The sequence below is a fragment of the Rousettus aegyptiacus genome, unplaced genomic scaffold, assembly GCF_014176215.1.
Source record: "Rousettus aegyptiacus isolate mRouAeg1 unplaced genomic scaffold, mRouAeg1.p scaffold_m13_p_4, whole genome shotgun sequence".
NCBI lineage: Eukaryota > Metazoa > Chordata > Mammalia > Chiroptera > Pteropodidae > Rousettus > Rousettus aegyptiacus.
The window spans coordinates 125,625,626-125,769,804 of NW_023416307.1; the positions used below are offsets into that span (position 1 = coordinate 125,625,626).

At 44.5% G+C, this 144,179-nt stretch overlaps 1 long non-coding RNA gene and 1 pseudogene across 1 annotated transcript; both read right to left on the reverse strand.

Annotated features, from left to right (window-relative positions):
• Positions 1-15,604: 15,604 nt before the first annotated feature.
• LOC118602289 lies at positions 15,605-15,723 on the reverse strand (annotated as a pseudogene).
• Positions 15,724-59,511: 43,788 nt separating this feature from the next.
• On the reverse strand, positions 59,512-101,559 carry LOC107513965. The gene is made up of 6 exons (XR_001597654.2): positions 101,496-101,559; positions 76,492-76,547; positions 76,093-76,149; positions 75,064-75,140; positions 65,120-65,186; positions 59,512-61,268 (listed from the first exon to the last, which is right to left on the reverse strand). It is a non-coding gene; the product is annotated as an uncharacterized LOC107513965 (long non-coding RNA).
• Between the last annotated feature and the right edge of the window lie 42,620 nt (positions 101,560-144,179).

Sequence of the window (144,179 nt, forward strand, 5' to 3'; positions counted from 1 at the left end):
CCTGCTCAGAATCCAAACCCCCAACATGTTCCTACAGACACAAATTCTATGGCCAAAACTCCTTTGTGTGCTACGAAGGGACACCTACCAAGAGAAAGAGTAAAGTGAGAAGGGACAAGTGATAATGAGAGGTTCCAAAGGAAGCTGCAGGGAGTGAAACCCTAAGTGGGGACATCAGCCATTGATGGGAAGGGGCTTTTGTACCAGGAGGAAAGGAGTTAAAGATGGGTAGAGTGTGGATAAGTTTTGAGGCAATCAGAGCACCTTTCTGCCTCACCACCTCTCTTTCCTCTGAGCAAAGGAAAGCAAAGTCACTGGCCGTAAAGAGGTAGGGTTGTGTTGGAAGCTACAAGAGCAAGAAGTTCTAAGCTGCTGCTGGGGGCTATGCGCATGGCTGTGATGCTAGAACCTGAAGTAACAGAAGCCCACCGAGTGGTGGGACAGTCTGCAGAGTGCAGAAGAGGAACCAGGATCTGGAGGCCAGGAAGCTATTTCTTTTCGTTTTAAAGGAAAATAGCAACATTTTTTGGCATGGAAAGATGTGATTCAGCACCGCCACCTTCCCTCTGACTCAGAGCACACTATCTTCTCATTAGTCCTGTTACTCGTATGGCAAATCGATGAGGTAGACAAGGCAGGTATTGATAATCTATCTTCTGCATACAGAAAATGAGGCTCCAAAGTTAAGGGTCTTGCCCAAGGCATCCATTGTATCCAATCCAGAGACAAGGCTAAACTCTGGGGTTCCTGGCAGGTGTTATGGTGGAAAAGCTCTGTTCACATGTGGTCATGGCGTGAGGAAAAATACTGAGACTTCCAGAAATGAAACAGACTGTCTTCTGAGCCCAGAATGTGGCCCAAAAAGAGAGTAGGCAGGGAGACTGTCCTCCGCCACGAGATGGTGGGGGCGGATGAGTCAGTTGTTCCAACCCTGGAGTGTCAGTTTATCTCCAATTTTCCACATGACACTCTCTTTTCTTCTGACAGCACCTACTGAACCACAATTCAACCTCAAACTGAACACTTGAAACAAAATGATTGCCAGAGACCAAGGCTACATCCGTTTGTGATGATAGGCAGATTCTTTGCCCTATAGCACAGGGACATAAATGTCGAAGGCACTTAGGCCAGCTCCTTCCAGATGCTCCTGCCATCCCAGATGCCCCGACAATGATGCAGGCCCCGAGCAATCACTCTATGTCACAGCCATTGTGGATATGATCTATAATAGCCGACACTTGGCTCCCCTGCTTCTGTGAGCTGGCTGCTGTCAGGTTTGGTATGTGGAACATTTTGTCTGAGGGATATGCTGGCCTGGGTTGAAAGTAATTCCTATCAGCTCAGAACCGGGTGGTCTGTTATAAGGTTATATTTCAGTTTGATCTGGACTCAGGAAGTCCTTTGGACTGAGACCTGGTATTTTCAAAGGTTAGTAAGCCCATCAGAAATTTCTTTCATGAGAAAATGTGATGCATCTGATTGCCCTGACTTGCATGCCGTCCCCAGATCAGGGCCTAAGCATAATTTCACTTTAGATTCATGACTGCAGTATCCTGCGGATTCCTGGAGCCTGGGCAGAATGTTCTGGTCACTACTCACGGGAAGCCAGAACCGAAAGGGCAGAATGCATGTTCTTAGGGTACCCTAAGTGTGTGTGCCCGTGTGTATGTGCACATGCAACATGTGTGTGTTTGGCTGCATGTGTCATATGTTTATGTTAGTCTTGGAGGTGTGCGTGTGCATATGTGTATTGTGTGTGCAGGTGGCCATTTTGTATGTACATATGTATGTTCAAATACTGAATACACATGTATGTATATGGTAAGCATGCATATGTGTATTTGTGTGGTCTTGTGTTTATACAGATGGACATGCATGCATTCACACATGTATATTGGCCTGGGAATGGGGGCAGGTTATAGTAAGATTTGGAAATCAGATAGACATGGGCTCAAATTCTAACTCTACAATTTATTATTGTATGAGCCCTTACTACTAACCACCTTGGTTTCCTCCTCTCTAAGATGAGATGGTAACAGCTTCCACATAGGATGAGGATGAGGGTTAACAGACAAGAAGCAAATAACACTCAGGTATACAGTGCCCATCAAGTGGCAGAGAGTATTATTACTATTACTGTCATTGTTGCCGTCATCGTCATCACTCTTGTCTCACCTCATCTTGTTCCCTGGCTGTGCGGCATTCATTCTGTCTCCTATGAAACCCAACCAGGGCTGCAAACATTTCAGATGGAAATGAAATGACTTGAACTAGCAGCCCAGAGGAATGAGTGACCAGACCGATTCTGCCTGACCCTCTGTGAGCTTGGCTACCTCAGTAAATCATTCCCCATCAGCCAAATGGCACCACTAAGCATCCTTTCTTAGTGAGTTTCCTTCACATGCTGGTGTGTCTCGTTTGTGGAAAATATGAGAAGACAATATGCATATCCTTGACCTCGTTGATTTTCCTGGGGGAGTTGGCTTGTTTTTCAATAAATAAGCAAACAGCCTTATTTGGGTATCACTGGCATACAATAAACAGCACCTATTTAAAGCATATCATTTGATAAGTAGTTTTACCCTATGTACACACCATATAACCATCACCACAATCGAGATAATGAACATGTCCATCACCCCAAGTTTCCTCGTGCCTCTTGGTAATCCTCCCCCTATTCTTCCCAAACAGCTCCCTCCACCAGGCAGCCACTGCTTGCTTTCCCTACAGATTAGTTTGCATTTTCTAGACTTTTATTTGTTTAAAGGCATAAGATTTTTCGTCTGACTCCTTTGCTTAACATAATTATTTTAAGATTCATCCATGTTGTCACATGTATCAGTAGTTTGTTCCTTTTTATCATTGAATAATATTCCATTATATGGATATACTACAGTTTGTTATCCATTCACCCATCGAGGGGCTTTGGAGTTGTTTCTAATCTTTAACTTACAAATAAAATTCCTATGAACATTTGCATTTGAGTCTTTGGACATATGTTTTCATTTCTCATTTCATTCCCACTTCTAATCCTCTAGATAGGTGTATATTAAACTTTTTTTTAGAAACTTCCTACTGTTTCTTAAAGTAATTGTACCATTTTACCTCCACAGTGTATGAGAGTTGTTTTTTTTTTTTTTTTCCCTCGGCATCCTCACTAACACTTGATATGATCAGGTTTTTAAAAAATTTTAGCCATTTTCATAGGTGTGCTGTGGTATCTCATCATGGATTTTAATTTGCACCAGCTTTATGATGACTGATGTTGTGCACCTTTTCACGTGCTTATTTGGCATTCACGTACCTTCTTTGACAAGCTGTCGATTCATATCTCTTGCCATTTTGGAAATTGGTTGTTTTCTTATTATTGAATTTCAGGAATTCTTGTATATTCTGAATACAAGTCCTATATCAAAAATGTTTGCAAATATTTTCTCCTAGTTTATGGTTTGCCTTAGTAGTCTCTTAATATTTTTTAAAGAGAAATTTTTAATTTTGATGAAGTTCAATTTATCACTGTGTTCTTTTTTGGGTCATGCTTTACCCATTATGGGTCATACTTTGCCTAACCCAAGGTCCTAAAGATTTTTTCCCTATGTTTTCTTCTTGAAGGTTTATAGTTTTACATTTTGCATTTAGTTCTATGGTCCATTTTGAAATCGACAGAGCTATTTCCACTTTGTTCAGATTGGTGTTACCATGGTATATCTATCTCCATCCATTTACTTTTAATCTATATGTGTCTTTATATATAAAGTGGGTTTCTTAGACAACATACAGTTGGGTTGATCCACTCTGACAATCTCTGTCTTTTAATTGGTATATTTCGACCATCGCCATTTAAAGCAATTATTGATATAGCTGGATTAATATCTACCATATTTGTTACTGTTTTCTATCTGTTGCCCTAGTTCTTTGTTTCTATTTTTGTCTTCTAGTCTTTTTCTGCCTTTTGTGGTTTTAACTGAGTACTTTATAGTAAGAAAATAATCCTAATTCTTCCATCCCTTGTATTATTGCTGTCATTTATCTCATTTATATATAAGCATGCATAATCTATTGTTTCTATTATTTTGAATAAACTACTACCTGTTAGATCACTTAAGAATAAGAAAAATAAAAGTTTTTCTTTTACTTTCACTTACTCCTTCTCCAAAGTGCTTCATTTTTAATGTAGATCCAAGTTTCTGACCTATATCATTTTCCTTCTCGCTAAAGAACTCCTTTTAAGAAACTTGCAAGGCAGATCTACTGACCCAAAAAAAAAAAAATCCCTCAATTACTGTTTCTTTGAGAAAGTCTTTATTTTGTTTTCACTTTTGAAGGATAAATTTTCAGGGTACAGAATTCTAGATTAATGATTATTTTTTCTCTCTCAGCACTTCAAATATGTCGCTCATTCTCTTCTTGCTTGTTTAGTTTCTGAGAAGTCTGATGTAATTCTTACCTTTGCTTCTCCATTGGCAAGGTGTTTTTCCTCTGGCTTCTTTCAAGATTATCTTTGAAGAAGATTAATTTCCTACAGTTTGAGTATGATATGTCTACATGTAAATTACTGGATATTTATCCTACTTGACGTACTATGAGCTTCCTAGATCTGTGGTTTGGTGTCTAACACTAATTTGGGAAAATTCTCAGTCATCAGCGCTTCAAATATTCCTTGTGTTCTTTCTTTTTCTTCTCTTTCTGGTATTTCCATTATATATATATATATATGTTATACCTTTTGCAGTTGTCCCACAGTCCTTGGATATTACGTTGTTTTTTTTTCCAGTCCTTGTTCTCTGCACTTTTCCATTTTGGAAGTTTCTATTGACATGTCCTCAAGCTCAGATGATTCTTTCTCAGCCATGTCCAGTCTACTGAGTTCATCAAAGGCATTCTTCATTTCTATTACAAATGTTTTGATCTTTAGTATTTTTTATTTTTTATTCTTAGAATTCCCATCTCCTTACACTGCCCATCTACTCCTGCATGCTGTCTAGTTATCCATTACAGCCCTTAGCATTGTAATCATAGTTGTTTTAAATTCCTCTTCTAATAATTCTATCGTCCTTTCCAAATCTGAGCCTGGTTCTGATGCTTGTTCTGTCTCTTCAAACTATGTTTCTGCCCTTTAGTATGCCATGTAATTTTTATTTTTTATTTTTTTGATGGACATGTTGGCTGAGTAAAAGGAATTGCAGTAAGTAGGCCTTTAGTAATGTGGTAATGAGCTGTGGAGGGAGAAGAAGCATTCTATAGTCCAATGATTAGGCCTCAGTCTTTTAATGAGCCGATGCCTCTATGAACTTCTCAGTTTCTCTACTAACCCCTTAGATGTAACAGGATGGCTAGTTGGGTATTTTCCTTGCCCTACGTCACCTAGGCTCTGATAAAACCCCGGCAGGTTAGGCTCTAGTAAAAATAGTGTCTCTTGAATCAGGCCTTATTAAGGACAACATACTCTGGAATATCTGAAAATGTTTATTTTCCCGCTTCCCTGCAGGAAGCATCAGGGTATTTTTCTCTGATCTTCACTGTGAGAACCTGGTACAGCTCCTAGAGGTAAAACTCACAAAAGTCAGGGGTTCCCCTATGACTGGGTCCCCTGGAATTTTTAACCCTCATACATTTGTTCACACTGAGTTTTCAGCAATTTGTCAATTACAGTTCAGTTTTTCCTACCTCTATACTGGTTCCCACAGAGGTTTCTGCTCCTTTAAGTTGTGGTTCTGTGTATTCACTTATCTCTCTCTCTAATTTTGTGGGTAGCAGTTTGCCCTGTGACCTGACTTCTCTGACGGATCTAAGAATTGTCGATTTTCCATTTGTTCGGCTTTTTATTTGTTAGGATACAGCGATGACTTCCAAGCTCCTTACATGCTAGACTATGAACCTATTTGAGTTTTATTTGTCCAAACTGTTCATAGTCTCTTTTTCCTCTTTTTCTGCTTTCTTTCAAATTAATTGAGTATTTTTTACAATTATTTTATAACCTTTTTTGGCTTCTTATGTTTTTGTTCTAGTGATTGTTTTAGCATAGTATGTATCTATAACACAGCATACTTTCAAGTGATATTGGACTATTTTTACATAAAAGAACCTTATAATAGTATACTTTTTTCCCTCAGGTCTTATGCATTTTTATCATACATTTTACTTATATATATATATGTTATGTACCCCCCAATGGATTACTATTTTTGTTTGATCACTCAATTATCTTCTTTAATAGACTTTATTTTTTAGAGCAGTTTGGGGTTTACAGGAAAATTGAGCAGAAAGCAGAAAGTCCCATGTACTCCCCCTAGTTTCTCCTATTATTAACATTTTGTGTTTGTAACCATTGAGGAACCAATCTTAATATATTTTTAAAAAACTGATGTTCATAGTTTACACTAGGGTTCAATTTTTGTGTCATACAATTTTATGCATAATGTCATTGTCCACCATTACAGTATCATTCGAATAGTTTCACTGCCATAAAAGTGCCCTGTGCCCCCATTCATCCCTTCCTCCTCCCCTGAACCCTTGGCAACCACTGCGTTTTCTAGAATGTCATAGAGTTGGGATCATAAAGTATGTAGCCTTTTCAGACTAGCTTCTTTCACTTAGTAATATTCACTCAACATTTCTCTATGTCTTTTTGTAGCTTGACAGTTCATTATTTTTTAATCACTGAAAAATATTCCATCTTATGGATGTGGCAGCGTTTGTTTTACCCATTCAGTTATTGAAAGACATCCTAATTGCGTCCAATTGTCATCATGAATAAAGCTGCTATAAATATTAATATCCAGGTTTTTGTGTGGATATACTTTCACTCATTTAGCTAAATACTTAGCACAACTCCTGGATAGTATGGTAAGGATACATTTAGTTTTGAAAAAAAATGCCAAATTGTCTTTTAAAGTGGCTGTACCATTTTGCATTCCCAACAATTACATTTTAAAGGCATTTAAGTAATCAGAAAAGATTTTATGTATTTTCCGATGTATGACAGTTCCAGTGCTCTTCATTCGTGTATTCCAGATTTTCATCTGGCCCTTAAGAGGTGCTCTGGGTTCTGTCCAGCTAGCTCTCAGCTCCATGGAGTGCGGGAGACATGTTTTTCCAGGACACTAGATGGCGCTGTGGGACCACTATCGGGACCCAGACCCTGGGCATTCAGTCCTCCTTGGTGGAGCTTGGGCAGCCACCTCCGTGTTCGGCTTTTCTCTGAAAGATACAGCATGTCCTCCCTTTTCATGCAGCCTCGTAGTTCCTTTTCTACTGGCCCTGAAGTTAGAGAGAATCTCCACCTCTCCCTCCTTCCCACCAGAGGTATGGGGTCTCCCAATATGGAGGAGGCAGTGGGAAGCAGACGGGAAGCACTGGTCCTGGGACAGAGAGTGACCATTCTGCAAAGACCCTTTCTACCTCCTAAATGCCCAAAGCATGCAAACCCCTCCTTCTGATTCTGGAAGCCTGGTAATAAATCTGCAATCCTGTCTTTGAGGAGACTCACCTCCCATCTGGCACTTAGGAACCCTGCTTGTGCCCGCAGGCATTTGCTGTGGACCTTTTAGGGTGGGGTGGAAGAGAGAGTGTGAGTCAGGAAACGTCAGACCTGGAAGGCAAGCGCAGCCTCCACAAACCAGGTGATTTAGAATCAGAATCAGCAGGTAACTTCTCTGAGGCTCATGTGCAAAGTGGGGATTGTAACCCCTGCTTACAGGGTTGCAGCAAGGAATACATGAGTATGTCTTGTGGAAGTGCTTCGTCGCTGGGTAGCTCTGGGCACCTGTGAGATGTGGTTATCAAAATACGATAACAAACTTGGACAGCCTTGGGACCTGTGCAGAATGGCCGGTGTGGGCAGCGTGACCAGGAGGCCAGAGGGTGGAAGGGAGGGATGGGCCTTGAGCCAGGTGGTTAGGATTAAGGGTGGAGGGGGACCGGGTTCACAGGGATTGGAAAGTGGGGGGTGAGTGGGGCCTGGCCCCAGGCTGGAAGGAGAGGACTTGAGTGCCGGCCACTGCATCTGAACCAGTCTCCAGCCATCAGGGAACTTCTACCCAAGGGCAGTCGTGGGAAGATCCCTCTGACAGCAGTGAGATGACAGCGAGGCGAAGCAGCCTGGAGGCTACTGTGATCAGTGTGCATTTTGCCCTGCTCTTAACTGTGATTTTGGAAGCACTGGTTCTCCCTCTAACTTTTCCTGACCATTGAAATGGACTTAAGAGTTGAGGTTCACTCAATCTTTTCTGTCTCTAGACACAGGACTGGCCAGGCCACAGCACTTGACAAAGACCCAGGGCTACTCACATACAGATTCCCGTCTGCACTGACACTGTGACTACTGTCCCTGATTCTTCACCTCCTGCTCCCCAGCGAGGCAGGGAACCAAGCTGAGGACTATCTGAGCTGTCTCGAGAGAAGCTGGTTATAGAACCCATGGGAGCACCACCCAACACACACACACACACACACACACACACACACACACACACACACGATAGAATGTATGGAGTGTATGGAGGACAGGGCCATTTCTGAGGGAAAGCCACAGAGACAACAGGACCACGCGATGTGCCGATGTGCCTCCAGACTTTATCTCCTCTGCCACCCACCAGAAGCAGAGGGTGCTGCAGACGGCAGCCCCTCCCGAACAGTCTGGTGGGACCTGCTTCCTGAGCATCTCCCTCCACAGCAACCTTATCTCCAAGCCTTGGAACTGTCTGGCCAGGAGACCTTGGCTGGCCAGAGGCTTAGGGCAGTGGGCTCTTCTGTCAGGGAGAAAGAGAGCACCTGAAATCACTTTTCTTTCCCTTCTTGCAGCTGATAATCTTTCTGATATACCAATGTTCACAGTTCCCATCATTTCTGATGGCCTTGGACAGAATGTCCATTGAATGTTAATGCTGAATCTCAGCAACAGAATGACCGCAGAAGAAGAAGGGCTAGACATCGGGAGGGGTTGGGCTGGTCTGAAGACAGATATGGGGGCTACCCTTTTGGAGGAAAGTTCAAAGTTTATTTCCATGCATCCTGAGTCCGCCTCTTTCACAGAGAAAGAAAAGGAAGAAGGCAGAATCTAGGATGATGGGAGCCTTGGTTTGCTGGGTTCTGGTTTAGTGAGATTTATGTTCTGAGATCTGGGAGCAACTCTCCATGTCACATAACTGTCCCCTCCCCATGGTAGCCTGGCAAGACCTTTGAGCTAGAAAAGAGGCTGAGAAGTCAGCCCTCTTCTGTGTGCCCTGGCCAGCCCCCAAAGTGCTTCGTGTTTGATTTTTCCATCTGTAATATGGGAACAACAGTACATGAAGGCACATGATGTGTTGCCAAGAAGACTTATGAATAGATTTTAAAGAATTTGGAAAAGGACCACATACCATTTAGCGAAGGTGATATTTTCCCTCCAGCAGAAAAAAAGAAGCAATACCTTCTCACTATATACGAGTAAAACCTCAGTCCCCAGAGTCAAGTGAGTCCAAGAAATGAAGCCAAAAGCAAACCTGGAAGACTGGGACTGGAATTCTCAGGACAAGGCCTTTGAAGTAAGGGCTCTCCCTCCCTTCAAGGGCTCCAGCAGCTCCCCCCGGCCACGCTTGATGAAAGGGAAGACAGGCTCTGTTGTGGTTTGACACATGCCCCAGATGTCAGGTTGCAAATCCATTTGGCAATTAGCTCTCAGAGGTGACAGCTGTGTGGAGAGGAAAGGTTTCGGGCTTGGAATCGGTCCGTCGTGCCAGTGCCAGCCGCGCCCCATGCAAGCTACCGGTGCCTCCACTCCTCTGCAGGCAGAACCGGGATGATACCAGCACAGGCCTCCTTCTTAGGGTTACCACACTTAGCAAGTGAAAATACGGATGCCCAGGTGAATTTGAATTTCAGATAAATGCAATACTTGGAACATACTTACACTAAAAACATTATTTTACATTTATCTGAAATTCAAACTCACCTGTATGCCTTATATTTCATCTGGCAACGCTACTCCCTTAGGAGACTTTACAAGGGATCTTCTGGGTGAAAGGGCTTCGACCGTAAATGCTTTGAAAGTACAGGTTGGGAGCTATTCTGGAAAGATAGTGGACAGTAACTTTAGCAATCTAAATGGTCTTCCATTGTGAAATTCCTAAGGCTCCCCACCTACATCTCTGCCCCGACTCCAGTGGGATCTCTGTATCTTCAAAGGGAATAACACTAATGGACTCATCCCCAGAATTATTCACTCACACATCCAACATAGTCTTCTGCTAATATTAGGGTGAAGGACATATCATCGCTTTTATAAAGCCCCCAGGCCTAAGAAGAAGGGACAGAAATTAGGCAGATACAATGCAGGTAGGGAGAGCTGGGATGGAGGGAAGCCTGGGGCATCCGTGATAGCATGGGGGGCAGGCTCTCAATGATGTGCAGACAAATAGGGTCTGGAGAATAATATGAAATGTACATATGCATTGGTTGACAACAATTTGAAAGCTGGCCACCCCAAATGTTGTGTAACAATAGGAATGTTTGTACCCTGCCCCGAGAGGCTAATCTAGTATAACCACTTCAGAGACACTGGAGACGTCCATTCCCTATGACCCCCAGGAGAAATTCCACTCCCAGTACATGCCCTGGAGAAACAGATGCATGGGGGAGCCAGGAGCATGGCACTGCTCACCACAGCCCCAGGCGGAACCAGCCCCAAGGCCATCAGCGCTAGAATGTGGCCCGTTCACAGGTAGAATACAACGCAGCAATGAAATGCACACGAAGCAACTACATGCAGTGGCAGGGGCGAATATCACAAACACAGACACAAGTGTACACGTGTGATTCTATTTTTTTAACCAAGTTTTAGAGATATGTGCATGGGTGTTACAATGCTAAAAGTCAAAGTGGTGACTGTCACCAAGTCAGAATGGTGGTTCCCTCCATGGCAGAAGTCCTCCACTGGGGTGATTTTGCGCACAGACACATACTGCCCCACCTGCCTCCAGGGGATATTTGACAATGTCTGGAGAAGTGTCTGATTGTCATGACTGTGGGGGATGGGAGAGTGTGCTCCTGGTCACAGACATTGCTAAACAGTGTACAATGCACAGAACAGCTCCCCCCACCAGACCCACATACACTAAGGAATTATCTTTCCCAAATGTCATAGCGCTGCTCTGACACTTTCTGACCTAGGGGATAAGGGGACTGCTCACATGGGGCTTCTAGGATCCTGGCGATGAACAAATGTTGTCATTTTTTATATATACCCTGCAAACACTATACAGTGTTTTATATACTCCAAATATAATTACAGAGAGTGCAATTGGGTGTTTGGGGGATCAGCAGGGAGACTCATGAGATGAGGTCAGCCTTGGCCTCCAGCTGCAAGGGGAGCCCAGGGACCGGTGCTGTTACTGGGGCACCCCTCAGAAGGGATTTCAGAGATCTGGGCAGCCCAACACATGTCCTTGACACCCCTCCAAGAAATCAGAACATGCCTGGGCTCCCCATGCCAGGCACGAGTGCCCTGCCCAGTGAGATGAGTTCTCAGGTGGGGAGATGGCCTGGCCAGATGCCTCCCCCACTTTCTGTTTGGAAGAACCTGTGGGTCCAAAGCTTCATTGAGGCATTTTGAAGGGTGCCAGGAAATAGATCCTTTTGGTCCTTAAGAAAAAGAAATAAAAGAAATCCAAATTCAATAAAGTTGTTGGGATACAGAATATACAGAAATCTGTTGCATTTTATAGACCAATAACAAAATATCAGAAGGAGAAAATTAAAAATACGATCCCATTACAATTGCATCAAAAAGCATAAAATACCTAGGAATAAATTTAACCAAAGAGGTAAAAGACCTGTACTCAGAAAACTATAAGGCACTGAAGAAAGAAACTGAAGAAGATACAAATAAATCGAAGGATATACCTTGCTCATGGATTAGAAGAAATAATATTGTTAAAATATTATTAATACCTAAAGCAATATACAGATTCAGTGCAATCCCTATTAAAATACCAATGGCATTCTTCTCAGAATTAGCACAACGAATCCTAAAATTTAAATGGAACCACAAAAGACCCCAAATTGCCAAAAATATTTTGAGAAAGAACAAAATGGAAGGTATCACACTCCCTGATATCAAACTATACTATAAAGCTACAATAATCGAACAGTATGGTACTGGCATAAAAAACAACATACAGATCAATGAAATAGCCCAGAAATAAATCCTTATATGGTCAATTAATCTACAACAAAGGGGGCAAGGATATACATGGAGTAAAGACAGTCTCAACGATACATGCAAAAAATTAAATCAGGCCACTTTCTCACACCATATACAAAAATAAACTTGAAGTGGATTAAAGACATAAATGTAAAACCTGAAACCATAAAACTAGAAGAAAGCATAGGAAGTAAAGTCTTCCACATTGCTCATAGCAGTATCTTTTTGGATATGTCTCCTCAGGCAAAGGAAACAAAAACAATAAACAAATGGGGCTATATCAAACTAAAAAGTTTTTGCACAGGGAAGGAAACCACCAACAAAACGAAAAGACAACCTACTGAATGGGAGAAGATATTCATCAATGGTACATCCAATAAAGCATTAATATCCAAAATATATAGGAACTCATACATCTTAATGCCAAAACCCCCCAAACAATCCAATTAATAAATGAGCAGAGAACCTGAATAGTTATTTCTCCAAAGAAAACAAACAGATGGCCAAGAGACATATGAAAAGATGTATTTCCATCACTAATCCTCAGGGAAATGCAAATTAAAACCACAATGAGATATCACCTCACACCTGTCAGAATGGCTATCATGAATAAATCAACAAATCACAAGTGCTGGTGAGGAAATGGAGAAAAGGGAACCCTCATACACTGATGGTGGGATTGTAAATTAGTGCAGCCACTGTGAAAAACAGTATGGAGGTGCCTCAAAAAATTAAAAATGGAGCCGCCATGTGATCCAGCAATTCCACTTCTAGGTATTTATCTGAAGAAAACAAAAACACTGATTCAAATAGATATATGAAACCCCATGTTCACTGCAGCATTACCAGGAGCAGTCAAGATATGGAAGTCACCTAGGTGTCCATCAGTAGATGAATAAATAAAGAAGATATGGTGTACATGTATAATCGAATACTGGCATATTATCCAGCAACCAAAAGAAAAAAGAAAAGAAAAAGAAAAAAGAAAAAAGAAATCTTGCCATTTGCAACAACAAGGATAGACCTAGAGGGTATTATGCTATCTGAAATAAGTCAGATAGAGAAAGACAAATATTGTATGATTTCACTTATATGTGGATGTGGATGAAATCTAAAACAAAACAAAACAAAACAAACTATTAGCTCCTTTAGGGAACCAAGGGAAGGAATTTGGGTTAGACCTGGGCCAAGGTTTTGTTAGAAGACTGGTACTCCCCAGGACCAGCTCCAACAGGTGATGGCGTAAGAGCTTGCACATTACTGGGAAATGGAGGGGTCGTGCAGCGATGCTTCCACCGCCTCCACCTGCACCCTGGATTTTTTATCAGCGTCAGAGGTCTGTTTTGTTTCAACAAAAAGACTGCATGCTCTATCAGTCAGGATCCCAGCAGGCAAGAGACGGCACACTCGAATTAAGATAATCTGTAAGTGATGGACTACTCAAGCATTGTGCATAGGTATAGTGCAGCCTCAGAGACAGTGCAGATTCAGGAAGGGTGGGACGATGGAAGGGTTACCAGAACCTGGAAGGGAGAGTGGTCCAGATGTCTCTTTTGACATGCCCGTGACCTTCAGTCTAGGGGCATGCGCAGCCTGCAGCAACCCTGCAGAATCTCTAGAGGAAGAAATACTCCCACCAACTTTCCTTCTTCCTTGGATATCCTGCTGGTGCCCAGCACTGGCCAAATCTAACAAGAAGGCCAGGGTGGGTGGCGGGGGTGGGGTGGGGCGGGGCGGGGCGTCGGGGGTGGGAGAAGGGGAGGCGGAGGATGGAGCAGGGCGGGGCGGGGGAGGAGATGAGGTAAAAGAGGTCAAATATGTGGTGACGTTAAAGAATCGAACTCTCGGAAAAAAAAAAAATCTAACAAGAAAGCAATGGGCAAGGGGCTGTCCATGCAGCCCATTCTGGTCTAGTCAGCCTCCTGGACACAGAGCAGGATGAAGGGGAGAGAGATACAGTGATACCCAGCACAGGGACAGGCGAGGGGCCTTAATTTGAAGGGGGCTCCATTTGGGGCCTCTCTCTATTGATGTGTCCCTGCCTCATGTCAGTCTTGTGAAGACTCTGCTTCATGTCTGAGTGATATTTTTTAAATCAACATTATATAGAGGTATAATCAAGACACAATAAAATGCATCATCCATGTTAAGTGCGCGTTTTGATGAGCGCTGACAAATTTACACACCTGTGTAACCATCACCATGATGAACGTGTAGAACACTCTCACCCCGCTAAAGTCTCCATGCCCCTTCCCAGTCAATACTACCTCCGCCTCTGGCTCTAAGCAACCCCGCTCTGCTTTCTACCGTTTAGATTCTACTTGTCTTTTCCAGGAGGAATAATGTAAATAAAATACTACAGTATGTAATCTTCTGTGTCTGGTTTCTTTCCCTCTGCACGATTTTGAGATTCATCCAAGTTACCATGTATACCGGTTAGTTGTTCACTGACTTCACTGCTGAGTTAGTATTTCATTGTACTCATATGTCCCATTTGGTATTTATTCCTTTACCTGCTGATGGACATTTGGGTTGTTTTTAGGTTTTTGTTGTTATGGATAAAACTTCTATAAACATTTGTAAACGAGACTTTGTAGAGACGTGTTTTCATTTTTCTCAGGTAACTAACTACCTATGAGTAGGACTGGATCATTTTGTAAGTGTTGTTTATAAGAAACTGCCAGACTGTTTTCTAAAATGGTTGTGTCTTTTTGCAACCAACCAGCAAAGTAGGAGGACTCCTGTTGCTCCATATCCTCACCAACACTTGGTATCATCAGTCTTTTTAACTTTAGCCATTTTAGTTGGGGTATAGTGGTATCTCACTGTGGTTTAATTTTAATTTCTCTGCAACTAACGACATTCAGCATCTTTTCATGCACCTGCTTGCCACTCAGATATCTTCTTTGTGAAGTATTTATTCAAATTTTTTACTCATTTTTTTACTTGTTTGTGTACATATTATTGATTTAGTTTCTTCCAATCTATGACCTGCCTTTTTTTTCGCTTTTTTTTAAGCTTTTTTAGATTTTTTAAAAATTTGATTAAATTTATTGGGCTAATATTAGTCAATAAAATTATATAGGTTTCAAGTGTACAATTCCATAATACATCGTTTGTATATGGCATTGTATGTTCACCACCCGAAGTTGAATCTCCTTTCGTCACTGTTAATTTGACCCCCTTTTCAACCTCCCTCTTCGCCTCCTCTTTCCCTCTATTAACTACCATACTTTTGTCTGTGTCTATGAGTTTTTATTTGTCTTGTTTGTTCATTTGTAGCAATCCTTCTTCTGGATATCTACCTGAAAATTTTTTATTTTTATTTTATTTATTTCATTTTTTTAGGTGAGGCAACCCTTGGTTGACCTCACAGAGTGCAAGGACTTTGTCAGCTTACAATCCCTTATTTTTTATTTTTTATGCCTACAGCACCTGATCTTCCTAGGTGGTCTCCCATCCAAGTACTAACCAGGCTCGACCCTGCTTAGCTTCCGAGATCGGACAAGATCGGGCTTGTTCAGGGTGGCATGGGCGTAGACTATCTGAAAATTTTGAGAATACTTATTTGTTAAGATATATGTACCCTATGTTCACTGTAGCATTATTCATGGTGGCCAAGACTTGGAGACAACCAAAGTGTCCTTCGACAGAAGATTGGATAAAGAAGATGCGGTACACACATATAATAGAATATTACTCAGCCATAAGAAAAGATGAAATACTGCCATTTTTGACAACATGAATGGATCTTGAGAATATCATGCTAAGTGAAATAACTCAAATGGAAAAAGTAAAAAATACATATGATTTCACTCCTAAGTGGATATAAAACCAAAATCTTTTTTGCTTCTTAACTGTGCACTGGGGCCTCATAGCTGGGGCCCTGTTGAAAGTGCTGAGTCTTTGGCCACCCCAACCAAGTTTTCCCTGGGTGCCAGGGCCTCCGGCCACGACATCTGTCACAGGCATCTCCTCGCTCTGTCCTCATGACCACCTGTGTGAGTCATTGTCCCTACAGTATGAATGAAGACTGAGGTACAAATCAGAAGAAGGAAAGCGTGTTTTGACAGAGCCAGTTTTATATAAGCATTGTTAACCCGGAATTGCAGAACTGAAAAGGCCAAAGGGAATGCTCAGATATCACAGAGTAGTAGCAGCAGGGATATGTAAAGAACTCCTATAACTGGGCAATAAAAAAACAATCCATTTTTTAAAATGGGCAGGTGATTTCAACAGACACTTCCAAGAAAACATAAGGATGGCAAAAAAGCACATGAAAAGATGTTTAACGGCAGTAATAACCCCTAGTATTGGGGGAACAAAGGTGAGACTTTGGGGTTATAAAGACCTAGACACTTTGAGAAGGGGTCTGCAAGGCGGGGTGGGACCCAGACCACTGAGAGAACGTGATGGGGCTGGCTCTGGGAGTGAGGAGGGAATGGACAACTGGAACTCGCAGCTGCTATTCTAGTGCAGGCCCAGTGCTGATGGAAACGGGGAGCGGATGTGAAGGAGCAAGTCCTTTTCCCTCCTTCTGCCTTGCAGGCTCCCTCTTGGTTTCCCCTCTTTGCAGAGCTTAGAGGGGTGCCACTGGCCAGGCGTAAACCTGATTTGTGGAGTCCCAGAGCACCATAGAATAGCACAGAAAGTCAGGTTTAGAGGTGAGAGGCAATAGCTTGAAAAGCACTACCACAGATCAAGTCACTTGCCCAGGTAACACAGCTGGTAAGTGATGGAGTTTTTATGCAGGAACATCTGGTTCTGAGGGCAATGTCTGGCTTGGGGTTAAAAGGAAACACTTAGCAAGTCCAGTGCTGGAGGCTTGAGCAGAGCCTGAAAAGTCTGACGTGTTAAGCACTAGAGCTGGGGCAGAAGGCTAGGCAGGCAGCACTACAGAGCTCCTGCTGGGCATCTGCCGTGGGTCCTCAAGCACAGAGCCGGGGCTGCTGGGGAAGCCAAGGTGGAGCTCAGCTATGGGGCTAAGGTATATGAGAGATGCAGTATGTGCTCCTGAGCTAGGCCCTCATTGCAGCCCAGATAAGGTGGTAAGGCAGCCAGAGTGACCTGATGTCCTAGATTTAAGCTGTGCACCCATGCGTGGGTCTTGGATGGCCTGACACATCTGGGTTGTCTGAGCCAGAGGCTCCCACCAGGAAACCAAAAATGTGGAGTCCACGGAGCTGGACAACTGTGCCTCTCTCCTACATGGCAGCCTCTTCTTCAGATGAAGACTTTCCAAGGCAAGGCCATTAGCATCCCAGATCAAACAGCTCCCAGATTAGAAGTTTTCCTCTGAAACTAACCTCTTCATTGTAATGATCACGAGCCAGTTACTGCTCACTTCCGTGAGTCCTTTTTTCTCATGTTTCCAGAGAAGGCCGCATCCCAGATTCAAAGGTGTTGAAAAGAGCTATGAGATGGGGAATGTGGGTTGCTCTTTCCTGGCCCTGCCAAACCTCCTGGTGGTCCCCAGGCAGGCCTGGCCTGGGTGTCGCCAGTAGGAGACCCCACCATTAGCTCTACTCCTCTGGATGTGCAGATGGTGGGCCAGCCTCCCGTCGGAGAGTCCTATACCCACCTCTGCTCTGTGAGGACACATCTGGTCTGACCGCTGAGCAGCAGTACACCCAGGATTAGGGGTTCCAACTCTGGGCTCACATAGCCATGGGTTCAAGTCCCGACTGTGCCACAAATTGGGCACAGCACTCAGTCTCTCTGAGACCCATTGGGTAATTTGTCACACCGAAGTAACACTAGCACACCCCAAGGCCTGGTAGGAGGCTCGCTCAAGGTTAGGCATAGCTCCAGCACAGCGCCAGGTGTACGGCTGGTGCCGAAGCAAGGTAGCCGTCGTAACCAGTTAGCATCAAATCTGGAGTTTGGTTTCCACGGTCTCCCCTGGCCCTCCACCCACCTCTAGGGCATAAGCACCATCCATGCTTCCCAGCTTCTCACCCAGCCTGGCAGGCTTTTCCCCTTGTCTATGGCTAGTCCTGCCAGTCAGAGCACCAGACTCTGATTCCCTGGCCTGGCCCAAGCTGCTGTGATCTGGCTTTGGACAAGAGGAGTCTCTGACCCATCTATGATACCTTGGGCACGGGGCCCATCCAGGGGCCTAACTGGTCAGCAGCTCATGGACAGCACCCCATGGCCAGTGGGGCTGGCAGCTTACAGCCCCAGCTGGCCCTCCTGGGCTCCGCTCCAGCATCCCCTGGCAGCAGAATGTCTGCCTCCCCTGCTTTGATCAGGGCGGGGGAGGGGCTACTCAGTGGTTGGTTTGGGACCATCTCTATGATGCATTTTGACAGCCTTGGCCAAGCATATGCTTTAAATCCTCATGAGAAAGGGTCTTTTGAGTGGAGAGGGAGCCCACAGCAGCCTTCAAAGGGCTTTGGGGCAAATTCGGGTATATGAAGAAGTCCCTGGCTCTGTATCACCCTGCTGCCCCACATGCAAGTTCAGTATGTTTTGAGAGAGGAGACTCCTGGTCTGTCCTTCAATCTATATGGTGACAGTGGGGTTGAGCTACAGCCCAGCTCAGTCTCCCTTCTCCACAGGGTTCAACCTCCTGAACGTTTCTCCCATGTTTTTTGTGCCCTGCCTCCTGGCAGTCCCTCTGAACTGGCCCCCCTTGGCCCTCCACTGTAAACCACCTTCAGCAGGACCCGCATTCCTTCTAATGGCTCCAGAAGGAGTTAGATAATTTGTAACTGATGCACCTGGAAAAACTTAATGAAATTTCAACTCAGTACTTTTGAAAAATCAATGCTATCCAACCATGAGCACTAGGAGAGTAGACAGAACATTCCAAACAAAAAGATTTCGCCCTTTTATTCTTCTTTTGTTATTATCCCCCTGTTCTAGTCGATATGAACATATCATCTGGATGCAACTGCCACCTTGGGGTCACAGCTCTCTGGCTGACAGCAGGGTCAGTCTTTCTCCCTGAAGGTGCTCGGAGCCAGACTGGGCCTCCAGGAAAGCAGGGAAGGAACCTTCCTGGATCTGGCATAGCCTTCTGTGTTTAATTTTCCCATAAGTCAGCTCTGATTAAGGGGGACGGCCTCATGTTTCGTGTATTCAGAGCAGAGTTCTGAGAGCACCTTGAGTGGGCGGGGGAAGCCCCTTGACTGGCGGGCGGGGGCGGAGGGGTAGCTGCTCACCAGGTCACCCCCAGCACACACGTCTGCTACCTATCAGATCTCACTGGAGGAACGATTTGCCCGACGCTGAGATCATCTGACAGCTTCCTCCTAATGAGACCCAGGGCTGCTCCCAAACTTGTACCAGAGGCTGGATTGAGAGGAACCCCCACCAACCTGGAGAATCGTCTCCCAGGACACAAAGATGTTCTCTTCTGAGCCTGCTTTGCTCTGTGGAATGGTGGAGCCCAGCGCTTCAGCAGCAGATGCCTTCATGCTCCACTTCCCACCTGGGACAGTTGCTTCTCAGGTCCCTTCAGGTAAAAACAGGAACTTTCAATATTAATTCATGACATTTGGCATCTCCATCACCAGTTCACTGCTGATAGCTCTGGGCAGGTGCAAGAGGAGATGAGTTCAGTTCTCACCTGCAAGAACATGCAGTCCTCCTGGGGAGATATGACGGGCACCCACGGTGCAGGGAGGGTCACTGTGCGCCACAGACAAGGGGGTGTTCTGTGCACCGGGGTACCTGTCTAAAAGCATAAATCAGATCATGCATTCCCCTGCTGAAGATGCTCTACTGCATCTCATATCACTTGGAAAAATATCCAGACTCTTCTCCAAGACACTCCAGTCCCAGCCCTGCCGGGCTCCAGCCAGAGTGGTTTTCTTTTGTTTTTCAAGTGTTGCCTATGACACCCCAAGTCTGCATCCTTGCTGTTCCTTTGCCTGGAATTCTCTTCCTATAGATTGTCACACAGACATGCCACCTCACCATTGAAGTTTCAGTCCAAATGCCATATCCTCAGAAAGCCCTTCCCCGACCATCTCACGTATCTGAGGCTCTCTCCTCAGGCACTCCTGGAGACACCAACTTGCCACGACACCCTACTGACCCTTACCATAATACCTTTCCTATTGATTGACTGCTTTCTGGATGATCTTGTATACTTCCCACGAGAACGCAGCTTCATGACAGCAGGGACCTTGACTGTCTTGTTCTCTACTGGATCTTAGAATGGGAGATGTTTGATGAGTCTAACAGAGGAGACATTGCTAAAAATTGGCTGACTGTGTGATGGAAGAGAGAAGAAGGAATCTACGCATAGCAGCTATTGTGAAATGCTCCCAACAATGCACAGCAGCAGCCAGGGTGGTAAATAGTGACCTCGGCGCCACCGCCTACCAGCACCTGGGAATAAGCCTCAGTTCTCTTCTAAGTACAATAATAGTATTGTTGTGAGGATTAAGTATGCACCACTTAGTAAGGATCAATGGAGTAAGCGCTCCATAACTTGCAGCTTCATGGACACCATCATCATCACCATCACCACCGTTATCATCATCTCCACTGAGGTTCAGCATCGACTCACTTTAATCCTCTTTGTGGTCTCCTCTTAGTTTTTGTTACACAAGGCTTCTTGCCCTGGCTTTCTCTCCTTGCCTGATGTCACTTGAACCCTCGGCAAATACTGTTGGTTTCCTGGCCCAAAGTCATCCCAACTTTCCCCTCTGCTAATAAAGGCCCAAGTATCTGATAATAGATGCCTCAATCTTAGGAAAAGTGGGTAAAGATCCTGGTTTGGGGACTGGGCACATGAGCCCTCCCTGGTCAAATTTCTGGGAGAAGTTTTCCTACCAGAAAAGAGAGGCATGTGAGCTAGACTTGAATACAGTTGTGTGAGACAGTGATGTCTGAAGTTATGGCAGCTATATCGTGACTGTGAGATAACATGCAGACAAAAGTGCCGACATGCTGAGGATAGGAAAACAGAGAGCTAGAAAGAGCCTTGCTCCCTGATGACATCCCTGAGCCACTAAGCTGACTTCGGACGTGCCTTTCTTCAGTCCTCCTGGTAAGTATCTATATTTTCTAAGTCCCCCTCAGTTAAGTTGTTACGGCCAAAAGCTAAGATAGCAAATGTCATGTCAGGCTATCTACGAAGCTCTATCTGGCTACTCCTGCAGCAGTCAGTACTAAAGTGGCCATGCACCCTCCCTACGGGACACCGACTACGCTGGGCTGGCTGTACAGTCCATCCCTGGCGTCTCCCCTCTCTCTCCCACAGGAGACGGGAAGCACACCAGCGAGGACACAGAAATTGGGACGGCGGGGTACGGGAGCACAGCGAGAATTCTCCCAATGAGGAAGTGGGCTATAACTGTCTTCAAAGGCCTCTGTTTCTGGGTATTTAAAATGATAAACGATAAATGGTAAATTCTCTAAGAGAGCGAGTAAAGAACAACTTCACATGTGAATACCATGCCCTCAGCAGAAATTTACGGCCAAACCTGAGATCAACCTTGTTTCACAGTCTAGAATTTAACATGTTACACACTGAACTCTGCCCAAAGTGAGACTTTCTTTTATTTTCTAGAATAGATCTGCTTTAGAGGGATAGTGGAGGGAAGTGGGGTGGGGGGCACTGAATTTAACAATGAAAGGAATGCCAATCTCTTTCAGGTAGCCAGTCTTTCTCCCTTTTACCCTTCATCTTCCCAAATTAGCTTCTAAGAGTTCGGGGGAGTTTATATGTCTTCTTTTGGTGGAGGGAGGGGTCTCAGGAAGTGAGAGATAAGTCCTGGAGTTGTTCTCCTGACCCACTCTGGACCTCCTCTGATGGAGCTCCGGGCTGAGAACTCATGGTCTTCCTTTCACTGTAATCACTGCCCACTGAGCTCCCCAATCTCAGCCCCTGGTGCCACCCTCAGGGATGCCGCAAGCCCTGTGTCACTGCCGCAGGCACTGCTTGGCCCTGCTCAGCCTCCCCCAGCCTGGTCTCCCCTCTGGGGTCACCGTGACCCTCACCCCCTTTGCTGCTCCCTTCTCTGCTTCCCACACCCATCAGTCGGAGCTCATGGATAACTCCAGATTCTTCTAGAGGAGCCAGAGAAGACCACCCACTGTTTGTGTGGTCGCCTGTCCAGCTCCCGCTGACTGTCTTCTGGGCAGTGGCACCATGTTGGATGCAGTGTTTCTCTCAGAGGAATCAAAATTTTCTCAGTCTACCTCCACGGAAGCTATAAATAAGCCCTGGAATCAGAAATACCCTCAAATTTATCTGTACCTTCTTATACTACATTTCTCTCAGCTTTCATGGCGGGGAGGGCTTGTGGGTGAAGTTGGATGACATAGTCCGACCACTTCCTTTGCCTTCTTCCTTTCTCCTTCCCCCTTCTAACACTGGAAGAGGCCGTCCTCGCCCTGCAGCCTGATGGACTCCTCTAGGCACTTCCTCCTTCCCTTGCCTAGGAATCTCCATCTTCTCCGCTACACCTGCTCTCTCCACCCCTGAAGTACAACCTCATGGCTTTGCCTCAGAGGGTAGGTGGGATTTCAGAGTAACCAAGCCAGTGGACGCATTTTAGAATATGTGTCAAGAGGCACTTTAAAAATAGCATCCTGGTTAGAACCGCATCCACACACTCTTCAAGGACCTACTAAGTTGCAGCTCTTTGACTAGATCTATTTTCAAATGAAAAGCCTTCCATAGCTCCCTCCTGAGGGGCTTGTTCATCAGACGACAACAGCTCTTTACTTTCCCTCCCTCTCCATTTCACCCAGTCTCCATTTTTTGCAGGGCCTCCAGGCCGTGATGTTTTCACCAAGTGCAGCAGGTTGGGTCACATCATCCTGCACACAGGCCCTGTCTGGAAACCCTGAGGGAATGATTAACATGGCTGGACTAGAAAGGTTTCCTGGAGGAGGTGGGCCTGGAATTCAGCCATGATGGGTGGGTAAGAATCAGACTGGGGAGTGGACAGGGACAGTTTACTCAGCAACAGGATGAGCATAGGGAGAACATTCACTTGCCCAGGAGTCTCCTTGGTGACTCTCTACTTGACCTCCAAGGTTCAATCCAAAGGTCTCCAGAGTTCTGTCAACATTGCTAACATATCCCTCATGGCAGCTTTGGGGAAAACAAGGGCCCTCCTTGATCAGAGGCACCCTACCAGCTTACACCTGGCAGCCTCCAGGTCCATCCTGCAGTTTCACTAATGCCCTTAAGCCTAGGCTTGGTCTCTGGGTTCTGAATACAGAAGGCCTCTCTATAGTCCTCTAAAACTCATCCCCTGGGTTCAGGTTGACCTTGCCCTGCCCAGGAGGGCTCTCAGCTCCGGTCGTATGAAGGCAGGCCTATCTCCATCCCGATTCATGTTTCCATATTCATCAATCTGCTGTGTGGCCTTGACAAGCCTCTTCACCTCTCTGGGCCAGTTTTCTCATTCACAATGTATTCCTCGCAAGGGTCTGAGAATTACATACATTCATACATGTAATACGTAGCACATAGCATCTCCCAGAGACCTCTTCTGCCCATCCCCTAAGTTCCTTCCGACTCATCTCTCTGTTGTCTCTCCCCTCTCCCCACCAACACACGTACATGCACATACACACTTACACACACAAGCACATTCATATGTGTTCTCATGCATGTATACAGATGGATATAGCCACAGGCTCACTCGTGCATGGAGTGACCTTCCAGAATCCTATACTAAGGTCTGACCATACTAAAATGGCTTAAACACACAGCAAAAACAAACAAACAAACAAACAAAAACCGGCTTAAATGGCACTAGACAATAAAGAGGCCAGTCCCCTCACACCTGGGGAGTCATGATTAGCTGTGTGGAACAGAGACAGAGGCAGGAAAGGAGAAAGAATGCTGACCTTTGGGAGGCAGCCTGCAGGCAGAAGAGCACAGCTATTGGGAACACCGGCCCTCCAGCCATATAGATAAGGGGTTTAAATCCCTGCTCTGTCATCTTCCAGTTGTGTGGCCTCTGGCAAGTTCCTTAACCTCCCTGGATTTCCACTGCCTCATCTGAGAAATGCAAACAATAGGACCCACCTCTGAGCCGAGCTGGGAGAATTCGTCCAGATAATGTATATAAAATGCTGAGCGCAGAGCACGCACATGGAAAGCACTCGACACGCAGAACAGCTTTTCATTATCAATAGGAGGCTCTCAAAAGACTAGGAAATAAATGAAAGCCAGAACAACCAAGGAGGGCTGCATGGTGAGGGTGGCCATTGAACTGGCCTCACAGAGGGATCAGGAAGGTGGTAGACATATGTGGGTGTGGGAAATGGAACTTATGCAGGCACAGTTCTGGTTGGCAGAAGGTTTTTCCTGGGGGTTGCAGATATTCAGAGCACAATCTAAGCCTGGAGGGAATAAATCCTATTTAAACTCCTCTTCTCCCAAACTCCTATGGAACTAGTTTGAGGGCTTTGGTATCACTGAGTATCCTTGGGTAGGTTCAAGGAGCAGCAACCTGCATAGGAGGCAGCTCAAGCCCGGCCTCAGGTCGCAGCCCTATTGAAAGACCCCACACTGCCCAAATCACAGCAAAATCCTGAACAAGAGACGCTCAGGAACCAACAAAGCCAGCTTTGATCTCAGCTCCCCACTTACTGGCCATATGACCTTAGACGAGGCAAGTCCCCTCCTTTACGGGATGCAAACAGCAGGTGCTCAATGATGGTTGTCACAGCCGCCATCCCAGCACCAGCCTGCCTCCCAGTTCTCTTTTTCCTGCTCTAGCATTTACCGCCCTGAGGCCCCAGACCCACGTGGGCTCTGTCCATGCTGTCCCTCCTCTCCCCGTGGATGCTAACGTTCCTCTCCTCTCCGGAAGAATTCAAAGGGCCTGGAAACTTGTTTATTAGGAAAAGCTGTGGGAGTCTGTCCTGCTTGGTGGAGGTGCTGACCTCTCCCATCCTTCCCTGCATATTTCTCCCCAGCGACATCTTTTCATGTTCCCTGGCTCACTTGGGTGAGTCACAGATCTGTAAATCCTGACCACAGAAAGCTTGGCAAAGTATGTTAGGTGTTTATTGGAAGGCAGAGGAGGCAAATGATCAAAACACTGGCCGTGGCTCTTGTCCCTGAAATTTGCAAGGGCAAGTTTTAAAATCTATGTTTGAAGCATCTAAACAGATTCATGGAACACTCTTTAAAAAAAAAAAAAAACCACAATGAAAATAAGATCGCATATACTTCTCTGTGGCAGTCAAATCTTTAGGCTGCCTTTATATGGCGCCAGATAGTCAAGTGAAAACAGAGAAATGCCATTCAGTTTTTAGTTTTCCGATTGATGCGGACATTGTTTAGACATAGCTCCACGCATACAAACACGGGCCGCAGTTCTCCGTATGCCCCCACGCTGATTCGTGCCTGCCTTCGTGCCTCTGCACACGCTGTTCCCCCTGTCTGCAGCCGTTCCACTCACTTCAGGGAGCACTGGTTGTTACTCTATGCCAGGCCCTGGGCTGGGCAGAGACGCAGAGATGAATCATACAGTTTCTGACCTCAGAAATGCGTGAGGAAAAGAGGCTGACAGAGGAGGACGCCCAAGCTGGGTCTTGATGGAGGAGCAGTCCTCTGAGCCGACAAAGAAGGGAGGGCCTCTCCCACGTAAGCGTAAGCATGTCTCTGCATCCTCAAAGATCCAGCTTATGTCTCCTCTTCTGGGAAGCGTCGCCTTTCGTTGAGCTGGTGACTCCCTCTCTGTGACCTCACTGTATCTGGTACACTCTCTCCCTTGCTCACACACTTCCTGGGTTATTTATCTGCCTGGTGGTCCAGGCGGGGGTATTGAAGAGTAAGATTCATTCAGTATTTTCTGCGGTTTTTAAGCTGAGCTTCACCATTAACACAGGCAAGAACTGAAGCAGCTTCAGGGCACTGAGAACACTGACTGCTCTTTTGTCAGAGAATCCATACCTGAACCCCACCCTCCGAGCCCCTGTTGCTTCAAGCATCTGAGCCCTGAAGGGGTCTGGGTGGGATTAACCCTGGGATCCCAGCCTCATTCCAGCAACCCTGGTTGGGTGGTGGTAGTGGGGGGGCCCTATTCAATCAAGAAAGAAATATGCTTTGAAATGAAAACACTTCTCTTTCTGATCTGCCTGGCTCTGGGTTCTCCTGCCTTCTTAGTATGCATGAATTCAGCCCCTATTTCAAGACATACCCTCGCATCTTCTCCACACTGATGGGGCTGGAGCGGGCTCCCTCCCCTCGTCCCCCTCCAGTCCTCTCCAAAGACAAATTGCTTACATCTGTCAAGGCTTTTCTGATTAATAGAGGAATATGCCATGGGATGTCATCAGGGGTTCAGAGGCTGTTGATCAAAGGGGGAGGGGGGCCAGGCCACACATCCTTGTTGGTTCATTTATCAGGTCAGTTCAGCACCTTTCCTCCTGAGTGCCCTTGGCAAAGACACACCCACCAACCTACCAGCAGCTCCCATGTCCTTTAAGGGAGGGAAGCAGAGAGGAAAGTGCTCCAGTAAGGGGGCAGTGAGGAGCCAGAGGCGAGGAGGGAGGAAGAGGTTCAGGAGCCCAGCCTATGCACTAATCCTTAGAGAAGCAGGCCCCAAGTTCTATTCATTTCTGGGCAGCCACTGGGATGAGCATCTAACAGGCGATTTTCCAAAGCATGGAACTGAAGGAACAGAGAAAGGGAGGGAGGTAGGGAGGACGGAATGGATGGGATAGTGAGTAAATGAGTAAATCAGAGAGAGAATGAAGGAGTGAGGGATCTAAGAATGAAAAGGAGGTGGGAATGGTTGACTTAAAGAGTCACTAAATGTCTGAATGGGTAAAGGAATTAATGATTCATGACAACCCTTTACGAAGTTGGACTTATGGCACAGATTCATCTCATTGTTTCTTCTCTTCACTCATTGGTTGGCGTCAACAAACACGGCTTGGAGGAGCAACTCTAGGGCAACTTTGGAGGAACTGCAGCCTCACCTTCACCCCTGCTCCCCTCATCATGTGTCTAATAGGCCCTACGAGCCAGGTGAGAGCAGATGAGGCCTGGGGCAGCTGGGTGACTTAGAAAGGGGCAGGGGCAGCACAAGAACCAGGCCTGCCAGACTCAGCTCAGAGTCAGGTCCCCGAGGAACAGCTGGTAGCCATCACAGGCTCTGTGTGTCCTCAGGCTGTGAGGTCACTGCCCACGATGTCCTCTTAAGTTCACCTCTTCCAGGGACTTTGCAATGGGAGCTCCAGAGAGCCATGTAGGGTAAGACTTCAGTGGGCCTCAGAGGCTGCTAAATTAGGCTCTGAGGATTTAGATTAGCCTAATTTAATGACACGGATGGCTGGCTGGATTGAAGTTCCATTTTTTTTTCTTTTAACTCGCTCAGCAATTATTTCCTTCAAGTTGGTTGCAGATGCAGCCTGCCCAGGAATTATAATCCATTCCTTACTGAGCACAAGGAGAGCAAGGAGATGCTGGCCACATCCACATGCACACCACCCAGGCAAGGGGGCCAGAGGGCAGGCAGGGTCGTGGGCTGTGTGTGTGCCACAAATGGGAACTTGGAAGGGAGAGCACAGAGTGTCTTACTGGGCTGGGCTGGCTGTTCTGCGAGTCTGGCAGGCAAGGGACTCCATGAAAATGTAGTTGGCTGGTTCCTGACAGAGTGGTGATCAGCTATAACCGCTGCTCTTGGCCCGGAGGGAGCATCCCCACACAGACATAAAACACATGCACGATCAGAAAAGACACATCTGGACACATCCAGGATGAGATCCACATGGACACCCAGTCACAGACACACACAAGCATGCATACCTATACGATGCACAGACCCAAACTACCAGATACAGACATGCAAAGAAACAACAAGCCCATCCCCACTATTGCAAGCCTAGCCAAGGAGACATACAGGTAAAGAAGTCAGAGCATCGCCATACCTCATGGCTGTGACAGAGGGACCTGTGGAGTCCTGAGAAACCCTGGGTACCTCTGAGGTCTTTCTGGAGGAGGGGACACCTGAGGCCAGGGATTAGGTGAAAATGGCCAGAAGGGCATTCCTGGAATAAGGAAGAGCCCAGGCCAAGACCAAAGAACCTGGGAGAAGCTATGTTCAGAGAAGGGTAGTTCATACAGTGTGGCCAGGACACAAGGAGAACATCTGAAGGGAGTCAGATCCTGGTCTTACTGCCCCAGCCAATCAGCCTCAGCCTTCACACAATGACGCTGCTGCGACATGTATTAAAAACACCTTTTCCCTCTGAGGAAGAACCATTTTGAGACTTCCCACTGCTGGCTCTCCCTCTCTCTGCTGGCTTCCAGTCCCTTCAGAGGCTGGCCCAGCCCCCAGAAGAAGGGTGCACTCCGGGAGAACTCCCCACTGCTGTCTAGGGCGCCACGGCTTCACAGGCCCCGAGGTGGCTGGGGACAGGGTTTCAGGGCTGCAGTCTTAATTTCACTTGCCTTGGACAGACACGAGGAGCTCTGCCAGCTGTGAGGCCCCTCACGATGGTTAGTTCTTGAAGAGCCCCTCCGTTCACATGCCGAATAAGAAATGCAACAGAGCTGCCTGACAGCCACTTCCCAGGGATTTGGACACCAGTCCAGGTTCTCCCTGGAGTGCCCCCTGCCCACACTCTTCCCCATTTTCCATCCTCCTCTAGCTAATTCTTACTTGCCCTTCCAGACCAAGCTGAAATGTTACCTCTTCTAAAAAGTACTTCTGAGCCCCACGTCCACTATCCCAGAGGAGTTAGACACACTTCCTCAGTGCTTCTCTATTGAAACCTTATCAAACAACAGAATCATTATCTGTTTACTTAGAGATCTCCCCAGATACCCTGAAAGCTCTTGCTTTCTGTGGACCCAGCTGCCCCGCTGGGCCTATATATTAGCTCTCTATTGCTGCATAACAAACTATCCCAGAACTCAGTGACTCAAAACAACACCAGTTACTTATTACCTCCAAGGTTTCCAGCCAGAGGATAGGCATTTAGCACAGGAGGGACATCTTGTCCACAGCATCTGGGGCCTCAGCTAGTGTCTGGAACTATCTGAGGGACCGGCTGGGCCTCTCCATGTGGCCTGGGCTTCCTCTCAACATGGTGGCCGGGTGCCAAAGGCAAGCATCCCAGAAGAGAAGAGATAGAGACAGACAGGAGGAATCTATACCATTTTATAACCTAAAATCAAAAACTATGTAGCATTACTTCTGCCACACTCTGTTGATCAAGGTAGTCACACACACATCCAAATTCAAAGGGAATAAATATAGGTCCCTACTCAGCAGAAGAAGTGAAAGTCATACTGTAAGAAAAGGTGCGGCTATCTTTGAAAAACACAATCTGCCGCAATCAGTTACCTGGAGGTGCTCAATGCAGAGCCAGTGAATGAATGAATGAATGAATGAATGAATGAATGAATAATTTGCATTCTGCCCTGTCCATCTCACCTCTGTCCTCATACAATTTTTCTCAGTTAAGACTCCAGCCAACTCTGACAAGCCCAAGTGGCTGTCACAGCCCCTCCTTCCATTCCGGAAGCCAAAGGGCCATGAAATCCCTTCCAGCTTCAGGGTTCTCAAAACTGTCCCTAGAGGGTCAGTGGTGCTCACTGCGGTTTCAGGGAACAGGGGCGTGGTGGCGGGGGCTGGAGAAGCCACCAGAGCAGACCAGCGAGGTAATTTCCCTCACTGATCCACAGACAAGGTTTCAGGAAGCGGATCTATGGAACTAACACATCAGGGGAAAGCTTTTTTATTAAGGCTTTCAGGATTTAAATAACCATCTTCAGCTATTTAATATTTTTAGGAGAAAAAGTGCTATTTGTACTAGATGATTATATTTTTGAGCTCCGATTTTTGAGCAATCACTCTGTGCTTTCACAGTTTTTCTCATTAATAACAGAATACATTGAGCTCTGCGCTAAGTGCTTTATAGGCACTATTTCTTTAACAGAGAAAAAAATGATGAAGGCAGGAGCATTCAAAGTCTCCCTTCACTGAGGTGATTCACCTAATCAGTTGAGGAGAGAACAGAAAGCCCTTTGGTAAATAAGGATTCTTCGAACAGATGCCGGTCACAGGAGGACTGAGGGAAAGAGGAGAGTGGCTTTCAGAATCATAATAAAATGGATCTACTGTGTTCTTCAAGAGATGCAAAGAAGAGTGAAATACTTTTTAAGTAACTGTTGGCTCTTGGACTGAGCTTCCTTGAATCTGACTGCCCCAAGTCTGAGCCACAGGGGCACCGGAACGTATAAAGGTTGCGTCTCACTTGATCTTCACGACAATTGCCATGAAATAGAAATTCTCATCATCTCCTTTGAACGGCTGAGAAAAATAAGATGTAGAGGATCTAACTATGCCTAAGGTCATAGACAGAGAAGTGGCTGAGCCAGGACTAGAACCCAACTCCCTCTGACTTAGAGGCTGACCTCTTAGCCACTATCCCATGCTACCTCTTAACTGGAAGAGTACAGGCATTTCACTAGAAAGGAGTACCAGGTATCATATTCCATGTGGGAGTGGGTAGGTGAAAAATCCAATACAAGTAGTTTCCACTCTCCACATGGGACCTGAGACTGCTTTTCCTTCTGAGCAGGAACATCTTATAGTAGTTAAATCTCTCAAAAAATACACACCCCAAATAACCCAAAAGACTCAAATAGAAATTTTTCTAAAGAAGAGATGCAAATGACTAACGGGTGCATGAAAAGGTGCTCAACTTCACCACACAGGCGCGCGCGCGCGCGCACACACACACACACACACACACACACAGACACACAGACACACAGAATTCAGCCACTAAAAAAGACGGAAATCCTGCTGCTTGCAACAACACAGATGGATCGTGAGGGCATTATGCTGAGTGAAAAAGGTCAGACAGAGAAAGGCAAATACTATATGATCTCATTTATATGTGGAATCTTAAAAAAAAGGAAAAAAGCAAAGTCATAGAAGAAGGGAGCAGATGTATGGTTACCAGAGACAGTGGGTAGGGGAAGGGGGAACTGGATAAAAATGGTCAAAAGGTACAAACTTTGACCTACAAGATAACTAGGTACTAGGGATGAAACATGCAACAGAATGAATGTGGTCAACATTGCTAGGTGGCGTATTTGAAAGCTGTTAAGAGTAAATCTTAACAGTTATCATCACACAAAGAAAAAAAACATTTTTTTCTTTTTCTTCTGTGTACTTATAGATGATGAATATATAAACTAAACTTACTGTGGCAATCATTTCGCAATATATGTAAGTCAAGTGCTTATGCTGTACACCTTAAACTTATACACTGCTGTATTTCAACTACATCTCAATAAAACCGGCGGGGATCAGGAGAACACCCACCCTTCTCCACCGCATTCGAGCCGAGCCCTGGCCTGTGGCGATCGTGCTGATTATGGTCCCCTCCACTTGTTATGCTGGGCCTGCTGCCTGGCACGAGTGCTGTGCCCTCCCTAGATGTGGACCCACTTCCACTGGTCAGTCCTCCCTAACCCCTTTTCACTCCTTGCCTCGAGTGCTTAGGCAAGCTACTTAACCTCTCCGATTCTCAGTCACTGCAACTTAGAACAGGGGTGGTACTGTGTGGAGTATTGTAAAACTCATCCGAGAGCTGTGGAATGAATGAATGATTCAAAAATACCAACCTCAGAGTGTTGTGCTGAGGATTCGTGGAAATATGATGAGGAAGGGGCAGAGGACACAGTAAGTACTCAGTAAATAGTAGCTACTGTTATAAAATTGGGGAAGATCCGAAACATTGCACTTTTTCTTGCTGTTCGCAGCCAAAATTTCTTCTTCTTCTTTTTTTTTTTTTGCATAACCACATCTCTGTCTGATCTAAGCATTAAGAAACAGTAACAAACAAACAAAACAGAAAACTAAAACAACCAGCACCAAGTAACTCCGTAATTGTCCCCTGTGACCATACACGTGCCAAGCATAGCTTTGCAGGCCGGTCCAGCCACCACAAAGAGAGAGGAGTCCTGATGAGATCCAGCAGAGGAAACCCAAAACTGCTCCAGGGGTGTGAGTCAGACTCCAGAACCAAGAGCAAGGCAGCCATGGCGAGCAGGAGCCAGCGTGAGGCCCGTGTGTGCATCTGCACGCTCCAGCATCAGAGACACTGCCTTGGCCCATGAGTCTGTGGGCGGATGGGGAGGACGCTCAGGAGTGAGCAGAACACAGGAATCATGGGAACAGAGGAAGAAGGGCCTCGGAGAGCTCAGGCTTCCACCTGGGAGCTTCACTGTCACCACCGGCACATGAAGGTAGTCACCCTGCTGGCTCCTCTAGGGCCTTCCTCAGCACCCTGTGGCTTTCTCCAGGAGTAGGGGGGAGGAGCATTGCCCCACTGTTTCTGGTCGACTGCCCCAGGTGGAAGGCTACAAGGGTGGGGTTGGGGGGCAGGTCTCAGGCTGCTTCAACTGTTCATCCCACTGACATCTGTGTGGACCTCTGAGTACTGCAGAGCCCACCACAGCAAGGCAAGTGCTCAATGGAGTGGGGTTATCATTATGCTAATGTGGCCAGGCCTCTCTGGAGCCCACTTTGGGGGGTGGGGTGCACAGTCTCCTGTGTGCAGGCGCAGTCCACTCATGACCAAGCCAGTGGCCCTGAGACCCTGAGATCCATCTGGACCCTGAGATCCACAGCAGATAGGCATCCAGGAGAGTTGTGGCCTGGATTTGGTGGCCTCTCCAAAGCCCAGTGCTCTGGATCCTGCCAGGAGTCCTGGACCATGCAGGAGGTTTCCCTGACCCCCCAGCCATCCTGATGGACATAAATGGGACCTGAACTCAGACTGCTCTAGTCCAGAGGCTATGCTTTTTCCTACCACTCAAAGCATAACAACACCGACTTTGTTTGGCTTTGCAGAGGGAATAAAGGGAAGTATCAACTCTTGGCCAGCTGGGTCTCCCTCTCCGTGGGCCTGCTCCTCCCTCCAGGGGCCAACTACGAGCGATGGGCAAAGTCAGCTCAGCTGGCTACGTGGAGAAGTGACCTAGCTAGAAAATTGGCACTCCAGCCCCACCCCCAGCCCCACACTCCTCCCTCAGGTGAGCTGGGGCGGCCCCACCCACCAGGACAGGGCAGCGCATTTTCATTTTCGCATTTTCCAGGTTAGTTGAGAGCATCAGTGCCCCTGACAGTCCCTGAGCCGGGCCCTCCCCTGGGCCCTGAGTGCAGAGAAGGCCGGGCCTGCCCGCCCTCCCAGTCTAGAAGTACCAATCCCAGGAATGTTCACTTCTACTTATTGCTGTGGCTGGTTGGTTGGTTGTTTTATCCAACTATAGAAGTAGAACTAAATCTATAGAAAATTGTACAAACAGAAAATTGCAGAGAAAGGCAGTCGACTTTATGAGGTTTTTCCTTTCAGTCTCCCCCAACACCACCCCACTCCCAGTTAATTGTTTTTCACATAATCGAGATCCTAAAGTATTTATCATTCTCCACTCAGTGCCCATTCGCCCCACCCACCACGCCCTTTGGCTTAACCTTATACCAGCAGGATTTTTCTCATATCTTCAAACTCTCTTTGTAAACATCAGTTTTAGACGCTGCATAGTCTTCTTTCGCTGGGCTGAGCAGGGTTTATGTGCATGTTCCTCTTACTGTAAGCTTTGTTTGTTCTGCGGTGTTGCAAAAGTCATGACATGAAAAACTTTGCCTGCATTCCAAAATATTTCCTTGGGATTCCTAGAAGTGGCACTGTTTGGCAAAGCGTAGGAACATTTTTATAGGGTTCTTGGTCTCTGTTTCCCAATCACCTTTGGGAGGACCAAACCAGTTTACACTTGAAAATTCAACATGCCGTACTCAGTGCTAGTGATAGAAGACCCCTCAACCGCATAGATAGAATCCAGCTATCTAGCCACCACTATCAATTCTGGGATTTCCAAGTATCAGTCTCCTTTCTTCCCTGCCCTCAAAGGCCACCTTTCCAACGGAATAAAAAAACTTTAAAACATCTTTGGAAAGAGCTCTGGGCCCAGGATATAAGAAGAGGAGGTTCCACAGCTTCTCTGTTATCAGTGCGTGAACTTAAGCCTTAAGTCTTCATTCCTCGAGCTGGATGGTCCCCAAGGTCCTGCGGCTCATGGCAGAGCTGGAAGCTTAGGAAGGAGTTAGTGTCCAGGCTGAAATATCAAGTTGCCTCGGCTTGTATTCCAGTTTTGCCACTTGCCAGCAGCACAATCTAAGGCGAATTATTTAACTAGCCTAAGCCTTAATGCTATATCATCTGTAAAACGGGAATGAAGGAAATTAAATTATCTCTTGAGATAGTATGAGCATAGAATATAAGTATATACTGAAAAATTACATATTAAAAATGGTGACTGGCCCAAAGCAAATACTACATAAAGGGTTTGATGCTTTCGAATTTGTTTGCTGTGGAATGAAAACATGAACACAACTGAAGGGGGTGGGGGTGTCCTCCAAAGCTGATAATAGCAGAGTCAGGAGGGAGAGAAAATGCGCCCGGCCCACAGTGGTGTGAGTTTTCCAGCAATTGCCTTACTCATCTGTCTGACCAGCGGGCTGGCTGTGCAGCTCCCCTCGGGCAGGGCAGGCCGCTCTGAAACACGATGCTTCCAGGGGAGGGGAGTTGAAGGCCGCTACGCCAGGTGGTTATCAAAGCTTCGGCCGCCAGAGAGGCTCGGGAACATCATCTCTGGAAAGAGATGGTCTGAACTCACTCACCGGGGAACAAGGACACTGGACTCTGATAAGCCTGTGCAGCAGCCGAGAGGGCTGAGCGAGAGCCTCGCTGACTCAGCCTGCAGATATTTCCTTGGGGCTTTGGAAAGACAGAAGCCAGATCCATATCTCTAGGTGGTGGACGGTGGCATAGAGATCAGATCCGGACAGAATCCTCTCTCTGGGAGGGAGGATGGAGAGAAAGAGCCATGGTCAGAAATGTGCCTTATTGTCAGGGGCCCAGCCACTGGGCTGAGCCAGGACCTCCCGGGACGAGAGGGTGGTTGGCTCAGGGGCTACCCCTGCTCTTTGAGGAAGTGGTCATGACTCTTGTCAGTGGGTGTCCTTAGTGCCCCAGTTAGATTTCTCAAAAGCGATAGGAACCCCAATTCCAGGACAGGACATCTTCACAGAGGAGACTAGGTGGGAATGCCTAATGGCATTTTATAGATCTCAACCAGAAACCAAGGTTGAGAGCAGTCAGAAAATGTGCCTAAAATGACAAAGTGAATTAGGGGCCAAGCAGCATGTGAACATTAAGTCTCCTTTACCTCATTTCTCTGAGAAGAGCTCATGGGCTTCACCAGCCTGTCAAAAAAAGAGGTTTGGAACCCCTGACCCAGTTACTGATGTGTGGAACAAAGTCACCCACAGATACCTAGTGAAATGATCCTATGTAGTGGGACTTACATTTCTGCAGGTAACAATCTCTGTGTTTCTTAGTGGGAAGCATCAGCAAGTAGCTGCTAGAAGGTATTCTTTCTTGATGGCTTTGAAGTTCAACATTCAGGCAACTATCATTAATGTCCACTTAATGGATCCTGTTACCTATCCAGCATCCACTCCTGCTCCTTTTTCTTTTTCCAAACAGAACCCTGATTGTGTTCAGGTCTTTATCTCCCTCATGTCTGGCTCCATAGAGGCACTGTAATTACCCTAAGCTCATGCACCATGGCACCCCAAGGTGTTGCAGTAAATTTACTATGGCATTGCAGCAACAAGACATTTCCTTATTGACTACAGTACTGTGAGCCATGGATAGTGTTACTTGCGGCCCAAAGCATTCTAAGATATGAACAAACTTGCTGTAATTTGGGCTGTGTTAGGAGGAGCTGAGGGGATAGAGATGAGCAAGCAGGGCCTCTGCCGTTGAGGAGTCACGGGGCCAGGGAGTCACAGGGCTTCCGGTGGCCAAAGTCCATACAAAGCTCTCCTGAGACAGGACCAGGAGAATCGACTCTTCCTGGGAGGTGAGTGAGGACAGTGGGGGCAGGAGACTTCCAGGAGGGCATTCTCTCCACGACACATCACCCAGGTCCCCATACATGCTTTTACTCACTGCAGCAGAGCTCACCTTTCCCACACGTCACCTGCACTCACCATGAGCATTTGAGAGCATGATCTGGGCTCCGAAGAACCTACCCGGCTCAGCCCTGCCCCAGACACACCTAGGACCATTAACAACAATGAAGCTGGCAATGGAAAGGAGACTGTAAGAACAGATGGGTAGGGGAAGATCAGGGGCTTCTAGGAGGAGGGACCAGTATGGGTAAATGCAGGAATATTTACTAACATAACAAGTATTATGGGCCTGGCTCTGGGTATCAGTCCTTTCTATGGGGGAACCCAGATCCTGGTGCAGGAGGCAGGCTTGATGGAGGTCATATGTGTAATTCCAAATCAGGGGGCAAGAAGAGGATGCTGAGGCAGAATAACGGGGAGCCTTCTTTAGACTGGTGGTCAGGGAAGGCCTCCAGAGGGGGTGCCATCCAAGGACGAGGCGGAACCGGCCAGGCAGAGTCAGGGAAGAACACAGCAGGCAGAGGGGAAAGAGCACCAAGGGCCCGAGGTGGCGGAGAACACTCAGCAGTCGGAGGAACAGAAGGAGTCCAAGCGAGCGTTGCCAGATTCAGTGGCGTGCACATGCGTGCGCGCGCGTGCACACACACACACACACACACACACACATCAAGTTAGAATTTCAGATCAACATCAAATACTTCCTCAATATAAGTATGTCCTAAATATTGTGTGGGATATACTTATACCCTAAAAGTATGAGTGGTTTATCTGAAGTCCAAATTTAACTGGGCATCCTGTATTTTACCCAGCAACCCTAGTCCAGGCTGACCAGAGCAGAGTGGGCAACAGGGAAATAGCCTGAGAGAGATCAGAAGCGAGGCCCCAGGCATGTCCTGCAGGGCCTGGGAAGGGCTGGATATTATTCTAAGAGAAGGGGAAAGCCAGAGAGAAGCTTGAAGCAGAGATGAGGCATCAGTGAAGCTAATAAGGCATGGCAGCTAACTGCATGGACTGTGGACCAGGAGAAGCTGGCTTCTGGTCCTGGCTCAGCCAACCGGTAGCTGTGTAGTCTCAAGTGAGCTGGTAAGCATTCTATACCTCAGTTTCCTTATCTATAAAATGGGCATGATGAAAGTGATCACGCCATCCCCGCTGGGTCGTTGTATGCAAAGCACCTGGAAGAGCATCTGAATCAGTCTCCACTATTATTAGTATTGCTTTTTAAATAGATCACCTGGCTGCTGGTACACGGCAGAGCGATGGGAACAGAGAGGGGTCAGGGTGATCATCGAGGAGGCTGTTCCAATCCTCCAGGAGAGATGACGGTGACTGTGATGTGAAGAAGTGACTGCAGCATGGTTGGAGGAGTGAAATCAGGCATTCACAATCCCCAAACTGCTCGAGGGCTCTCCAGGAAGGCAGAATAAACTTGCCCGGCCCAGGGGAGCCTGGCCGGGTAGAGGCCGGCCCTCACAGAGGTGGGGTGGGGGCTGGCCAGCTGAAGGTTGGCCTGGGCTCTCCAGCAGGCTTCCAAACAACTCCCTTTCCTGCAGAGGCAGGACTCAGCTCTGGGAGCTGCCATCTCCTGGATCGCAACTGGCCCTGAATGAAAATCAAGATGGAAATTACAATAATGTGAAGCTGACTTGCCTTCTATTTCTGGCACCTCCGTAATTTTGCAAAGTCCTGGAGGACTTAAACGGTTTGTCATTTCAGGAAAATTCCATCCCCCTTCCAGGGTGAGTCCAAGCCTGCCAAGCTCCTGCCCAAACAATCAGACATTTCAGATGTGCGCTGTTCCCAAAGAGGGCACAGATGGGAAGCCGCAAGTCACCACTTTCTGCTGAAACTTAGACCCCGGAGTCCCAGGGCCAGGCCTGCCAGCCCCATCCCCTCTCCCTGTGGGCCAGGGCTGGACTCCAGCTGCAGCTGCCAGACTCTGATCTGGGATCCAACAGGGGGCACCAGAGACTGCTTGGGACAATGAGCACAGAGTGGCCAGGAAGCTGGGAAGAAGGTTCCAGACTCAGAATCTGGTCACAGGAGCAGCAAAGAGGAAAATCATTGTACATTCACAGTGAGCTCTTTCTCCCAAGCTATCTTAAAATAAAAAGTGGAGAGATACATGCTCTCAAATAACTGTGAACACTCCACCCGGGGTGCACCTCCATCCCCACGCACAGTGAATATTGTAACAGCTTCTAAATTGTCCCCTGGCCTCCAGACTGAGATTGATTAGCAATGTCTGCTATGGGCACAGGAGAGGGAGGAGTTTGCCAGGTTTTTCCCATTCATGCACTGAACAAATCTTCTTAGAATACAAATGTTACTAACATTCATTAGTTCAAAGAGCTACCACGGTCCCTGCTGCTGCCTCCAGAGAAAGCCAAGCTTGTTATTCACGGCTCTCCACAATCTACAGCCCACTTCCCTTCACTCCCACCAGTTACCCACTGAACCCTGTGCTTCAGGCAGACTGGCCGCCTCACTACAGGCCTCCAACGTGACTTCAATATTCCCACGGTACTTTTACTCACTGGGTTCCACCTGATTAGAATGTGTGCTCTTCCCCTTCCCAAAGTCTCCTAGCCCCAACGCAAGGCCGACGCATCTTGACCACTCAGTCCAAGCGGCCTGCCTTCTGCTCAGCCTCTAAAGCACCTAAGTGTTTGAAGCTTTTGTTAGCCACTACTTTTTTAAGGCCCAGAAGAATCACTTGTCTTTTGTGCACATGGAGTTTGTCTGCCCTATCTAGACTACAAGCTCCCTGAGGACAGGGATGTTGCCTTGTTCTTCTTTGAGAAGGGAAATGAAACACTTGCTCCTGGAACCATACCTGGAAATTCCTACCCATCCTTCCATTCAAGCTCAATAATCTAATAATGTGACCGAATGGAGGTATGACCACCTCCATTTTATAAATGAGGAAATAAAGGCTCAGAGAGGTTAAGTGACTTGTCCAAGGTCACACAGCTAGTAAGTAGCAGGCTAGGATTCAGATCATTCTGAATCCAAATCCGTTCCTCTTCTGCTCTGCTCCAGGATTCCTCCCATGGAGAACCACATTTCCACAGAGGACCCTGAAGAGGGCAATGCTGAACCCCGATGAATGGGTTTGACACTTAGCAGACACTCAAAAAACATTTGTGGTCTGATTGATAAAGCTCTAATGGTGACATATGACACGTGAAGGCAGATGGTAGAGGGGCTAGTCAGGCAGTGGGATCTGTCCAGCTCCCCACCAACCTCACCTCCCAGGTGACTGCTGAGTCTACCTGTGGAAGGCTAGCGTGACCAGTGAGCCACACAGACCATGGGTTTTCTGCCTTTTTATTTTATGCCCACCCCTTCCCTCTACTCTAAACTTTGGTCTTTAACAATCTTAGATGGTTCAGCCTTGAATTGCTGAGGCTGCCACACCGACTGCACAGAAAATCCAGAAATGTCCGTCACTTGTGTCCTTGGTTTATCTTTAGAAGAATGACTGAAAGGACCTCCACTGCCCAGGATGATTGTTTTGACAGGTTTTTATCGTGCATAAAATTACGTCATTGTTTTGTTTAACATTGAAAGGAGTTAAACTGCTATGAACTTAATGCACCATCCCCAGTAAACCATTAGGTCCCTTCTGTGTTCCTGACTTTATAAGTCTGTTTCCCTCACAGGAACATCTGTTGTATACTTAAATGACCTTAGTTCAAAGGCACGATCAACAAAAAATTCTTAACTCCACTAGGAAGCATTTGAGGGTATCCGTTACTCTGCGCTGGTCACAGTCTTAGGGGCTTCTCCGTTAACAGCTGTGCACATCTGCCCGTGCGGGTAGAGGCCCCTCTTTTTCTGAACATCGTTAAAGATGCTCAGGCCTGCCTTTCAGCATCATTCCTACTCTGCCCCATGCAAGTGAGTCTCGCCAAAGTCTCCATTTTATGGGCATCGATAGCCAGGGTTCTACTCAAGTACAGTTTTTACCCCGCGTGCGGAGGGAGTGTAATGAAAGACAAGCAAGGGGTGTTCTGCTAATCCTTGGAAAGAACATGAATGAGCATTAGGAATTTCGAGCAGCTTGACAAATGTAGGGAAAACAGATTGTTCTTAGCCAAACACAGAGGAATTTGAGGAGAAAAACGAGCCCGTTGCAGAGAAAGATTACAAGGAGACACCATCTTGGAGGTCATAAAAATCATATTGGAAACAGATAGCAAGGCAGCTTTCTGGCTTTTGCATTGATTAGCTCATCCTGACGTTATCCCCATTTTCCAGATGAGTCAACAGGCATTGAGCGCTCCTGGCTGGAGCAGAGGGGAGCCCAGGCGTCTGCCTCTAGCCATTCTGTTTATAGGTGGCTCCTGCTCAGGTTAACGTGAACCAGATCGGTGTTTCGGGATGAAGACAGTGATGGTGTGGACAGTCATGGCGAGGTACTTTAAATACTCTTCCTTCAGCTCCTCTGCTTAGGGTTTGGCTCGTAGCGGGTCTCCACAAAGTTAGCTGAAAGTCTCTTTTTTCTCAGCGTTTGGTCAGATTTTCCAGTGAATGGGACTTTTCCAGGATGCTTTGATGTCAGGTCCACCAAATATCTGGGAAATGCGAAACTGGATTTCTCCGGGAGGCTGAGCAGAGGTGAGCTATCTCAGTGCAACGAAGCTTGGCTTGCTCAGGGGGCCTCCTGTCCAGCCTGGCTGGGAAGATGTCCTGGGGATGGGGCAACTGGGCCCTAACTCAGGTTTCAGGCTGTCCAGGGGGCCCTTCCCTAAAAGGGGTCATTGGGTCTTCATGCACATGCGAATCTTTATGAGTTGTTGAAACTTTTCTGGAAGTTGGTGGGTTTCCGCAAGGCTGGTTCATGGAATTGTGCCTTCTTACAATTGGGGTAATCATTGCTAAAAATAAATTTGGGTTTTTGCCTTATTTGGAGAGGACTGGCCTGCATTGTCTCCCTCTTACCAGATTATCTTTTAGAGAAAGTTGAAGAGTTTTGTTCATTTAAAAAAGAGTGTTTTCTAAAAGCATAGATTAAATTTCATTGACGAGAGTTTCAGAGACTGCTAGAATCTCTTTGTTGGACCAAAATGTTGCAGCATTCATTCACTGGTCCTGGTAGCATGTGGACCCATCTGGGTCTGAGAAACCTCAAGGATTGTATTTGGTTTTGGTCATTAAAGTTTGAGTTGAAATGGGATGTGACCCATAGCCCTGTTATTCTTTCATTTGTCCATTCGGTCATTCAGTCAGCCAGCAAAAGATGATCAAAGCCTAATCTGTGTCTGGCCCCATGATGGACTTTGAGGGTGCAGAGATAAAGAGTCAATATTCTGCCCTAAAGGAGCAGTGGCTATGTGACTGGTGGTGGTGGGGAGGGAGGAAGGCTGGGAGACAAAGAAGGGCTTCTAACCTAGCCTCGGGATACGGGTGGAACTGCCAGAGCTGAGTTTTAGAGGAATTTTAAAGGTCAGATGAAGATCAGAGAAGGAAGATAGGAGAAAATTCCAGGCAGAGGGGACAGCACCGCAAAGCCCCGGGGTCCATGGGGGATTCTAGCTACTACTTGGGCCCAGCTGAACGGTGGAGAATGAGGTGGGTGCATCCAGACACAAGGTCAACAAGTGAGGCTCAAATAAAGACAGGATCCAACCACGCACCTGCATTACTCACCTCACTTCCCCCACTCTAATGTTGGCCCTGTTGGTCCACGTCTTCATTCACGTTTTTAATATTTTGGTTATCATGGGTATTGTGCATTAATTTTGATTCCACAAAAGACTATTAAAACATTATTTCTCTTGATCACTGAGTTTTGGGGCACCCCCTTAAATTTTGCACTGGAGGCAAATGTCTCGTTCTCCCCACCCTAGTCCTGGCTCATTCAAGAGAGGAGGCTTGGGAGGTGGGGAGGACAGGCTGTCCAGGGGCAGCCCTCTTAGCTCAGAACTTTGCCTTTCACCCTGAAGGCGGCGGGGAGTCACTGAGGATGGTAAAGCAGGGAAGGAATGCCATCAAATGTGTTTTAGAAAGCCTCCTAGCAGCAGTAGGGTGTCGGGGGGGCCAGGAGGCAGAGAGATTGAAAGCAGGAAGAGTGGCGAGGAGTGAGTCCAAGAATCGCAGGTGAGGGCTGATAAGGGCCGAAGTCAAAGCTGGAAAAGTGGGGTTCAAGAGGAGGACCTGGATAGATGGGAACAACATACACTGCAGAATTTATCCAGCAATCCCAGCGACCATCCTCCCAGGGTTCCTTTTGGCAAAGAGCAGAGAGAGAATTCCTAGACCCTCTGGTGGACAGAGGAAGGCACAGGGGTTGGAGTGACCAAATGACCTGGCTGCAGCTGCCTACGGCAGTGGTGAGTCCTGCCATGCCCACCACAAAGGCTGAAACTGCCCTGCTCCCTGCAGAGTAGGGGCCACTGTTAGGGCTCTAAGCCCCACTACACACCCTCAGGCTGGCCCAGCAGAGGCAAGAGGGTCCAGGGCCTGCAGGCAGGACAGGGATCCCAGAGGCAACACCCTCAGCTCAGCACAGAGGCATTCAGACACACAAGCAGGCAGGTGGGAGGGCGGAGGAGGTCTGGTCCCCATTAGGGACTATTTGCTTGTGGTATCAGGCCAGCAGGCTGTGGGTTGGTTAACAGGCATGGCCACAGGCTGCTGCAAAGGAGCTGCTGCCTTGAAATCGCATTGATTGCCTCTAATTTTCCCTGCTCCACACAGGGAGCCCGAGGGCAGCCTAATGCAGGGTGGCAGCCGTGGCAGCCCAAGATAGGGCATCTCTCCTGACTGAGAAAACACAAGAGGTTTCTTCTCTCTAACTGGTTCTTATAGCTAATGCAATTTACTGTCATTGAAGTCTCAGCAGATCAAATTCCACCTCCTCCAAGAAGCCTTCCTGCCCTGCCCTGACCCCTGGGCTCTGGCATCAGGAACATCTGGGTCCCTTCCTTCTCCATCTCTGCCCCCTCCCTCTGCCAAAATACTTCTTAGCTTCTCTCAGACTTTCTTTAGTTGCAGAATGGACAGACAGGATCCCCATGGGAGACATGTGGTGACAATGATGGAGTGACATAATGATGGGCACCTTGCTCAGTATAGCACTTGCCTTCTAAGAGCAAGCACGTTCTTCCTATCCAGATGGCCACTGCGCTCCACACCCCGTCCCCATCCTTCCCCCACCAGCTGTGACGCACTTCTCTGAAGCTGTGGAGGACGAACCAGCAACTCCTCCCCACAAAGAGAATCGAGACCTCCGGACCAGCTTCCTAGTTCCCACCATCCAGTCTTAAGCTACCCACTGCCAAGGGAAAGCAGAGATAAAGCCTGCTGGCCCAGGGATGACCTTGCTGGTGCTGGCGCTTGGGGAGGAGTGAGAGAGTGGGCAGGTCTCCCCCCTACCTCCTTGCTCACTGCTGGCCGCTTCTTTTATCTCTTTCCCTTTTCTCTCCCTCCCTCCCATCCCATGGTCTCATCGCTGACCTCCTGGGGAGCATCTCATAGGCAGCTGATCTCCTCACTTCTCTCTTTGGGCATTCTCTGGCTGCAACTTCTTCATCTTCTTTTTCCCCACCGACTCTTACCCCCAAGCTTCTAGTTCTTTCCCTCTTCATTTGATACTTATGAAACAATCAGTAAATGTTTCCTAAGTGCTTCTATGTGTCAAGGGCTATGCTAGGCAATGGCCATGTAAGGCTAGGCTGACATAAGGGATGTTCTAGTGGATGTCTTCTCACTCTCTATCATTTTCCGTCTTCCTTTAGGGGCTTTTCTTGGGCTAAGAGGGAGATTGGGGCTGCCCTGTAACCACAGAGGGAAGCAGACAAAGCCAGGCCCTTGGAAAACCATTCTTTCCTGCCTCCCACACCTGCTCTGGGATGCAGAGGCCCTCCTTGGCAGGGTCCTCCTCACCCCTCCATCCTCCAGAACAATTCCTGCCCCCATAAGGTTAGGGAGTGAATGGGAAGGAGGGGACCTCCTCTCTCAGGCAATTACATTGATGGTATGGGATGGGGAATGGCCAGGGAGAAGCAAGAGGCCAGGTCACCACCAAGCCAGGCCTAGAAAGCCCTGCTTCCCCCACTGGCCTGGCTGGCAGCCCTTGACCATTTCAAAGGGCTGGATAAACAGTGTGGCGGCCTTGTCTCCCCCACACACTGAGCCGCAACACAGGCCTCCTGGCCAGCAGCAAAACCAAGGGTGAGGTGCTCCTCTGCTGGGTCAAGGTGTTCCAGGCTTGTTTCTGGGCCCCCAGAACTGGTCGTTTTCTGGCAGCCAAACAGCTGCAGTCCCTGCCCGGCCCTGCAAGGCACATCTGTTCACAGTTAGGAGTCGGTGCCCATCCAGGAAGCGCGGTGGAGCAGCATGCACCTAAACCCCCACACATGTGCACCCAGGCACGCATGACACCACACACACCTGCACAGACACAGCCACCCATGTGTCTGCAGGTCCCTGTGCACACCCAGATACACATATGCTCACATCATTGAAAATAGGTTCAGTCCAGGAATTATACAGCCGAATAGATTGGATGAGGCGGGAGGAACACTTTCAACTAAAAAAATAAAATAAAAGCTAAGGAAGTTCAGAAAAAGCTTTAAAAGAAAAAATAATGGAGGGAGCTAAGCCAACATCTTAGCACTGCTGATGCTATCAGACAGAACTGAGCTAACATAAGGGGCTCAGCCCTGCTCTGCAGAGAGTATTTCCCTCTGGAGGCACCCAGCCCTCTCTCCCGGCAGGGCCCAACAGTACAGGATAGAAGGAGACATGCTGTGACAGTCAGGGCCTGCCCCCGGGGCCCACTTCCTTCTGAGGCATGGGGCCTCTCTGAGCAGGTAGAGTGTACCTGGCTTCAGGAGGAGGCCTACAGAGGATCGTGAACCTGCCCAGGCCCAAAGGCAGGTTCTCTCTATGGAGCCCTGTTAGGTATTAGGGCAGGAGGGGCAGAGACTGTTGGTGTAGCCCAGCAGGCCAGCGGCTATCAGGGTGGTAACCTGGGCCTTCTCACTCCTTAACCCTCATTCCGGTTGTGTGTTCCATAATCCAGACCAGTTTGGCCGGTCTTATGGAAGTCTTGGCCTGGGCCAGAGGCATCAGAAGACAGAGGTAGCCTTACCCAGGGCGTGACCAGGCCCTTCCCTGACACTTCCATCCGCAGGGGTTTCTCCAGGCTCTGAACTGATCTCATGGTCAGCAGCTACTTACCTGTCTGTCTTGAGAGGCCAGGGAGTATTGCAGCCCAGCACGTGGCCTCTGAGGCCAGACTGCCTGGTTCAAATCCTAGTTCTGCTACTGGCCATCAAGTGACTTAGGGTGACTCAACTCTGTGAGACTCAGTTTATTCTTTTCTAAAATGGGAGTGATAATTCCACTTGACAAGGTCCTTGTAAAGATTCAATAAGATAATGTAGGTAAAGTGACTGGGATCCAATAAAAGCTCACTCCTATGGTTAGCCCTGATAAAATAAGTTTCCAGGCCCTCTTTGCTTCCTTTAGTGTACTAGCATGCCTCCTCCTGTTCCCCGGAGTGGGGAAGCAAAGGACTTCAGGCAGTGCTTCTCAAATGCGGTCTCCAGACCAGCAGCAGGGTGATCACCTAGGAACTGGTTAGAAATGCAAATTCTGGGCCCCACCCGGCCCACTGAATCAGATACTAAGGGGTGGAACCCAGTGTTGCACATTTTAACAAGTCCTCAAGTTCACTGGGATGCAAACTGAAGTCTGAGAACTCCTGGTGAAGGTCAGTACTTGCTACTTAGGCCAAAAATCTGACACCTGTCTTGCGTTAGCCTTCTATGGCTACGGCCCAGAAATACCTACCACCAAGATCTGGGGTTAGAGCTTGAGTCCCAGATTTTGGTTTCCATATCCCGTGGCTGTCTGACCCCCTCCTGGTCACCGCACCTGCCACCATCCTGCCTGCCCCAGCCCTGCTCCCCTACCCCTGCACAGCCCTTCCTCGCCCACCTCCACAGCCCACAGGCTGGTCCTTCCCTGCTCCTGTCTCCAGCCACGTGCACCCTCACATCTGACCTGCACTCAGCTCCCATCCAGCTGGGCTGGACCCAGCCCCAGAGGGGGAGACTCAGGCACTTGACTTCAAAGCCTTGTCAGAGTGGCCTGGTTTACAGTGGAGGTCAAAGATAAACCAAGAACAATTCTGCCAGAAAATATGCGTGGGAGGAGGCTACCCAGAGCACCGGCAGAGGAAGTGGGGCGGGGGGGCTGGGGCTTGTTTCGGCAGCCGTTTCTGGAGGAGCCCTTCCAGTAGCCCAGCCCCAAGCTAGGTACCCTTCCGGAAAGCAACTTGAGGCAAGAGTATGGCCTAGTTGATCCCACCCCTAAATGGGCATTCGTTCTGTCCTAATCCCTTGCATTTCCTCTCACTAGAAACATGGTCATAGCTGAGACCAACACTCGACTTCACCCATGAGCAGCTTGGTGGAGGTAATATACCAGGTAGGAGTAGAACAGAGTGCAGGTGGAGCCCAGGTGTCCAGTGCAGGCACTGCTGTCTGTACGGCATGAAGCTGCCTGTGCCACTGCATGCCCTTCTGGGCCTCAGGAGAGGTCTGCATATGCCCATTCTGAGCACTCCACAACTGCCACGCCTGGACCCTGAGCACAACCCTCCCATTTATGCAAGAAGGGTGCCCCTCAGGGGCATGGGAGTGGGGCGAAGATTTGTGAGCTCCATTCTAGACCAGAGCAGGGGCGCAGAGGGTAGCGTGGGATAATAACATGCTAGGATTAACTCCCCTTAAACCAGCGCTCCTAGCACTTCATCATGAGCCAGGTGACTTCGAGAGCTCTTGCCATCTCTTACTCCTCAGAACTGACCAGTGGACAGAGCAAGGAGACCAGCTAATCAGCTCAGAGGCAGAGGACCTGTCTAAAGTCCCAGACCAGCTACTCATGTACCCAGCCAAGCGCCTGTTCCAGCTCTGCCTAGGGTAGGCGCTGCCCTTCAGACTCTCATCATCCAGGGGAGAGATGGGCCCACATGCACATCTTCTGTCCTGGCTGCCAGAGAGCTGGTAGGAAAGCCATTCAGAGCAGATGTCACACACTTAGAACTGCAGCATCTGCCCGTGGTGTGACCTGCATTTCTCCCAGAGTGAAGGACAGAGAAAGCAGCCCCCATCTTCATCAGGGTGAGGAAAATTGCCTTCCTGCAGCCCAGAACAGGGAAATCGCCTTGTTCTGTCAGAATCTTGCCTCCCAGAGGCTCCTGGCATCTTCCTCCAGGGAGAATTGCTTTCTTTAGCAGGACCCATGGGTCAAGGGTGTGCAGTGCACATAGGAGGCAGAACAGGTGCCAGCAAGAGAGGGAAGTGAACGGGGGCAGCTGCCGCCCCTCTGTTGTGGGGCCAGCGTTGAAGAGCCATCGCAGAGATAATTGGGGTGACATCCTGGTACACTGACAAGATCCACTTCCAGATGGCACTGAGGGACCACTTAGAACAATCAATGAGGGGAAATGACTCCACCTGCTATTTTTAGAGGGTACTACATCTGGAGGTGGTATCTTTTGGCTGGAGATGTCTGCAACAAAGGCTGGGGCATTTGCATCTTCCGTGATCGACTCATCAAGATTTTTCTGCCATGTTTTCAGGCCTTCAGATGAAAAATCATTCTGGTGTTATTGTGCGTGAGGACCGGCCCTCACGCAGCCTCCAAAAATATCCTCCAATTCGGTGCTCAGTGCTGCTCTGGAAGGGGAAGAAAGAGCCCAGGCAGTCTTGCTTCCTGCTGCCACTTTTCCAGCTCTGTCCACAGGCCGTGGTGCTGAGCAGCACCCAAGGCCTCAGGCATGGCCAGGGGCACTCCTCTGGGTTCCTGGATCTGTTTGCTGGGGATGCTGCTGATACACCGTCCAGGATCCCCAGGGAGTAAGCCACAGAGAGTGAGACCAAAGGAATAGACGGGGATTTTGATGTCAGGCAGACATGAGCTCATGTCCTAGTCCAGCCACTTGCTGTGGCCTTGGGTGATCAACTTCAACCCCTGTGCCTCAGCTCCCCACCTGTAACAGGGAAGGAGACCTATCTCAGAGGAGAGGAACTAAACACACTACAGAGGAGAGTGTGCATTTTTGCACCAAAACCCCAGTGGACAAAGTTGTGCCCTTCCTCATTTTCCAACCTAGCTTAGCTCTCAAACCCTGTGTCCTCTGCTGGCAGGCAACCATCCAGCCATTTCACAGGAGGCCCAGTCCCTACAGAACTTTCTCAATCAATTCCCAGTCTAGCGTCCCTCTCCTCTCTCTCCCTTCTTTGTCCCCGGGGGAGATGGAAGCTGCAGGCGTTAGAGGGAAGGACCACCTCTTCTCCCTCCCTCCAGCTGCCTCTGCCCAGCGATGATACTGGTCCTGGATGCCCTTTGTCTGGTCTTTGTCTACTGGCCTCTGGCCACACTGTGACTTCTCTTGCCATATCTGCATAGCTCTTGTTCTCTGTTCTCCAAGCACACATCATTGCCCAGTATCCTTCCTGCTCTGATGCAGGACACCTCCAGATCTGCCCGCCTGTTTCTCAGCCACTCCCTCACCCCTGTGGGGCCCAGCAAATTTACAGACAGTCCCGTGCATCCTCCCATGAGGTTTCTGGTATTTCCTGCTAAACACTTCTTCCCTTTCCGCCTCATCACCCTACCCACCCTTACCCCTCAGAGCCTCTCTCCAGGAAGCCTTCCCTGACCATCAGTTTATTCCAACCAACGTCCCTTCTCTGCAGCACACCAGCAGCAGGCCCCACTTGGACAATCCATCGAGCACAGAACATGACCATCTGTGTGTGTCTTCTCATGTCTCACATGGTGGATCCCAGTTCTGCAGGGAAATCCCCAAGGGGGACCGCAGCCCTGTCCTCCAACCTGCTGGGGTTAGGCCCCAGCCAGGCCTCTGCTGTGCCAGACTGTGCTCCCCTGTGTTGGGGTGGTAGTCATTTCCATGACATTCTTCATACTTTCCGATGTTCTCTAAGGTTTATACGATCAACACAGATAACACTCTGATTCTCAATTTTTAAAAATGTCTTTCTGATTTTGATAAAGGTAAAGGAGTCTTTGATGAATAGCTGTTCCCCCACCCCCTGGACAGAAATATAGAATTGAGGAGTGGTTAAAAGTGATGGCTTTTACCAAAGTTAGTAAAAGGAAGGAGAAAACAAAGATCACAGCAGAAATAAATGAAATACAGACTAAAAAGGCAATATAAAAGATCAGTGAAATTAAGAACTGGTTTCTCAAAAAGATGAATAAAATAGATAAACCTTTAGTTAGACTTACTGAGAAAAAAACAGAGGTTTCAAATAAATAAAATTATAAATGAAAGAGAAGACATTAGAACTAGTGCCACAGAAATACAGAGGATCATAAGAGATTTCTATGAGTAATTATATGCCAACAACTTGAACAATCTAGATAAAAATGAATAAATTCCTAGAAACACAAAACTTACCAAGACTGAATCATGAATAGTAAACCCGAACAGACCAGTTAGTAGTAAGGAGATTGAATCAGTAATCCAAAATCTTCCAACAAACAAGAGTCCAAGACCAGATGGCTTCGCTGGTGAATTCCACCAAACATTTAAAGAGGAATTAATACCAATCCTTCTCAAGCTCTTCCAAAAAAATAAAAGAGAAGGGAACACTTCCAAATTCATTTTATGAGGCCAGAATTACCCTGATACCAAAACCAGACGAGGACACTACAAGATAAGAAAATTACAGGCAAATATCCCTTAATTAACAAAAATATAAAAATCTTCAACAGAATATTAGCAAAACAAATCCAACACTACATTAAAAGGATTACATACTATGATCAGTTTGGGTTTATTCCAGGGATGCAAAAATGATTCAGCATCTGCAAATCAATCAATGTGATACAGCTCAATGACAAAATGAAGGATGAAAACCATATGATCTTCTCTATAGATGCAGAAAAAGCATTTGATAAAATTCAACAACCATTCATGATAAAAACTGTCAACAAAGTGGGTACAGAAGGAACATACCTCGTCATAATAAAAGCCATATATGACAAACCCACCGCTAACATCATACTCAACAGTGAAAAGCTGAAAGCTTTTCCTCTTAGATCAGGAAGTTGCCCAATCTCACTGCTTTTATTCAACATAGTATTGGAAATTCTAGCAAGAGTAATTAGGCAAGAAAAAGAAATAAAAAGCATCCAAATTGGAAAGGAAGAAGTAAAACTGTTTCTATTTACAGATAACATAACCCATACATATATGGTCAATTATATGTTGGAAGCCCTAAAGAATTCACCAAAAAACTGTTAAAACTAATAATAAATTCAGTAAAGTAGCAGGATATAAAATCAATATGCAAACATCAGTTGCATTTCTATACACCAATAACAAACTACAAGAACGAGAAATTGAATATGTAATCTCATTTATGATTGCATCTAAAAGAATTAAATACCTAGGAATAAATTTAACCAAGAAGGTGAAAGGTTTATACACTGAAAATTATAAGATAGTGATGAAAAAAACTGAAGAAGACACACACAAAAGTTTGTAACGGTGAGGTTAATAGAGGTTAACTAAACTTATTGTGGTGATCATTTCACAATATATACATATAAGGTATAAAACATCATATTTTATACCTTAAACTAGTATAATGTTATGTCTCAATTATATCTCCATAAAACTGAGAAAAAAAGCAGGTCACATAATATCCCACTTTATGGAAGAAAAAAATGTATACATTAATTATAACTGAATCTAAGGTATAATCAAGGATTAAGTGCACCATTTTTATTTACCATTAAGAAACAAACAGACAAAAATACTTCCAATTAAACTGGAATGAGTCATAGATTAAAGGATATATCACGAGTTCAAAGTTGTTAAAATGAAATATATCCTGGAATTAATAAAATACTATGTCACATTCCTTTCATTGTAAAAGAAACCCTCAACCAAAAAACAGTGTGGGCTTTTATTGACCTGGGTGGGTTATTGCTCCCCTTTAGCGTCAATGTCCCCAACCCTAAACAGGGATAATAACCACGCTGCCCTCCCAGGACTGTCAGGAGGGTAGACTGCCCTCGGTGTAGAACCCTGTCCGGAGTAAGTGCTCAGTAGCGGAGGAGCACCTCTGTCACTATTACTGTTGTCCCACTGACAGAGCCAAGTTGGTTGGACTCATTCCCTGGTGAATTCAGCCTTCACACTCTCCCCGGCTGAGCCCCTGGGTACTCTCCATCAGCAGGGCCACACCGTGGCAGGGTGGGCACTATCATGATGAGAGGGGTACCCAGATTTCAGTAAATGGAAGCATCTAGGGGCTCCTGGAAGAAGTCAGATCTCCACATCACTAGGGCTCACACTGCCAGGCTCCCTGTCACCCTATATCCCCTTCTATCTCCCAAATTCCCTTCCATCCTCAAACCTCCTTCTACTTCCAAAGTTCTCTTCTACTCTCATATCTCCTACCCACCCAATTCCATCCAACCTCAACTCCCTTTTACCTCCCAAACTCCCTTCTATCTCCTGCAAAGACAAACCCACGGGCCTAAAGTAGCCCACTTCATGTCCACCCAGAAATAGATCTTTCTAGTCCAGCCTAGAAAATAGCTGCAAACAAGAGAAAGGGCCATAAGAAAAACAACCACTTAGCAAGAGGTGTTTAGGGTACGGCTCTCTGCATGTGAGGACAGGGCCCAGAAGCAGCGGCCACAGTGCCTGACATCTAGGGCCAGCCCAGCTCGTCTGTGGGATATGAGTCCAGGAGCACCTGCTTCCCAGGCTGCAAGGTGGGCACTCTTCTGGGAGCACATTTCCAGATTAGCCAGAAGCAGTTTCGTGGGGCCTCAGGCCCAGAAGTGTGGGCCTCCAAGACGGCAAGAGGAAGTGCCAGATAAGTGGCAGTGAGATGTGTGTACCATCAGGCTGTTACCCATGACGGGCACACAGCTGAGCCATCTCTGGGAGCCCAAGCCAGAACAGGAAGAAAGAAGGACTTGGATTCTCACCCAAACCAAACGGAGCTATCAGCCTTGGGAAAGAAATACCCAGAAGTAAGCAGCACAGAGCAGAAGGTTCAGATATTTAGTCAGCAGCAGGAATTTCCACACCAGCTCACACTTACCGATCATACTTGATTTTACATACAGTCTAGGAGTGGGTAGGGGCCTGTGAGTCTTGCAATCAGATGAAAAACTGGAAGCTCAGAAACACTCAGTGATTTGCCCAACATTATACCACATCATGGGAGGGGACACTGGAGCCATGGGCACACTGGCCTTCAGGTCTAGACTTTGCTCCCTGAGAAGCTAGTCAGTACGTGTGTCACCATTTGCTAAGTTGAACCACATGAGCTTGCCATTTTTGCCAGTCAAAAATTATAAAATACCCAACAATTCATTTTTCAGCCAATATTAAAGGTGATGTGTACACTGTGGGGAGATCCCCCACCTCCCCCCTAAATTTCTCCCTGCCGTGGTACTTGATATTCTATCATTAGCAGTTTGCTGCTTTGGCATTTCATATTTAGAAAGTACAGGTGCCTATGAGGAATAAACAGAAAGGCAAGAAGGGCGAATCACATCCTAGTATAAATTAGTTCATCAGGGAATTCAGGAGGAACAGCTCTGAGCACAGATCACCAAGAGAATGGAAGTTGCTAAGAGGAGAGCAATAGTGTTGATTTGGAAGAGAAGAAGATGGAGTAACCATGAAGAGAGGGTCCAAGAAGGCTGCTGCGTTGGGCTATCTCACTACTATCCTCACATTACTTAGCAATAAATATTTGCTGGTAAGCCACTTAGTCTCTCTGAGCCTCAAAGTCCTTCTTCTGCTGGGGGGATCAATGACCTCGCTCACTTAGCTCACACAGGACAATTTCCAAAGTGGCCTAGGGAAGCCTGAACCCCAAGGGTCCTCTCTACTTGAAACTGTCTGGTAACAGTCATCTTCTGCCTAAAGGGGAGGGGGCAAGCAGTCCAGGCCCTTGAGGTTTTCATGAGTGTCTCTCTTACTTCCAGGAGCTTTCTTAACCTTCGGTAATCGACTGACTGTGCACCCACTATGTGTGAGATCATTTGCCCCAGTTTACATAAGAGAAAACGAGGGTGCAAAGAGAGGAAGTAGCCTGCCTAGGGTCACACAGCCTGGGAAGAGTCAGAGCCAGATTCTAACCCTTATGTGGCTGATTCCAAAGCTCCTGCTTCTCTTCTTTGGTCCCTGTCATGTCAAGGGTCTATGGCTGGTGTCTCTGGGCGGGGGGGGGCGGGGGGGGGTGATGAGAAGGGGACTGGGAACTCCTTTAGGCCTATGGGTCTGCTGGTCTCTGACTGCTGGGCAAGATTCCCTGGGCACCCACAGAATGGAGAGTAGACTCTGAATTCCCATACACCAAACTCTCACGGAGCCCTGAAAATGTGACCCAGCTGGGCGACATGATGGAGGGCCAAGAGCCCTGGCACACTCCTTTGAGTCTACAGTTCTGGGACAGGGCTTCCAAGAAGTGGCAGGACAGAGTCCAGGTTTTAAATTACTACAGATCTGGGTTTGAATTCTAACTCTGAGTTGCATAATTTGGGGGAAGCAGCTTAACCTCTGTGGCCTCCATGTAAAGCCCTCCTCTGCAAGGCTCTTTGAGGAAAACTGAGCACATTTACAATGTTTAGCATTGTGCCTAGAGTTTCAGGGCAGGTTTGATTTGGCTTGGCCAAAAACACAAACAAAGGCATGAAGGCCTCTTGAAACGGGGGAAAGGTAGGGTTCACAGTTCCCTTTGCACAAAATGACTTTGGTTAGGCATCGCTAAGGGCTCCCCTGCTCAAGAATTCTTTGAAATCTATGCCTTCTCCTAACCACACCAAAAAGAGACTATGATCCTCATTTTACAAATGAGGAAATATCTTCAGAAAGGTAAAGTAGCTTGCTAAGTCTCACGTAGTTAGGGTGCAATAGAACTGGGCTTTAAAACGAGGTCCACTTAATTTTGAATTTGTCTGTGCCCAAATGCCATGCTGTGCTCAGCATTTCAAAACTCATAGACACCTCAAGCCACCTCCATTTAGATGTATCTTCTGTTCAGAAATTCATGGCCACTGAAAATAGTTTTATTGTGAAATATACATACAAAGGAGTTCACTAACATGTCTATAACAAAAGAAATAATAAAAATGTATATATCCTTAAAAGTAATATTTTTGAAGTTCTGCAATTTCACCAAAATTTATGTGGTTGTGAATTTCTATTTATCTTGTTTGAAACTTGTTGTACTTCTTAGATCTGAGTTTTGGTGTCTTTTAACAATTCTTGGAAAATGTCAGGTATTATTTCTTTGAAGGCTGCCTCTTCCCCATTATTTCTATAATCATTTCTTTCTGGAACTACAAGTAATGTATGTCAGACCTTCACATCCCATCTTTCATGTCTCTTAACCTTGCTTTCTTATAGTCTATCTCTCTGTCCAAACCACATACTGGATAGTTTCCTAAGAATTATCAGTTCATTAATTTTCTCTTCAGGTGTGTCTAATCTACTGTAAATTCTTCCACTGAATTTTCCATTTCAATTATTACATTTTTTTCCACAGAAGTTCTTTCTGGTTCTTTTATAAATCTGCACTTAAAAAGATAGTGTCCTATGCTATGCTCATATTTTCAAACCTTTCTCTTATTTCTTAAAACATATTAGACATAGCTATGTTTCATGTCTGATCATTTTAATATCTGAAATCTTTGTAAGTCTCATTCTGCAGTCTGTTATTTCTGCTGGTTCTCTTTCATGAGCCTAGTTTCCTCATGTGACTTTATGATTTTTTACTTGAACTAAAATGGTCCTCAGAATTTTTATCTATGAGAAATCTTTGAGCCTGGCCTGAACTTGACTTTCTGATTATTTGTCTTTGTTTCTGCCTGCCACCTGTGAAAAGCACCAACTCAGGGCTATTTTTAATTAGAGTCTCTGCTAAAGGGTTTCAGACTATAGGTATACTTCATTTTATTGTGCTTCGCAGATATGGCTTTTTTTTTTTTTTTTTTTTACAAATTGACAGTTGTGGTAACCCTGCATGGAGGAAAGTCTATTAGCACCACTTTTCTAAAAGCATTTGGTCACTTCATGTCTCTGTCATACTTTAGTAGTTTCCTCAATATTTCAAACTTTGTCATTATTATATTTGTTATGGTGATCTGTGATCAAAGATCTTCGATGTTACTATCTCAATATTTGAATTGGGCCAATTAATAGCTCTACAATGTTCTTTAAGTGTCCAAGTAAAAAGAGTTGCACGTCTCTCACTGTAAGTCAAAAGCTAGAAATGATTAAGCTTAGTGAGGAAGGCATGTTGAAAGCCAAGATAAACCAAAAGCTAGGCCTCTCATGCCAAACAGTTAACCAAATTGTGAATGCAAAGGAAAAATTCTTAAAGGAAATTAAAAGTGCCACTCCAAGGAATATACAAGTGATAAGAATGCAAAACAACCTTATTGCTGATATGGAGGAAGTTTTAGTGGTCTGGTTAGATCAAATCAGCCACAACATTCCCTTAAGCCATTCTATGAAAGCTGAGAGAGGTGAGGAACCTGGAGAAGAAAAATTTGAAGCTAACCAAGGTTGGTTCTTGAGGTTTAAGGAAAGAGGCCATCCCCATAATATAAAAGTGAGAGACGGGGCAGCAAGTGCTGATGTAGAAGCTGCAGCAAGTTATCCAGAACATCTAGCTAATTAATGAAGGTGACTACACCAAACAACAGATTTTCAATGTAGACAAAACAGCTTTATACTGAAAGAAGATGCCATCCAGGATTTTCATAGCTAGAGAAGAGAAGTCAATTCCTGGCTTCATAGCTTCAAGGACAGGCTGACTCTCCTGCTACGGGCTAATGCAGCTGGTGATTTTAAGTGGAAGCTGATGCTAATTTACCATTTTAAAGATCATAGGGCCCTTAACAATTATGTTAAATCTACTCTGTCTATGCAGATACATGGAACAACAAAGCCTAGATACCAGCCCATCTGTTTACAACATAGTTTATTAGACATTTTAAGCCCACCATTGAGGCCTACCGCTCAGAAAAAAAGATTCCCTTCAAAATATTAGTGCTCGCAACGCACCTGGTCACCCCAGAGCTCTGATGGAGATGTATGAGATTAATGTGTTTTCATGCCTGTTAACACAATAAAAAATTCTGTAGCCCATGGACCAAGGAATAATTTCAACTTTCAAGTCTTACTATTTAAGAAATACATTTCATAAGACTATGGATGCCATGGATAGTGTTTGATGGATATGGGCGAAGAAAATTGAAAATATTCACCATTTGAGATGCTATTTAAGAACATTCATGATTCATGGGGAAAGGTCGAAATATCAACATTAACAGGAGCCTGGAAGAAGCTGATTCCAATGCTGATGGATGACGCTGAGGGGCTCAATATGTCAGTAGAGAAAGTAATTGCAGCAGTGGTGGAATTAGCAAGAGAACTAGAACTGGACGTAGAACCTGAAGATGTGACTAAATTGCTGCAATCTTATAAAACTTGAATAGATGAGGAGTTGCATTTTATGGATGAGCAAAAAAAAAAATAGTTTCTTGAGATAGGTGCTACTCTTGGTGAAGATACTGTGAAGACTGATGAAATGACAACAAAAGATGTAGGATATTATATAAACTTAGTTGATAGAGCAGTGGCAGAGTCTGAGAGGATGGGCTCTAATTCTGAAAGATGTTCTACTGTGGGTAAAATGCTATCAAACATCATCACATGATACAGAGAAACTGTTTATGAAAGCAAAAATCAATCAGTGCAGCAAACTTCACTGCTGTCTTATTTTAAGAAATTGCCACAGCCACCCTAGCCTTCGGTAACCACTACCATGATCAGTCAGCAGCCATCATCATCAAGGCCAGACTCTCTACCATCAAAAAGATTACGATTCACTGAAGGCTCAGATGATGCTTAGCATTATTTATCAATTGAGTTTCTAAAATTAAGGTATGTACTTTGCTTTCTAGACATAATGTCACGGCACACTCAATAGACTATAGTATAGTGTAAACATAACTTTTATACTCACTGGGAAACCAAAAAATTCATGTGACTCACTTTACTGTAATATTCACTTTATTGTGGTTGTGGTCTGGAACTGAACCCACAATATCTCCTAGGAATACCTGTATAAATGAATTTGAACCATATATCCATGTGAAAGCGAGCTTTCAGTTAAGTATTCTCAGAAGAGGTGATTCTCTTTCCATTCTCACAGGGCCAAGTTGCCCTTGCTCGCTCTTCCATACAGCAGGTTTCATTTCTTGGTTAGTCTTATACTGAAGATGTAGCCTTGGGGCTCCAGCTTTACACAGGAATCTTTCATTAAACTGCCCACTTGGGCAAGCCCCAGGATTTACTTGTTTTCTCCCATTCCCAGCCCAGCATGAACATGGAGGCTTAGGGTCACCAGGGTTGGCAGATCCTTAAACAAAAGCTGGCTCTAGGTCCTTGCACCGAAAGCAGCTTTGCCACAAATATTTTCACTGCAAACATTTTAGGGGCATTAACTAATCGGCCATTATGCAATTTTGCCATAAAAAAAAAAAAGATAAAATAACTGGTTGACAGTGTGGTTTTTGGTTTGGCTAGTTGACTGGTTTCATTTATCTAGTGATAAATTAACCACCTGCAGCAGACAATGCATTTAAACTGGTTGTTATGTTGGTTTCATTTCTCCCTTGACAAAGTTCTCGCGAAGTTCCCATTTTTATATTCTATATAAATCCTAGCTGTAAGGTGGTATCTCGTTGTGATTTTGATTGGCATTTCCCTTATAGCTAGTGAATTTTAGTATTTTTTCATATATTGGTTGGCCATTTGTATGTCTTCCTTAGAAAAGTGTCTATTCAAGTCCTCCGCCCATTTTTTAAATTGGACTGTTTGTTTTTGTTGTTAAGTTGTATGAATTCTTTATATATTTTGGATATTAGCCCCTTATCAGAGGTTCATTTGCAAATATCTTCTCCCATTGTGCTGGTTGCTTTTTGTTTTGTTGATGGTTTCTTTTGCTGTGCAGAAGCTTTTTAGTTTGATGCAGTCCCATTCATTTATTCTTGCTTTTAATTCCCTTAAGGCAGCTTTTATTTATTTATTTATTTTTTTAGTTAGAAAAGTTTTATTGAGGTATAATTTACCTAAATGCATATACTTTAAGAGTTTGATGGGTTTTGACAAATTTAAACAGCCATGTGACCACTTGATATATAGAACAATTCCATCTCCCTAGAAAGTTCTCTCATATTCCTTTGCAGTCAATGCCCCCCTTTGACATTATCATAAATTAGTTTTCTTCTCGGATTCACATAAATGCAATAATTTAGTATGTATTCTTCTGTGTCTGTCTTTCACTCAGCATAATGCTTTTGAGATATATCCATGTTGTTGTGTGTATCAGGGGTCTCTTAAACTGCTGAGTAATATTCTATAGTATAGGTGAGCTACTGTTTATTCACACACTCATATTCACTTATTTCCTCTCCTTCTCTTCCTTTAAGCTTCAAAAATTTTTATTTTTCAATTACAATTGACATACAATATTACATCAGTTTCAGGTGTACAACATTTGACATCTATATAACTTACAAAGTGATCACCTCAATAAGTCCAGTACCCATCTGACACTATAACTCTCCCTCTATTTTATGAGACTTTCTAGATGTTCTATGTAACATTTCTTTTGGATTTCAGTGGCCAAAAGTAGTTACATGGCCACAGTTATCTAAAAGGAAACTGAGAAATGTGGCTCTTTATTTGGGTGGCAGTTAGGATTTTGTTCTAGGCGGAAGGAGACAGTGGATGTTGTGGTCTCATTTGGCAGAAACCAAGATCCAAAGAAGCAGTGATTTCCCTAAAGTCACTCAGGTCCTCATAACGGAAGTAGATCAAGGCTCCAGATTCAGGGCCTTTTCAACCTGTCTCCAGCACCACTTTGTATCCAGGGGCAATCGTCCATCAGCCAATGTCCCCAGAGTCTGGGGCAGTAAGAGAGAGCACTGTGAGGAGCTGGCTGGCCTCAGAAAGGAGGGATAATGCTGATGCCCTAGAGTATTTGAGCACTCACAAAGAACCAGGCCCTTTACCCAACATGCCAGCTAATCTGTAAAGCCATCCAGTAGGCTAGTTACTCCTGTTAGCCCCATTTCTCAGGTGAGGAAACCAACTTTTAAAGAGGTTAAGTAACTTATCTGAGGTCATGCAGCTAGCAAATAGTGTCTATGGGGTTTCCAGACCTTTGGTTCTGCTGAAGGCAAGTTCTGACCACAGAGAGAAACATACTTGAGAGTGTCTCAACATCCTTTCCAACAGGTAGAGGAGGTTCTGAGTTGAAACTCATAATAAAAAGTCCTTTCAGAGCCTCCGCCTGTTGGCCTCGGGGGCCTGCCACATACCAGTACTCTCCTAATTCATTCAGGACTTTTTCTCATAACTCTACTTTCCTCCATTTCATGCCTATAACGTATTAACATAAACAACGGTGCTGACAGCAGCTCAGCTCTAACTGGCTCATGCTGGAATCTGACTGATGATTTTCATCAGGGAAAAAGACTAAACAGGTTAAGATGATTAAATTTTCTTAAACCTACAGCTAAGCCTAATCAAAGCCATTTGTGCAGAGGTGTGTGTGTGTGTGTTTTTCTTTGCTGGAAAGTTGATTGGCAGTTTCAAATAGATGAGTATGACTTCTGGTGGAAGAGAGTTAAAATACAGCATTTTCCACAACTTCCAGACATTAGCATAGGCCACTTCCACTTCCCCGTCTAGGCTGAACTATCATTTTCCCTGAGAAACATCTGATGATGAAAATGAAATTCAGAGTGTCTACATTTCATCCTTTCTCTGTTTTTTCCCCCAAGTTGAATCCTTATATAATTAGAGCAGTCTGTGTTGAATGAATATGGAAGTGCCGTAGTTTCCTAATTCCAGGAGTTTGAAGGGTCAGAAGCCTCCCACACAGCCTGCCTATGTTATCCTGGGCAAAGCCTTTCCCCTCTCTGGGCCCTAGTTGCCCTGACTATACAAGCTGGCCCTAAGGATCTCCTGTTTATCACTTCCAGTCAATAAAGCAGGGGCACAGCAAATGGGGCATGATGGGAAACAACCTCCATATGTGTGATGTTCTTTGTCACGCAGAGCTCATTAGAGGACTTGCTGATTATGATATATAACCAACCTGAATATTGAAAGGGCTGAATGTGCTGGGGGCACACAGAGGTGACTACAGAAAGAAGGGGGAAATTCCTGTTTATAGTTCTAAGACATTACTGGCTGGCTATTTTGGCCTCTATAACATCAGACATCAAAATGCTGACCACCCTACCCACCCACTGGGAATGCATTTGTAGGCTCTTATAGATACCTGCTCACTGTACAGTATAGCTCTCTCACGATGGCTGACCTCTAGCTGACCTCTCTGACCCCTTTCTCAGTGCCCCCTTAGGTGGTCCTCCTCATAGCCTCTTACTCCTTAGATTCCCTCTCCTTAGTAGACAGGTCCCATCAAGACAGCTTGAGCCCTAGTACCACCCACGATGTCTGCATAACCTACAGGAAACTTTCATGTGAATCTACTCTACTGCTACTGCCCGTGCCTCTACCCTGCCACCATGGGCCACTCCAGCCAGCCCTCTGAGTCCCTGGAAAGTAGCGGGTAACGGACTCTGTGCTCAGAATCCCCACCCCAAACCCCAGGTGATATGTGCCATAATCATTCTCACTGTCCTTCCCCCTACTTTGTGCAGCAAGATAACCCATAGGTTTCTCAAGTTCAGCAAATATACTGCCAAGAGCTAGTGCCAGACTTCTGACAGCTTACTTCCAACTGTTGCAAATACCTCGGAAGTCCTATTAACCTGTTGCGGGGGAGTAGCAGATATCAAAGGACACAAAGACTCTTGAATTCCTTTCAAATCTCTATTTTCTTATATGCAGGCTGGAGATAAATAGTGGGGAATGGGAGCAAGTAGTCTCCAGACCGTTTCAACTACCCTTTAGTAATCACCACAGATGTGGCTGGCATTTTCCTTTATAATGTACTCTTTCAGCTTTGAGGCTTCAGCAAGTCTCCCAAAGTATCAATATTGTGTTGCATAGTTTTTAGGGTCTTTCTCAGTGCTTTCTCCTAGAAAAAAAAAAAAAGGTAAATCAGGAGAGATCTCTCTAGAGCAGTGATATCAGAGTCTTTCATCTGTTCACTGACCACTCCCTCTACGGTACACCCTTTACTCTCTCATCTTCTCTGTCCCTCACCCACCAAAAACAAACAAACAAACAAACAAACAAAAAATGCCAAAGAAGCCCTGTCAGCATTTGCATGCATATAGGTGAGATGAGAACAATTCAGATCAAGACTGAATGGGGGCCTTTTTCTAGGTCTAGTAGGAGCAAAGAGACAGGATGACAGGGGAGGGAGCCTCTCTAAGCTACTTGCTTTGGAATACTGCAGGATAACGGCTCTGAAGATGAAGCCATGCCTGACCCATCTGAATGACTCATTGGCCCTATGCCTGAGGTAACCTTTGTCTCCTGGATTAGGTGACATCTCCAGCCTTCAGTACTCTCAGAGCAGCGAGGCCTCCGCAGTGCCCACATCTCTCATTTTCCCTAAATATGCTCACCTCCAGTTTGAAGGAGGCCCTCATTCCAATTCGATGGATTAAAGAGTCCATGCTCCTCTCTCTGTGCTCTCCAGAGTTCAGAGCTTTGACCCGCTCCCTACTCTCCTTTCCTTCTCCAGGGAGAGGGTGTCTCACGTGTTAGTTAGCCTCCTTAGAGCCAGCTTTTCTCCACCCTTTCTCTGGACCTGCAGGCCTGTTTCACAGATAGTTTCACAGAAACTGAGGCTCAGAAATCAGGAGTCACACTGAGGGCTGTCTGACTCCAGTGTCCACGCCCTTTTCATTCCATTGCTTTGCCTGCTGAGTAGGTATGGATTCTGTCTCCTGCCAGCAGAATACACCAGGTCCCTAAGGAGAATACATTCCAATCCTCCACACAGGGCCCAGAATGCACAGAATTCCCGGGGTAGCTGCCCCCAGCTTTAGAGCTATGGGATTAATACGCGGAAGAGCAGGCAGGATAATGACAAGGAAGAGAAGGGGTTGGGTGGGGATAGGGCAGTGTCCTGCAATTAGGGCCTGAGGACTTAAGTGAATGGTACTCAGAGGGCTTTACCTGGTTCCTGCCCATCTCTGGGTATGCTCACGTGTGTCTAGGTGTGTGTAGTATCCATCAGCCAGTGTTCATAACTGCCTATGAGTACACATGCCCAGGTTCTACATGAGAACCCTTTGAGAATAATTATTAGATACCAGCAGTGGTTTAGGAACTGTACGTTAAGCCAAAAGATGTAAGTTAGAATCCTGGCTCTGCTACTAACTAGCAATGGGACCAAGGGAATATCACCTAGCCTCTCCGAAGTTGTTTCCCTTCCTGTAAAATGGAGACAGTAAAGGAACTCACATCATGGGTTATCAGGGAGATTAAGGGAGATAACACATGTCAGGTAGTTAGTTGCCTGGCACAGAGGAACCATACAGAGTGGTTATTACCCTTATGGTAAGATGGCACTGTACCTGACGAATGCTTACCGACTGAATGAATGGCAGTCCTTGCCCAAAGTTATCCAGCAAGCCAGGGATGCAAGACCAGCTAACTCAAGGGAGGTAGCGTTGTCCAGTGGTTACTTTGAAGTCATAGCACATAGATTCAAAATCCCAGCTCAGCCTGGGCCAATTACTTAACTCCTCTGTGCTTTAGTTTCCTTATCTATAAAATGAGGACAATAATAGTACCTAATTAGATAGATGATAGATAAACAGATATAGGTAAATATATATATATATGTATGTATATATATATACATACACATATATACATACACATATATACATACACACATATATACATACATATATATACATATACATATATATATATATATACACACACACAATTTTAAGGATTAACTTAACATTTGTAAAGAACTGAGAACAGTGCCTTGCACACTTCAAGTGCTATTCAGTGTAAGCTACTGCCACTATCCGGGTGTCAGCCTTTGGCTGTTGGCTGAGAACAAGACACTGGGCCCCAGGACTCAGTTACTCCCCCCAGGGGTTTTTGTCCCAGCCACATTGCCCCATATAGAAGATCCCCTACAGCTGCCAGACCTCTGTCATCCATAGCACTGGCCCTACCACTCACCCTGCTCAGATTTCCAATTATTGGTCCTGTTTTGAATTCAAGTGGGATATTAGCAGCAAGTCTGGCTTTATTAATGGCGGTATCTTTAGTGTTATCGACTTTCTCACTCACTCCTCGCTCTCACTCCAAAAAACTCTGTTTCCTTTAATTAAGCCCCATGCTAAGTGCTGAGCAGGTGACGGAGTCTGGAAAGGTCTTTGTTCTGGGACTTAGGCGCTTTCTCATGGGCTGGAGACTGAAGAGACAGTGTACCACTGCCTTTGAAGTCTGACATCCATCCCCACAATCGGAGAAGTGGGACAATGTAGAGAGCCAGGCCTGAGAGAAAGGAGCCCAGCTCTCTCTGTGATCTGCCTCCCTTATACCTGTAGGGTGGGGGTGGGGTGCATGAGTGTATCTCCACCACCATTCCCAGCATGTGACACTCAGCATCCACTGAGGATAGGAAGGTGTCAGCCCAGCAAAGAGGAGGTTCCATTCTGCAGACTCAATGATGGAGTGACAAAAGTCACAGATGCCCAGAAGAAAGCAAGGTATAGAGAAAGCAGCCCAACCTTTACATTCTCCAGCCTGGCTTTGAATCCTGGCCCTGCTGTGCCCTGGCAAGTTACCTAAGCATACTTAGCCTCAACTGCTTCCTCTGTAAAGTGAAGTAATGAAATCTACCTCTCAAGAGATGACAGATGGCAGCCATCTTCAATGCTAACCCTGATATTATTGGGATTTTATTGTGCAACAAGCTTGCTGAAGGACAATTCGTATTCCCAGCCTCCAAGCCCTGCTTGACCCTCAGCACCTCTGCATGCTCTCCTGATCACCAAAACAGAATAATTCCTACCCCTCTCTGTGCACGTTTCTGTACCTCGTCACAGACAGACACATGCATAAATCACTGCATGCCTCCCACACTGTGAAGTAATGGTGGATGTGTCTGTATTTCTAACCGTGGCCTGCTTCTTATTCTCTTTGGCAGCTGAGTGAGGAGGGAGGCAGGCTCAGTAAATAGTAGGCACTTGGTGACTGAATCAGTTGAGTCAGCTCGATTTACTTTATACTAAGCCATCAACACGGATGCCAAGCAGACCCTCTCGCTTAGGTGAGAGAGCCCTGTAATTGGTTCAGGGCTTTAAGCCTTCCTCAGCACCATTAGAAAGGTGAGGGCCGTGGCAGGTGGTTCGCTGTTAATGGAGGACACAGAAGTTGAGTGTAAATCTCCCAGCACAGTGCCTGCCACAGGGAAATACCCAGCAAGTGTCATAAAATTGTTGTTGATGCTACAAAGGCCTCAGGTAATGAACTCATGGTGAATGTGACTGGCTCACGCAGACAAGTTTTGGCACCTGCTTTCCTACCCCATTATGGGTTGGAAAGCTCCATCACCTTCCGCTAGTTCTGAATGACAACCTACTGCACTGTTCTGCTTCGTCTCCCAGATGAGAGGGTTGCTAGGGTTGGCAGAAAGAGAGACAGCTGGGGGACCTCTGTCAGGTGCCAAACAGCAGCTTTGGGGCCTCTTTCCCAGAGGTCTGGGACAAGTGGCCTCAATGCTCCTCACAGGACAATCCCGGAAATGCCAATTTTGCCATTTCCCCTATCAACCTCCCCTGGGGGCCTTTCTCATCTCCCCCACTAAGCCCTGCCCACCCTCCCAATCTTATGCCTGCTCCTCCTTCAAGACTCCCAGAGCCTGTGGTTGGGGTGATTCTCCATGGCACACAGCACGGTTTCTTCCTCTTGGCCCCTGGCTGTGGTTAGACATTGCTCTCTTACCTCCCCTCCAAGACTGTGGGCTTCTCAGGGTTGGGTCAGTTCTGATTCTTCTCTATGCCCCCAGCACCTAGAGGAAGAGCCAACACAGAGCCAGCAGTCAGGAAAAGTCTGGCACACTGGCCTCAGTCAAAGAATTATGTCCAGAAATCTTTGATTTTGATAGTCTCTAAATTTCATTCAGTTCTAGAAGTACCTACTCATCACTCCTAGACACCAGTCCTGTGCCTACTAAGTCAGTACTGATCTCTGTGTAAAAGATCGAAACCCAACTCAAATAGGCTGAAAAAAAAAAAAAGCGAAAAGGGGTAAGGACTGAATTAGAGTGTGCGTGAATCACCCACGGAGGCATCAGGTGCTGCACCATAGCCCAACGTTCCTCAGCTCCATTTCCCATGTATTGACTTCACTTTCTGGGCAATTTCCCCTGGAATTGACCAGATGGCCACCAGCAGCTCCAGCCTCTGATTTTCCTAGTTTAGCAATTCCAGAGAATATGCATGCCTCTCTCCAGCAGTCCTCCCAAGGAGGCCTCTCATTAGCCTGGTGTGGGTCATGTGCCCATCCTTAAATCTGATTGGCTAGATTTGGGTCACGTGCCCAATCCTGGTGCCTAGGGCTCGAAGGAATCTGGTTAGCACTGCCCAGACCACTTGGACTGAAGCTAGTGGGTGGGCAGTTTCCCCAGGAGAAATCATGGTGCACTTTCCAGAAAGAAAAAGGATACTAGGCAGGCAAAAGAGCACTTCCATTAAATAAGGCAGAAAAAGTAACACGTCCAGATTGCAAAGGAATATCTAACAGCCTCAAGAGACAAGGCACGAAGCCAAAATAATCCAAGCTAATGAATTCCTAAATAAGACCCAGCTCTATCTCATCTAAGCTCAACTGTGTGTCACGGAGTCAAAACTATTGGAGATGGAAAGAGAGCATGCCAAAGTAGTCCAGAAGGCTTCCTGGAGGGGGAAGTGAGGCTTAAAAAACTGGCAGGGCCAAGAGAAATGCGGGATGGGTTTCCGGGTTGCTAAACCCAGGCGTCAAGAGGATGGTGCTGGCCTCGGATGTCATACCAGGGCACAGAGCTGTAACAGGCCCATGGTAGGCAGGTGAGGGGTGGGGAGTGAGGTGGAGGGCAGGAGAACCTCGCCCCTCCAAAGGGCTAGGCTCCACCCACAGGACCCGAGCCAACAAGATCAAAATCTAATTTACTCATTAGGCGTGTTTCTTCTGTACAAATCAAATCACAGGCTATTTTTCCACATCATAAATATTGTTTTAAACTCTTGCTCATAGGCAATTAGATTACAAGCATCGCCTGGTGAGCTATACGCCCTCGCATTTGGCGGGCCTCTGGCCGCTTTGTGAGCAGTTTCCTTTTGAAATGTTTCCCAATGATTTTTAAGGGTCTTTGAAATCCTCTCCCTAGTGATGCGTGAGGGCCCTTGTCTGTGACCATTAATCTCCGTAACAGCCCAAGAGAGTCTCATCTGTGTTCATTTCCAAACGGCCTCACTGAGCTCCACCTCCCCTCCTTATTGCTCCCTCTTGGCTTCTCCACCAGTCAGCTACGTGGTCCCACCCATTGCCTGTGTCTTTGTGTTAATTAAAGACCCGAGAAAGTACACACCCTGAGCATCGGCCACCTGGAGACCTACATTCCAGTACCAAGATCTTCACTCATTTTGAGCAAGTTATTCCACCTGCCTGCCCTAGGCCTCTGTGGAATGGGGTTAATTCTGGTCTCACCTGAGCGGCTTCTATTCATCTCTACTAGCCTTTCTGGACCCTCTTGAACTTTCACAGTGGACCAGAAAGATTTTTGTCCTTGCTTCTCTCCCAAGATGACCCCTTCCCTTTCAGCTCAGCCTCTAACCACTTTACATGCCCTCTGCCCTGGGGTGATAGCTCTCTTCTTGAGACCCATATAATCCCAACCTGATCTGGCTGAGCACCAGGGCCACCTCCTCCAAGAAGGGTTTCATGACTGCCTTGAACCTCAGTTGCCTGTCTCTTCTCTGGACGTCCACCCTATGAGACACAGTTTGGCCCCTGATAATGATAACCACCTTTTACTGAGCACCTACTATGTGCCAGGCACTATGGCAAGGCTATATATGCTTTTTCTTCCAGTCCTCCCAAGAGTCCTGTACTGCATTAGTATTCCTGTTTTACAGATGAGGAAACAGAGGCTCAGAGAGGTAAAGCAAGATCTCAACATCATTTGTAATGGCTGAGCCAGAATTTTCTAAGAATGACCTCTGCTATGTCAGGCAGGGGCTGAACCTTATTTAATTCCCACAACAGCCCCCCATGAAGTAGGTGGTGCTATCCTTACTTTATAGAAAATAAAGACCCAGACAAGTGGCATCTCCCATCAACAGCTTCTCAGCCAACACATGGAGCAAGATTCAAAGTCAGATCTGACTCCACGAACCTCCTCCTACCCTTCGCCCCTCCCACACACAGCCCCAGAAGACTAGAAGACAGACCTTCTTCCAAAGGCACCGGCCCACCTTCCCAGAATCAGTGCACCTCCTTTGAGCTGTGAGCATGAAGGAGGGAGGGTAGAAGCCCGTGCTCACGGAGACGGGTCCAGATAACATGACAAAATGTAAAATCTCTTCTGACGATCTTTTTCCTTTCCTTTCCTTTCCTTTCCTTTCCTTTCCTTTCCTTTCCTTTCCTTTCCTTTCCTTTCCTTTCCTTTCCTTTCCTTTCCTTTCCTCCTTCCACAAAAATTATTTATAGAGTAGCACTCTGCAAAGGGGTACCTGGCTCTGTGTCCCTCCATGATTTAGAGAACAAGGCCACTGCCTGTCTCCCAGCCAAGGCGTGCTTGAGAAGCAGCAGTGAGCATCAGCATCCAGTCAGCAGGGCTGGGAACAGAGTCCTGATCTGGGGCTCCTGAGCCCCTGCACTGAACGGAGGGACAGGCCAGGGTTCCCACAGTAATATCTGTCCCCAGGGCATGATGTCACCCCTGCCTTGAAAGGGAGGGTGGCCTGGCCTTTTGGTGACGGCAGGGAGTTGTGAAAGCAGTCAAGGACCTCCACCAGCCCCTATTCCAGCAGTGCTTGGGTCCCGGCACCCCTGGAGGGGCCCTCTGCGTGCCTGAGGTTACGAGATGGCCTCCCTGCAGCAAGCACAGGCAGCCTCTTCCCCAGGATCTGCCTCTGATCACCCTATTATTCCTCCCTGTAGTTGTTTTTACTGAGCTGAGCTTTGACCTCGACCAAAGGGCACTGTGAGAAGCCTCCTCATGAAACTTCCTTTTGTCACCGTTGAGGGATGTTGTTGCTGAGGGCATCGTCTGTCACATCACATCTTATCCTCATGGTTCAGACACTGACTTCCAACAGTCCTCTCAGTCTAACAAAGAATATTCGAGTTTTTAATATTGTGGATATTATGAATCCTATATCTGATCATATTTCCCTTTTTGCCTTGGTTTCTAGGAAACTTAGTGTTCATCTAACTCTCAGAGACTATATCGGATGTTATGTTGTAGGGCTTTATTTTCTGTTCCTATGTTGATTTTCTCCTCCTGAATTTTTATTCAATTCTTTTGGATAGAACATATTTCTATATTTACCTCAAATCTAACGCTTCCCTGCTGTGCAACCTGCAGAAAGTCAAGTTACCTCTCTGAGCCTCTGCCTCCTAGATGCTAAAGGGAGGAGAGGGACACACACCTCCACAGCACCGGTGTAAGGACTAAATAAGAAAATGCAGACCAAACACTGGCACAATACCTAAAGCACAGTTACCAGTTATAGCTGTTATTACTTTTATTATGAAACTAATAAACAAAACTAAATAAAGATACAGTTACTGTTTGGGAAGAATTCTCATTTTACGTTCTCTATAGTTACCAGCAAAGATCTGAAGCTAAGAGTGGTTAGAAGTTAAGATCGGATTTAGCCCACACTTCAAACCACCACGACATGGCTGGCCTTTCCTCACCCACGTGCCTTCACTGGGTGGCTCCCATATCGTCTTTCTGAAGGAGACTAGAGTGCCCAGAAAGAGACTGGATGGAGTTGGGGCTGGCTGTGCGCCTTCCCTACAGTGTTCTCCAAGATTTGAATCCTGGGCCTTGGTAGCTGGGCAATCTGTTAGGGGAGGTGATCTTGAGAGGAAATCATCCAGGGAAGGGAGACAGGTCTGTGGAGGAGAAGCCACCATCCTAGAGCTCCTGACTCCATTTCTCTCCAGTTAGAATTAGAGAACACCAAAGCTGAAAGGTGTTGCTTGGACAGCATCTAATCAACCACCTTATTTTGCCTATGGGAAAACTGAGACCCAGAGAGGTAAAGGATTGGTTTACAGTGACGGGGCAATGTAAGGGCCTCCTTGCCTGCTCCATGATCCCTTGAACTGCAGATCCACCTCCAAATTCCCACCTAACGACTCCAGCTGGAGGTCTAATGGATACTTCAAAGTTAGCACATCCAAAACCGAAATCCTGATCTTTCCTCAAAGCCTGCCATGGTCATTCTCCCTCCCTCTCACTAATGTCAACTCCACTTTTCCAATTACTAAAATTAAAATTTTTGGAATCGTCCTTGTCTATGTATCTCATTCTCTGTCCCCCCCGCCCCATTCCTCAACCCCATCACCACCACTATCACCACATTTGGTCTATCATTAAATCCTATCATCCAGATTTTCTCCATTTGCCCATCCCACTGGCCTAGGTCACCATCTTCTCATTCCTGGGTGGTCTCTTCACTGGTTCTCCTGCTTTTGCCCCAGGCCCCTACGTCTATTCTCAACATAAGAGCCAGAGAGGAAACGTAAGTAGCCCTCCAATGGCTTCTAATTTTGTTCAAGGTAAAAGCAAAGTCCTCTCTGTGACCCACAGGCCCATCATGATTTGCCCCCCTGTTTGCCACTTCTAATTTCATACCCTTCACCCCCTCATGCATTCCACTCCCTCAGGGCTTTTGTACTGGCTGTCCCACATTACAGAAACTCTTACCTCAATATCCACATGACTAGTTTCCTCACTTTCTCTAGGTCTTTACTAAGATTTACCTTCTTCCTCATGTGATCATAAGATTTTTGACAAGGGTCCCAAGACCATGCAGTGGGGAAAGGACAGTCTTTTCAACACATGGTACTGGGAAAAGTGGACATCCACGTGTGAAAGATTGAAGTTGAAACCTTACCTCATACCATACACAAAATTAACTCAAAGTGAATCCAAGACCTAAGCATAAGAGCTAAAACTATGAAACTCTTAGAAGAAAACATAGGGGGAAGCTTCATGACATGGGATTTGGCTATAATCTTTTGGGTAGGACACGGAAAATGCAGTCAACAGATGAAAAAATTTAGATAAATTGGACTTCATGAAAATTAAAGACTTTTGTGCATCAAAGGGCACTATCAACAGAGCAAAAAGGCAACCCACAGAATGGGAGAAAATATCTGCAAGTCATATATCTGATAGGGGATTAATATCAAGAATATGTAAAAGACTCCTAAAACTCAGCAATAAGAAAGCGAACAACCCAAAGATATACAAATGGCCAATAAGTACATGAAAAGATGGCCAATATCATTAATCATTAGTATGAACCAAAACCATAAAATCTACTTCACACTCATTAGGATGGCTATTACACGTATTTTAAAAACAACAGAAAACAAGTGTTGACGAGGGTATGGAGAAACTGGAACATTTGTGCATGGTTTGTGGAAATGTAAAATGGTGCAGCCGCTGTGGAAAACAGCATGGTGGTTCCTCAAAAAATCAAACAAGGAATTACCATATGACCCAGCAATTCCACTTCTGGGCATATGCATAAAAGAAGTAAAAGCAGAATCTCAAAGAGATATTTGTACACTAATGTTCATAGCAGCATTATTCTCAATAGCCAAAAGTGGAAACAATCCAAATGTCCATCACCTGATAGATCAAGAAAATGTAGTAAATTCATACAATGCAATATGAGGCATTACTGTTTAACGGGTACAGAATTTCAGTATAAGATGATGAAAAAGTTCTGGAGATGGACAGTGGTGATGGTTGCAAAACAATGTGAATGTACTAAATACCATTGAACTGTATACTTAAAATGATAAATTTTATGTTAGACATATTTTACTTCAATAAAAACAAATAAGTTTTTTAAATTACCTTCTTTCCAAGGCCCTGTCTGGCAACTCTCTCTAAAATTCAAACTTTCCCCCTGCCCCCCCCCCCCACAAGATATTCTCCTTGCTTTATTTTTTCTTCTTAATGCTTATGATTAATACATTATTACATTCCACTTGTTTGTCATTAATTGCTGCATCCCCATAAAAAAAAATAACTAGAACATAAGCTTAGTATAGGCAGAGATTTTTGTCTGTTTCCTGTAGCATCCTCAGCAGCTAGATAGGTGTTTGGCACACATGTAAACATTTGTGGAATGAACGTTAGGCACCAAGGGATGACGGAAGCCAAGAAGAAGATGCCTCAGGACATCTATAGCAAATTCACAGTTCCCGAGAAGGGCTCTGACCCCAGAAAGGGGCCAAGACCCTGGAGGCTCCCAGTTTCCGCTTCCCTCAGCTCCTTCCTGCCGCCTAGGGAGTTGCTGTAGTAGATTATTAGTGTAGCTACCGGAAGGGCAGGGTTCATGGGAATGTAGCGGAAAGAGAAACCAGGAAGGATCCCCCTCCTGCTACAAACCCTTCCTAGTCCCCTGGGGGAAGTGGTTGATGGGGTGCCCCCAGCAGGAACCACTGCTAGGCCAAGCTCTGGACCAAAAAGCCAGCTACAAGCATTTACTGGGCACCCACTGTGTGTTCAACGCCTTGATGAGTTAATGAGACCACCAAGAGAACTGCTCAGTTTCTAAGAGTTGTACTAGAGAATGGACACACACACACACACACACACACACACACACACACGTGCGTACACACCAGTGAGTGATAGAATCAAGAACTAAATGTTCCATTATATGGTGTAGGCCAAGGAGCCTGACCTCTTTCCTTCCTCATGGGCTCTTTCGTACCTGTTTTTTTTGTTGTTGTTGTTGTTTTGTATAAAGCTAGAGAATTCCTGTTCCTGTTTCACTTGTCCACAACTACTCCCAGGTTAGTATACCATGCTGGCCATTTTCACGTCAGTAAACTGAACCCACGTGTTTTTTCTCTCCAAGGGATTCCACACCTATTATTTATTTTTAACTTGCCAGTGAAATTTTCTATGCCTTAAGAAATGAATTTGAGGCCTAGGTGCAGTTGGAGGAAGAGCTGTTTGGAGAGTTCTTCCAGGGCCTTGAATTGGGATTCTGGGGAAGCTCTGGGCACTGGTATAGCACTTGAGGGCCTGAAGAAAGAGATGATCATCATAAATGGGGGGAAATTGCCCAAGGAGGGGATTTCTGTCCCAGAACAAGCCAGATCTGACAACAGAGTAGGTGGCAGGAGGAGGCAGAATCATGAATCCAGCTGGCTAAAGCCCAGATGTAAAGGAAAGGGGCTGTGTTCTCCTTCCAATGACCCAGGATCCATGCCTGATCACTGGCCATTCATGGAGCCTACCCATGCCAGGCCCTGGGCTAAGTGCTGGGACCACCACCAATGTTATCGGGCATTGCGCCCACCCTAGCAAAGCCTACAGTCCAGGCATAGAGGCCATTACAAAAGAGGGAGGCTCGGAAAGGCTAGGAGAGTCCACAAAAGGGGCCCCTTGCTCAGCTTTCAGGATCAGGAATGACTTCTAGGAGGGGATGATGTCCAGGCTGGGTCCTGAGGCCTTAATGACAATTTGGCAGGTGCAGAGGTAAAGGAAGAGAATCCCAGGCAGCAGATGGCATGTCCACAGGCCTCGTGTCTCCCACTGCAGCCTCCCTTGGTCAGGGATCACTCCAAACCCAGTGGGAAGGAAGGCCCCGCGGTCCTTCTGCCCTCTGTCCTCTCCAGAATGTTTATCCCAGTTGTGCAGGGAGGCAGCATGAGCTCTAGAGTGAGACCGCATGGGTCTCAATCTCATCTCATCACTTAGAGGCTATGTGACCTGTGGCAATTTACCTAACCTCTCTGAGCCCTAATGGTCCCATCTATGAAACAGGGACAATAGCTACCTCTCAGGGTTGTTTGTATGTGTAAAAAGCACCTAGTAGAGCACTTGACTTCACATTCATTATTTATTCTTGTAACAAATATCCACTGAGTGTCTTTTATGTTCCAGACACTGGGTCAAGCCTGGAAATACAAAGATGAATATCATAGGATTCCTTCTTTCAGGAAAGTAACAGTTCAATGAAGGAATCAGCCAATAACAGAGAGTGGCTACCCAATGACATCAGCGCCCTGGTGCTGAAGCTTGGAGTAGAGGTAGGAGAGCCCTGGGCTCTACTCTTACTTGCTGTGTGACCATGAGCAATAATTCAGCCTCTCTGAGCTCCAGGTTCATTTGTAAAATGGAGATAATCAAACTTCCCAGGTACTGTCTGCTATGAGAAGATTCACAGGAAAGACAGATGGGTGAAGTGTCTAAGATTCAGGATATTTATTTCCATGGTTTCTGGGAACTTAGAGAAGAAGCTAAAATGGAGGCCGGAGGTAACAGAAACAATTGGAAAGAGAGAAACGAAGCCAGCAAAAGGACAAGCCAGGGATCATTGCCCTCTGGCTCCCACGGCCTCCGTCCCTGGCTCTATCGACATGAAGGGGAGCTGCTGAGGACTTCCCAAACCAAAAGGGAAAACAAATGCATTCTTGAGATTAGCTGAGGCAAACAAGAGCCAGGAGAGCCTCACATTCCCATGGACCCTGCCTGGGCTGTCCCTAGGAGAGGGGCTGGGACAGCAGCAGGATGGAAGGCGGCCAGGGAGTGCTGAGAGACCACACCTGTGGGATGGTACCTTCTGGCACCCATTCTGGCCCCAGGGCCCTGGCTTTGGGCTTCTGCTCTGTTTCCCACGGCCCAGGGCTCTATGCTCAGCTGGGCTCAGCAAACACTCGCCGATAGCTGGATTCCCTCAGCCACCAAACACCTGTCAAGGCCAGAGCCTCCGTCAGGCTTTGGGGACACAAAATGGTAACCAGAAGCCATGGCCTTTGAGTTCCCTGAGGAGTCCCCAGGTGCCTGTAAAGGGGGGTGAGAAGGCCCAACAGTGTGGCCTGTGCTGAGATGGGTTCAAGGACCTGGGGTCGGAAGCAGCCCCGAGGCTTACTTCCCAAGAGAATAGCCACAAAGCAAACCCCTAGAACCCAATTAATCAGATGATCATTTGTGGAAATGAAGAGTCAAGGGCCCACTGCTAGCCCAAGGGCCAGCCACCTTAGCTCTCTGAAGACTCAGCCAGTGCAGTCCTAGCAATTGTCATCTCTGACCATTTCTGGGCAGAGCACCCTGCCCAGGTGGTGGGAAGAAGGCCAAAGTGTGGGAGGTTTGACCTTGGCTCCTCTCACCTCTCCAGACCCCACCAGTGTCCCAACTCAGTAGAAATGTCAAACTCATTTCTTCCCCCATAAAAAGGGTTAAACACTTCCTCAGCTCCTCTCGGGATCCTGACTGAGAAGAGGGCAGGCCCTCCTCCAAGGGCTGTCTTGGAAAGAAAGGCCGGAAGGTCCCAAGGCCCTGAGGTGTCCCCAAGTTGCCCTATTCCCCCACGCCAGGCCACTACTATTCTTTTGAGCTAGGATGGACCCTTTAGAATCCCAAGAGAGATACAAAGGAGAGACCCTGCTCTTGGGTGACTAGACAGGGACAAACAACCACAGAAAAAGGGGCAGGTCAGGGGCCCTCTGGGCTGCCCTGCTGCCTCTAGGAACTGCCTTGTGCCCACGGGGAGGGTGGGGTTGAGCAGCCTGAAGCACACACCCAAGGCAACAGCAACAAGTAGCAGTAGTGTAGCAGGGTAGTTACAGAGAAACTGGAAGTATTTCCACCTCAACTGTGGTGAGTGAAACCATCAGCAAATGAATGAAGGGAACTCTACCTTTGGCTTTCCTACACAGGTAGCCAGGCCTTACGCTTTTGAGTGCTGGACTTCTCCCATGGGGATTTTAGAGTCACCTGGCAGGAAATATAAAGAGAGAAGTTGCCTGGAGTCAATATCAAATGAGCTTTGTTTTTAAAGGTCTACATTTAGGGAGACAGTCAAGAGATAACAGGAAGTGGAAGAGGAGGAGGGGGAAGGTAGAAAGGAAGAACACAGAAGAAAGAAAAGGGGAGGAAGGGAAGAGAGAAAAGAGCAGGAGCAGAGGGAGGAGAAGGAAGCCTGGGGGAAAAACATGGAAGAGTAAGAGGGGGACGGGGGATCCTCAGCCTGGGAGGTCAGAGGTCTGTGGAAAGGAGGACTCAAGTCCACGGGCGCACAGAATCCTGAAAATGAGAGGCCGTGGGGTGGCCAAGTCCTGTGTCCTTGCCGGCCACAGAGAAGGTCCCTGTGGCCAAGCTTGCTGTGCAGAGACGGGAGGCAGTTGACACAGTCAGCCAGCGCTGCTGCCTTCTGTGGCGAGTCTTCCCAGAAGTCTCTGGGCAGCTACCAGGGAAACTGCAGATGAGACCTCTTGTCACCATGAGCTTCCAGGGCTGGGATCCTACTCCTCTCAGGGGGAACAAAAGGAGCCTTAAGCCATGAAATGTGACCTTTCTTGGTCCTCAAGCTTTGTAATCAGTTCACAGATGTTCAATACTTAATAGTTACTGAGTTGCTACTCTGTGCAATTTCTATTGACTTGATATTTAATAAAAATATTTAAATAATAAATTAATTTTTAAAATAATAAAAATCTATGGAGATTGTATCAAGATGGCATATCGAACATGTGTGTCTGCCTGTCCCTCCACAAATCCTTAAAAATGACACACACACACACAGACACACACACACACACACACACACACACATTGTAACAGGGGAGAATAAAAAGGGATTGTAGTGATTATCAGAAATTTGGAAGAATTCTTGAAAGGAAAAATGAAGATGGGATTGGACCGAAGGAAGTAAGTCAAAGAAACTCACCTACAGGCCACTGTGAAATACTGCACAACTCCAGGAGTGCTCCAAGCTCAAAGGCACCTGGGACAGGGAGCAGAAAGAAGTGACCATCCGAATGATTATTTAGGGTGTGACATTTGAAGCAGTCAGGCAAGTGGCCCCTCACCCCTGTCCTTGGGCCAAGCCTCAGGCAGCAGAAGCCTCAGCTTCTAGGCTGAAGCCAGGATCTCAGACAATGTGAGTCCTGATAGTCCCATCTACAGTTCCCCCCATTTACACATCTCTCTCCCCCATATTCACCCTTATCCACTCCTCCAGAAAAGAATTACTATAAGCAGGCTGATTGACGGGTATTGGTTAAGCACAAACGACATCTCCAGAACAGTAGATAGGGAATCTCAAAAGACAAAGAAAAATACGCACCGCAGAATCACCAACATATGAAAGGAAGGCACCAGACTCGGCAAATGGTACAGCGTCTAAGGAGAGAGAGTTAACAGACAAACTGAAAGCAGCTTTAAATATATATTTATGTCCTCAGAGGAATAAGAGAGGACATCACATCTGTGAAACAAGTAAACAAAAAGAGACGAAGGTTTCGGCAATGAAAATATGATTGTCGAAATTTTAAATCTCAATCACTACACTAAATCCAGAAAGGGCAAAGCTAAAAAGTAAATTATTGCGCTAACAGATTATTCTAATTTCACAATTTGTGAGAAGTACAAAAAAATTAATAGTTAATTATTAAAGCTGATATACTGCATTGCATATCTGAAAGTTGCTACAAGTAAATCTTAAAGTTGTCATCACATGGGAAAACATTTTTTTACCTATGTGAGGCGCTGGATGTTAACTAGACTTAGATAGGTGATCATTTCGCAACGTATACAAATGTAGAATCACTATGTTATACACCTGAAACTAACATGTTATATGTGAATGATACCCCAATTAAAAAAAAATTAAGAGATATGTATAAATTCCAGTACCTAATAGGAGTTATAGAAGAGGAAAACAGAAGGAAAAAAAGGTGGGTAGGAAGGAAGAATTATAGAGGAAGTAAAAGACATTGCCTCTAAGGAGGCAATCCAATACAGATACAGGCTCATTCTCTGGAACCCATCCCTGGAGACACTCCAAAAATCAAAAGTCAAAGGGAGGGTGGTAAGACTTCCACACTGTTACATAAACTCTGAGATGACTGTACCACTCCAGGGCAACACAGGCAGCTCTATCACGGCGAGTGCCTCGGGAGAAGGAGGATGGGAATTGGCACCTCAGAGCACAAAAGGACCAAGCCCCATGGATGGAAAACAGAGTAGGGGAGAGGTTCTAGCTGCCTTTTGCTCTCCCACACATCACTCTGAAAATAACATGGCTTGCCCTCGACTTCTGTGAGGCAGAAAGACAGCAACCAGGTTATATCAAGATGACCTTCAAGACCCTCTCCTCCCTTCTCCACCCTCTACAGCCCAGTGGCCCTCTGGCTACAGTTGAAGAGAGCAGGTCCTGACAAATCAGCAGTGCCAGGGTGCAGATAAAGACTGTAACTCCAGACATCCTTCACTCTGAGACACATCCACCCCACCACCCCTTGTCCAAACACATCAGGAGGAGGGACAGGAGCCTCTTTCCTCAGTTACTATCTCTCTACCTCATCAGTGTAGGTAACTAATACCCCTAGGATTTCACAAGGATTAAAGGAAAAATAGACAAATCAACAATTTTAGTTGGAGATATTGATATACCCTTCTCAGAAACTAATATATGAAGCAAAAAACAAACAAACAAACAAACATATATTAGCATCATCAAAGGTGTTCTTGTTTTGTTTTGTTTTGTTTTACAATAGAAAAGAAGTTTTATTAGAAGGGAAAGTACATTTCCAGAAATGGATGTGGGACTGAGCAAGAGAAGCGCGGCTCAAAAGGCCACTAAAGGTTAAAATTTACAGTTAAAAATTATGAAATACTTATATCCGAATTGTACTACATGTAATACCCACAGAGCATAGCTAAAATAGTACCTAGGAAAAAAATTATAGCTTTAAATTGTAAAATACATTTACCAAACTACAAATAAAGTAGGCATTCAAATTAAGAAGGTTGGAGAATAACGAAAAAATATATATCTCCAAAAGAGAAATACAATGAAAGTAATATAAAAAAATCATATGGACAGAAATCAATAATAGAGAACACATAAATAAAACAAGAGAAAACATTTAAGCTGCTTTCTAAAGACATTAATAAAACTGACAAACCCATCAAGACTAATAAAAGAAATTATGGGCAAAATAGAGGATGAAAAAGAAGAAATAATCACAATTACAACAGAGATTAAAATAATTTTTAATTATGAAGAATCTATATGACAATAATAGATAAAGTTTTGGAAGGAATTTACAGTGCCAAATGCAGTAAAAGACAAACTGGAAATAAAATAACCATTAAAGAAATGTAAATCATATAATGAAAGACTACTCTTGTCACCACTGTCCTCTTCAACTAACCAAGAAAAATCTGAGGCTCAGATGGCTTTAAGGAGAGGCCAACACAATTAAGAAATTATTAAAGTCTGTATTATATGAGTTGTTCTAGAAAATAGAAAGAGGGAAGGTTGTCCAATTCATTTTATGAGGCTGGAATCACTTATCTATGATTCCAAAGCCAAATAAGGACCTTATAAGGAAAGAAAATAAGACCCTTAATAATAGCTCATTATCTGAATCCAAAAGTGTATTTAAAAAAATACGTTATATTGAAATAAAATTTTAAATTAATGTATCTACACGTTAATGGACTAAAGAAGAAAATTACACAAGTGTGTTATTAGGTGCAAAAAATCACAGCCAAATTATTTATGATAAACATCTATCTGAAATAAAAATTCTTGGAAAATTAGGAAGAGCTGGAACTTCCTTATCTTGATAATGACTATAGATTAAAACATGGACTAAACATCACACTCCACGGAAAACCTTTAGTCATGTCCTTCCAAACATCAGCAACCAATTAAAGATGCCCACAATCACAGCCTTAACTAGGTTCAATCTAGTGCTAGCACCCCCAGCCTGCAGAGTAAAACAAGAAAAAGAAAAAAGAGGTAAAAGATAAAAAGGGAAGAAACAAAACTCTCATTATTTGTATATAATTTGATCATCCACTTAGAAAATGCAATAAAATTGTATAAACAGTAGAAATAATAAAAGTTTAGCAAGGTTGTCAGATACAAGATCAATTTCCGAATATTAATACCATTCTCTACAGTAGCAACAACCAACTAAGACATAACAGGAAACAAGACGCCAGTCATAGTAGCATCAGAAAGAACAAAGTAGCCAGGAATTATCCTAGCAAAACAATATACAACAAAGGACACCCCGGACAAAATGAATAGGCGGGTGGCAGGTTGGGAGAAGACATTTGCAAAAATTTTATATGCAAATTTTAAAGGAACTTTTGCAAATTGGTGAGGATAGTTCAAACCTTAAAGGCTAATTATTTTTTTGAAAATATACTTGGCCTCATTAGTAATTAGAAAAAGATCAATCAAAGAAGATATAAGAGAGACATCACAGTAGTAAAAATTGTAAAAGTAAATAATAACAAATGACAGTGGTATAACAAGGGGAAAAACTCTATTTTAACACCTGTGGGTATGTAGAGTGGTACGGTAATGCTAGAGAACAATCTGGAAGCAATCAGTGAAATTCAGCATGCATATTCTGATACTGCTCTAGAGAAATTGGTGCACAGCTCCATAAAAAAAAACATATACAAGGACGCTTATCACAGCATTGTTTCTCATAGTCAGGCTGGGGGCAGCCTAAGCTCTAACCACTAAGAAAGTGGATGAAGAAAACATAGCAGCACACTATGCAGATAACAAAAGGAAACATGGTGAGATACATACAGTAACACGGATCTTGTCTGGAAACATTGTATTGAGTGCCAAAAAAAGGAAAGGAACAGAAAAAGGTCTACACCATATCGTGTATGTTAACTTAAAAAACACACACAGGCAAACACACAACTGCTAAATATTTCAAAGACTAGGCCTTTCAAAAGCCCCAGGCAAGAAGAACCAACAGAATCAATAGACAAATATTAAAACTAAAATAGAATTTAGCAACTTCTCAGATATAATAATATCAAGTTACAAAACTCAATGGCATTCTCTAAACCAGAAATAACTAGAAAATGTAGTCAAAAAAATAAGATACCATCGGAAGTGCCAGAAAACTATCATGTAAGAGTTTTCTTAACAAACAATGTCCAATACTGCTACTGAAAGACATAAAAGAGGATTTGAATGAATAGACATCCCACACTCTTAGATGGGAATGCCTAATATAATAAAGATGTCGACACTGCTCCAAATAATTTAAAATGTCATATAATCACAGTTAGAATTCCAAGAGGTTTTTTTTAAGACTTAATAATTTTTTTTGAAATACATAAGGAATAATAAAAGACCATAAACAGTTAAATTATTTTGAAATTACCCACCCAGCTATTAAGACATACTACAAAGCCATAACATTAACAGTGGTCTACTGCGTCTACGAGGACAGACAAATGGACAGCGGTACAGACGAAAGAGCTCAGGGCCCTGCCCCTGTGTCTGTAAGAATTCGATACAGATAAAGATGGCATCACAAATTAATGCAGGAAAGGTAGCCTATTCAGAAAAATGGTCTTGGGGAAAATGGCTCACTTGGAGAAATTTTTTAACTGACAAAGATCTAATTTCTAGACTATATAAGGAACAACTTAAACAATCAACAACAAAAACACCAGAAATCCAAAAGAAAAAATACATGGCAAAATGATTTGAATGGGCATTCAAAAAAAATTGATATCGCTAAAATATTTAATAATTAGAAAAGTACAAATTAAAACAAGAGATTCCTATATTTTTATTAAATTGACAAAAATTAGAAAACAGAATAATGCCAATGTTAACAAAATGTTAGGATACAGTGACTTCCATTCACGGGTGATGGAAGTATGCAGTAGGACACATACTTAGGGCATAATCCAGACGTAGTTAATTAAACTAAGAAAGTCTGTACCCCGTGATTCAAAAATGGGACTGTTAGATATGTATTTCAAAAAAAAATCCCACAAAGGTCCACAAGGGGGCATGTGTAGGGATGTTCATTATCACGCTGTTGGAGGTAGCAGAGGATGGAGACATCCTAGGTGTCCTCCGCTGGGGGATGGGATGCAGCAAGTAAAGCAATGGCACTGGTACCACATCCAGGGACTACGAGTTCGTGCAGAAACACGGACGGGTCTTTAAAAGCCAGTGTTTGGTGAAAAGGGTTAAGACATACAAGCCCTGTAGTGAAGTGTCATATGTTTGAATTGAAAACATCTTCGAAGATAAACAACTCTACACATTTTATAGGAGCACATAGAAATTTCCTGGGATAAGGAAAAGTGTGGGGGGGGGGATGGAGTAGTTGAGGAAACAAAATTGAATTTAAAAATAGAAAAACGAAAGGGACCCGGAATAGACAAATAATGACAGTGTTCATGAACTGAGGAGTTTGATCAATTCAACCCTCTGTGCCTGAGGTCTAGAAAAAAAATAAAGACACACACACACACACACACACACACATATACATAAACAAAAACATTATGCAGGGCGAGGAAATATACCAAAAGCATTAGAAAGGATACCTTTGGAGAGAGCAAGGAAAGGGAAGTGATGAGAGAAAAAAATAGTAAAATTAAACGAGAAGTTATGCATAGACTAATGGGTGAATGGGCTATGAAATGAGGAGACTAATAAACCCAACTCTCTAAACCAGAAATTCAAAGAAAAAGAAAAAAATTAATAGTAGAATACAATTTCCCAAAGTTGAAAACCTCAAAATTAAAAAGAAAAACCAAGTACTAAGTTGCCTGAAAATAAATATCAATGAATCAATGATAAATAATAAATGGTAAATAATTCGTACTTCGTGGTCTTAAGAAGAAATCTTTTTTCCTAGATACTACAAGAGGAGAAAAATAGATAACAGATACAGAAATAAAAATCATATTAATAAGAGATTGTTCTGTTCCTAGAGCATAATGGGGGGGGGAGAATAAAGGGGATTGCAGTGAACAAGAAGAAAAGGAGGGAGGGAGAGAGAGAAAGAGAGAGAGAAGGAAGGAAGGAAGGAAGGAAGGAAGGAAGGAAGGAAGGAAGGAAGGAAGGAGGGAGGGAGGGAGGGAGGGAGGGAGGGAGGGAGGGAGGGAGGTAAAAGAGGGAGGGGAGGAAAAGAGAGGAGAAACAGATTTATCGATATGCTGACAGGAAATAAAAACATGAAGATTGGATTGGGCTCTACCCTATACACCTCCTACTACATCTTTTCCTGTTAGGGAGAATTTTTTGAGAAAATATACCTACGATTAGTTAACAGTTTTGGTTCTGCTCTAAATGTCTAAATGTCTGAAATATTGTCTTATGTTTTCTCGACTGATTCAAGAATCTCAAACACTTCACTGTGTTCTAAGATTCTGAGGCAGATGTGCTGGGAAGAGCATCGCCTCATGGAAAGGATGCTAGGCAATTTCTAGACTTAAAGAAGGTAGCCCACTCCTTCAGTTCTGTATCTATTCCATATTTGTGTTTCCTAACAAGCCAGAAGTTCCCATAGCTTGGTCCCAGGTTCCTGGACTGGACTGGACTTGTAAATGTTTGTTGATAGAACAAGTGGAGGAAGGAATAAAGCACAGATTCTAAAAGCAAGATTCTGTGACATGACATAATGACTCGGCTGCAATCTAGACTATCTTTGGTTCCCAAGAAGGCTGTGACATTAAGACCTTTGCCTTCCCTTGTTTGAGCCCTGTATCAGAGACACATCACTGGAAGGACCAACAGGCCAGGCCAATCTTGGGATGGGAGATGGCATTAAGGTTAGTAGGGTCAGAGCATCTGCGAGAGGACAGACTCAGGCTTTAAGTCTTGGTAGAGAATTATCTTGGTCACTGAGATTGCAGAAGAAAGCAATGGGTGAAACTGGAGGAGATTCCAAAGGGGTCATGGGTCTTTAAGTGTTTCTCCATGGTCATGTTTTTTTGATATGGAATCACATGCTTTGACAAGGAACGGCCCCAGGAGGCACTGGGGCAATGAACTCATCTTGCTCTCCAGCTGCCTTTTCAGAAGGACCTTTATTTTCCTCTACCAAAGCAATGTTACATACATTCAGCTAAAATATTACTCTGCTGATGAAGCTAAATGCCCTATCACAGACAAGATCCACCAGCCTGATTTGAGGGAAGGTCAGTAAGTAGAGAATAGCTTAAATGGCAAATAAAGCTATGAGAGAAACTGATTAAAGTCATACACATGTGCAGTTACAGACCCAAGTTTAAAAAAGAAAAAAAAAAACTCTCTTTGGAATGGAACCAAATGGCCGCCTGGACCCTAAAGCGAAGCGATATTGTTCCAATTTCTCCTTTATCAGACAAAAGAAAAGGTCTTACCATGTAGCCTTTTGACATAGAGCTAATTTAAAGAAGATTTGGGAGTATGATGCAGGATCAGATGCCTTTGCAGAATTCCTTGCTGTTTTCATTTGAAATCTCTCATTTATGCTCAAATTTCCAATTGGAAATTTAATGACTTTTTCTTTAAGGGAAGTTGGCAAGCTGAGTTGGTTTAAACACAAATCTCCCAAAGGTAAAAGATCAGACATCATTATAAAAATAGAAACTATTCCCATTGTCCTTTAGAGATGTTTCCCCTAAAAGACGTGAGGATGTTTCTGAACAGCAGATGCGTTTTGGTAAAACAAAGTTGAAAAATATGTGAAACTCTTGACATTGGAATTACTTCCTGAGCTGTGTCAAGTTATGTGGCTGTCTGGAGTAACTGAGACCATTCTATTTGTGGCAATAAACTCATTGGAAACTGCCCCAGTAATAGAAACACTCGTAATCTGTTGCCTGATGATTCACAGTGCCACTCTGGGCATGTCCCTTAACCTCCAAGTCTCAGTGTCTCCATCTGTCAAATGGGGAGGCTGATCCATACTTTTACAGGCTCTTCATGCTCAAGTTTATGGCATATTAACATATCAAATGAGTTCTGCATTCAACTGTTAGGAAACTTTTTATTAGCTAGCAAAATATCAAACTGCTGAGTAATTTCTCAAATCAGACATGGATCATTCGGCGCAACGAAGCAACAACCCGTTTTCCACAAGCATCTCAAACTGCCCCGAAATAAACTGCTTCCCTGCCTCTGTCCCACCCCGCCTTAGATGAGCCCAATTCAAAGACCTGATCATGTTGAAAAATAAAGAAAGAGATGCCCTTCTATAATGAAAATAGGCTAAGAATTGCTTTCTCATGGTAGGTCAGCACACAGCAGGTCTTTGCTACAAATACAAATGTAGGAAGCACCTTAACCACTCTTTCAGCCTGAGGGCAGGCCTAAGCATTTAATCTCCCTTGAAAACCTGTGGAGCCTAGGACTTGTCTCATTCACTCTGTGCCAGGCACCTTAGTCAGGCCTGACGAAATGCAGAGTGACTGTATTGAATAATAAGTAAGATATGCTGAAATGGCCAATCTGGATACTTGTTAGTAGAAGACGCCTCAACATTTATGCAGAAAAAGGTCAGGGGCAGAAATCCGTTATGAAGACAGGGAGGTGGCTAGGAGATTTGTCTTAGAACTAAAGTCTCTCAGCAAGGATAATGAATTGACTTAGACTATTAACTTCTATATTATGTAATTAATATATTGATCTACATATAGCCTATACTTCCGGTGGTTGGGAGGGAGGTGCTAATGAAAATTCAGAAAGCCCTATTCCCAAGCCACCCTCTGATGCTACCCAAGACAACTGATGCCACGATGTCTGAAGACTTTCTCCCAGGGTGTCCCATCTAGACATATCCAGGATGGAGGGGAACTGTCCTTTCTCTTCTGTCTGCACAGCTCCAGACCGTGCAGTCGCTGAAGTCATAGGGAGCACCATGTCCCAGATGGGACTGCATATGTGTGTGCGTGTTCCTTGCAGGGTTCCAAAGCTGTGTTTCCTTGGGGGGAGGGGCGGAGTAGTGGACATAACATGGGATCCAGAGGTGGGCAGGGCTGGGGTTTATACTGGGGCAGTGGGGGCAGCAGAAGGAGGTTGCTAAAGAACCTTCTGAAATTGATGAGCCACTTAATCTCTTATCTATAAAGAAGGGAGACCCCTCTATCCTCCCATAGGCTTATACCTGGATCTCTTAGTTACATGGGCCTGTTTTACACTGGCCTCTCCAGGCCCTCATGGCAGGCTCTGTTTTCCCCCCATAAACACAAGGAACACATTTTCTTTGTCCTCCTGAAGCAGTCGAGCAAGTCCATGCAGGTGACCCCTGACCTTACCCCAGAGTAGAGTCAAGGGTAATCACACTCACCCGTACCCCCGTCAAGAGAAACCGGGGCACTGTGCACAGATGCAGGGGAGAGTCAGTGCCGGTGGAGGAAGCCGGGGCAGATGTTAGGACGGAACAGACAGGACCTCAAATCGGTTTTGCCACTCAAGACACCAAGGATCCGTGAGTCTTGACAAACCTGGCCTTTTCAGACCCTGCCGATGACGACTGGGGTTGGGAGAGTCGGGTTAAATTTCCTGACCTGCTTGTCCCAGCCTGACCGGGGCCCTTTTTCATTCAAACCACAAGTACTAGCAAGTCATCGCCATTGTATCCATGCACACATGTTCGTGTGCAAGCACACGTATGCACGCAGACACACTTACATGTCTACACATGGATAGGGCAACATGACAGCTTCTGAGGCTAAAGTTAGTTTCAAACTGTTAACAAAAGCAGAGAAAACGCGGCAAAGATAACCTGAAACACGTTTTCCCTTTGTGATTATTTGAAATAAAATCAGAAAATCTGCTTTGAATATGAGAGACACCTTTGTGAAAAAAGAGCTTCAAAAAAAAAAATCTAAATTTTCAAGAAAATAATTCCCCGTCTGAACTGACCATGAAGAATATTAAAAGTCATAAAAACAGCAATATGCTGAAACATTAGGCAAAGGATATGTTTAGAACATAGCCACATAATACACCAATATCAATCACAATGTTTTTAATTACCTTTATTATGTACAAGAGCTAACATTAAAATCAATAACCACATAATCCCTTTCTGGTGCTGTACTTTCACTTTGCGAGGCCCTGTCGCATCAGGCATCTAGCAAACCTCTTTCATGGGCATGCTAAAACATTAACTGATCGAATTAATATGGATGTAAAATGGATGCAATACCCTCATAAACATTCACATGTAAGGTCTAAACTTGGAAACAAGAATAATGTTACATTGACTCTGAAAAACCATTGGGCTTGGATCTTCACAGCCTCTTCTAGTCTTCTGGTATCGTGTGGCAGCAATGTGTTTTCCCAGAAAAGCCAACTAATTCTAGAAAAAACTCATCTTTTTTTTTTTTTTTTACCTGGCCCATGAGAGATATCAGTACACCTAGGTTTCAACATCTGCTGTGAAGAAGATTAAGAACAAGACCTTGATTTCTGGTGAGCTCTTGATGTTGGAAAAATATCAGCTAGAGAGCATTATTAGCTATCTCCGAGTTGACAAGAATGCAGGATTAAGTTTCTTTAAGGCAATTACACTTTTGATGACCCCTCTGCATATAAAACATGTTAGCTAATGGGGGTGCAGAGGGGCAGGCTTAAGTGTTTGATCAGGAAATCCTGCGTGAGCATATTGGATGGAAATTTGATTAGTAGCCTTAGTGACGGGCGATCAGATCCTCCGGGTCTGCACAATCAGATCTGGCAGCACTTGCCTTCTTGCCTCTTTGAAGGAGGCGAACATTTGTACAGAATCAAGACAGTGCTGGGTCCTTGATTTTTTTTTTCTTTCTGGGTCCTTTTCTTTAAGTTATTGCAGACTAAAGCCTGAAAAGTACCTTTTATTTTCTTTCAACAATATGTTTGCAGTTACCGTAATGTTGAAGAATAAAATAAAAGTTAGCCTTTCCCCGAAAATTCGAGGAAAAAGAAAGCAGAAATCAAAAATCGACTGAGCCAGCGGGACCTAAGGGAACACCATCGTAAGAATCGTGAAAAGGCTAACACTCACACACACTCATTGCACATGAAGCATTGTTGCAAGGACTTTCACATATTAATTCTCACGATGACTCTCTTTTACAGAGGAGGAAATTCACATAATCTAGTGGTGATACAAGGTTGTGTGGCCAGGATTTGAACCGGGGTAGCTGGGCTCCTGATCCCAGGCTCTTGTGCACTCCACCCAGTCCACATTTCTGCCTCCCCCAATGTTTTAAGTGGGAAAACAGAGTTCCAGAGAGAAGACTCACCTAAAGTGAATCGGTTGTGACTAAAACTACGATCTTCACTCCTCATCCCAAACTCTCCTCTTATGCCACAGAGCCTCTGCCTCTAAACGTCACCTTTCTTCATCAACCTGGACAAAACATAGTCTGTGGTAGGTGCTTAACATCGATCATGTCATGCAATTTTTAAAAGACCCTCAGAAATGGATGTTATTTCCATTTTACAGATGAGAGAAGCTGTGGTCTTGGAGAGGTTAGGTGACCTGCCATGGTCACACAGCAAGAAACAGAAAATGGGTTTGATCGCACTTCTGTCTCATTCCAGAGTGCATTCTCCCTTCTACTTTCTCTCCAAAGGAAAAAAAAATAAGACTGAGAGAAAAGAAGGAAAGAATAACCCCAGAAATAGTTTGGGGTCAAACAGGAGTGAAAGCAGTGAGTTTACATTTGCAAATTTAATGCATTTGTTTAGCACAAGGAACAAGGTCCAATTTTCATATTAGGTGTATTTAGTTAATCTAACAGATATTTTCCATGTGCCTGATCCCCAATCAGTGAGGTGAGGCCCGGCATTAGCAAGCAGTCATGGCCAAATCCAGCCTTTAAAAGATGCATTAAAAAAACACACACAAAAAAACAAAAAACAAAACAGTCACACATGCATAGGCACACACACATGCATGCACACCCACACTCATCATATAGTCTAGGTTTTACTCGTCTGTTCTATTTTTTTACATGGACTCTAAGGTCCCCAGATCCCCCTTCCAGTGTGAACCATAAAACTATGGTTACGTTTACAAAGAAAACGAAACAAACAATCCTGAAATCTCTCACTACAAAAAGTGATCAAGGTAAGTTCTGGCATCAGACTGACCCTGAGTCACAGAAAAGTCAATTAATTGTGATGGCCATAATGGATCGATTATTCTGGGAAGTCTATGACATGACTTCAGCCCGGCAGGCTGACAGGGAGACACACATCAAATGTTCCAGCCCTTTCTGGGGGAGAACCGAGGGTTGGGGGGCCCCACCAGCACACCAACTCACCTCGACAATGTGGTCCCAACACACAGGGAGATCGGCATGCATCCCTTCCTCAGTTAGGAGGCTGGATTCTACCATTTAAAAATACTTTGCTTCATATTAGTCTGTAATCATGCGCGTGAAATGTATTTTTAAAATACAATTCGATCCTAAAACAGCAACTTGTATTTTTTACAGAGGGAAAGGAGGCACATATATATTCTAATCCGTGTCCAAATGAGTCCAATTCATTTTCTTCAGGTTTCAGTGTTTCACTTTCCTTTGAAATTTTTTTTTATCTACTATAAAAATAATTCCCAGAAGAGTAGAAGACAAAAGACTCTCCTAGTTCTGCTGCCCAGAGAAAAACACCATTAACATTCATAGTGCATTTTACTCCCCACCTTTTCAACCTAATATATAATTATAATCACTGGATAAAATCAAAATTGCTACACTAATTTTTGAAAAAGCATAGTGGATTTTTTTTTTTTCTGATTATAAAACTCACATAAGCCCTTAGAGAAAGTTCAAGGTAAGTAAACAGAAGTATAGAGAAGAAAATTAAAATCTCCTATAGCCTACCCCTCAGCAAGAAGCCTGTCTACTAAGAATCTCTGGACTCTGACCTGCTCCCCTCTCCAGCCTTTAGGTCCTCGGCTCCAGGACCTGTCTCTGTGTCCTGGGACAGGGGACGAGGGGGCTGTCCTTACATTAATGCTCCAAGCGCCTCCACCCGAGTCCAGGCTGTGAGCCCCTAAGCTCTGGGGCCGCACACCCACCCTATTGTCGTCCATCTTCTTGGCTACTTTATGTCAAAATATTCATACTTGTTTTTGACTTATTAGGCTAATGTCCTTTGCCTGCATTCCCCGCCCCTGCCCGCCGCACCCCATTTTAAATATTATGGTCCTAATTACAGCGGATGATTGTTGAATGACCAAATGGGGCGGACAGACCGTGATCACACTCCAGAGGCCCAACCTCTCTCTTACAAAATGGGACTCTTTTTTTTTTTTTTTTTTTTTTTAACACCATCCAATGATGTCACCCGTTTGCGGTTTCTCTGGGACTTTATTAAAATGTTTGTGACGGAGCCAATGTAAACCATCCTAAATCCAACACAGAGCTGAAAGGACTGATTTTAGGGAATGCGAAGATATGGATCATTGGGCCTGTCGAAGCCCCATCTTGAGCCAATTATTGGTGTCATCTTGAGCCAATTTAATCAATCCAAGAGGGATTGGGGGGTAGAAGGGGGCGCGGGCAGGGGTTGTGAGCGTTGGTCAAACATGCTGGCTCAAATGCGTGTGTCATAAAAGCAACCGAGCCCCAGCTTTGTGGATTTCTGTTGCTGCTCTAACCTGCGTTTTTATCCTGGGGTACCTTCTTGTGCCCACTTTCAGCCTCATTAGTGAGTTTGTTTGACATTGCTGAGTAGTGCTGGCCCAGGTTCAAGGGAGGAAGCCCCAGAAAGTCTTCGAGGCCACTTCTCATTGGGGAGACAATGCCAGGGATGCAGAACCCACTGGACACTACCGACATGAGTACCATTTAGGGGACCCACGAAAAACAGCCCCTCAGATAGGCTGGACCATGAAAGGGCCAAGAACAGTCGGGATGAGATGCTTAAAAACAGAAGGCAGCCACTAAACAGCCTTAAGTACTTATCTGTTGTGGCCCTGTTCTTTCTTTTTTCAATTGGGCATCTAGCATTACAAATAATACACCGGATGTTTTCCTCACTTAAAAAACATTGACTGGAAAGAAAAGACCCAGAATCACCAGCACTGAACATAACAGCTAAAGTAACATCAGCTTCAAGTTTTACATTCTGTGCCTTTAAATGGTGACACTAATACAGGTAAAACATACACAGAAAATTATTTTTTCTTTACGAACCCAGAAAATGGGCAATGTATATGGTGCATATTTATTACTATTACTCATATAATTATTTATCCACATACATATTTATATTTCTCTATGCTCCAAAAAGGACACGAGGAGTGGTACCCAGACCTGACATATTTAATTAGCTGCCCAACCTCTCTCCAGGGTTCTCCTCTCCATCTAGTTTTCAAAGGACTGCTTCTCCTCCCTCCTCAGAGACCAGCCCTTCACATTTTTTACAATATAGAAAGAGTCTAGGCTGTCCAGTGTGTGCACTTTGTGTGTTTTGATGGATAACATCCATGAGCATGCTTGCTCACTTCTCCAGAACCGGCTATTTGTCTTGGATATAGCGCTCTGCAGCCCAGTGTGGTTTGGAATGGTTGCCGCGGCAGGGAGCCTGGTCACAGTGCATCTCTGTGCGTGCTCGAGGCCACAGAGCGGAATGCGGGCCCATAACACAATTATTTTTCATTCCCACAAAATGGACAAGAAAGGATCTCTTGAGTTTTGGAATGCATGCTTGCTGTCGGTTCACAAAGGAGGTATCCAAATCTTAAGCCAGGAACGAAAGAATACGAGTTTGACAACAGCCTTGATATTCCTAAATTTAATCACTTTAAAGAAGTGATTCCCATCATTGAATTATTTTCAGAGAACAATGGACGTTGAATTCATCTCTTCCCATAATATGCAATCGGAAAGCTGTTTTGATTAAAACTGACTTTCCTTCTATTTTAAATTGTTTCCAAAGTTTTCGATTGCTAAACTTGTAATTTCTATAAACCTAACAGGCTTCTGGGACAATACAGGAGCCTCATTACTTTGAACATGCTCAAAACAAACCCAGAATGAACTTTAATCATTGCAACCTTTAAGGAAAGAGTAGGAAATGCAACTGTGGGCTGGCTGGCTTAGTCTCCAAGTCAATATCTGCACTTGAGAATGTGTTAGTCTGTTTAGAAGCCAGACTAATCCTACCTTTCAATTACGGAAGGAAACGGATTTTAGATTCAAGACTCAAGGTGGGTCCTCAGAGTGAGTGCAAGGATCAAACGCTCTGCTCTGGTGCTTTCAACAAGCAAACGCTACTGCCTGTCTCAAGGCGGAGGCCAGCCCGGACTGCAGGGTTTATAAACAACACTCTGCTATTTATTGGAGCTGCCCACCCGAATCCAAATCTTCCTCTCTTCAATAGTGGCCTATTTACCGCAGTTTAAATGGGGTTCTGCAGCCCGGCCAGGGTCTGCAATTTATTACTTGCTGCGAGAGCTCAGACCCGGAGTTTAAATGTCCCTAGTTGAAAGTTTATACCAGTCAGGACAGAAAATTATTCTCTCTGCCTAGGTTGAAGCACATTACTTCTTTATTGAATTAATTATGATAAGGATCATAACTTTAAACGAGGGGTGAGGTGCTGGCTTTCCGCTGGGATTGCTTGGAGCAATTTTCATCCAAGCATTTTTGTGGAGTTATTGAGTCTGGCAGGTCTGAACTTTGGAGAGGAGTAACTTTCTCCAGAACTTGAAAGGGGTTGGACATTGATCCAGGCAAAGCTGTACCAGATTCCATGTCTTGAGACAGGGAAATTTGCACTGCATGCTGAACAAATCACTGCGGGACTGGATGAAAGACAGCTTGGGAACTCCTCATGTGGCCTTGAGCTTGGCCTTTCCTTGGTGGAGCTGGCCCAGGGAGAGCAAGGGACAGAGACAGAAAGGTCCCCAGCAAGCCCATGCAAGCGGCATGCCAGATCTGATGTAAAGAGAGTAGTGGGTGGATCAACAAAGGACACTGGCTCTGAGGTCAAATGGTCTGGATCTGACACTTATCAGTGGTGTAACATGAATAGTGTCCCTTCCCTTCTTTGTCTCACCCTGTACCTGTGAACTGTTTAAAGTGTGTTTGTGTATGTATACAACTGACCGTTGAAGAAAACGGTTTGAACTGAGCAGGGCCATTTATACGTGGCGTTCTTTTTTTTTTTTTTTTTTTCAAAAAATACTGTAAATGTATTTTCTCCCCCTTATAATTTTCGTAATAACATTTTTTCTCTAGCTTACCTTATTATAAAAATGCGATATATAATACATACATAAAAATATGTTAACAACTGTTTATGTTATCAGTAAGGCTTCTAGTCAACAGTACGCTATTCTGAGTCAAAGTTATATGCAGGTTTTCGACCACATCAGGAGTCAGTTCCCCTAACCCCCATATTATTCAAAGATCAACTGTATATATCTTATACCCATGTGCACACACGTACACACGCACAGACAGACACACGCTCATGCATACCTTGTGCTTAGGTGGGGCTTATTTAAAGGTAGTCATGATTACTATTATTATTATTATTATCAGGAAATGGAAAAGTTAAGCCAGACCAATATCTCATATCTCTTTCAGCTCAAATCTCTCAACTCCTACCCAGGTGGCAAAGCAGTGTGGGTCTCTGGCTTTCAGCCCAGGCCTCCATGCTGCCAGGTGGACTGAACTCAAGGCAGTCTTCTCTCCCTCCCCCAGCCCACCCGCTACCGCTCCCCCCGCCCCCAATTTAGGGGGTGTGCTGCCCAGGCTCCCAAGTGCTGTGACTGGCATGGAAATCTCCCAGACCAGCCTCACCTAGCTTAGGTCCTGGTAGCCCCTCAGGAGCAGGCCTTGCAGGGGAAAAGGAAGCCTTCCCTAACATGCCTTCATACTCAGCAGGCAGCCAGCTCTGGTGAATGAAGCCTGGCCTGGGGCTCAGAATAGGGTGACTGTATAATGTACTATCCAAATCGGGACACTTTTAACAGTGAAAGGGACACTGATAATTACTCTGGGACAACATGCACACACAGGGCTGTGTTGGTTCCCAGGATGTATGGTTACCCACACTCAGACCACTTTAGATCTGAGGCCCTGCTCTCCCTCCACAGAAATGTAAGAAAACATTTCTTTAACAAACCACACTAACTCTACCTCTTCAAAATGACCTCCCCTGATGACTCTTGACCTCTCAAAGCCAGAAAGTCTAGCAGGCCTCTGAAAAGCCACATTTGGCTTCCAGACATGCATTAAATACTCAGTGTTTTCGAAGTGTCCCTTCTCTGTTCCTGATGGGTGACTGACTCTAAAAAAGTGGCTGATGGAGCCCAGTGTCTAAGTTATCTCTTGGGACCTAAAGAGGAGGGACCCTTGGGAGGCCCAAGAGCCCAGGCTCATTGCACCACCCAATCTGGCCCAGAACATGCTGTCCACAGGCCTTACTCTCTTGGCCCTGCCTTCAGGGGCTCAGGGCCTGACCTGGAGCCCCAGGCCCCTCAGAAGTCCAGCTTGCAATGCTTGCTGTCCAAGGAACTCGAATCATCAGGTCCTGACAGAGGCAGCCCCATTTTGGAGAGGTTTTATTTCTACTATTTCCAAGGAGCTGTAAGCTCCAAGTTATAGCCTGTAGTGGGTCCACCAGTTTTCCATAGCTGCATCTACCAGGCATTTGGCCAGTTAGCTAAGTGAGTGGTCAGCGGGTAGAAAGGCCTGGAGCTCCACTGCTCAGCTGGTAAGCACACTGAATGTCCCCTCTGAAGCCCTCCACCGGCAGGACACATGCTGCTAAGACGTGGCTCTTTCTCATACCTCTCTCTCCACGAAAGTGTACTTTTCACCCCACCATGGAGCCTACATGGTTTGGGCTATTGCAGCCCTCTCTGAACAGGGTAGTCTATTGTTTTAATCTGTCAAAGAAAGGGTGCGAGTGCTGGGAGCATGGAAAGGTCTGGGCACAGGGACAGCGAGGAGGGGCTAGGATCCTGCAGTCCGGCCAGCAGCCTGTCCATCCCTCCCCTCACTCCCTCAGGCCCTGGACCCTTGGTGCCTGCCCAAGCCAAGCCTCTGTATGAGAAGGGCCCCTTCCTCCCCACAGGGTTAGCCAGAGGTGAGTGTGAGACAACTATCAGGTTTCTCAGCTTCCTGCAGCGCAGGGCAGATGACAAGATTATTACACCTCGGAGGGGTTGCAGGCTGAAAATACCAGCAGGTTCCAGGAGGGTTTTGAGAGTTGCATGGAATGTGACAGAGTAGGAAGCATGACTAATTGTGAATGGGGTGGTCTGCCCTGTCTTTCAGCACCCATTCTCATTCAAGGGTCCAAGTTTCTTTGACAAAGAAACATATAAACTTGTTTACACTAAAATGTGAATGATCAACTGTTCTTCATGCATTATACTTCGGAGAAGTTTTTCACATGTAAATAGATATTTCCAATCCAACTCTTCAGCCACTACCTTCCTTAATATACAAATGCATATACGCATATGTACACACAAACACACGTGACTCCCCATCCAAATAAAACTATTTAGTATTTCTTGGACACTAAGATCCTCTGTCCTTACCAGGAATTTATGCTATCCACAACCCATTAAAGCATTCCCCCATTTTGTTTCCCTAATTATTTTAAATGCATCCTTCAAAACCCAGCCCAGCGGTCACCTCCTCCAGGAAGCTCCCTCTCTCCAGGCTGCATTAGTTGTTCCACAGTGTGCCCTCCATGAGTCTCTCCAGCAAAGCCTGTGCCATCTTGGGCTGTCATTGTCATCTCTTTCCTGACCTGACTCTCCTACTAAACTATCAGCTCCTGAGGTCAGGACCCCGGTCTCATCCTCTGTTTCACCCCTGATGCACAGAACGGGGTTTGGCACAGACTAGGTTCTCGGGGAATTTTGTATGAACAAATGGCAATCTGCGTCAAGGAAGCTTCTTTCTTTCTTGAGTGATGAAGTGGGAGCCCTCGCCAGGAGCCTGTGAAGCCAGGCACACACAGAGGAGCTCCTGAGCGTGACACAGTTGTGTACCCAGAGACACATGGGCTCCTCTCCTCTGACCAAAAGGCATTCATCAGTTTCCTAAGAACTACTTTGACCATAGCTGGGGAAAAAGGAAACAAACAAAATCAAAACCTGGAAGAATTGATGAAAGACACTGTGCCTCTCAGCATGTCATCGGGGTCCTCAGAAAAATATTACCTGAAAATTGTTAAAATTGGCTAGTAAATAAATATGCTATGCCAAGCTGTGACCTCTCAGACCCAACCCTCCAGGCCTGAGGTCTCACAGCCCACCTCACTAGGTGCCCCCAGAGGCAGGCAGATGGCTTCTCAGCCCATGCCAGTTATTATTATTAGTTTCATGACAGCCCATGCTTCTAGCCTACCGTTTTCTGTCCCTTGGACCTAAAGCGATAGCTCTTTCCTTTCTGCCACCCTCAGCAACAAGCCTGAGCACAACCAGGATGATAGGGGCTGTCAGGATATACTTGCCACAAGCCACACATCAGCATGTCCATCTGTCCTCATGGCCACACACAACACGCAGACCTGGGAGATCGTAGGTGAGGGACTAGGAGCATCAGCCCTGGAGGTGCTCCACTTGTGCTCAAATCCTGACTCCATGGTGCTCAAATCCTGGCTCCATGCACATTTACTAGCTGGGTAGCCTTGGGCAAGATATTTCAGCACTCTGGGACTCCCTTTCCTCATCTGTAACATGGAAAACATAATATTTCTTATGTCTTAGGTGTGGGCTCCTAAGCTAAAAAGCTCCTAACAGCATCCAGCTATATTGTGAGCACGCAGTAAATACCAGGTATCATGGTCACACACCCACACATACAGAAATCTGCACCGCTGACCTGTGATTTCCCCATAAGTGAATCTCAGTTATGGGCTAAGAAGCTCCCTTCCCTACCTCTGAGGGGCACAAAGTGGGGAGCTGACAGTGAACAACAGTCTGTGATAACTGCCATAACAAAACACGGGAAGGCGGGGAGTAGAAAGTGGAGGGAATAGGGAGATGGATAATCTAGCTTTGGGAAATCAGAGAAGGCTTCCTGTAGGAGGGGGCATCTAAGTACTGAAGGCTGAGCATGAGTTGCCATGTGAAGGGATGAGGAGGTTGGGAGATGGACCCAAGCTACAATGGCTCACATTAATTAACTAATGATAACAACCACCACAACCAATAAACAGCTCCCATCTTTGAGCATTTTCTCTGCTCCAGAGGGAGTATCAAGCATTTTAGCCACATTATCTCATTGAAGCCTCACCGTCAGCTCTGAGGAGAGGGGCAGTCTCTACTTTGTTTTGTTCATGGCTGTATCTTCTATGCCTAGAATACTCTCTGAAACTTAGGTGGTGCCCAAAAGATATTTGTAGAATGAATAAAGATCAAGCACTTCTAGGAGGCTGGTTCTAATATGATCCCCATTTTACAGATAAGGAAATTGAGGTGTAGAGAACGCAAGTGCCTTGCTGAAAGATGTCCCACAGCAAGTTGTAAAATGGCACTAGGGTTGGATGGAGCTCTGTCTGGTGTCAGGCCAGGACTGTCCCCACCTAGGCTCACTGATGGTGACCTTGGCCTAGAAAGACCTCCGTAGCCAAAGCAGCTGCTCCTCATATACTTATAAAGAACCAGGTCATAGAAAAACAACCCAAATACCCCTCAAAGTGGGCTCATGAGGAAAGCTAGTCAGGAGGGTGCCCATGGCCCACCTGGCTTTAGCCCTATGGCTGCTGGCTCAGCAGCCTGTGTTTACATTTCTCTTTCAATCTGGAGGCTGCAGATTGAAATTATCTCCTCTTAGCTGTGTCAGCCCGTCCTAAGCCTCACTCCCAGCCCCAGCACCTCCCAGAAAACTCAAGGTAGCCACAGCTGGAGTCTGATAAAGATAGCTCTGTCCCATTTGTTTCTGATGAGGTAAGAGAGGAAGGACCGCCCTGCCCCATGCTGCAACAGAGCCTTCTCAGCCAGTAGCCCTCCCGGTCTGGGGACTGACGGGAAATGGAGGGATTCCCCATGCAGCCTTGTCACAGTAGCCTCTAGGAGCTGCAGAGGTACCCACTATAGGACCTTGGGGAAGCAGAGTCTATGGCTGGCCACAGGCCTCCACACTGCAGCCCAGGTTACCTGGTAGGCAGGTGACTTCTAGGGAAGTTGAGAGATACAAGACCTCCCTCCCTTCAGATTCTCTTTCTTCAAGGCTGTCCTCACTATCTCTGTGATGAAAGTACTTGTTGTGCAACCCTGAGCCATTTCCCTTCCCTCTCTGGGCCTCAGTTACTTCATCTGTACATGTACAGTGAGGGACTAAGGTAGGTGTTCTTAAGTGACATGCAGGGATTTGCCAGGTTCCTCTAAGCTTCCTGAGGTTAGTTGTCATTCTTATCTATATCCCCAGTACCCAGCACAATGTCCTGACACTCAATAGGTGCTCAAGGAGTGCTTGTTGACTGAATGAATGATGACTATCTCTCTGTCCCTCTCCCCTGCCAGGGATGACTTCCCTTTTCAAGCCCTCAGAGCCATCATGAACTCTATCACACCTTGGAATCTATCTCAGTACCCTCTTGGCCAGCCACAGACTCTAGGCCATATCTTGATCTGTAGAATGATCTTTCCCCATCCTTGCTCTCAACGTGGAGTCTCAATAAAAATCGCTTAGTGCACTACAAGGACTCAATAAACACTGGCTACTATTATGAGTATAGTGTCCGATAAGCTCATTCACACCACGGTCTTAATAGTTAATAGAAAATTAGCAGGTCTCTTTTCTACAAGTTTTTAAAGAAGGGATAACCCCAGAGAACAAATCTCTAAGCATGAAATCTCAACAACTACTTGACATCTCAAGATGCTAGCCTGGTTCCCAGGTTGGGAAGGAGGCAAGGCAATCTTTCCAGCAAAAACACAGGGTCCTGAGGCTAACGTCCATATCTCCAGAAAGAGGAGGTGGAGCAAGGGTAGGGGACAGGCTATAAGAATATATGTCCCTGTGCTGAGGGGCCATGTATTTACCATTACCTGGAATAGTGACAGCAATAGTGCCAATAGTGGAAATGCAAGCAGAGAAGCCTGGGACAGGATCCGCACGGGCTGAGCCATGCAAACACTCTGTGGAAGGAAGCCACACTTGGCCTGGAATCAGGCATCAAGTCTGAGGAATTCTCAAAGAGCTAAATCAGGCTGAGCATCATGTCTGCAATATGAAACAATTACAGATGCTGTGGTCGAGTGCTAGACTGTGTCACAGTCATTATTAGATTCCTCTTCAGACTTTAAAATCCCGATAAGGATTTCTACTCCTGGCAGCGTCGTGAATTTGATACTCTAAAACAAACAAGCATCTAGTTTTTTAAAAAAAAAAAGTACTGGATGAAACACATCAATCTTTTTAAATGCAGAGCTAACCTAGAGCGTAAAACAAGGGCTCTCCAAATGTCAGAGGTGAAGAGCGGACAGGTTTCCAGCCTGGAGAGCCAGTGCTATACCAGAGCAACCCCTGAGCATTTGTTGACACCAGGACACTGGAGTCTCAAGGTTTATTGGCAACAGAGGAGACAAGGCCTTGGGTATATGTATGACTGGATCCCCTATCCCACTCTTCTCCCATACATAGAAGTTGGGTCCATTGAAGGGATTGAACTAGAAAAAAAAAAAAATCTTCCCACCATCAGAGGAAGATAAGATAAATTTGACCATCTTAGATCTCAGATTTGATCTTAGACTGAGATTCAAGTGGGGGAAAAAGTAATAATAATAAAGACTCTGCTGAGAATTCATAACCATTACCATGCACTCTGAAGGTCTGGGTTTAAATTTACAGTACCTGCTTGGTCCAGGAAACCCCAAATCAAGAAATTGGAGTGGCCTCAGCCCAGCAGTGCTCTGAAATACCTGGCAGGGGCAAAAGCAAGCTGTGTCTGGAGAAGCACACCCTCAATCCAGGCCCCTTAGGTTCTCCGCAGGCTTCGAGTAGTCAAATGGAGCTTGCAATCAAAAAGGTGTAAGACACATGAGGAACTGTAAGTGAAAACCTTCAGAAACAACCAATAATAGAATTATACCCAGAAAGACTTGAGGCGCTGGTATAATTAGGTATAGAATATGAAATAAGGAAGTCTTAAATGCTGAACAAAGTAAAACAGGGAACTGAAAACTCAAGCAAGAAACAGAGACTATTAAAAATGACCAGGTCTATCGGATGGATGGATGGATGCATGGATGGATGGGAGAGAAGAGTGGACAGACATAAGTTCTTAAAACAGAAACTCAAATCATTGAAATTTAAGGCCCAATGTAATTGGTTAAACAGCTGCATAGAGAATTTATGTGCTGCAAGACAGATCTAAAGAAATGATTTGTAGTTCAGCACAGAGATAAAGAGATGAAAAATGTAAGAGACACTAAGAGATGTGGAGAATAGAATAAGAAAGCCTAAGTTATATTTAATTAAAGTTCCTGAAGATGAGATTTAGAAGCAGGCAATCTGAAAAATAATGGCTAAGAATTTTTTTAAATTAACAAAAGACATGAATCATCAGATTCAGAAATCACAAGAAATCCCAGCAGGATAGTAAAAATGAAATCACATGTAGTGAAATTGCAATAAGATCTTTAAAAATGCCCCAGGGAAAAGACAGATTACTTATAAAGAAACTAGTAGGCCAATAACCACAACGATGGTAGCCAGAGACAGTGGAATAACACCTTCGGCATGCTGAGGGAAAATACCTAAATTCTAAACTCAGCTTAACTCACACACAAACAGTAACTATGTGAGGTGATAGATATGTTAATTAGCTTGATGGTGGTAAATATTTCACAATGTATACATATATCAAATCGTCAAGTTGTACATCTTAAATATATACAATTTTAATTTTTAATTATACCTCAATAAAACTGGGAGAAAAACAAGAACAAGAGGACAATAGCCTTTCAGACAAAGAACTGAGTTTACTACCATATGCCTTTGCTAAAGAACCAAAGAAGGAAGGAAAATGGTTTCAGAAAGATCTTATACACAAGACGGAATTGAGACCAAAGGAAACAGTCAACATGTAGGCAAAACTAAACAAGCATCGGTTCTATTAAATAATAATAACGGCTCAGATTGGGATAAAAAATGATTCAGAACTAAATTAGTGGGCAGTGATAACACTAAGGCATGGAAAATGGGGGGAGGGTGACTGCCTTTAAGTATTAATGGTAACTATTAAAACTTTAACAATAACCACTAAAATGATAGTTAAACTTTCTAAATCAAGAGAAAGAAAATGGACTTTTAAAAGAATTTTAATCAAAGTTAAGCAAGACATGACTAGCTTCTGACCCTGAGGATCTCACAGTCTCCTTAAGGGAGGACAAGTCTCTTCAAGCAAATAAGGACATAATTCTGAGAACATTTTAAACGCACGATAAGGTCAAGTGTTGACAAGAATATGGGGAAATGGGTTGTGATAGTTACAGCTCACGTGAATGTAAATTGGTGCAGTTGCTCCAAAGCGTCACTTGCCATTAGCTTCCCTGGTATTCCCCTCAGAGCTGTACACCCATGTGCAGGTGTGCGCAAAGGGGGCACATACGAGCATGCTACTGAAGCATTATGTGAATAGCAAAGCCCTAGAAACAACCTATATGCCCATTAATATTTTAAAAAATGGGCAAAAAGTGCAGTTTAGCCATAACATAGAATATTTCTCCACAGTAAGAAGAAGATAAGGGAGCTCTACTATGTTCTAGTATCAAGTATCTAGTATAAAATACCCTACACACACACACACATTCTCTCTCTCTCTCTCCTCTCCTCTCTCTCTCTCTCTCTCTCTCTCTCTCTCTCTCTCTCTCTCTCTCTCTCTCATATGCGCATATCACACATCCTAGACAGAGCTCTTCCAGGCCCAAGAAAGTACTGAACTGAAAGTACACAGAGAGGGGTCAGGAGAAACAGAGATATGAGCCAAGAGCTTCTTCTAGCAGAAAGAATAGGAGAGTAGAAGAAAGTCCCTAGCTGACACTATGGGAAACACACAGACCCAAGCACATCTGCCGCTCAGGTGCATAGGTGCTCGCACTCCTCCCAGGCCCACGCCTAGGAAATATGGGTGTTCTCGATCAGACCCAGACTGAGGGTGGGAAGAGAAGGCTGGAAAAGGCCCAGACAACAAGCCCCCACCCTTGACTCCTTCCCGCACTATCAGTCCTTGTCTTCCTATTAGACCAAACTTGTCAAGTATGTTTTTGAAAACCTCTATCTTTGAAGAGTTATGGGGGTGGGGGGGAGTCCAGATCTCTCTAGGGAGGGGAGGGATGCACAGTGACCACCCAGCCCACAGCCCTGTACCTCTGCCTTGAACTCCCAGAGAGGGGAAGGTCTGTAGTGCTCAGTCCACAGGGTTCGCTTCTTACCACGCTTCTCTCCCACAGGAAGCCTGCAGGGTTACATATATCTTAGGTGTGTGTGTGCGCGTGCGCGTGCGTGTGTGTGCGTGTGTGTGTGTGTGCATGTGTGTGTGCGTGCATGCATTTGCTCCAACTTGACTGCTACCTGACCACATATAAAACTGTCCCCAATATGTGCAGGGCACTTTCTTGAACAGTGTCGACGAATCAGCTCTTTTCCATGTTGAGTCCTAACTACCTCTCATGCCTCTTCCTTCACCAGTCTGTACTTACACAGAATATCACTATATATTATAAATGACAGGCTGTTTCTCACTGCCAAGCCTTCGCTCAGTGCTGTTCCTTCTGCATGGGACTCCTTTCCTCTCGTACCTGATTAACCTTTATCTGTCTTTCAGGTTTGGCTTAGGTTCATTGCCTCCAGGAAGTCTTCCCTTTCACCCTACCATTCCTAGTTGGGCTAAGTGTTTCTCTTTGGGATTTCCATCATGACCTGGGCTTATGTCAATTGTGAAACAGCATTACTAAAACCAACATTTATGTAGTGCTTCCTGTGTTCCAGGTATGGTATTAAGTGGTTAACGTGCATTAACATGCTTAATCCTCTAATCTTCCTATGAACTGGGATAGCTTCTAGCTGTCTTCCCAAGAGCCACTCTCTCTCCTTTCTTACTAGCTTAACTCTAATTCTTTTGGGAATCGCAGTGTATCCAGCTGAATAAGTACACTCATTCATAATCTTGCAATTAAATTTGACCAATGGGATGTAGGTGGAAGTCATTAGGGAGAATTGTGAGAAAACCCTTAAAGGACGGCTGATGTAGCTGGGAAGCACAAGTTGCCCCTCCCCCTTCAATCTTTCTTCCAGCCTAGATTGTTAACATCATGGCTTGAGCCACAGTAGCCATCTCGCAACCACAAGACAATCTTGAAAAAGAAGGCCACACTCTAAAAATGGTGAAATAGGAAAAAATAGAAGGAAGTTCCACTTTTTATATGGCCAAGTAAACTCCTATTGGACCAAACTTCCCAGTAATAATAACTGTTAACTCTGGACAAAATTAAAAATACAGCGACCTAAAGGCACTGGAGGGTGAACAAAAGCAGGCAGATTCTGGAGGGGGGCGGACGTGTGGAAGAAGCGACGGGGTGCGGGCTCTTCCCCAGGTTTATGGCTCGTAGCTGCGGACAGTTCAAAGTCAGTTCAAATACACTGAGCAGAGCGCACTGAGGGGGGTGACTAAAGCTCTTACAGAAAACCCATAGTTATCCTGGTTTAAAGAATCAAAGGATAAAGCTTGGGGAAACCTTAGCTGCTGGGAAGTGAGGACAAGGAGCCCTGAATTCCATAACGTCTATCAAACCTCTGGTAAGTGCTAACCCATGTCTTTTAGATCAGGCTCAAAGCTGCCCAGCTAGGGATGAAGGGGCTCAGTGAGATTTGCACATTGCTGCCCCAAAAGCAGAGTTTGCAGTTTGCGTCCAACCAAGTTAATTACCAGCTAAAGCAAAAACCAACACTCTCCATAAGAATATAACAAAGTCCAGTGACTCCACAATATTACACTCATAACATCCAAAATTCAATAAAAAAAGTATTACTTGATATAGATGAAAAACAGGAAAATATGATCAATCACAAAAGACAATTTAATGGAGACCCAGATGTTGGAATTAGCAAACGATGATTTTAAAGCAGTTATTATAGTATGATCAAGGATGTAAAGAAAATACAGTGGTAATTAATGAAGATGGGAACAGAGGTTTGTGCTGCTGCCTCGGGGCTGGGTGTAATGGCAAAAGAGGAGATACATCTGCAGAGTTGGGATTAAGAGTGGAGGAGGGAAAGGAGGAAGAGAAAGGGAAGGGAAAGAAGAGAGGAGGGGAGTGGAAAAGAAAGAGAAAAGTGGAGGAGAGAAACGTACAGAACAGCAAGTGTATTGGTTCCACAGGCTATGGAACAGTGAGTGTCCTTGGAAGGGACAGCCGGCCCCTGCCTCCTGACCCCTTGACCTGAGGGTCGACCTCTTCCTCATCCTGCCACCTCAAGAGCATTGTTCACCCTGTGACCCTCCAACTTCAGCTTCCTCTAATACTGCTGCATCCAGGCAGAGCCATTCCAACACTCATCCAAGAGGCAGGGAGAGGAACAAGGAAACAAGTGTGGGCCCTTCTATCAAGTAGGAGAGTTACAGGATAGGACTCATTCTGCACACGTGCAAAGCCCCTTCCCATCCCCACTCCCAGCTTCCACGTGGTGGGCACCATCAAGCCTGAACCCACACGGACTTGTACCCAGTTGCTCCCTGGAGGGCTCCATCTGGACAGCTGAGCCACCAGCCAACACTGCCCAACCACATCTTCATTCTGAAGTGCAGTGGGGCAGTGCTAGTGTTGAGTGGTCTTGGGAGGATACTGGGTATACTAGGACAAGCAAAGAAATTCAAGGTCTGATTTCTGCAAGTACAACACCAAAGTCATAGCCCTTTGTGCACTGACAGCAGGAAAGAGAACATAAACATCAACACCTACACATTTACCCCCTTGACCCAGGCAACTTCACAGCTGATTTCCGCCCCTCATAATGGTTCTATAGGATTGCCAGGACAGACGGGCTTCTATTCCATTTTACAGTGGTGAAAACTGAAGCCCTCAGAACTTGAGATTGGCTTCAGTTTGCACAGTGGTTGTAGGCCTACAACCTAGAAGTCCTGTGTCCTAGCCAGAGTTCTACCCCACTAACCAAAAAGGAAGGTGCCTTCTCCCTAACCCATCTCATTATCCCACACATCTACTACTGCTTGTGACGTAAGCCTGCTCATCTCCACTCAGCTGTGAGCTCTTGGAGGGTAAGGACTGTGTTTCTTCACTGCTGTCTCCAGAAGCCAGCACAAAGCAGTCGGAGACTTGGGAAGTCTGATGTAAAATCTGAAATCGGCCTTAGGAAGAGAAAACGAAACTGCAGTGTAAGGGAGACATTCTCCAATGGCACCCCTTCTCTCCCGACCGCAGGCACCCCAGCCTTGGAGACCACCGGCATAAACACAACACATGACATCTTTCGGCAAAGGAAATTAAAACCAATGAACTCAGTTGGCCACTTTTTTTTTTTTTTTAACTTCTCTCTAAAAACAGATGGACAAAGCATTTGGTTCAGAACCTGGGTAGCTGGAATGCATTTAGGGGCTCGGAAGTTGTCCAACCGGAACCTGCACATCCAGAGACCCCGCCTCATTTCCCAGGCCCTGACAAGCTGATTGAGCCCAAACTGGAAGAGTAACTGGCGGTGATTGCAGACTATCCAGTGTCAGCTCATTGTTCGGGGAGGAAGCTGTCAGGATCAGACCTCCCGGGAGTGCCTGAGGCCGCTGGTTCTTATTTTTTGCTTTGTAAGTGGGAGGATGTTGGGGCTGGTGGCAGGGAGCCATCATCCTTTCCCCCACCCAACCGGACACTTCCCATCGGATGTCGTCAGCCCAGGGTCTGCACGTTCCCAATTTCCAGAGACCTCAGAAGAGAACAGGGGCACTTGATGCTGTTTCCCTCTAGGGTTCCCTTAAAAACAAAAGTGGCTTTTTTTTTTTTTTAATTTTGGTAAAAACACTTAAAATGAGATCTACCCTCAACAAAACTCTAAACGTACAATACAGTATTGTTGATTATAGATACAAAGTTGTACAACAGATCTCTAGAACTTATTCATCTTACTTAACTGAGACTTTATGCCCGTTGATTAGTAATGTATTCCCCCTCCCCCTAGCCTCTGGCAACCACCATTCCACTCTTCAATTCCATAAATTTGACTGTTTTAGATACTTCGTATAAGTGGCATCATGTAGTATTTGTCTTTCTGTGATTGGCTTTATTTCACTTAGTAAAATTCCTCAAGGTTCATCCATGTTGTAGCATATTGCAGAATTTTCTTCTTTTTTAAAGTCTAAATAGTAGTCCATTGTAGGTATGTACCACATTTTCTTCATCCACTTACCTGTGGATGAACATTTGAATTGTTTCCTTGTCTGGGGCAGTACAAATAGTGCTGCAGTGAACATGGAAGTGCTGATATCGCCTCAAGATCCCGATTTCGATTCTTTTGAATAAATACCCAGAAGTAGGACTACTAGTTCTATTTTTTAAATGTTGAAGAACCTCCATACTGTTTCTATAGTGGCTGCACCATTTTGCATTTCCACCAATGGTTTGCAACAGTTCCAATTTTTCCACATCTTGGACAAAACTTGTTGTCTTTTATTTTTTGATAATAGCCATCCTGACAAACACGAGGTGCTATCTCCCTGTGATTTTGATTTGCATTTCCTAACGATTAATGACATCGAGCATGTTTTCATATACCTGTTGGCCATTTGTATGTCCTCTTTGGAGAAATGTCTATTCAAATCCTGAATCCATTTTTCAATCAGGTTATTAGTTTTGTAGCTATTGGGTGCAGGAGTTCCTTATATATTTTGGAAATTAACCCCTTATCAAATATATAACTTGCAAATATTTTCTCCCTTTTGGTAGGTTGCTTTTTCCCTTGCTGAGCAGAAGCTTTTTAGTTTCATGTAATTCCATTTATTTTGTTTTGGTTGCCTTTGCTTTTGGGGTCATAACCATGAAATCACTGCCAAAACCAATGCCATGAAGATTTTCCCTATGTTTTCAGGTCTTGCATTTACATCTTTAATCTATTTTGAATTGGTTTTTGTATGTGTATAGATAAGGGTAAATTTCATTCTTTTGCATATGGATATAGTTTCCCGACACCATTTGTTGAAGATACTATCCCTTCCCTACTGTGTATTCTGATCACCCTTGTCAAAGATCAATTGACTGTAAGGGTGTGGATTTATTTCTGGGCTCTGTATTCTGTTCCATCAGTCTGTATATCTGTCTTTATGCCAGTACCATGCTGTCTTGATTACTGTAACTTTGTAGTACATTTTTTAAATACCTCAACAAAATAAAGGCTATGTAAAAAGCCAACAGCTAACTTCATACTCTATGATGAAAAACTTAAAGCTTTTCCTCTAAGATCAGAAAAAAGGCAAGTATGCCCACTCTTGCCACTTCTGTTTATCATAGTATTGGAAGTCCTTGCCAGAGCAATTAGTCAAGAAAAAGAAACAAAAGGTATCCAAATAGGAAAGGAGGCAGTAAAATTGTCCTTTTGCAGATGGTATGGTCTTATGTATAGAAAACCCTGAAGACACTACCAAAAAAAAAAAAAAACGTTAGAACCAATACATGAATTCAGTAAAGTTTCAGGATACAGAATCAACTTACACTGATGCTTCTATACACTAACAACAAACCATCTGAAAAAGAAATTAGAAAAATAATCTTATTTACAATAGCACCAAAAAGAATAAAATACTTAAGAATAAACTTAGCTAGAAGGTAAAAGTCTTGATACTGAAAACGTTTTGTTTCAACAAAACACTGATGAAAGAAATCAAAAAAGACACAAACACATAGACATCCCATATTCATGAATTGGAAGACTTAATATTGTTAAAATATCCATACCATCCAAAGAATCTATAGTTCCAATGCAACCCTTATCAAAATCTAATGGCATTTCTTACAAAAATAGATAAAAGAATCCTGCAGTTCATAGGCAACCACAAAAGACCACAAATAGCCAAATTGGTCTAGAGAAAGAACAAAGCTAGAGATATCACATTTTCAACTTCAAAGTTTTTTTTAACTTTTTATTGCAAAGTATGATAATGCACACTCTGTAAAATATCCACAGAATGTAGAAACAGATCATGCAGATAATAAGTCCCCTATGATCCCACCCCTCAAAAACAATCACCATGAACACTAGATATTTTCAGTGTACATGTTTTATGTATCGTGGGGGTGAAAAATCAAGTCATTGAGCAATGGAGAATATTCCCAAACTATATATAATATACTGTGTGTGTGTGTGTGTGTGTGTGTGTGTGTGTGTGTGTGTAGTTTGCACATTTGGGAACATTCTTCAATATTGTTCAGCAGCTTGCTTTCTCACTCACAAGAAGTTGTGGACACTTTTCTATGTCCATAAATATGCATCGACATCACTATTTTTTCATGGTTGCATAGTATTCCAGAATCAGGATATATTAAAATTTATTTATTTATTCTCCTATTGTTGGACATTTAAGATTTTGCCAGTTTTTCACTTTTCCAACAAACACTGTACGAACTTGTGTATATATTTTACCACCCTTGAGTGTTTTCAGAAATGGAAGTCTTAAACTGACAAAGGCCATTTTCATTTTAATAGATCTTGTCAAATTACTTAAGGTCTCTTTGAAAAGAGAGCAAGTAAATTTTAAACACATAAACAAAATGCTTCATTTGCTTAAATCTATGTCAATCCCAAGAGTGGTCCCTCATCCTTCATTCTTCCCTGTTTGGAAAATGTTTTTCTTTCCCAAAAAAGGTGTTGTGTTCAGAGGTCCACCCCTCACTTTCTTAGGGACATCTTTCAGGTCTATAGTCTTCAGGTATCTGAAACTGATGTAAGGGATGCATTTTCAGGCCACAGAGTCTGATTCCTGTCCTGTTTTCCTCACTGCCACTAAGGGGCTGATCATATATGGAGATGAAACCATCAGGAATGTTGTGAGAAGCTCTGTGGCCAGTTCACCCCAAAGCCAGGCATTATCATTTTCAACTGGAGCCACCCACTCTCACACAGGAAGTAGAGGAACAAATGTGTACATTTGGGAAGGAAGAGGATAACTGGATATTATCTATTAACATTTTAGAAGTTCACTTCTATGAATAAAAAAAATTAACTTCTGTAACAACTAGAAACAATCTAACTTCTCAAGGGAATAAGAGATCATATATAACAATCAGGCACAAGGACCACTCCACACATACACCTAAAAATATTATTCTGGAGTTCTGACATTGGAAATTCAAGTCTTAGGATTAGTCCATTATTCCTGAATTTTTTCTTCTGTCTATACCTTGGAACGACCATCCAGACTAATACGTAAAACCTTTCCAGCATCCCAGAAAGTTCTCTCATGTCCTGTCCCAGGTAGTACCCCTTGTCCCACTGGAGCTACCTACTATTTCTATTCCTATCACCACAGAGCATTTTTTCCCATTCTTCGACCTCACAGAAATCATACTGCATGGACACTATGTCTGGCTTCTTTGGCTCAAGGTGATGTCTGAGATTCATGCATGTTGTTGTGCTTATCAATAGTTCATTCTCTTTTTATTGATGTGTGGCATTTCATTATATGAATGTATTCTGATTTATTTATCCATCCTCTTTGTAGGTGGACATTAAGGTTATTTTAAGTTTTGTACTATTGTGAACAAAGTTGTTATGAACATTGTTATACCTACCTTTATCTTGAGTATATAACCTGGGGCAAAATTGTTGGCTATATGTATGCATATGTTTAGCTGTTGCAGATAATGTCAAACAGTTTTCCAAAGTGATTGAACCAATTAATACTACTACCAAGCAGAATAGGAGGCCTTTAGTTGTTCCACAACCTTGTGAGCACTTAGAATTATCAAGTAGTTGTCTGTCTTTTGGTTGGCTGGTATGTTTGTTTGTCTGTTTGTTTCCCATGGTGCAGGGGTATCTAGAGCTTTCTCATTTTGGTTTAATTTACATTTCCCTCTTGATAAATTATGTCAAGAACTTTTCATATGTTTATGGCGATTTGGAGATCTTCTTTTGAGTAATATCTGTCCAAGTCTTGTTTATTTTATAGTTTAAATTGTCTTTTTGTTATTGATTTAAAAGTTCTTTATATATTCTAGATACAAGTTTTTTGTTCTATAATATATGTACTGTGGATATCTTCTCCCAATCTAAGACTGTTTATTTGCTTTTTAACTGTTGGGGAGTTTTGACAAATGTGCTTTCTGTGCTTCTTGTGTCCTGTTTAAGAAACCTTTTATTGATTCTCTCTTCCTATTTAGGTCTATGCTCTATCTTAAATCACTTTTATATGGTATGAGGTAGGGATGAAGTTTTTTTTTTTTCTATACAGAGATCCAATTGCATTAGCATCATTTTTGGCAAATACAATCCTTTCCCCCACCAAACTGCAGTGACACCTTTGTTGTAAATCAAGAAACCACATACTGGGTTTTTCTATTCTGTTCCAATAGTTTATTTTTCTATCCATATGTCAATACTATGCTGTTCTAATTACTGCAGCTTCATAGTAAATCTTGAAATCGGATAATGAAAATCCTCCAGCTTTGTTCTTATTCTTGAAGATTGTTCAGCTCCTCTAGACGTTTAATTTAAGATTGTTTTTGTTTTGTTATGTGAAGGTAAAAATCAACTTGTCAATATTCACTTCAAAAAATTCTGTTGGAAAGTTGATTAGGCTTGAATTGAATGTAGATCAGTTTGGAAAGAACTGACATCTTAACAATATTGAATTTTCTAATTCATAAACATGAAACATGTCTCTATTTAGGTCTTCTTTACATTGTCTCAACACTTTTATAGTTTTCAGTGTAGAGGTTTTATACATCTTTAATTAGACTTATTTCAAACATTTAATTTTGATGCAATTATAAATAGTACCACATTTTAAATTTCATTTCCAATTTCTGATTACCAGTTAAAGAAATATAAATGATGTTTATATATTGCCTTTATAGCCAATGATCTCACTAAATGTGTCTATTACTTATATTAGTGATTACTAATAGTTTGTAGATTCTTTCGGATATTCCAATATTCAATCATTTCATCTATTAATAAAGAGCTGTCTACTTTTCACTTTCCAATTCTTATGTCTTCTTGCACTGGTTAGGGCCCTACCGAGGGTGAAAGACGAAGTGATAGCGGACACCTGTGCCTTGCTTCCTACCTCAGAAGGAAAGTGGGAAAGCGTCCAATATTCCATAGGGGCTTTTTATGTTGGTTATCAGTTTATCTGTAGATATTCTTTGTCAGATTGAGGAAATTTCTTTCTATGCCTAGTTTAGTTTGAGTTTTTATCATAAATAGATGCTGAATTTTATCAAATACTTTTTCTATCGAGTACAGTAGTCCCACAACTCAAATCACAATGAACTCGGTGGGTGGGGGGAGCTTACAATGAGAGATGCTGAGGATGGTTGTCACCCCTTTGGAATGTCCACATAGAAATGGCAACATTACATGATGGGGTTGGTGGAGTGTCAAAGAAGGTCTATTACTGAGAGAACTGTACCTAGCAGAGATTGAAAGGAAGTGTCTTTTTCTGATCCAAATGTTTCAAATATCGTTATCTTGGTGTCAGTTTTTATTTACCCATTTTGTGCTAATGTCGGTGTTACCAAGGCATTAAACCCAGAGTTGTGTTTCTTGGTTCTCCCCGCCCTTGGGGAAAGAAGTTGCTCAGTTTTGCTGGGTTCTCTACAGTCCCAGACCTCCACCATCACCGGTCTCCCCGGAGGCAGGTGGTTGAACTATGACTGGAAAAGAACCAGGAAAGGACCTCTTTCCTCTCCCTTTCCTCCCTGCAGGTACCTGGGAACTCCAGGTGCCACCTCAGCATTCAGAATGGGCTCTTTAGGACCCTACTTCCTCACCTCCCTCCCACCCGGAGCAGGATATAGAAGATTGGCATCACTTATGTGGTGTGGGGGGAAGGGGGGGTGGCAAGGCAAGAGTGGAATAGGATGGAGAGTCTTGCTGAGTGATCTGGAGGTCCAGGAAAGCCCACCACTCAGGGTGCCCTTCCCAGCCCAGACCTAAAAACCTGAACATTTTCTTCTCTGGGATCACAACATACTTGAAGAAACTTCAAACAACCTCATTAGCAGGGCTTGAGAATCCTGTGCAGAAACTAATAAACATACTAACACCTTCATATGTTGCAATCTGGATGCAAATTGTTACAAGACAGACCAAAGAGGGTCAGCAGAAGTTGGAGGTCAAGACCTCCTGCCCAGACCAGATCAGAGAGCCCTTTTCTAGACCTTCCTAGTTCAAGGCCACACCAGCTTCTAGTGAGGAAGGTCTGGGTGTTGACATAAACTCAGTTTGAGCCATTGGGAGTTAATCTCATAGCACACTGTGGTGTGTTCAGTAACTATGCCATCTGTGGTCTCTGTAAAGTCTCAACCTAAAGAGCCTCTCCCTCTAGACACTGTTAAGTACTATGACTGGACAAGGTGGGTCCTACCTGAGTGTTACAGAAAAGAGTCTGGTGTCCAAACTGAACCAAACCAGATGAGCAGCTCCTCCTGGAGCAGACAGTCTTGCAGGGTGTGTTCTATGCTTCTACTTGCAGAAACTGGGCTGGGAATTTTCCTCTCGTTACCACCATTCCTTCTCCCAGATCCCAACTCCGGAGTACCCTCTCCCAGGTTACTACCAACATCATTGAAAGTCCAAACTCTACAGTGGGCTGAGGTCCCAACTGGTTTCTGTCCATCCTCAGCAGCTGAGCCCTGCCCCTCCGCCTCAGCATTGGAAAGTGGCCCATCCTTCACACGCCGCTCTCATCGAAGCGTCTCTGACAACCTCAGTGGGGGCAGCATCCCATTCCTCGAATTCAAGAACCATGTCATTCTCTTCCCATACCACATACTGTCCTGCAACGGTCTTCTCTATTTGCTTTGTCATTTATTTTCCCAACTGGCCTGAGTACTCCTTAAGGTCAGGGATCAGGTTTTACTCTTTATAGGTAGCACATTCTACTTCTTAAACATTCTGGGTACATTATGGGAAGATGAACGGACTAACCACTGCCTCCTGGATCATTCCCGGCCCCCATACCGTGCCTGGGATGTGCTGTGGGCGAGGACTTTGGATACCCACCATCACTGGGCAGCAAGATCCTTTGACTGTTGGACCCATCAATCAAGCAGTGGGAAGCTGTTAGTTCAAATCTGGGTGAGGAACTTTGCTCTGGGAGCAAATTCCAAGAGTGGCTATTTGGATAAACCTTTGCCTAGGTGTGGCAACTCAGAGGAGCTGGGCCAGAACCTTCAGGAAACCCCACAAGGGCGTGTGGCGTGAACATCACATTTGGCACACAGCATGCTGGAGGAATCCAGCCAGCAAGACAGCCTGCCTGCCTGCTCACTGGCCACTCTCCCCTAAGTCTAGAACATTTGCAAAGCTTTGGCACAAGGAGGCTCCCATCCTTGCCGGCATGTGTTTATGGATATTAAAAATGTGCTGATGTGAATCACCATGCAAACACGCTTCACTAGAAGTGCTGCATGCAGGAACACTGCTCCTTTTATCGTCTCCTCCACCTCTGTTGGAAATGTTTGCCCACAGATGATGCGGAGATTAGTGGGGCGTCAGACTGCTGCGTGTTTTTAGGCAGCCTGTCAGCTCCCATCAGCTACGGCTAGGGCCGCAGAGGAGGCTGGGATGCACCTCAGTGCCCCTGTCCGGAGCCCATGAGCAGAGTCTGGGGCAGAGAGTGGCTTGGGGGTGGGAGAAGACATTCCATACTCAGACGTTTTTTTAAGTATACAGGCTACAGCCATTGACCCATATTAATATGGCAGCCGGTACCTCTACAGTGCACTCCCCCAGGTTAGCACCCATATCATTGAAAGTCCAAACTCTCCTGCACTGGAACAGCTCTCTCTTTAGGGTCATCAGGTGAAATACAATCCCGTGGGAAGAGCAGGAGTGGGCTAGACAGTCCCTACACTCCAGGAGGTCTCAGTGCACGCAGGAAGGTGTCAGATCTGGAAAGAGACATCCTGAGAATGTCTATGGCAAGGGTTGAGGATGTTCTGGGGAGCCCAGTGGTCCCCTCTGCTGGGAGATCAGGAAGTGCTAGAATTGAGCCCTGAACCATGGCTAGGCTTTAAACAAACTGAGACTGGGAGACAGCATTGCAGGTGCAGGAAATGTATGAGCAAACGTAGGGAGGCGGTAAAGCACGATGCCAAGGACCAGGTGCTTTCCCTCTCTCTGCTCACCCTTTCTCAGCATTGCTTTGCTCCTAAGTTGCCTCCCAAAATAGCTGTCATCATCCCAAGCATCATACTGATACCCAACCATGACCAGAAACAGACGAGATCTTCTCTGCCTGTGTGTCCAGGAGCTGCCTCAGAGGAGCCTAGAGCTTCTTGCCAGAGTGGGAAAGGAAGCCAGTTTGGAGGAGGAGGCACTGGCAGGGAGGAGTCTGTCTTGGCATATCTCTGACTAGGATATGCCTGAGCCAAAAGTGAGAATCTGGCCCAATGCTGCCATGCCTTATCTAATACCTTCGATGTTCACAGGGAGCGCCACCAGAAGACAGGGACATCCGACTTCCTCTCCAGCTAGGGGTAACCATACCACCTTGGTCTTCAGAGAGGCGGGGATGTGAACATGGAATTCCACTATGTGAAATTCTCTCCCTTGGGTTAAATCCAATGTGAATTAGCTAGATCTTTTCTTTGAGGTAATTTTGAAGGGGTTAGGGGGAAAATGAGGGACCAATGTATTTTAAAAGAATGTCAAGGTCTTCATACATTCCAAGGCAGAATTTGAGTGGTTTTAATAGAAAAATCACGTTTTTAATTACCTATCAGTTAAGTAACTTTCAATCAGCTATCCCCAAGTATATATGAGACCCTAGGCAGATGAGTCATGTTAACCTCTTGGCTTCCAGAACCCCACCCTGCTTGTGTGTGTGCCTCAAGGTGGGCAGCCAGTGCTAGAATCACAGAAAGAGAGAGAATCTCAGGGGTCACTCAATCTAGGGTCATCACCCTGTCACCATAAAGGGCCCCTCTTATTATTCCCCCCAGTATCCTGGGAATCTAATGATGACATTGACACTAACCAGCCCTGGTGACTATGATGGGCAGAGTCCGTACAATTTCAGCCAAATGCCAAACTGCTTCTCATTTGGGTTAAACAATGGCTTTCCACTCAGCCTCTCAAAATGCTAAGGACAGCTTTACACCACATTTATTTCCATTCATCAACCCAAAAGCATCTTAGGCCTGGCCTAACCAACCTCAGGGACTGCCTAGCAACCCTAGAGCAGATGAAGGCTGTGTACGGCAGCCCTGAAAACAAATACCATGTGGCCATGTGTCCCACGAGAGAAGGTAGGTCCTATGGCCATTGGTCTTGGGTAGGGAGAAGGGCTGGGGCCAGGGCTCGGGGCAAACCCAGGCTTCCCCAGAGCTGTCTCGCTTGCCATCAGTTTGGTACCTCTGATGCCTGTAGCTGCTGAATTTCACCTTCCATTTGGCTTCCTGGCCAGGCCACTGAGAAAGGCCAGGTGGTAGGGCTCTGGGACTTTCATCGGAACCAATGCTCCTGAGCCCAAGAGAAAAGGATGCAGAGAACGATGCGGAGAACGATGCGGAAAAGGATGCTCAGGACACCTGAGTGTAGCAAGGAGCATTCCTTTCCTTCCAGGAGTGACCAGCTCTGGGATGGCTCAGGGACACTTGGTCTGTCCCCAGGGAAGAGATGCCTAAGGCTAAGAGGGCACTGAGGGGAGGCCTCAGGAAAGGAAGGGTCCATGTGGTGGCGAGTGCCTTCTCAGCCCTTCCTGAGGCCCATTTCTCACCAGGGGTGGTATGGGAGCCCCTGCCTCCCGATGCTTTGCCAAGTTCCCCTTGTACTTTCTTTAAGTTTTCCAAGAAGGTTTGCTGTATATATCTGGTTTTTTGCTAGAAACCAGGAAGCCTGCATTTAGGCCCTAGATTTGCTGTACTCTCACTGTGTGACCTTTTGAAAATCTTTTTTCACCCTCCAGGCCTCAGTTTCCTCATGTATCAAATACAGGAGTGAATGAAGCAGATATTATCCATATCAAATAGACACATTTATTGGATACATTCCAGGTACCTGCTGCTTTATGTGTGTTATTTCTTTTGATCTATACAAAAACTTTATATTAATAGAGTTTGAGATTTTATTGAGGGTTTATTACTAGCCAGACCTTGCACAGAGCTCTTTACATGTATTAATTCACTTAATCTTCACAACAATCCTTTGATGTAGATCCTGCTATTAGCTCCATGTTATAGAGAGTAAACTGAGGCACAGAACACTTCAGTAACTTTCCAAGTCATACTGCTAATGGGCGAGAACTTAAATCCAGGTGGCGCAACTCCATAGCACACAAGGCCACTTTTCTGCTGCCTTGTGTGGTTTCTGTATGACATGGAAATAAAAAGAGCATCCTCCCCTGGGATGTGTGAGCATTACATGAGTAGTAGAGAAGTTCATTCAACATAGAGATGTTCTCAATGACAGTGACCTCTTTGTCTCACTATCACTGTTATTATTTTCCCCTTTCTACTAAGGATCACAGAGGTGAGGTGCAGACCAGGCCTCCAACCCTGACCAGACCTACCCACCTCTCCTGCCTGATGCCCCCTCCATTTGTTCAGCTTAAGGCGGCCCCAGTCAAGGCCAGAAGGGCAATCCATTACCTGCCTGCTTTCCTCATTCCCAGTCTTCAAATTTTTCCACTTCTGCCTTAGAGATTCTTCCAGGACTTGCTTCTTCTCACTAGGTCTAAGGCACCTATCTCTCAGGGAGATACCGGATTCCCACTCCCTCTGGTAGAGTGCTGATCACATCTTAGTTTGAGACCTTTCTGCAAGGGTCCATCAGTCTGTGGACAGGATCCAGGGGTGAAGTTCTATGAGAAGGATCCCAGGAGCAGCCCAGGGCAGAGGTGGTGGGGACGTCTTCTGGAATCACTCAGACCAGCCCCAGTTCCTGAGGATGTTTATGCCCAGAGCCACCGCCTCAAATCCCATCGGTCGATGAGTCTAGGAAGGAATCTGGCCTCAAGATTTTGGTAGATAAGATTTGCCAGTTTGGGATTTAAAAAGAAAAAAAAAAAACTACATGTGTTTTCAAAGATAATTTAAATATATATAAATCCCCATAATCATCCCTTAATATTTTCATGTATAGTCTCTCAGATTTATGCTATGATGAAAAGTAAATCTCAAAAAATTAAAACTAGAACTACCATATGATCCAGCAATTCTGCCTCAGGGTATATATCCAAAGGAAACCAAATCACTTACATTTATTAGTTACATCTATGGATGGATAAATGGATAAAGAAAATGTATTTATACACAATGGAATAATATTCAACCACAAAAAAAAATAAGGAAATCCTGCCATTTGAAACAACATAGATGGATCTTGAGGGCATTACGCTAAGTGAAATAATTCAGAGAGAGAAAGACAAACACTGTATGATCTCACTTATATGCGGAATCTTACGGAAGAAAAAAAAATGAACTCATAGAAACAGAGAGCAGATGGTGGTTGCCAGAGGTGGGATGGGGATGAGTGAAATGGGTAAATATGGTCAAAACATAAACTTCCAGTTATAAGATAAAAAAGTCCTGAGGATGTAATATACAGCATGGTGACAATAGTTAATAATACTGTATTTTTTATTTGAAAGTTGCTAAGAGAGCAGATCTTTCTTTAAAGTTCTCATCACACATTCAAAAAAAGTTTGTAACTATGTGAGGTGATGGATGCTAATTAAACTTATTGTGGAGATGGTATCACAATATAAACATATAACAAAACATTCTGTTGTACACTTTAAGCTAATACAATGTTTTATGTTAATTATCTCAGTAAAATTGGAGGAAGATATAATTTGTTTTAAAAATTAGAATAATATTACAGTTACAGTTTTGTATCCATTTTCTTTTTTTTTTTTTTTTCAGTAAACTTTAGGTTGCCTGAAATTTTTCATGTTACCTAAAACTTTTTAAAGTCTGCTTTGTTGTGGCAGGCACAACAGACAGTCTCCTCAGTCTCCCCCTAGGGAGTCTGATGACCTCCTACTTCCCTAACTTCCTTATTAGAGAAGGTGGGGGGGCCGAAAATTCTTACCCTCCCTGAGTCCTTCACAGTGCTAGGGGTGGCCATGTGGCACAGCTCTCACCAGCACATGAAAGCAGAACTCACTGGGCGGGTCTTCTGGTAAAGCTTATAAAATGGGATAGACTCATTCATGTCTTTTTGCCCTTTCTCCTTTCTTCATTTCTGGAATGCTAAAGTCATACCTGGAGGGGCAGCAACCAACTTGTGACCTAAGGATGAAAGCAGGAAAGTAGGTGAGATGTGAGTTCTTAATGATATCCTTGGGTTGCTGCACCAGTCTGGAACTACCTGCTTCTGGACTTCTTGCTATTATTAGGTGACAAGCCATCTGTTAAAGCCACGGTAGTTGCATTTTCAGGTCTTTGCAATTGAATGCAACCCTGAATGCATAGCATTTTATCATATGAATGTATCACAATGTAATATTAAAATTATTTACTGATTTACTGGTAATATAAATAAAAACGCAATGACTATTCCCCAACACATCTTTATGTGTTTCTCCAATTATTTATTTTGGCTTTATTCCTAGAAAAGTAATTATTGCTCCAAAGGGCAGATAGTTTGTGGGATTTTTTGTTTGTTTCATTAAGTTGATTATCTCTTAATATAGCTTTCAAATGGCCATGTAGGCAATGTGGTGCCAAAGATACTTCTACCAGCTGCAGGTAAATCAGGATGACTTACAGGCCACGTCCTGAAGCAAAAGCTAGGTCAGCCACTGCCCATCAAGGGGTACTGTCCCCAGGATTGTGCTGGCAAGGCCTGGGTGCGATGTGAACCTTGGAGGGGCTGTTTCTGGCCGCCCAGGGGCTTGCTGCTACCCCTGCTACTGCAGCTTCTGCTGCAGCTTTCATCCCCAAAACCTGCGAATTCTAGCCCGGGGTCTCTGAGCCTTTGTGTATTGACATTTGGGGATGGATAATTCTTTGTTGAGGGGCTGTCCTATATACTGTAAATGTTTAGCAGCGTCTCTACCTGCTAGATGCCAGCACCCGCTTCCAAGGAATGACAAACAGAAATTTCTCAACGATTTTATATCCCCTGGGAGTGCAGAATCGGCCCAATTGAGAACTAATCTATACCCTGCTTAAGAAATAGCTCAATTTGAAAAAGAGAGAAGACTTGATCAGTTCAGAATTGTGTAGGTTGTATGACCAGAGGTAGAAAGGGCTGTAAGCAGTGAGGGGGTTGTCTGTCAGACTGGCATCAAAGAAGGATGGAGCATCCACTGACCTCCACAGTAACTGTGGCTGTGACTTAGAGACCCATGAAGCAACATGGCACAAAAGACATCAAGTAATCTGCTCCGGGGGCCTCACGGATGTGCAAGGACACCACTGTAGTAACTGATATAGTTACTTTTGGCTTGTTTAGCGTTGTTTTGAATCTCTTAACATCTCCAATGTGCTGCCAAAAATTCTTGCATTTGAAAGTATACCAGCTTGAAAAAACAGTTCCATGCTGAGCTCTGCAACCTTTCCCCTTACTGCCCTGCACCAAACAAAGGTTTATTTTATTCAGGGAACAAAAGAACAGTCACTGAGGGCCCTTCTCAAAGCAGACACTGAGCTGGGTGCTGGGACTATAGCACCAAACACACCAACACGATCCTTGCTTTCCCAGAGCCCACAGTCGGTTAAGGAAGTTATACTATTAAACAAGAGATCACAAGAGCAAGATAGATGAGCTGGGCTTTGGTTCGCTCATCTGCCAAATGGCAAGAATGGTCCATGGTCATCCAAGCTCACTGTTGGGTGACCACGAGCAGTGTTTGTGGAGCTTCCCTGAGGCCTGTCAGGGATGCCATGCCCTGAGGAAGACAGGCCTAGAAGGGAGACAGCAACTGAATTCTGTTAGCACAAAGAAAGAGTCAAGCCTGTTCTCATCATGAAGCACAATGAGGCCAAACCCAGATCTCTGTTCTCTGATGGTAGGGTGTGATCAGATGCCTGGGAGTATCAGGGTTTCTCTACAAACCTGAAGCCTAGAGGAGGTATAAACTACACGCAATTAGGGTAACACGATTTATTGAGACAGAAAGTCCATGTTTTCCTCTCACTTGATTTCTCCTTCCCCCATGCTGGGCCCTAAACCCGGTATCCCCTTTCTACCCTCAGGAGAGGTGCATGTTGCTAAGCAGGAAGCAGACACCATTAAAGACAGCTTCTCTTTCTGTCTTTATGGGCTCCTGGGTAAATGAAATTTCATAATTTTAATTGCGTGGGGTAGAGACTCTAAAGTCGAAATGACGTTAGATATTTATTTTACTTTTATATAAACGTCTGAATCAGAATGGCCTCTCTGCTCCCCAAAATCACTAAGGTGCAAGTTCTTTTTCCCTTGTTGGTCTCCCAGTCCTGGAGGGCTGCTCTCATCTGCCTGGCACAAGTGTCTGCATTCCAACTAGCATGGAGGAAGGAGGAAGAAAGAGGGCACACCTGTGTCTTTCAAGGGCATGAGCTCGAAGCTGCTCCAGTGACCGCTGGGGCTGGAGCCCACTGGTTCCAAGAGGTGACTGTGCATATCTCGTCCCACCTCATATTTGGAGCTTGACATCAGCCATGGTAGGAAAATTTATACCATAGAAATTGGCAAACACCACAATTAGGGCTTTATTTTCCCTAAAAAGTTGGTCGTACATCCCTCATACATCTTTTCTGCTCCCAATCCATTGGTGAGAACTTAGTGACAAGGTCACTCCTTAGCTGCAAGGGAAGCTAAGAAAATATAGTCTCCAGTTATACACTCATGAGCCCAGCTGCAAATCTTATTGCTGTGGAATAAGGGTAGAGTGGATACTGGAAGCGACTACCCCCATAACCCCAAAGAGGGTTGTGGTCTGGATTCCACATGGGGTGAAGCTGGCTTCAGAGACCTCTTCAGGCAGACCTCTTGGGCAGCAGTCCAAATGGCTCCAGGCAGGTTCCTGTGCACATTGTCCAATCTAATCCAGGAGGAGCACTCACAAATGCTGGCCTCATGCTCCCCAGACTCAACCCCCTGCCTCACATTCTCACAGGCCATGTGACCCTTCTAGGCTCTGTGGCTGAGCCCTGAAGCCCTTTCCACAAGCCCAAGGTGAGGGCAGACGTCTCCCACCACCTCCGCTCAGAGCTCACTCACTCCAGTGGCTTTCACCAAAATCCTCCTCCCTGAAATATCTCTTTCTTCTTCAGCTTCCTCTGGGATGAAGGGTTTTTAGAGTCATGAAACCAGTTCTCCAGATTCCCTTTGAGAAGTACATACATATCCTGGACTGCCTCACCACTCACTTTGGTATCTGATCTCCATTTGGTCTTGGCACCTCAGCTGAAGCCACCAATCTTCCATCCTGTTCACAGCTCACTGAGATTCTGCTACTGCAGACAGTTGTAAATACACAATCCAAGCCCTGGAAGAAACTGGTAACACTGATGACCAAGTCAGGAGTTAATGCTCCCAAATTGACAGTCATCATGGTTCCTGGGTCTCCATCTCAAAGACTCTGCTTTCTGAGGGGCTAGGCTCTGTCACCCCAAGTCCACCCGCCCACCTTAGCAGATTGCTCTAAAGCCCAGGCAAGCAGAGCTCCTGCCCTGGCCTCCCAGTCCTCCTATTTTAAATGGCACTGTCTGGCCCTTCTCTGGCTGCACTCCTGATCCCAGAGTGAGGAGTCCATATGTCCAACAGCACATGACCACCCACACATGAACCCCTCTAGAGCATGTTCCAGGTTCCCAGGTCTCGGGAATTCCCTACGCCTCCTTGCTGGGCCTGAGTGAGACTCTTTCCTGGTTCTGTCCTCCAAGGGCAAGATGAGCCCCTGGTGTGTGTACCTCTCAGCCGGTGAGATGACCAAGGGTGGCTGTTTGGTGAGTGTGTTTCCAGAACCTGGACAGTGACTGGAGTGTCCACATGCCTGTATGCAAGGCCCCTCCTGAAGCAGGGCCAAACCAGTGTGGGAAGAGAACAGGGGTGGGCCACGGGGTGGGGCTGGCTCACCCTACGCTGCTTGCCATGTTCCGGTACAGAATTCCTAGGAGCCTGATCATTCTAATTTCAAATCCAGCTTCTAGATTGTTAAAAGGGGGCATTTGTCAAGGTAGAGGGGAAAAAACAATATTTTACTTAACTTTGTTCGCTAAATTTATAACTTACAACTATACAGACACGTGGTATAAGGACCTCCATTTGTACTCTTGCCCTAGGCCTCCGAATGTTAGAAGTGACCCACCTGAGAGCTCCTTTGCTTTGGTCCCATGGTGTTTAGACCAGAAAATGGCATTTATGAAGTACCTCCATACCAAGCAACTTGGTGAGTTAGGCAAATAAAAGGCAAGAACCAGCACCTGATTTGTGCTTGCACTAAGTGTTTTCCTGTTGCATCTGCAGAATATTCGCAAAGCATGAAGCAGGTGGGTCGTTGGGGAAGAAAGAGATGTACTTAGACAAAGATGTACACCCAGCAAGACAAGACAGTGTCAAGAGAGTAGGCAAAGCAGGGCTAAAGATCCACTATTTAAACGTGCCCTCACTGAAGAAAAGTATTCCCTTTGGCATAGAATGTTCTAAATAGAAACTTTAGATATCATCTAGTTCAATGGTTTTAGGGTTTGTTTTTTTTTTATCAGTAAAATCAAAAAGATTTATCAGAGTGAAATCTCAATACGAAAGCAGCTAAAAGTGAGAAACAGTTTCCTCCAATCATTTAAATCCTTATTGACTTTTGGAAAATACTTTGCTATTTACAGATATCCCGAAAGTTCCTCTTCAGAGATGTAGGCTCCCAGAGCAGAGATGGAAAACCACCAACCTGGCGGGGGGTTGGGGGGGCATGCAGTTGGGGCCTGCTCAACATCCCCTCTGCTTTCCTGCTAACAGCCCTCCCCACCTCAGGCCAGGTGCTTTGAACGAAGCAGGCCTCCATATCCGTCCCCCACACCACCCCAGACAACAGAGGGCACATGACCCAGGACAGCCAATCAGCATGTTCTATTCTAGCCACAGCTATTGGTTCAGAGATAAAATGTGACCAAAGTAGGGTCAGTTAGACCTACTCCCAAGACTTCTGTTAGAGTGACAGAGAGAGTGTGGTCTCTTCTCTGTTAGGTCTTCTAAGAGGATAGGCAGTCTGAGGGAAGCAGAGACACAGAGACTGAGACCCCATCACACATGGGTGCCCCTAGGCCCACCCACACATGAAGCCAGAGCTGTCCTGGGCTTCTTACTTACACAAGCCCATACAATTCCCTTCTCTACCTAGGCCACTTTGGTTGGATTTTTAACACTTGCCAAAAAGACAGTCCTGAATGGTCCAACTATCATATTTTACATGTGAAGATACTAAAGCCCAGAGAAAGGACGATCACTGATCCCAGCCAGGAGCCAGCACTAGGACCCAGCTCTCTGCATAAATGTTTTTAACTTCTCTGTGTCCTTTTTGATTTGTTAAGACTGACTATAACTTTTGCATTTGAATAAGAATTCTAAGTGGGGAAGAAACAGTGGAAAGAACTTTCTTGGCACTAGCTAAGGAAGCCAGCCCACATTCAGGAATAGACTAGCTTCCCATGAAGGTGGAGGGGAGAGCCTGGGAAGGCCATACTGTCCGAATCAATCTCTTTCAAAGTATCTATTAATCTCAACAAAGTATCTTTCTCCTACATTAGCATCGCCTTCTTCTTCAGACGTTTCTTTTAAAATGCTACACCTCTGGGCAGTAGTGATATCCTATTCTCCTAATTCCACATGGGAAGAAGATGACCAACCCCTTCTCCCAGACCAGAGGACGAGATCTCAGGGAAGCCCCTGATCTAATGTGTTGGGGGAGAGGAGGTGCTGCCATGGGTGCCCACAAACCCCTGATGGAAGAAGGTGAAAGCAGTGTGGGAGCAGAGAGAAGTGCTCTCTCTCTTCTCAAGTGACAGCTTGATAGAGACAAAAAGTCCCTAAGAAACAATGAAGGACAAAGTGAGACAGACCTGGTTTCAAATCCTGTTCTAGCCAGTTCTGTCTTGAATAATGTTACACAAATTATCTAATCTCTCTAAGCCTCAGTTTCTTCATCTGTGAATTAAAAGCACAAATACTTGTTTGGTGAGGAGGATGAAGTGAGCACATAAAGCAGTGGATAGGAAATGTTTATTAAATTAGTCCCCTTTGCACAAAAGAAGAAAGCCACCATTTCTCCTGCAGTGAGCCATCTCCAGAATTCTAGCTCTTTTACTGTACAACAGATGATGAGTTTTCAGGGTAGGAGGTGCTTGCCAATCAGCCTCAGCTCTGCATATCCCATGGAAGCAGGAGCAGCCAGTCCGGCCAGGGGCTCATGGCTGAGGCTGGCGATCACCACCATTCTCATATAAGCACATCTGCACATTCATCAGGCAGCAGTATTCCCAACCACAGGCAAGGGTGCCCCGTGCCCATGAGTGCAGACAGAGGGCACACAAGGGCCCCAAGGCATAGACAGGAAGGAGGCTTTGTAACAGTGATGCGGTAGCTTGAGGAACTGGGGCTGAAAGAGGTTAAGGAGCTTGTCGATTGCCACCCAGCAAAAAACGTCCAGGCAGAGCTAAAAACAGACTTATCTATCCTCACCCTAGATCCTATTTCCTGGAACCCTGTCTGGCATGCCATTTTCAATACTGCAAAATAACCATCCGGAAAGGACTTCTTCCCAGAAGAAGGAATCAGAAGGGCTGCTGGAATCAGAAGTAGAAATAGGAATGAATCAAGGAAAGATAAAAGTAAAAATCATAGAGCAGGCCAATACTAGCTTCTCCCTTTCCTGGGCTCCCTCATCTTCCCCGTTAGAAAAAAATGATAGAAAATGTCTCCCCTGTTCAGATATTAAGAGTCTCTATGTTTGTGTTTGAGAATGAGAGCTGAGGGTAGTGCTTTGGCCAAATGACAGTGCTGGGCGGCTTCCAGGCACAGTCCCCCTGCATCGGTACCTCTGGTTTCTGCCTAGGAAACAGTCTAGGGCCGAGCACTCCTCCAACGCTCCTCTCTATCTAGCCGGCTCTGCGGCTGGGATTGGGGCCTGAGCTGGGGGTGCAGGAATTGCAGCATGTTCAAAGATATGTCACTGGAATAATGGAATGCCCCAGCCGCAGGCCAGGATGACCTCCCAAAGTATGTGTTTGGGAGTTTGCAGCTGGAGCCCAACTGCTTGAAGAGAGCCAGGCCCACCCGGATGCCGGCGGGGCAGCAGCCCTTCCCGCCCCCACCTCTGGGCCAGGAGCAGAGTGGGAGCCTCATGGGAGGGGGGACCTGACCTGGGCTGAGAGCTGTGGTGGACCTGAGACCATCCCACATGGGACATCCCCATGCCAACCAGAGCAGACCCAGATCCTGAGCTAATAATGCCGGCTAAGAGCAGGATGCTGGAGGTGTGGGGCCAGTCCCAGAGACAGCAGGGAGGATAGATGGGGTAAGAAAGAACAAGATACCCAGAAGGCCCTTGGTGGAGAGAAGACGGGCTGCCCAGGATCACGAAGAGGAGCCCACGAGGCCCTACTGCCAACGCCTCTCTCCCTCCTCCCCCACCTTCTGTTTCTCCACAAGATGAGTTCTCATGCAGTTGTTAAGCACTCTGCTGAATAACGGGATTATTGTCCTAGGAAAGGTTTTGGATGGCTGGACATTATGCGAAGTGATGTTCATGAGAAAGCAGGATTTAGTTATGTGGGTCTTTGGCCTAGCTGGCCTCTGTGGGACAGAGGTGGCCTCAGGAGTCAAGGACCTCCGTCCAGCCCAAGTGGACTAAAGCGAGCTGTAGTTCCACGGCTGACCTCCCTGCCGGGGCCCCTGGCATCAGTACCCCATGAGTATTGCTGTTACACCAACACCACACAGCTCCCCTCTGCCACAAAGGCCATGCTGTCACTCACACCCCACCAAGGAGGCAGGGAGGGAGCAGCCTCAGAGCCATCGAGGGCCAACAGGGGGGGAGGTGGGACTAGTTTAGGTCATAGCTCTAAGCTCCTGGGCTTCCCTCCCTTCCCTGTGGTCCTCCAGGGTGTCCACTAGTCACCGAAAAGGCCAAGGCTGCAGGGTTCATGAGCAGATTAGGAGGCTCACCTGAAGGCCCTCCGTATCTGAGTGGCCCTGCCCTGGCTCTGGGTCCAGTACCTCAGCTAAGCACCATAAAGGACTCTCGCTGTCCTCTTTGCCTACCTACAGCTCCACCTGCCCCTTCTACCACATCAGACAAGAACTCATGTAGCCCAAAGCCCACAGCATACCCACAAACATACCTTCATACAAGATCAAAGACTGACAGACACACTAACATATCTATACATACTCTTTCACAGACATTCACAGAACTCCCTAACACTTATTTTCACTCACAAAAAAAGCTCTGTGATACAAATGCACACAAATGTGTGCACATTCACAGACACAAAATGTTCCATTATTTAAATGCTTGCACAGAATCTCACATATGAACACATGCACTCACACATATACACTCTCACACACATAAACATCACATTCACTCATGTGTACAACACACACACACACCCTCATATGTTAGCATTTGCTGACATAGATATCTGCGGCTGGCTTCAGCGTAGAGTCAGAGAGAGGTCATAGAAGGCAGAAGCCACCAGCTCCTACACCCCAGCATAATGATCCTTCTTCCCATCCTTCCACGGCTGTCTCCCCAGAACAGCCTCCCTCCCCCAGGGGCAGTTAGTCTGAGCTCCTCTTTGCTACCCTGCTCAATAAAAATGGTCATTTCTGCCCCTTCTCACCTTTGTCAAGCTCTTTCCCTTGCCTAAATGCCCTTCTCACAATGTCCCATCTATCCAAACCCACTCAACCTGCAAGACCCCAACACATTCCCTGTCCCCAGGAAGCATTGCCATGAATGCTGACATCCTGGGTGCAAGCCTGCACCCGGGGTGGAATGGTTGCCATGCAGGTATGCCCTGTGCCCAATGGTCCCTACCTGTTTCCTGGGTATGAATCTGGTCTCACTCATGAGACAGAAAACACTAGAGGCCCAAGGAAAGGACCCCTCCCCTCCTGTGGCCCCAGAACACATACTGTAGAACCAGCTCCTCAGCTCAGCTCTGCCCATGGGTGCTGCCCCAGACTCATTCTAGTCTCACTTAGGCCTTCTCAGCTAAAAGGCATCCAATCAGGGCTCAGACATACCAACTCCACTATTTCTAACAATATAACATCTCTTGGCCTCAGTGTCCTTATCTAAAGCAATGAGAACAATAATTTCTCCTCTGTAGGTCGGGAATGAGGATGTGGATGATGGCTGACATATTGTAGGTGCTCAACTCAACATGGTGCCCCTCCTCTTGCCCACAATCTAAGTGAGCCTAACTCGCAGGATGGACTGGTCCAGAGCAGGATCAAGGGAAGGTAGGGGCACCTGGCTCCAGCCCTCATCCCTGCCCCGCAAGGCTACGTCTAGATCTGCTCCCCTCATGTGGAGCCCCAGAGCTCCAGGACATGTTTGATTAATAAGAAACGGAAAGATAAGGCTCATGATAATTAATAAATCATTAGCAGCATTACTTTTCAATCAGATAAGCCCATTAATTGTTCCCATTTCCTTACAAAAAGCCCAGGCGCTGGGGGCCCCTTGCAGTTAGTTGATTTTATGAGAAATCCAAGCTCATAAAGAAAAGCAGGTCCCTGGTGGGAGCGGCATCCACCTGCAGGGGCACCTGGGACAGTGTGTGCCAACCCACACCTCTGCCCTTTGGGGGAGCAGGCAGAAGGACACACAAAACAACCCCCTGCCTCCAAGGCAGGATCCTGCAGGAACTGGGAGACTCCTAACCAGAGATGGCACACAGGTTTCCTCTCTGGCCCCAACACCAACTGATTGCCAGGATCCATTTTAGCCATTCTTTGTGGGGCGGGGGGGGAATGGAGCCCCATCCACATTAAAAGGAAACAAGGTCTTAATTGATTATCAATGCAGGGGCATGGGACAGTGCACGAAGGCACAAGGGGCATGCCCATCCATCCATCCATCCATCTATTCATTCATTCATTCATTCATTCATTCATCATTCATTCTGCAAATGATTAGTGATTGTCACGTACATTGCGAGGGGCTGGGGAGACTGTGCAGAGGGAAGAGAGGCAGAGTCCCTGCTCTCATAAAGTTCATATTGCCATCTCTACAGTCCTGTTCATTTTCAGAGGAGGAAATTGCAAGAGGGAAGAGGCTGCCAAAGGCCACACTGAGGGTTAGCTAGCGCTCCTTCACTGTCCGCTTCCCAGCCCCTCATCCTTCAAAGGAACAGCAAAGGCTCCTAGACCTCCACCCTACCCCACAACTCATGAACACAGACATTCTGCCGACTTTGAGAAAACATTGGAGAAATGTTTTTGAACACCTATTATGTGCAGTAGCACTGAACATACAAGAACTGCCCCCTAAAAGCTGGTTGGCTGGTTAAATAGAAAAGCCTTCCTTAAAAATTAATAATGGCAAAGCAAAACAACTAGGCAGAACAGGAAGCATGCATTCATATAGTGCTCTGAGAGATTAAAGGCAAAAATCACCCTTGCAAGTTAGGGAATCTGGGAAGGCTTTCTGAAGGAGGCAGCAAGTTAGGAAGAAACTGAAAAAAAGGTTTAGAGACAGATCTTGGAGGCCTTTCAAGACACCTCTTTGGAGTTTAAATTTGTCCTGTAGCTCTTCATTTGTCCCCTTTGAAGGCATACTCAGAGGGCACCAAGGGTAAAGATATATCTTCCTATAGCATCAATCTTACTTATTGATTAAGGGAAAGGTTTTTAATTAGAGAATTCTTAAAAGTTTTGTCATACCTACACAAAAACAAATTCCAGGTAGATTAAAGAATTAAACATTGAAATAAATAAAACTATGAAAATACTAGAATAAAAATGAGTATATTTATATACATTTGCAATAAGAAAACTTTCCAAGCATGATATAAGATATCCTAAAGGAAAAAACAAGTAAGTATGTCTACATTAAAAATTTTAAATTCTCTAGTACAAAAGACATCAAAAACAGAATTAAATATAAATATCAGATGGGGAAAATGTTTGTAATATTTATAAAAAATAAAGAATTAAGACCTCCAAAATATAGAATTCATAACATATGTACTTGAAAAACATGAACACACTTATTTATAAAGATATATGCACCCATATGTTCATTGCAGCATAATTCACAATAGCCGAGACATGCAAACAACACAAATGTCCTTCAACAGATGACTAGATAAAGAAGATATGGTATACACATACAATGGAATACTACTCAGCCATAAAAAAGATAAAATATTGCCTTTTGTGACAACATGGATGAATCTGGAGAGTATTGAAATAAGTCAGACAGAAAAGGACAAAAAACATACAATTTCACTCATATGTGGAATATAAAACCAAAAGTAACAAATGAGCAAACAGAACAAACAAGACAAACACATCTCATAGATACAGTCAACAGATTGGCAGTTATCAGAGGGGAAGGAATGTGGAGGGAAAGTGAAGTGGGTAAAGGGGATCAATATATGGTGATGGAAGGAGACAGATTTTGAGTAGTGAGCATGCAACAGATTATACAGATAGAGAATTATAATGTTGTACACCTGAAATTTGTTATTAACCAATATTACCCCTAATAAATTTAATTTTTTTAAAAAAGTGTGTGAGAAGGAGGCAATTCACAGAAGAAACATAAATGGCTAATAACCAGGTTTTCTGAACCTCACCTCAGCACTATTAACATTTGGGGCCAGTAATTCTTTCTACGCACTGGATGTCACTAGTATCCCCGCACCCAAGTTTGTAACAATCAAAAATGTCTCCAGACATTGCCAAATGTCCTGTGGGAGGCACAGTCATCCCCAGTTGAGGACTACTGCTAATAAACATATAAAAATAGGCTCAGCCTTCTGAATAAACAGATAATTGCAAATTAAAATAACAATACAGTAAAATGTCATTTTTCTCTTATCAGATTGGGAAGATTTTAAACATTGATAGTAACCACAGATATAGCAAGGGTTTGGGAACAACAATGTTCTCATTCTTTGTTGGTGGAAACATAAATAGATAAAACTATTTTAGAAGACAATCTGGCAGCATATATCAGTTTTTCAAATCTGCAAGCCCATTGCCCCAGCAATTTCATTTGTGGACTCTACCCCCACAGAACTATTCGCGAACGTGCACAAGGACATACATAAAAAGGATGTTCACTGGGGGCTTTTTTGTAATAGTAAAAAATTGAAAAGACATGTAAATGAGTAAAGAAGTGGTTAAGTTACGGTACATGGATATCAATCAGGCAATAATAAGAGTTGCCAAGACATATAGCTGAGTAAAAAAAGCAAGTTGCAAAATAATATGATCCTATATTTATTTTTAAGTTAAAATGACATACTTGTATATGTTCGTGTGCCATTAAAACGAGAAATAGAAAGAACGACCTGGAACAATAAATAGCAAATTATTTATAGAGGTTAATCCTAAGGAATGGGACAGGGGATGAGAGTAGTAAGTGCAGGGAGAGAAAAAATTCCCATTTTTTGCTTTATAGAGTTCGGTATTGTTTGAGTTTTACCAGTGAGCATATATTATTTCTTAGATTTTTAAAATGTGTTTTAAGCAAATTCCACATTAAAAGGGATGTGCGTCATAATATGCACAACTGAAATAAGCAAAATCCTACTGATTTCTGTTGATCCATGTCATTTTCCCCAAAGGCTACATATACAGAAAAAACTGTATGGGCAGTGAGAGCTAAAACAATTCAGTTGTCTTGGTTATGAAGAAAGCCAAAGCCTTCTAATTAAAGTAGAACTTAAGTGCGCTATTGCAGCAAAAACAGATTCGCCCAATGAATGTCTCAGCCACAGGCTAGGGCTGGGCAGGGCATGTGCTTTCTCAGCAATTCCTTGAAATGTTCCAGAAAAAGCAGTTTTCCAACTTAGAAACCAGTTTTATTTTCATTTTGACTGTAGAAAAAAACCTGCAGACCCCCCAAATCTGTCCAGCTGCCCGCTCTTGTTTCCCTGGATCACATGTTCTGTTTACAAACAGCGCTGGCCATCTTTCCACTTCCCACCACAGCAAGTTTTCCCCAAACACAAAGATACTAGAAGTGTTGGAGGTTTGGGTTATTATTTTTTTAATAGAGTAATTTAAAAGTTATGCTTTTAACTTAGAACATGAATCAGTGGTTTAAAATAGGAGATCTGAAGCAAAAGCTTGTAACCAGTGAAAATATGAAGTGATTGGGGCAAATTCAGAATAGCGGTGAGTCACAGGGTCATGGCAGATGTGCTATTGACCTTGAGGCCCACCATGTGATCCCGACAGCAAGCAGGGCCAGAGCTCCTCCCTAACCACAGCTAGCGAACTGGTGGTGAGCATCTCCTTAAAACACTGAACAATGAACTGAGGCAGGTTTTATCTTAGTGGAGTTACAGATGAGCACACCAAATAACGGTTTCACACCATCTCAACTGCAGTGACGTTGAAAAGTCAAGCATGCAATTTCAAAAGGGAAAAAAAAATCACAAGATATTTTTAAAACATAAAATAGAGATGATTTGATTGTGAGAAATATAACAAAAAACACGATCAAAAAAAGCAAATTAGTCTCCTCAAGATTTCTTCAGTTTGTTTCAGAAATGCCTCAGACAGGATAGCTTGAACAAACCTGGTGAAGAGCTTCACTGGCGATAGGACCACACCTACATTCGCATCAAAAAGCAGCAGCTTATTCGGATAGGGCATCCTTACAGAGCCACACAGTCTACCAACGTGTTTTAGTGGGTTCAAAACGACAGACTTGAATGACTTAGGGGAGACCACGGCTATGAAAACACAGCTATTAATGTTTCGGCCCTTTAATCGGTCTTTGTTCGCTATAACTCCAATGAGTGTCTGGGAAGATGGGTCAATTTCTAAAGTGGCTGAAGGTAAAATAACAGGGGAGGATGTTTTCAACAAGGCATGTAGGTCTGAAAAGATATAGCAATAACAACTAGCAATAAGCAGCTCTAACCCCTGAACAGGTGAGCCAAGTCTCTGATGAGTAAAATGGCAGAAAACAGTGGCCCCATGAACTACTACACACAACGAGTGTTCCTGGAAACTGCATCACACATGGAGCATACTTTTAAAACATCTGCTCTTGAGTTCTAAGTGGTAAACTTTAAATCAAAATTTAGTATAGAAAGCTTAGCAGTTTGAATACTTGTCTCTTAGGGCCACTTTATAATAAAATGAACAGTTGTTTTGAAAGCTTGCTTTACCACACAGATGTGTACTGGCTTAATAGGAAGAAGATGCCGGTCTAGGTTTTCAAATTTAAGTTGATGTTTTTCATAGAGAAAAATATCAATGCCCTTGCCATGACTAAGGGCAAAAAACTCATTAAGGTGAATAAAGTCTTTGTTCACTGAAGTGTCAACAAGTGGTTCTCAGAGATGTTATATTTAGAATATTTTTTCAAGGCTCAATACTCTTAATCGACAACTGCAAGGCAAAGCTGAGAAATGATTTTACTGACATGATCGCTGCCATAAAAATGCAGAGTTACAGAGTTGGATGAAAAGGGTTGATCGGGGAGCTCGGTGTAATTGAACCACTTGATTCATTCACAAGTGTCAGTTCTCTACAATTCAGTTGATGTTTTCAAAACTTAGATTTATTGCACCAGCATCCTATCCATTAGCCGATGGAGCTTATAGGAATTGTTTTGTTTTTCTTTCCTAAAAGCAAATTTAAAATATTAATTTATACTTTTGACATACCCCATTCTCTTTGATGCCTTCCTTCTTTCTGATATGGTAAGATGATTCATCTAGTACATTTCCTGCCCCAGATCTGGAATCAGCCATTACTCCAAGGAGCTGCAGCCCCTCTCCAGAAGATTCTTTAGGAGATTCTATACCCCTATGCCCTTCATTTGCCCCTGGGGCATTCCTGGACAGTAGGTGCAAAACAGACTATTGCAGTGGAAATGGCATTTCCCCCAGGAACAATGTTAGAATTAGGGTGGTTTCCTGAGCTGGAACAGAAACTAAAGACAAGAAAGCCATGTCCAATAATGAGTTGGAAAAAGCATGACAGAACCACCACAGGCACATAAAGTGGTAAAAACAATACCCCACCTATGAAGTTTCAAATTCACAGTTACCAGTCAACAGGTAAGAAAAGGCACTGAGAAATGGGCGGGGCTAACAACAGTCCTGTAAAATGAGGGACTGTCCATAACGTGGGGGGCTCTGGGGTGGGAGAAGAAGCTTCTCACAGGGACGAACGAACATGGTGGCTGGTGCAGAGCCTTTGATGTGAAGCAGGCCTAAAACATCCCATCCCCGCCTGTGCCAAGCTGCATGACCTGGAGGAAACAAGAATTCCAAGTTCCTTGTTAGCAAAATGGGGATAACTATGCCTGGCAGGAAATTAGAAAAATGCAACGAGCTGACTAGCATCTCAAACTTAACATGTAAAAGTAACCCCAAACTTGCTATTTCTATAGTCTTTTCATCTTAGTTTCACCCATTCTCTCACTTGCTCAGGCCAAAAACCTTGGAATCATTAGACCCCACTCTAACCACTCTATCCAGACTCTAACCACTTTGCTACCACCTCCATTACCACCACACTGGCCCAAGCCACACAGCTCCTCACCTGGATCACTGCAATTGCAATTGCCTCTACCAGGTTTCCCTCCTTCCACCCTTGGCCCCTACAGTGCGAATCCACACAGAAACACACAAATCCCACCAAATCACTCCTCTCTGCTTGAAACCTCTCCAATGTTTCCATCTCAGAGCAAAGCCCTACCTTTGACCTATAAGGGACTATAGTGTCTGGTCCCTGCTAGCTCTCTGGCATTAGAAAGCTCCAAGGGATACGATTGTGACACAAACCATGTGCTACATCCAGTAACAGAGGAAAGAATACAGGTGGGTGGCCCAGCGACAGACAGACAGGAGGTCTCTGAGCATCCGCCCTGCCTCTCCTCCACCTAACATCAGAGCTCACCCAAGGATCCTCCCCAGGAGGTCCTCCTTGACCTCTGCAGTCCCCCCAAAGCCATGGTCCTATCTTCTGTCCAAGGAAACTCTGCTTGTCTGTCATCTAACATTCAAACGAGCTAGCAAATTCCAGTCCCTTTGCAGTTAGGCTCCGTCCATCTCATCCTCCAGACCTCTGCCTAAGTGAGCTTTCCCATGCTATCTTCCAAAAGTATCTTCTCAAAGAGAATAGATTCGTTTATCTTCTCAACTTCAATTTTTTTGAGCACCTACTGTATGCCAGATAACTAACTTCTGACCACCTTAGAGCAGGAAGTACTTCAAAAGTAAAGAGGATAAGCTGTGTGAACATGGGAAAGTTAGTTAAGGTTTCTATGCTTTAATTGTCTTACCTAGAAAATGGCATACTTTCCCCAGGAAGATCACAGTCACCACAGCCCTTAGCAGAACCAGGTGCCAGGATCAAGCAGTCATTTAATATGCACATAAGCCCATGAGGATGGGGAGGAGGGGCGTCATTCCTTCTGAGTATATAGTAGGTACCCAGGAAAAACACGTCAACTGCTTAATTCGACAATGATTCAGCATTCAGTACTACGTGCTGCCTGGAACCTTGCTGAAACACATGTAGGACATAAAGATGATTCAGACTCTGTCCTACCTTCAAGACACTGACAGTTTACAAGGGAAGACACAGCAAGTCCATACAATTTTGTAAGAATGGGCTATACTCAAAGGATGAACCAACTTCACTGGTGCTCAGAGAAGAGATCATTGAATTCTGCCCGGAGAGGTCAGCAGGGCCTGCTCAGGAGACGGGATATTTGAGCTGGGTCTGGAAAGATCCCACCTGCTTCCCTTCTGAGAGAAGAGCTTGGATGAAGGCAGGGCATTGTGGAACAGTACGGCAGGCATGGGGAACCTGAGCAGAGAGTTGGGCTGAGGGTGAGAAGGAGCAGAGTGAGGCTGAAATGCCAGGCTCAGTTGGATCCTGGAGGGCCTGGGTCGGGGGACAGGCTAAGGAATTTACACATCAATCTGAAAGTTGTTCGGGAATCCTTGGGGAGGTTCCCAAAGAAATGGTAGTGTTGCACAGCAATTAAGACCACAGACTCTGAGAAGGACAGATTTGGGTTCAAATCTTAGCTCTTGCTACCTATATGCTGCGTGAACATGGGAACGTTACTCTGTACCTTACTCATCTCATCTGTAAAATGGGCATAATGATAGTACTTAACTCAAAGGGTTATCATAAGGATTAGAGTTAGTTCCTATAAAGTGTTTAGAATTCTGCCTGGCACGTAGTAAGCACTTAATGTATTTTGGTACTAGCATTATCATTATTACTCCTTTAATTATCTATATTTCCTACTCAACTGCAAGTCCATAAGAGCAGGAAACTGTTCATCTTGCTTCCTCACAGCCCCATTATCTAGCAAAGGGCCTGGCACCTAGTAGGTATTCAATTAATGCCTGCTGGCTGAAATACCTAGCAGATATTATGAGCTGGTCATCCTATGGCATGGGACTTCTCAAGGTCCCAAAGGCCAACAAAGGCAGTCAGTGACCTGCTGTCCTCCCTGGAGGCTGGGGAGCAGGTCCATTTGAGGCTATCTCAAGGGTACATGGTCACCCACTCATCCCCCACTGACTTCCTCAGCTCCAGACACACCTATTCTCACCCGGGCCTGCCTACCCCAGAGCTTCACATGGGCCTCGGAAGTCTTCTCCTCCGACTTCACAGACCATCCTGTTGCCACCCCTCTCTTCGCCCAGGGGTCTAAAAACATATCATTCCCAAGAGAAATTCTACTTTCCAACAATTTTAATCCCTTTGCAGTTAGACTCCCCTCCAGCCCATCCTCCCCACCTCTGCCCAAGTGAGCTTTCCACATTCAAATATAGTCAGGTCACTTCTATGCTTAAGGCCCAGCTCTGCTTTCACTTGTCCTCCAGATAAAGTCCAAACCCTTAAACACAGCTACTTTTCAAACTCTACATGGTCAGTTCTAGATCTATGTTCCTAGCTTCCCTCTAACTGCATAATTGCCCCCAGTCCCCTCCCCACCTTAACAACCAGCCAGCAACTCCACGAAATGTGCCAGTCGGCACACCTCTGCCTCCAGCTCTCTTCTTCCCTGCATCTCCTGGAAAGCTCTTAGTTCTGAAAGACCAGCTACAGCCATGGTCTACTCCATGGCACCCCTCCCCAGACACCCTGTTATCACTTGACAAATCTGCCTTATCTGTTCATGTTTCTGTCTTTACCACAGGACTGAAAGACTGTGAGGGCTGGAACTGTCTGTTTCTTTCTGTATCACCAGGGCCCAGCCCAGAACCTGGGTCATAACTGTGACTCAGGAAATGCTAGGTGGTTGGCTGGTTGGTGGGTGGGCAGGTCCACTGACAGAACGAATGAACAAATAGCAGGAGCTCTGTGCCCTAGTGATCCTGGCATGTAGTAAGGGTGCAGTGGATGTTTCTTGTGTGAATACATGAATAAGGTTTCTCTCCACTGGCCTTCTATGTTTATTTGTTTATTTGTTTTTGTTTTTGTTTGTTTTTCAGTATTGGCCCCTCTAAATATGTACAGACCCATAATCTCACACACACACACACACACACACACACACACACACACACACACACATGAATGCACGCACGCACACACGCACACATACACACAGTTCTTCCAGACCTCTCCTTCCACTTTTTCTAAAAGAATCACTTGATACTTATTTACTCATTAGACTAAAAAGAATATATTCAAATTTATAAAGTTTCCAGAAGTTCTTCTCAAAAACACTGACCAATGATTGGCAAGAGGTCCCATGAACTGCCACCCAAGTACAGCCTGTGAGTGGAGGTCCTTTCTGAGGAGACCCAGGTGTCCCTGACTGCTCCCTTGCCCTGCATTATGGCCCCAGCCTAGCCTCCCTTCTTTGGCAATGAGAGGACACCTGTGACTATGCTGTAATCCCAGGTAAGCCATCATACACAGCCCAGCACCACCCCAGATCCTGGTCACAGGGACTTGAATAGCTAGGCGCACCTGTGAGCCAGCCAGCCACTGATCTGTGGGCGGAGCCTAACGGGACTGAGGCTTCAGCTTTTGAAGCATTGACAGGGCTGCCCTGCTGAGCCTGACCCCTGACCTACAGGTGGGTACAGCCATTGTCCCCACAGGTCCCAACTGCTGTCTGTCCTGCTGCAAAGACCTGTGAAGGTATCCATTTCAGGTCAGTGCAAAGCAAAACAAACAGAAGGGCCAAGGGGCAGGGGTTTGTGTGGAGGGTTTTGCTGGGCAGGAAGTTGTTGTTGCAAGTACAGGTATAATCCTCACTAGGCAGGCCTCACCAGCCAGCAGGGCCCCACCTGCCATGAGGTTGTTTATAAACATATGGCCGGGTTGGATCTCCGAAACAAGAGGCTCTGGAAGTTAGGGGCTCCGCAGGGACTGGAAGATGCCTCCATATCAGAAGGCAGCATCTCCCTCTCCTTGAACCTGCGGAGTAGGAGTGAGGCAGAGAGGCACATTGTTCCTAAGTACAGACCAGAAGCTGAGGCCAGGCATGGGCCAGGCAGAGCAGAGAACTGGCAGAGCCTCCACAGAGCCCAGAAGCTGCAGACAGCGAAATACAGTCAGACCACCTGCCATTAGCAGAGGTTGAGTCAACTGCAGTCATAACATTCCTGGCAGCTGTCGGTGCGTGACTGACAAGCAGGAGAGCACTTGTAAATGGAGGCTTCGGGGGAGTTTGTGTTATTTTGTAAAATAGGCATAAACCCAGACCTAGATTTGAATTCTGCCACAAACTAGCTATGTGAATTCAAACAAATGACTCAACCTCTCTGAGTCTCAGTTAATTCACCTTTAAAACAGGCATGCCAACCCCCAGCTTGTAGGGATGGTGTAAGGATCAAATTTGTGCAAAATCCCCCAGCCCCACCTCCAGCTTCTCACTTCTTACAATCTACCTGACTCAGCCAACCAAATAGGTGTTTCTAAAATACTGAGACTGTTAAAACATTTTTATTATTAAATATAACTTATATTCAGAAAAAGTTTAAAGTATCAACATGACTTAAGAAATCACTATAAATATCTATGTGCTCCTCACCCAAGTAAAAAAATTGAACGTCGCCTCGACTCCAAAAGCCACCAGGGGTCACTTTCCAATCACAGTCCTCCCTTTCACCCTAACAGTGTAAATATATGGAGCCATTTAGTACATATAGCTTCTAAGGGTTACCTTATATGTTTTAAATAGATTCTGGTTGTTGAGTATAACTTAATTCATTCGTTTTCATTGTTGTATAATATTCCAGTATAGAAAATACCACAATGGTTTCTACAGCTATTAATAAGCTTTCTTATTTCTCTCCTAGCTCTAAGATTTAAAAACAAACAAACAAACAACAACAACTTTTCCTCTACACACTCAGGGAACATTTCTAGCCACCCAATATGCAGGTATTTTTCCCACACCAGCTGGGTGTCCTACAATTCAATTCAATTCTGACACTATCTACCTGGATTTAGCATCAGATTCCACAGGTTAAGGGCTCCGTCCCATATGACTGTCCCCAGTTTACCCACACTTGTGTCTAACTGATATACAAATCAAAGGTTCCCAAGACCCCCTCCTCAGGTCTAATAATTTGCTATAATGGCTCACAGAACTCCGGGAAACACTTGTGTTTACCTGTTTACTTAAATAAAGGGTATGATAAAGGACACAGATGAACAGCCAGATGAAGAGGTACATGGAGCAAGGTCCAGAAAGGTCTCAAGCAGGAGCATCTGCCCCCCCCCCCCACCGTGGCACTGGAAGGCACCCCCCGCTGGCATGCAGATACGCTCACCAACCTGGAAGGTCTCTAAATCTATAGTTTGGGGATTTTTATGGAAACTTCTCAAGTAGGTATGATTGATTATTAGCTCAATCTCCAGCCCCTCTCTGAGCTTCTGATCATGACTCGGTCTTTCTAGTGGCCGGCCCCCATCCAGGATCCCACCAAGCGTCACCTCACTAAAATAAAAGATGCTCCTATCACCCGAGAAATTCCAAGGGATGTAAGAGCCCTATGTCAGGAATTGGGGTCAGAGATCAATTATTAGAACAAAAGATGCTCCTAGCATCTTTATTGCTTAGAAAATTACAAAGGGTTTAAGAGCTCTGGCCAAGATCCAGGGATGAAGACCAAAATATATATTTACGGTATCACAATATCACACACAGGTATACATTTATTTGGCGAAGATCTCTGGGAAAGGAATTGCTGGGTCGTAGGCTGACTATCTACAACTCTGCTAGATACCTCCTCACTCTTTTTCATCGTTGTTGTACCAATACAGCACCCCCGCCACGGTAATGCAGGAATCCCCACACGCCCACATCCTCACTAAGACGCAGTGTTGCCGAGTTTTAACCTTAGCCACTATGGCAGCCGTTTTATTGTGGCTTAAATTTCCATTTCCCTTAAGACTAGTGAAATTGATCAGCTTCTGATATGTGTATTAGATATTTGGACGGCATTAATTGTGAGCTGCCTGTTGAAATCCATTGCTGTTTTCTACTGGGTTGTTTGTCTTTCTTATTGATGTTAGGAGCCCTTTGTCAATTTTGAATATAGACTCTGTGTGTTTCAATTCTCTTCTTCCACCCGTCATTTCACTTTTCCCTCTTTCTTTATGGTATATATTGGTAAACTGAACTCCTAATTTTAATGTAGTGTTTCTTCTTTATTTAGTGATTTTTATGGGCCATATAGAAAACTCTCACTACCCCTAAAGTCATGAAGATATTGTCCTATCTTCCAAAAGCTTCATTGTTTTACATTTCTCATTTGGATACAGAGTACATCTGGATATGATTTTTGTGTACAATGTGAGGTAAAAATCAAGTTTTTTAAAATATAGATACTCAATTTTCCCAACACCATTTATTGCGAAGAGGCCTTTCCCCACTGCTCTGCAGTACCACCTTGGTCATAAATCGAGGTCCAAATACGCAGGGTCTCAAATCTCTTCCATCTATCTATCTTTGTGCCAGTACCAGATTGTCTTAATATCTGTAACTCTGTAGTAAGTCTTGAGGAAGCACTACATACTTGTTTTTTTTTTCCCCCTCCAAGATAAATCTTTGCTGCTCTTGTCCCTTTGCATTTCCATATAAATATTAGAACCACAAAAACAAAACAGCTGGGACTTGCATTGGAAATGCATTAAAACTATAGATCACTTTTCAATACTAAATCTTCTGGTATCATATGTTTCCCTATTTATTTAGAAATTCTTTATTTTCTTTCAATAATATCTTAGAGCTTTCTCCATAGAGGTTTTACACATGTTTTGTGAGATTAACTTATATCTGATATTGCTTGATACATTTAAAGTATCTTTTTATTTATTGTTTGTTGCTGGTATATAAAAACATGATAAATTTTTGTGCATTGTCTTCCTGGCCAGCTAAAATTGCTTATTAAGTCTAATATTTTATCTATGGATTCTTTCAGATATTCTATATTTACAATCCTATCCTTTTTAAATACTGAGAGTTTTCTTTATTCCTTTTATACATTCTATTTATTTTCTTACCCTACTGCTCTGGCTAGGATTTCTAGGGCAATGTTGAATAGAAATGGGAAGGGTGGGCATCTTTGTCTCATTTCTGATCTTTGGGGAAAGAGGATGAAAGGATTTAATATTTTACCATTAAATATGGTGTTGATTATAGAGTTTGTATAGATGCCTCTTATCAGATTGAGTTCCCTTACTTTGCTGATAGTTTTATTAATCATAAATGAAATTTTATCAATTTTTTTTGTATCTCTCATTTTCCTCCTTTCTGTTAATTTAGCGAATTACATTGACGGGTTTTCAAATTTTAAACTAATCTTGCATTTTCGGAATAAAACTACTCTATCAAGATGTTTTATACTTGCTATATATTACTGAACTTAGTTTGCTAATACTGTTTTATATTTTTTAATTTAACGTTACTAATGGAATTAGCCTGTTATTTTCGTTTTTTGTGCTGTCTGTATCAGGTTTTACTATCAAGGTTATGTTAGCATCATTAAAATGAGTTGGAGAATCACTCTTTTTTATATTCTGAAAGAGTCTGTGTAAGATTAATGTAATTTATTGCTTAATTTTTTGGTAGACATTGCCTGTGGTATTTTCTTTGTGGAAATATTTTTTTTGGATTCAATTTTTAAAAATAATTATACGACTATTAGAATTTCTATTTCTTAAATCCATTTTAGAAAGTTGTGTTTTTATAAGAATTCATGCATTCTATTTAAACTTAAATATTTTATCATAAAATTGTTCATGATATCCTCCCTCTTTTTCTTCCCCATGTCTGGGGCTCTAAAGTTGATATTATCTTTTTCATTCCTAACATTGTTTATTTGTACCTCCTTAAAAACCTAGAGCATTATCAATTTTATTCGCCTTTTCAATAAACCAAATTTAGCTTTGCTGACCCCTTCTATGTTATGCTTGATTTCTCTTTCATTAACTTTTACTCTATCTTCACTATCCAAGTTTTCCTTCTATTTCCTTGGGTTCATTTTGTTGTTGCTGTTGATGACAATGTTTTCCTAATTTCTTGAGAGAGATGCTAAGTTGATCAATTTCATTCTTCATATGCTTCTAAGGATATACATTTCTCTATAAATATATGCTTAACTAACTTACACCAGTTTTGAATAAAATATTTTTATCATTTAGTTCAAGATACTCTGTTTACTTTCCATTATAGATTTTATTGTTTAGAATAACATTACCTAATTTCCAAATATAGTAATCCTGTTGTTATTTACAGCTTAATTGCATTGTCATAAAAAAAAAAATACAATCCTTTAAAAACTTTTCAGACTTGTTTTAGGCCTCAGTGTATACAATATTTACAAATTTCATATTGGTACTTGAAAATAATGTCTTTTCTGCAAATGTTAGGCATAGTATTTTACTGAAACACTATTTTCATAACTTCTGAGAAACCTCTGAAAGCTGCCACTGCCTCTTGCTTACATCCATGTTCAAAGGCTTCTTTGATAGGCCCTTAAGTAACTTTCCTGGGTCACATAACTACTTAATGTGAGTCAGACCCAGGTCTTTTAATTCCAAATCATGTCCATGTTCTTTTCCCCATATTCTACCTTTCCCAAGACCTTGTCTGGTAGAAAACTTTGGAGTTTCATAACCAAAAGAACTTTTATAGTCAAGGAAGTTCTGGAAATGCTGTAAGAAACCGAATAAATTTTTTTTTCATTGTAGGACTTTGTAGAGAATTTAATATACTATTATGCTTTGTGGATCTCCAAGGAGACATAGTACAGTTTTCCAAAGTTATTTGACACTGGAGAATGATTCCAGTTAGGATTTAATAGTGTGACACCTGCTCCATGATGCTTCCTGTAGATGCATGCATGAATATGTATGTGTTTTCGTGTCCACACGTTATATTGTTACATACAGTAGTAACATCCCCACTAATTCCTACTTCAGCCTTATAATTATCGGATTAATACAAAATCCAATTAATCAATGATGGTATATACTTATGTAATTAAAAACACAGGGGGCAGAACAAAAGGCATAGTTATAAGAGGGCAAGATGAGAGATTCTTGTGATGTTAGAGCTATTCGAAGGGAAACACACAACTACTCATGTGATAAAACTATAAAACTTAAGACACAAAAATGAATACAAATAAAACTGGAGAAATCTGAATAGTACTGATGGATTATATAAATGTCAGTATACTGGTTATGATACTATGTACCAGTTTTGCAGAATGTTACTACTGGGGGAAACTGGACAAGGTATACAAGAGATCATTCTGTATTATTTCCTATGACTACATGTAAATCTACAATTATCTCAAAAAAAATCAATTTAAAAAATGGAAAAAATTAAATTATACTCTCAACTTCAAAAAGAAAATTCAGGAGTTATACAAAACATCTTCCAAAGCTTCCATCAAGAATTACTAGATAGTTTGGTGACTTCAGGAGTGAGCTTAATTTCTCTAGGAAATAACCACTTATGTAGACTATATTTTGCCTTGACAGGAGTGAAAACATGGAGTGTCCATGTAATGTGACAGCTAGCACCGGCCCCAAGCAGCTCCTGTTCAGGAAACAGGCCAAGGAAGACTATGCAAAAATATCCAGAGTCTGAGCTAAAGTAAAAGCAAATTCCTAAAATTTCAGGGTGATCCAACTGTGGCATGTGATTTTGTTTGTCTGTTGTCTGCTTATCCATATTTTTTCAAGAGTATAGCCTAGTGGATAAGAACACAGGCTCGGAATCAGACAAACCTAGGCTCAAATCCCAGCACCACCACCTACAAATTGCATGGTCCTGGACAATTACTGTCCCCAGTTTTCTCATCTGCAAAGTAGGGATAATAGTTCTCATACCAATGGGCTGTTGTGAGGAGTGAATAATAACATGCATTTAAACCACTTAGCTCAGTGCCTGATACACGATGTGTGCTTATTAAAAATAGATATTCTATTACTAGATTTCAAAATTGCATTTTTCTTGACAATGAATACAAGCAACTATAGGAGAACATACAGAATAATATAATTATAAAATAAAAATTCAAGTAAACAAAGAATGTCATATTTTTCTAGTGAAATATAATTGCAAAGTTGGTTTAAGTAAATGTAAAAATATTAATTGACCAATATCTATAGGAGATACAGAAAAACAGTCAATTATCTACTCAAAAAAAAAAAAAGTCTAAGGTAAGATGGTGTATAAGACAAATTGCACTGAGCCTTCAGCAAATGATTATTCTCAGGCTAGAGTCAGAACATAGTAAAGAAAGTTTCTCGGCCCCTTTTACAAGGTTAGCTCTAACCCTTACACCAAATCTGTCTGCACATTCAAATAAAAGAGTCAAGCATATTTTTAAATATAGAAGCAGAAATCCTCAATAACATATTATCAAATTGAATTTGGCAGAGTTTTAAGAGAATAATAAATCATGGACTATTTGGTAACCATACCATTGAGTGGGAAGAAGCAAACAGGAGAATCTGATTTACCACTATCTCTCCCAGTGCCCTGGGTATTGGCTGCTTTGTTTACAGAAGAAATAGAGTGTTAGTTAATCCAAACAGTCAGTTCAACTGAGTCGTCAGTTAAGTGAAGGTCTGTCTATTAAGACAGATTTACTGTGTGGGTGTGGATATGTGTATGGTTGGGGAAGGTGTGGGTGTGTATGTAAGAGGCAGAGAATTGAAAGAACTCATAGTATATAAAATATTTTGTACCTTTTTCATTTAATATTTTCACAAGCTTATCTTTCATAAAGGTTATTTGAAAAAACTGACTACCCTTTCTCCTTATGGATGCACTATTTTTAACATACGTAATCCCTTATTGTTAAGCATCTAAATTTCTCTTTTTAATATTAGAAATTACATTGCAATGAACACATTCCTACCTAATTCTTTGTCTACATTTCTGATATCTCCTTAGGACCCATTTCTAGAAGTAGTATTATTACACCAGCTAGTGCAACATTCTTTTTGAATTATTAATACTACATATTAAAAATCTTTATGCATTTGGCCTAAGTGCTTTCCAAAAAGTTGGCTTCATTTTATATGTCCACCAGAAATGCACAAGCATGCCCTTTTTACTGTGTCCTCAGCAGCATTTAACCCCTTAATTTGTTATTAATCCAATAGGTTAAAAATGGTATTCACTGTTCTTTTCATGTAGCACTATTTAATAAACAGCGATGGTAGACCTTCTTTGCCATGTTT